Genomic DNA, 144,179 nt, shown 5'->3' with positions numbered 1-144,179 from the left:
AACAGAAGAATTCTCGAAAGAAAGTACTATATCAAGTGCAGAATGATATATATCCTGAGGAACTAATGGATGTTCACCCCGTGCTACACGCACACTGTCCATATTTGAGAAGCATAAATCTAGAGCATTAAATTGGTGATTCAGAACATTATTGTGTTGTTTGAGATTTAAGAAAGAAGAAAAGTTTAAGAGCTTGGTGCCTTTCTGCCTGCAGTATAAGTTGTCCGTAAAAACATCAAGCTGCGGCCAGTTGACTCCAGGAGCATTAAAATCCCCCAAGATTAAGACTTCGCATCCCTGTAAGTCATTCACTGTATTCTCTATGCCAACAAGACAACTATGAAATTCATCTGGCGGTGTCTGGGGAGGGAGGTAAAATCAACCGATTAAAACGCGTACTCCCTTTGCAGCCTTAATTTCGACCCATACGCTCTCGGGAAATTTCTCTAAGTCTTCGCGTCACCTAGAGCGCTAGCGCCTGTCAACTGCGACCAACACTCCACCTCCCGTTCTGCTCCGCGGGGTAGAATCACGATCGCGACGGTGTACCTCAAAACAAGGAGGGAAGTGATCGGAGGAGCCGATGCTAGAACACAACCATGTTTCAGTTAAACAGAATATAGAGCAATTGGATAAGGTAACATTAGAGAAAAAGCAATCGGCTTTTGTACGCAGGCCGCGAACGTTTTGGTAAAATAAATCAATGTGACTCATTCTTGGTCTACCCGACGTTCAAAGGGGAGGCGGCTGCCTCGGATGCATGGAGCAGGTCTTCGCGAAGGGCGCCTCGAAAAGCCTTAAAGAGGCATGATTTGGGCCACACGGTAGGATTAGAAAGCTTTTCGAAGTCTTTTGCAGCCACAGACACATGGAAGGAGGCGTAGGAGTCGTAGCGCGTCTTCAGTTTCCGGCACTCCACTTCCTCAACTCCGACGGAGGAGAGATGAGAACTGATGTCTTCGCAGCTGGTGTCCGCGTTCAGCTTGGTGACGAACAGGGCTCTTCGTCGAGTTGATGGAGGGGCAACGATCAACTTGCAGGTTTCCGACGCCCCGATAAGCGCCGGGGTCCAAGCTTTTGGTCGTGCAGAGTTGATGCCACTGGGAGGGATGTCGTCTTTCGGCGGAGCATTATTCTGGCCATCCGAAGGGAGGGCTGCCGCCACAATTTTCGTAGGAGAAGCTTGGGGGAGAGAGCTGTGTAGAGCAGCAGCATAAGAGTCTTTTCCCAAAGACCCCCCCGCAGCCCCATCCACGGGCTGCCGCCGCACATGCTCGTTCAGGGCCACCTGCCGCCGTGTCCAATCTTATCCTGTACTTGTTAGGACTGACACGGTTACCCCTGGAAGGAAGTATTCAGTTACATTTACGAAGGTTAATCAGTGTCCCAACCGGCATATCGGAGCTTGAACAAGAACGTGCCGCGGACCTTGTGAAAGACTTCCGACCAGAGTGGTATGACCTTGCAAAGGGTACTACTGCCTTAAGCCGTAATGAGAAATTCTGAGACTTTAACGGGATCATGGCCTTCCCGGAAAACTCATATTCATTGCAGCACAAGCTAATGATGCCCTTGGAACTTGACATTGAATTGAAGCTTCCTGCTTCGGAAAAACCAGGGCCTCACGACAAATTCAGCAAGTGCTCGCCGCATTGCCAAGGGTGCAACAAGCAATGGTAACATAGCACCACATTCTTACCTATGACTTCGCACTACCTGTGCACTAGTTACTGTATCGGGTCCCTCTGAAGGGAAGAGGGGGCATTCAAGAACAAATTTGAGAAAGGCTCATCTATGACGTCATCCATCAATCAGAGAGTCCCTGGGACTCTCTTGTTGTGCTGATAAAGAAGGACATAAATATGATGTGCATGGGCTACAGTTTACTGAACACTGTGACGAGAATTTTGTTTTCTACGGTTCTCTGTGTTGACGCCAAATTGCACCGGCTGCGTCACTTCAAATATTTTTTGTTTAGGGGTTTGAAGACTGGCTTAAGGCAAATTGAAATGAATGAACGGGATGGCCGAGCGACAGCTTTTGTTACGACGCACGGACCTCAAAAATGAAGAGCTATGATCTTCGGTAGAGTACCGGATACCTTTCAGCAAGTAATGGACGCCATGCTGGCAGGTATCAAATGTGAGAGCTGTCTCGTCTACTGCGACGATGTCATGGTGTTTTCTATAGATTGCACCAAACACTCTAGGCAACTTTGAGCCATGTTCTAGGCCACCAGGACAGCTGGACCTATCCTCCGACTGCCGAACCATTTGTTCGCCAACGGCGAGTTAATTTTCCTAGGCAACAATTTTTTGGGCAATGGAGCTGTTCACATTGACTTTGAGAAGACACATGCCATCACATCTTTACCGCCGTCGGACAAAGGGCCTTAAAAAGTTTCCTCGGCCTTCGTACCTACCATGTGCGCTTCGTTTTGAATTTCTCCAGTTCTATACACTGCTAACAACCTGACGAAGAACGCTTTAACGTTTGAGTAGACAGCTCTAGCGGTCATTCACCGAGCTGAAACAAAGACCTTAAACCCTTCCTCTCCTTGGTCATTTTGAACAGCATGCACAAACTGAAATTTCCATGGACGCTAGTTTCACGGGGCTATGTAAAGTGCTAGTAAAGAAAAAAAAAGGAGGCAAGAGAACGACGCAAGCCAAATACTTTTTACATAATTACTCCACGACGGAGAGAGAATGGCTTTCGATCATCTGGCCGATACCCACGTTTCGCTCGTAACCTACTGTATTTTGAACAACAACAAGCCAAGCCCCGTATTACTGGCTGGACTTCCTACGTGGTCACGAACCACCACTCGTTTTGTTGGCTTGCGTGTCTCAAAGACCGACAAGGACCATTTGCTCAGTGGAGTTTTTGACTACAACATGGCAGTGTTGTAGTCAACATGGCAGTGGTCTAAAAATACAACGCCAAGCACAGCGATGCCAACTCTCCGTTGAGGACACCTGTAGCGTCACATCTTGGCACCGATGACGATGACGAGGGTTTGTGCTGATAGAGTGAACGTTAGCGTTTCTGCGAGATGATCCTGAATCGCACATGCTCAATGACCACCTTGAAAGGCGAGGAAATCCTGACCCGCAAGTCTTCTCGCCGTTCCTGCCGTCCGTCACCGTCCAATAAGGTATTCTCAACGCAGGGAACTTGGAGACAATTTAGTGTTGCTAAGGGTGGTTCCTACCAGTCTGCAACAGGAGGTCCTGACACTGGCCAGGATTCGTAGTGTACTAGTGGCCCAAGCTCTGAGAGACTATCTACCTATACAGATGATTGTGCAACGGGTGTCAAGGACGAAATAAACTACCGACGAAACTGGCCGAGCTCCTAGAGCAAACAGCTCTCCCATCTACATCATTTCGGCAGATTTGAGTAGATTTGCTTGACTTTTGTACATGTCGAGGCTGGGGAATAGTTGAATAAGTATCATAACCGGTTATGTCGCAGGACACGCAAATACCAAAGACCGTGTTAGGGTAACTGCTTTAGAAGTGACCAAGTGCTTTGTTAATTCCATTGTTTCCTGGCACAGCGCTCCCGAGGTCCTAATCGTAAATTGGGGTCCTCATGCATTGCATAACTGACTCAACAAATTCTTCGAATCAGTCACACCAATATCGCCAAACCCATCAGCAGTCCAAAGGCTGACGCAACGTCAGAAAAATACCATCGTGGACATCATATTCATGTGTCGACGTAGCGCACAAAACGTGGGGCGTGGTGCTACCCGATGTCATGTTTGCTTAGAACGCAGTGGCGAATAACTGAAGAAACTAAACATCTGATTTGTGGAACTTGTGACAAAAACAAAACGAAAAAAAACCCATAAAAACTTGTTTCTGGCGCTGAGTTGGATGTCGATGGAGGATCGAGCACATAAGTGAGACTGACTGCAAGCAGCCATGCTGAGTAGCTGTGTGGGTGCCTAATACACTAAACCCAGAACGTACAGGCCTAGAACACTGAGCCTGAACAAACAAAGGATGCACCAATTGTTCAGAACATCCAAGCTAGCAAACGAATACATGTTTCATATGTTACTAGGAATCAAACTCGTAATCTTTGTGTGAAAACCTGTAGTTTCACGACGTAGCTTCGTTTGTTTGAACAGTTAGAACAACGTTCATGGCGATTTCAAAGAGAGACGCCAAAAGCAGACGAGATACCGCTCTTTTGGAGTGGCCGTCGAGAGGTGGCGCCTCCAATCTGACCAGCGTGTAGAGCGCCTCTCTACCAGTGTGCAGCGAGCTTTCAGAAATTATGACTTCTGTCTATTAAAATGAAGGTAATCATTGTTTAGTAAACTTCTGCCCAAAACTGAGCACGTGCAGTGAGACTAATACTTCAAGGAACTAAAATGAAGAAAAAAGCTGTCGCACATTGGAACATTCTTGGTAATAGCGCCTACAAGGGAGCCAAAAAGTGTAGCCATCGAGAAAAACCAAAGCTGACGACTGAATAAAATGCCTTGTCGCAAAAATCTCTCGCTCTCTGCAGCAACTTTTTTTTCTTCGTTTCTGTTTATTGAAATGTTACTTTTAGTGTGGGTGTTTATTTTTTTTTTATTTTCAGCCGAAGGTTTTGGTGAAAGTTCAGCTTTATTTTAATAGACAGTGGTAATCAATTGCAAGAACTCGCCGCAGGCTGGCCGGAGAGCTAATGCCATCCTCGACAGCCACACCAAAGAGAGTGGTTGGTCGTCGGCTTTCAACGTCTCGTTGAAATCGCCACAATTTATGTTCTAATCCAAATTTTCACACAAACAAAGTTACGCCGTTAAACTTCACATGGTAAAATGCACCAATAAAATAAAACCCATTTGAAAATAGGAGCTTGGTCCCAAAGAAAGTATCTTTTTACAGAATCTCGGTGGATCGTCTGCTAGGAAAGCACCTTGATGATTGTAGTGGTGATGATGATGACGACTTACAAGATTAAAACTTCAAGAAATATCGTGCATTCGGCAAATTTAAAATTGCATAAAAGAAAAAAAAAACATTGTTTCTTGTGTCGCTAGTGTTCCAGACTCGCCTTAGCTTTCTGGACAAACTGCGCTCGCAACCGTCTGTTCCACACCGCTGTGTTTCCCGGTCGTGATAAGGTTCCGACGGGCTCCGCCTGACTCACTCCTGCTGGCGTTGCAGGCACCTCCACTCATGTCGTTTAATACCTGACACTACAGTGCAAAAAACGAAACAAACTTTTAGTCGAAAGAACAGGAACAGAAGGGAACCTCTCAAACTCAGCTGTTCTGTCTATTTCCCATGCATTCTCTATATACTCATAGAGTCACTGTCAACCACCTTCTACATAGATGGTGGTTGAGAACAACGAACACCGTTTGCTGCCTCAACTCGCGGCTACAAAAAGAGGCCATGTGATCTGGAGCCGATTATATGCCGTCAATGTTTTTAACATAGTCACGCGTAGGGCCTGGCAGAGCACAGTTGGCGCGCTGAGCTCCACGCATTGTTAAGGTTCGTCTATTCCCGTCATCTTAGCAATTCGGCACGAGCCACTACGGAATGCGTGTCGAGGCACTGCTTTTCACAAGCCGAAATCGAATGCCTACGTCTTGGCGTCCACTGCATGAGCAGCATTTAGATATTGTCATAGCGGAGATCGCGAAGCTTGATCATGCACTCTTGGGGTTTGCACTGTTTAGATTGTCCCCACAGCTCCGCCATGAAGTTTTGGGAAGGAGGGTCTGAAAAAAAAAGGTCCGCTTTTATCCTTATAATTCCATCGAGACGAAGAGGCTTTTTTCTTAGTTGCATTGCGTTCGAGTATCATTTGGTCCCTCTAGTGCCAGTAGGTTGATGTAAAATGAGAAATGTTCTTACCCAATATCGTTGCACCAACCCTTTAAAAGGGTACTTCGGCGTTTTCTTCATAGTCCCCGATTTCCCTAAAACCTTGCTAACCACACCAACAAACATCGCTTAAATACTAACCCAAATATTTCGCCAAAATAACTTTTGTTTCGCGAAGTTATATAATTTACAATTTTGATCTTCATCGTGTATTTCAAAGTGAAAAGCTCTACTGGCAACATTGAAAAAGTGACGTCATGGGAACGCAGAGGTTCACTCTTCGGTTGTAGACTTTGTTCTCAACTGAATACTAACAGTTTCATGGTGTCAAATGAATGATTTGGAAGGTCGCTCCAACTCCCGCGCAGAAACACGAAACAAATGCTCGGCATAGTTCATTTTTAGACAGCCCGCTTGAACCGGAAGCCTGCCGTCCCGTGACGTCACGGCAATGAAAAGGAGCGCGGATATATTCGAATATTTGTTTTTACGTCATTTATATTTGTAGATTTCACAATAACTATTTTTAATTTCACGATACTGAATAGCATACCGGAAAGAGTAAAATATGGCGATTTCGAAAATGTAACTAAGTGGGGTTCCTGAAAATATCGCCGGAGTTTAAACCCGTACACGAGAAGAGTATTGCCGTGTTTATATCGATGTGTCCTTGCTCTTGACACTTTAACATACGCGCTTTGTTTAAGGTATTATTAAAACATGAAATACATGAATTTACGGCGCCTTATCTTGCACAGTCAGCAAATGTTAATAGTCTGTCCTTTTTTTTTAAACTAATGTATGGAATCGAAGCTCTCATATTTATTCTGTTAAAATCTACTTATTTCGTTCCACTAAACTTTGGGTAATACTTATATACCTTGTTTTCTTTTTTTGCGCCTGAGGAAACCAGGTGATATTTGAATATTTCAGTAGCGACTGTGCAATGCTGTTCTATGCGAAAATCTTAAATTTATAATCGCATATTCGCGCGTTTCAACATTTGGAGCGCTAACGCGAGCTCTCGTCTTTGTCTTGGGCGAATGACTGGTTCTTGGCGAACCATGTAAAATAAGGTTAAACATTTACCGTGGTCCTGGAGTAATATTGACCGGGTAAATAATCTCCTTCGCACATGATTGCGATAACGAACTGTCCCCTTTTTTGACGACACCACGAGGCAATTCAACTGCTGCTTGTTTATTGTTCATAGCTTCATAATGCCGACATAAGATGGAGGGCAGGCAGTAAAATCCGCCGTTTGTGACTCGTCAAATAAGGCTAACGCAATTACCTCAAAGAGCAACCAGCTAGGAAAAAAAATGCGCTAATTGCGACGTGCCTTAGAATGCTAACTGTTTTATTTCTCCGCGTTCGCATCTGGGGCACCCGAATCACGGCCCGCCAAGGGCAGCACTATGTCAGAATAAGGTTTCTGGTCCACGTTGTACTGTCGGACCTGCTGTGACACGGGTCGACGCGTGTAACAACGTACTCCAGTTACATCTCCCTCAATTAATATTGCATCGAGAGCTATTACGTGGCCGGAGCCGGATCGTTGTCCGCATTCGCTGCTGTCCTTCGGTCAGATCTGCGTCCTCGTTCGAGTACAATCGCCAAAGCCGACAACAAACAGAACAAAAAAAAAAAAAAAAAAAAAAAAGATAAGAACAGAACCGTTCCGGTGTAATATCAACCCATATAGTGTACCCTGCACCTGTAACTATTTCGCGCGAAGCGTTATAATGGCTCTGTCTGAACGTATTTCCGGGAACCTGCTGTGCAGACATTGAAATGGAGGACAGTCAATATGAGCCTAAGAAACGCGGTGCGCGTTTTATTATGTTCACCTTACAGTGAGATACAGGTTAAGGGATGTGTTCGAGGGAAAGGAAGGGTGGGAAGCCGGAAGTAGACGGAAGGCAGAAGAAAAGTGGAGGTTTTTTCCAAACATCTCTGGCATTACGTCTTCTTCTTTCTCTCCTCCCTTTCTTTCCCTAGAAAACTTCTTCGGCTTGCTTTCCGGCTAAGGCCTCTATAGGTCTCCTGCGCTGAAGCTTTGAATAAACTGTGGCGCCCTCATTTTGGGTAGTACAATCTCACCTGATTGGGGCTCGCACTTCTTGCGGCGCCTTCGCTACGCTTTTTTTTAATTTTGTGTAGTGCTGAGGAACTAAAGAACACATTGCGAACGTTCGAAATCGGCTAAATTCAACACCGCAAGACAATTAGAAGTACCAGATTCATGCCGCCCCCGTTAGGGTACGCATCTCTTATCTCTGCGTCGTGACATCAGAACATCTGAAGTCCCAAAGCTTGCTTTGTTTTTCCCCTTTTACTTTTGAAGTTTTGGCTCACGTTAGTTTCGTGTCTGCTTTGACCAGGACTTCGACGGCGTTCAGATTTTTGTCGTTTCTTTGTATTTTCCTCGCGATCGCGTTGCTCACCAGAATAAGCACGCTTCTACATTTTCGACAGTTTGAGACGCTGAAGTTTGAACTTTCCAAAATAAGTCCTAACAGGTTCCTTTTCGCAGCGCCCCCTGGGCAACGCATGAGACCTATCTGACTGGCTGCGGGCAAATATTGAGATGCTCGGAACTCACCATGCCCTGCCTCTCTTATTCTGTCAGTTACTATACAGTATAGATAGACTTACCTCTCTGACGTCACAAAACTCCGGTGGTGCTTCTGTCGTTACTGCGCATGCGCAGACCTTTATTTAACGCGGATCTGGTTTCTGCGCACCCGAACTGTGGCAAACACGGTGGGTTTAGCTCGTAAACAGTGGCTAGGTCTATGGTTCGTTCTAGAGGCAGTCTGGAATGAAGCGATTCACAACGTGCGTTCTTGAATGAACGGATGGATGGATGGATGCTAATGGTTGTATCCTTTATAATGGGCGGTAGCTTGCGCCACCTAGCCTTGGAACGAAAAATCAAAACTATGACTCCTCTCTTCGCCGATCCTGAGCTATTTGTTTCCCTTCTGCGATTTAGTGATTATCACCAGGCGGTATGGGATATCACAAGGATGACCTTCGGAAGATCGGGCAAAAAAACAAAAACAAACTTCACCCCCCGCCTCTTCCTCTCGGCGAGGGAGTCACCAATTTTCCTATGGTGGAACCTAGTCGGAGCTAACACAGCACCGGGCCCACTGGGATACATGGCTGAGAATTTGGGCCGGAGCCTTGCAGGAAGGCGTCCCAATTTTCCTTCGTCCCGCCTGTCCCCAAGTGTGGTAGTGGGTTATACATCATTAAATTTTCCCTAGATAATTTCCACCAGTCTTTTAATATCCTCTTTGTCAATGAGAGGCACTTATCCATTCTTCCATTATCGTATGCAAACACCAGCACTCCGGCTAAAACCGCCCCCCCCTCCCCCTCCCCCCCCCCCCCCCCCACACACACCCCCGGTAGGGCTTGAGCAAGCCCTCTGCACCTTAAAGGGATGCTGAACCGAAATCTGGATTCCACAAAACATGCGGCAAAAGCGTGCAACGGGATGCTACAAACACCAAAACATAATTCACGTCCTGTCTCTCTGAAAAGGAGAGAGAACGGCCTCGCGTCTTCTCCCCCTCGCAGCCTTGAGGGAGCGAAGCGAATAGAGGAGGAAACTAGGTATCTTCATGTCACGCGCCTCGTCTACATGGTTCAATCTCGACCTCTTTTTCCAAAAATACGGCCGTCCATTCGAGATATCGCCTTACGATTAGTGTTGTAGGAATTGTAGCGTCCAGCCTACATCTCCTGCATTGTTTTTTCTGAAATCCAAATTTCGGTTCGCCATCCCTTTAACACCACAAGTTCTATTGTCTCCTCCTACCCTTATGATGCGGCACAGCGTGTATTCATTTCCTCCTACTTTGTCCTATATATCCTAGCCCTCAATTCTCCTGTTCTATCCTCAAATAACAACGAACTTCCGTGAATTACCAAACCAATGCTCCGTCATCATATCCTGTTTCGGATTTTCTTACTCCCCTTTCTACAGATGTAGTCTGGTCTGCCTCGGGACTTGACTGTTGGTATTTGAATTACATTTTTCGCTTTCAGTTTGTTATTTTGTGCACAGACTTTTCACGCATAACTGCTTATATACCTTTCTCGCCCATCGAATATCTTAAATTGTGTCTAGCCTTTGTTGAAATTTCAACTTACTGATCGCGTCTTTAACCTCGAAAGATGCCCAGGAGATGTCTCCCTTCACTCCTTCAATTGGTGTATTTCCATGCGGCCCCAGTGCTACTCTGCCGACGTTCCTCTCCTGTGTCTATAAACTCGACTGGACCTCAGATATTATGGTTAATACCGCGTTGCCAAAACACAACCCCGACACCATGACTCCTTTCCATACGGACATGTACGTAATGCGTTACAAGTACCGAGTTACTTCTCCCTAATTATTTTTCTGGTGGCGAGTAACGTATTTTGTTACTTTTCTTAAAAAGTAACGAGTAACGTACTTAGTTTATTTTAAGGCCAATGAAAGGTTAACGGTATTTCGGTACTTTTGAGGAGTAACGTGTAGAACAACGTTTTAACAACCTCGTTTAAATTGTAACCTGAGTATACATCTCTTGCGACAAAGGCAGATGGATAACCCGAAGAACAGCTAAACAGTATGACAGTATAGGAACTTTTAGCGCTGAACATGTCTGTCCAACTCTACAGCTGGAAATGTCCATCACCCAGCGAACACAATAAGGCTGGTTGGTTGAAGATTCTAGAATCGTGTGCAGACCGAATGTAATCCCGGAGGTTGCCAACGCGGGAAGGTACAAAACCCATTCTCAACTTCGAACTTTAGATGCAGGGAGAACAAACGAGAGAGAGAGGGGAATCCCAGATTCGCCAGGCCTTCCTGAAGCACAACACTGCCGTCCAATCGAGAGTGTCAGTAGAACGACTCTTCAGCGTCGCCGGAAACTCAAGGAAGCGGAAAGAACGTTCACGATAAGGAAAGAGGGACATTTAAGACAAACAAATAAAAACTTTGAGAGGCAGCTACTGCTTAAATGCAACAACAACTTAAAAAAAAGAAAAAAACATTAAACAAACGCAGTTGTGTATTTGGTTCTCAAAGTAACGAGAAATGTAACTCGTTATATTTGAGGTAAAGTAACGCGTTCGTTTTGAGAATCACGGTAAGGAGTAGAGTAACGTATTTAGTTACTTTTTGAGCGAGTAACGCTACGTAGTTACTTTTTGGGGGTAACATGTACATGTCTGTTTACATATTCCTCCAACAACTTAATATCTATGTAATCTATAGTGCCCTATGCTTTGGAATTACTGCGTTTTCTTTATGTTCTTCTTAGTATTGTTTTCCCTCATTCAGTCATACTCATATATATTTACGCGTTTCTACGTGCTCTATTAAAACGTCTTGAATCTTGAACGGGTGACCTTTCTCATCGCTTTAACCATTATTTTTGATTTGTCGCTACTGAATTTCAGGTCCAGTGAGTGTCCTTCCTCTCCACAGATTTTAATCAGTTCCTGTAACCTATCCCGGCTATCTGGTAACAGTGCAATTTCGTCTGCGTAGAACATAGCTGGTATAACTTCGTTTACCCTCTCTCCATATTTGGCAAATCAAAACCAAAATTGTACTCTCATAATTTCGTTTCCCATTCTACTTAGGTATATCATAAAAAAGCAGTAGTGATAGAAGATAACACTACCTGAGCCCTCTTTTTATTTCTGCCGGTTTTGTTATTTCTGCTTCCTATGTTATAGCAACCGTATTATTTGTGTACATTTGTTGTAAAAACCCAATCAAGTTTGCATCTAAATTTTACTTTCTCAGCTGTACCCAGAGTATTTCCCGACTCACATTGTCGTACGCCCTTTTAATGTCTTGAAATGCTATCCACAACGGTTTTTTTACTCATCTGTGCCACCTCTATACATCGAGTGATGACGAATAAGTTACCATCTAATCTTCAATCTGTTCGGAACCCGTTTTGTAGCTCACTTAAAGTGTTTTTACCCATTCTTTTACCTTTTTACTACCTGCATCCCTAATCTGTATATGACCGAAATTTGTTATTCAGCGGTATGATGTTACGCTATTCTTATTTCCCTTGCCTTTATTTAGTAATCTTATTTTGCTTCGTTTCCAATCATTGGGTACCTCTCACCCCAATATTTAATCAGTTGCCTTTTTTAACTTTCTTTTCCTTTTTGTTCCTAGTGTCTTGACTAGATTCATTCCTATGCTATCTAGCCTGTCGCCGTTCCAGGAGAAACTTTACTTTCTGCTCTGTCCCCATTTCCTCGTGGTCGTCTCAGTTGTTCTGTTAGTGTTCTAATTGCGTGCCGTGGTGATATCTTGCCTTGGTGGTTCGTGTATTAAATTTCCTTGCCTCCTCGCCATCTAGGCGTACCCCTCGTGTGTGGTCAATGATAAATGTAACCCTGCTGTTTTTTCTCTCCAGTGCATTAATGTGATCCCTGAACCTCTTTGCTGCATTCTAATCGTTTTGATTTACCACCAGTCCACGATTGGCTCAACCAATTTTCGATTGGATTAACGCAGATTTATATTTTTTCTTTCCTAAAGTTAATCCCATTTTCATACTACCTCAGCGGGCGTGTCCTACCTTTTCTTCGCGCATGTGTTCCCTTGAGGCCTCTTGTCTCCCTGCTATGACCACCTTCTCTATCCCACCAGCTTTTCGGCGTGTGTTTCCTTCTCCTTTTTCCTCTATGTTATTTTGAACTTTTACAACTTTTAAGAGTATTTACTAAAATAATTATACGTACATTCTCTCTTTCATTTCTAATTATCTGAATACGACAGTCTCCATTCGTTCTGATACTACTTACAGTTAAGCGTCGTTTAGGACCGATTTACTTTGTCGTTCAGGAATTTGTAACTGTGGTTCTGCTGTACCAAACAATATTTTAAGTCGCTTATGATCATTCTTAAAGCTTCTCGTGCCCTCTTCATTTATTTCCGCGCGTCCTTAGTTGTTTTACAATTTGATAGACATTAGACTGTGATCAATTGTCGAGTGCGAACTGTTTCTCTTCCACGGTATTTTTCTGTGGCATTTTACTTGGGCGTTAACAAACACTAGATCAAGAGCATCGCGAAATTCGTGTAGCATCCTTTTTGTCCAATCTGTACATCCGTCCAAGTCTTCTAAGTTTGTATCCGTGTCTCCAAAAATAATTATTTTCTGATTAGTGCAAATTCGCAAACATCTTTGGAAATACACCTCAAGTTCTGTGCAGTTTTCTCTCTCGAATCAGTCCCTGTTTTCAAATAGACATATGCTATGAGCGTGTCTAAACCTCTCACATTACTTTTTATCAGATGTGTTCTCTGCAGCTTTCCCTCACCCTGCCCCAGCCCTATCCTTTTGCTACCACCTCCAATAAGCCTCCTTTTCGTTCCTCTTCACATCGATTGCTTCCGGCCCAAAAGTCATCTACCAAGTAGTGTGGCTCCTCCACATACCTAAGATACGTTTCTGCCAATCCATACAATACAAAATCTTTTCCATTTAATTTTTCAGCAATCTCTTTCCAGCTTATTAAATATTCCCCTCCGCATGCTTATAAATTCTATACTGAGTTGATTACTTTTCCTTCTTTTGCAAGACTTCCTCCCACCCTCCCTACTGGTATTTGAACCCTCAGCTACCCGAGGGCTCTGTGCGCTCCTAAAAAGTCTTTGCGCGACAGCCCATCCTCCGCCCCACCCGCATCGCACTCAGTTCCCCATAGCGGATGCCGTCTCGGCTAAAAGGGGGGGGGGGGGGGAGGGGAGGGGGAGAGGTCGGACTCTCTTGATATGCCTGAAGTCATATATGAAGTCATATACTTGATATGACTTCATATCCGTGCTTAGGCTCAGTCTTTTGATGGTCTTGTTAGCCTACTGGACTGCCCTCTTTGTACCTACTCGTCGGCCCCTGACCACCGGCAAGGTGCACATTACAGTGTGCACCATCCCGGAGGTTTTGACCCTCAACTGTTTCCTCCTCGGTGATTGTGGCCAAGTCCCTTCCCCTTCTGCCTAAGACGTCATTCAATCCCGCAGCAACCACCACAGGGTTTTTCTCCCCCTTTTTCTCAAGGGCGAGAAAGGACTCAAGGACTCAAGAACTCGAGGACTCAAGGACTCAATATTTGTTACTGTTGTGGGCATCACGTCCTTCATCCCCCTCCCTGGGATGGCTGCCACCTTCACTCCTTATCTAACCTGACCTTGCTGGCGATCCCCGCTGTGCACAAGGGCACATCAGGGCTTCCTACCAGCAACACACGCTGTCCCCCTTTCTTTTTGTTGTTCCTGCATCGCAAGTTTGGTAGCTACCATCCTGGTCTTGCTAATGTACAGTGTTGCCCGACTGCGCTGGACTGTGAGTTTTCTTATCAGTGAGCTGTGGCAGCTGGCATAGGCGCAATTCTGGACGTTAATGGCGTCTGAATTGCTGTAAAAAAAAGAAAGGCCTTTACAAATCTCTGCAATGCGAAATGAAAGCGCAGCTCTTGAGGAGAAGGAGGGAGGCAACGGAGTGGAGGGTATACCTTCCCTCCTCCGTATCCTCTTCACCTCCCTTCCTCTTGTCGTGGTACTCCTCCTCCATCCGTCCTTTTCCCTTCTCCTCCAATTCAGTTTCCCTGCTAAATTTAGCGGAGAAAATGACGTCACATGACTTGGTGTCACGTCACCTATGAACGAAATCAATTTTTCCGCTAGATTTGGTCGAAATATTGACGGCACGTTACATCAGCATAGTTCAATTCCTCGCTAAATTTAGTGGAGAATTGAATTGGTGTTGAGGTCCCATGACGTCAATTTTCCTGCTAAATTTGGCGCGGTTATGTTGACGCCAACGGCAACGCCAACGCCGCGAAGCACGGAAACGGGCGCCTAAGAGCTGCGCTCTAAAACAAGCATATAAAATGTCTCCTTGGTGAGTCCGTGCGCGACAGAAGAAAATCAAATACATCTGGAATCTGCCTCTTATGCAGATTTTTTACGACGCCATACACTCAGCCGTGTGAATCTGCAAAGGTCATAACTGTTCAAAATATATGACCGCACAAGATAGCCGAAAGGTATGGGTGCTCACCGCTTACAACAAGCACTTGAACAGGTCTCACCAATCAAACGTATTGCACGAACGTACCCTACTGTGACGCGTTATGCAAACAGAATTTCTTTGAGAAACATCTTAAATAACACATCTCATCCAATGTAGAGTGTCGCCAACACTCACTTTACGACAGGCGGAGGAACTCCGAACATGTATTAGGAGAGCTTGTTGTTTGCACAACACTGAAGCAAAGAAACAGAGAAGTCTGTTCCGGCCCATATTGCCGCGCGCAGACTTGCAGAGGGTTCTCGTTTGTTCTTGCTGCGAACATAACTTCTATCGTTTTTGTTGTTCTAGAAAGTGCGTATTCATTCTCGCCCCAAGCGCGCTACGCTCGAACGTTCCCCGCCGAATCTTCGAGATAGTGACTCAATCTAGATAAGAGGCCGCCCGCGACCTTGTCGAGTCAGTCTCGCCTCTGCGCTCGATCCAGCGGTTTCGCCGACATCGACGCCCGCGACGCTCCGTTATTATCTTTTGTACCCTTTTATTTTTGGCACAAGTTCGCCACATTAAACGTTTATTTCTTCTTGTTCATTTTCTGTTTTCTTTTGGTCACCACCCGTGACATTTTGGTGGAAGTGCGGGGTACCCGCATGCCCGTGCAGCGCTCCCCTCCGAGTGCCCGCAGTGCAAGTCCGGACCCAGCCTCCCGAGGACCGAGCGAAGACCAGATCGAGACCCGATCCAGTCGCCGCACCCAAGGTCTACCCCCGGAACACGGACTTCTGCCACCCCGGACCAGGCAGCCAACGAGGCCGACAATGGACAACCAGTCCTCGCAGAACCCGTCCGCCGCCGCCGTGGTATACCTTCCCGTCGCACCCCGGACTCCGACGCCATTCCACGGGGAGGTCCACGAGGACGTTGAAGATTGGCTGCAACATTACGAACGAGTTGCCCGCCATAACGCATGGACACCGGAGCAGTGCCTCCAGAACGTCTACTTCTCTCTGGAAGGCACGGCACGCACGTGGTTCGAGAACCACGAAGCGTCCATTGCGTCGTGGGAAGAATTCCAGGCCGAGCTGCGACGGACCTTTGCCAACCAGCACCGACGGCAGCGTGCCGAAGAACTCCTGCGAGCGAGAACCCAAAGGCCGACCGAGAGCGTCACAAGCTTCGTCGAAGACGTTCTTCACCTCATGAATCGCGCCGACCCAACCGCTCCCGAAGAGAAAAAGCTGCGGGTCTTGATGCGCGGTGTGAAGGAAAACATCTTCGGTGGCCTTGTGCGGAGCCCGCCTACCACCGTCGAAGCCTTCATCGCCGAAGCAACCAACATCGAGCGCGCGCTTCAAGCTCGTGTTTCCCACTACCAGCGAAATCCAGGCGTCGCTGCACCCACACTGCTTAACGGCGAAAACACTCTGGGCACACCGGACATCCGAGAAATTATCCGAGAGGTTGTCCGGGAGGAACTGCGAACGTTGCTGCCAACTACCAGCCGTCCGCCAACCCTTTCCATCGCCGAGGCTGTCCGAGAAGAAGTGCATCGGGCGCTCCAACCAGAGGTTCCCGTCACCACGGTGGCACCGGAGGAACCGACGTTGAGCTACGCCGCCATGGCCCGACGACCGCCGCAAGCTCCCCGTCAAGCCACGTCGCCACCCCGAAGAGACGCCCCAACGCCGCAGTACCCCCGACGACAGGAAGATCAGGCGCACCCAGAGCAACCTGCGCCGAGGAAGACAGACGTCTGGAGGACGGCCGACCGACGCCCGCTGTGTTACCACTGCGGGGAAGCTGACCATGTGTACCGCCGATGCCCATACCGACGACTCGGGCTGCGCGGGTTCCACCCGAACGACCCGCGACCCCGTTATGGTGAACGCCCTCGGGAAATCGACGAGTACCTGCGACGACCTCAGTCCCCCGAGCCTGCGTTCCGCCGAGAGTTCCGATCACCTTCGCCACGACGTCCAGCTTCGCCGATGCACCGACCCCGACGTGAAAGCCTGTCGCCCCTCGCTCCACGCCGGGGAAACTAGGCGCGGCAACCCCTGGAGGTGGAGTTGCCGAAGACGACCGACGCCAAGATCCTCCACGAACGTCGGAGGGCCCCCACTCGAACGCTACCAGAGACCGAAACGACGCCCCTGCAGCGGTGTCCAATAACCTGCATGTCGTCATTGACGGCTACGACGCATCAGCACTCGTTGACACCGGAGCAGACTACTCGGTCTTGAGTGGAAGGCTCTCCCGCCGCCTTCGCAAAGTCATGACGCCGTGGAATGGACCCCAAATACGAACCGCAGGAGGACATCTCATCACGCCCGTCGGAAGGTGCACTGCTCGCGTCGAGATTCACGGCGAGACGTGTCCGGTAAAGTTCGTCGTTCTGCAAGACTGTTCGAGGGTCGTTATTCTCGGAATGGACTTTCTCTGCGAGTATGGCGCCGTCATCGACCTCGGAACAAACCGGCTGACGCTACGAAAACCGGCTCCACCAGCGGAGGAACCCCACGCGACGTCACCCACGGTCCGAGTCCTCGAAAACCACGTAAACCTACCACCGCAGTCGAGTGTTTTCGTACTTGTCGGGATCGATGAAGCTTCCTGTGGCGAAGTTCTTCTCGAGGGAAGCCTCCAATTGCTCCTCGGAAGAGGCATAGGCGTCGCAAGGGGAGTAGCTGGACTTCAGGATGGGCGGACTGTGGCCCTCGTGACGAACTTCCGAAACGAAACGCAACACCTCACGAAAGGTGCAGCCGTGGGTCACGTCGAGAAACTCCGAGACCCCACCGAAATCACCGCGATTATTGACGAATCCTCGCCGCCCCAGCAAGACAGTACGTCGCCAACACAGCTCGACATTGACCCTAAGCTTCCGGACCCTAAACGGCGTCAGCTGGTTAACCTCCTCGCCGAATACCGCGACTGCTTTGCGACGTCGTCGAAGGTGCGCCAGACAGCGGTTGCCAAGCACCGCATCGTTACCGAGGACGACGCGCGCCCTGTGCATCGATCGCCGTACAGAGTCTCCGCTAAGGAAAGGGAGGTGATCCATCAGCAAGTTCAAGAGATGCTGAATGACGACATAATCCAACCTTCAAGCAGTCCATGGGCCTCCCCAGTCGTACTGGTTAAGAAGAAGGACGGAACGCTTAGGTTCTGCGTGGACTACCGGCAGCTGAACGGGGTAACGAAGAAAGACGTCTATCCACTCCCCCGCATCGACGACACGTTAGACCGGCTGCGCCACTCCCGATACTTTTCATCGATGGACCTGAAGAGCGGCTACTGGCAGGTCGAAGTCGACGAGCGGGACCGAGAGAAGACAGCTTTCGTCACACCGGATGGGCTGTACGAGTTCAAGGTGATGCCCTTCGCACTGTGCACGGCGCCAGCAACTTTCTAGCGTGTCATGGACACCGTACTGGCAGGACTGAAGTGGCAGAGCTGTCTCGTCTACCTCGACGATGTCGTTGTGTTTTCCAGCGACTTCGACGAGCACCTGCGACGACTGCGAGCTGTTCTCCAAGCCATACGGACCGCCGGACTCACCCTGAAGCCGTCAAAGTGTCGGTTCGCCCATGGCGAGCTGAAGTTCCTAGGTCACGTGGTCAGTAACGAAGGCGTTCGCCCCGACCCAGAGAAGACTCGCGCCGTCGCAGCATTTCCAGCGCCGGCAGACAAGAAGGCCGTGCGAAGGTTCCTTGGGCTATGTGCCTACTATCGGCGCTTCGTTCGAGATTTCGCGAGGATTTCCGCACCGCTCACAAGCCTCACGAAGGACGCCGAGAAGTTCGAATGGGCCGAGGAGCAGCAACAGGCATTCGACGAGCTGAAGCGACGACTGCAGGCGCCTCCCGTTCTTGGACATTTCGACCAGGATGCGGAAACCGAGATTCACACGGACGCAAGTAACGCAGGACTTGGCGCGGTACTGGTTCAAGTACAAGAAGGCACCGAGCGAGTCATCGCCTACGCAAGTCAGACATTGTCCAAGGCGGAGCGAAATTACTCCACGACTGAAAAAGAATGCCTTGCGGTCGTCTGGGCGATCACGAAGTTTCGTCCGTACTTATACGGAAGCCCGTTCCGCATAGTCACGGACCACCATTCGCTCTGCTGGCTTGCGAACATCAAGGACCCGTCAGGACGCCTTGCGCGATGGAGTCTCCGACTACAAGAGTTCAACATGACCGTAGTCTACAAGTCAGGCCGCAAGCACAGCGACGCCGACTGCCTGTCCAGAGCTCCCGTCGAAACACCTTCCGACAGCAGCGACGACGATGACGACGAGTGTTTCCTGGGCGCAGTGAACAGCGACGACATGGCCCGACGTCAGCGAGACGATGCTGAGCTGCGCGCACTAATAGAGTACCTGGAAGGGCGTGGGAGTGCCATACCACGTGTTTTTTCACGAGCCCTGCCGACCTTCGCCATTAGACAAGGTGTACTCTACAAAGAGAACTTCGGGAACAACAACTCGACGTGGCTACTGGTAATCCCGATCGACCTTCGGGAGGAGATCTTCCAAGCCTGCCACGACGACCCGACGTCCGGACACCTTGGTTACAGCCGGACACTGGCCCGTATTCGTGAAAAGTATTACTGGCCCAAGCTCCCCAAAACCGTCCACCTATACACACGATCATGCCATGAATGCCAGCGACGAAAGAAGCCTCCAACGAAGCCGGCCGGACTCTTGCAGTCCATTCCTCCGCCAACAGCACCCTTCCAACAGATCGGAATGGATCTACTTGGCCCTTTTCCGCCTTCGACGTCGGGAAATCGCTGGATCATCGTCGCCACAGATTATCTTACGCGGTACGCCGAAACGAAAGCCCTTCCTTCCGGAACTGCTGTGGAAGTTGCCAAGTTTTTCATTGAATCCATCGTCCTCCGGCACGGCGCTCCTGAAGTCCTGACCTCAGACCGTGGATCATCGTTCATGGCCCAGCTGACACAAGAAGTCCTTCGTCTCAGCCACACCAGCCATCGTCGCACTACGGCGTACCACCCTCAGACCAACGGGCTGACGGAAAGACTCAATAAGACCATCGCCGACATGATTTCCATGTACGTCGACGTGGAGCACAAGACATGGGACGAGGTGTTACCGTATGTCACCTTTGCCTACAATACGGCCGTGCAAGAAACCACCGGGGTTACACCCTTTCAACTGGTTCATGGTCGCAAAGTGACGACAATGCTGGACGCAATGTTACCCCACGAACCGGCTGTCGACGGAAGCGACGACGCCTAGGTGGTTGCCCAACGGGCAGAAGAAGTCCGTCAGCTCGCCAGACTCCGGATTCAAGCCCAACAACGTATCGACACTGGCCGCTACAACCTTCGTCGCCGGGACGTCCACTTCCAGCCGGGAGACAGGGTGTGGGTCTGGACACCGATCCGCCGCCGTGGTCTCAGCGAGAAACTCCTGAAGCGCTACTTTGGACCCTACAAAGTGCTTCGTCGACTCGGGGATCTGAACTACGAGGTGATGCCCGATGGAACACGGACTTCATCACGCCGCCCTCCAAGACCAGAAGTCGTCCACGTCGTGCGCATGAAGCCGTACTACGCTCGATAGGACTGTGGACCTTATGTGTTCCAAATGACTCTTTAGTTTACCGTTATTTCTGTTTGCTATGTTTTCGGTTTGTGCTGCATCGGGACGATGCGCTTTTAAAAGGGGGATAATGCCGCGCGCAGACTTGCAGAGGGTTCTCGTTTGTTCTTGCTGCGAACATAACTTCTATCGTTTTTGTTGTTCTAGAAAGTGCGTATTCATTCTCGCCCCAAGCGCGCTACGCTCGAACGTTCCCCGCCGAATCTTCGAGATAGTGAGTCATTCTAGATAAGAGGCCGCCCGCGACCTTGTCGAGTCAGTCCCGCCTCTGCGCTCGATCCTGCGGTTTCGCCGACATCGACGCCCGCGACGCTCCGTTATTATCTTTTGTACCCTTTTATTTTTCGCACAAGTTCGCCACATTAAACGTTTATTTCTTCTTGTTCATTTTCTGTTTTCTTTTGGGTTACCACCCGTGACAATATTCCGCACCCGACCAGCATTTTTCTCGAAGACCGGTAAGGCTTTCCGGAGATTATCTCAGCGGAAATAATCTTCGAAGAACGTCGAAAGGCATGCGTCCCGTGCCAGTCGACGTTCGCTTCTTTCGTTCGTTCTCTGCGAAGGCCGAGCAGACGGCAAGACCTGCTGTTCCCTTATTCTCATGGAGAACGATAACTGAATTAGGGTCGCAATAAGGGCTGGTTGATTCATACTTAGTATAATCGACACAGCGCACAAAAAAAAACAAAAACGAAAACGAAGTAGAAGAGTTCACACATGAGTACGTTTGTCTTGTGTGCACCCTTCTATTTCGTCTTTGTTTGTATGCGATGTTACAATTTTAGTGAGGAAGATCATACAAAAAGTACAAGCATCTGGAATAGGCGAATAAAGTAAACATTTTAGGAGAGCCCTGCGAACTCCAATTTCAAATCAGCTGAAGTGTGGCGCTGGCGGGGTTTCCAATGCCCAAGGTGGCAGAAATTTATGGCTAATAGGAGTGGCGACAGTCGCAAAATGGTGGCGACCGGTGAGCTCTTTTTGGAAAGGTCTATAGCTTCCGTCGCTTCCATGCTATCCTCCGTATAAGTCTTCCCCGCGTGAGAACCTCTCTGACAACCTTAACCTTCCTAGTCGGCGACGGACTGGTTGTGCCGGGACTTTTCCAACACACCCTGGAAGAAACGACATAACATCGAACGGGAGTTTGGCCAACACCACCTAAAATAACGGCCTGTGAACAGCCTTCTCTACATCCATGGGGCGTCATCATTCTAAGATAGCGCCATCTGAGCAAATGGCCTCGTGTCCGGTGCCGAGCGTCGTTAGACGCATTCAGTGGACCGGAGGCGTAGCCCCTTGCTAACGCAACAGTTTTATCAAACCGGTATTCAGTTGAGTGCTTTAATTATTCTTGATGGTGCCGGTTTGACGGTTTCTATTAACGTCACTATATAAAATTAACAGTGCCAATATTTTGGCCCCTACTAAAACCCCTCGAAATACTTCTAAATTTGGTAGAACCTGATCGGTTTCCTGGCCCTCGGCATCTCTGGGCAGGCGCCCAAATTAGCCTGCAAAGTCCCGAATGATATCTTGTGCCTTTGTTAAGGCGTTTGTGAATTGCATCACATCAAATACCCGTAGGGCAGACGGTGAACTCACCGAATGACCAAGGTATTGTAATTGTAATGGTTCAAACAAGAAGAAAAAAGAAAGGATGTTGGGCTAGAAGCGGAGTTCTGGCGAACACCCTTTTCAGCAGTAGCGAGCGGAACCACGCTCCATGCCTTATGTGTCACTCTAACCGTTGTGCCATTTGTAAGCTGGCTGCAGCGCAACAACGGCAGAGTATGTAAATCTTCAAAAATTTGGTTCTAAATAAAATAAAGGGCGCAAAAAATGAAACATATTAGTTTAGTTCTAATTTACAGTGGAACAATTTCTCTAAGAGTGTAATAAAATGCTCAATTTACTCGTTTTTTCTCAGAATCGTCTCTTTTAGCCCTTGAGTATAAAACGGAACTGCTTCTTGCATACAGAATATACTGCGCCATGGTGGCTAAAGGAAGAGGTGTGCTCAATGTCTGAATCAATTTAATCCAGAGATCCAAAACAAAAGTAAATGGCGCAAACATCAAATCTGGTTAAAATTTCTGCCAAGAACCGGATGCCTTTTGCCGCGCCGTCGCATGTGCAGGAATCATCTTTGATGGTGGTCAGCAGTACTCAGTTGCCTGCTGCTGCTGACCCATTGCTTTTTGTTTTGATTATTCTAACGACCTTCCGCTACGACAAGAAATTGAGGCTTTCATAAGAACCTTGGCACGCAAAATGAATGCGAGAATCGAGCAGTTCGACCGAGGAACGACCTGTCACATGATGCTGTCCTCCTAAAATATGTATGAATCCTTCGTAGAATATTTCAGTATCACGGCTGATAACATGGATGTACCGGGGCCCTCTGACTAAAACAAATTTCATAATAAAGCTCGCACAATACTGGCCTGCTGTCAGAATAGCTATTCGAGTATATTTGTTTTCTTTGTTTGGAGACGGAATTAGTCCTCCGGTGGTGAGAAAAGAAAAAATAACCCGCAAGGTTAGGTGACCGGGATCACCTTGGCGCAGAGTGGATGCGTGGAATATTATTTCTCCCTTTTAGACGTCCTTCATCACGGACAGCACGTTGTAGTTCGTACAACGACGCGTACACGTACAGTGCCCTTCGTAATTTTCCTATTTCACTTTCGTATTGAATGAGGGCAAGCAAATCCGACTTTGTAAACGGTGAAAGAGAAAATGTGAGATTCGGTGGCATGGTTTGACGTTGTGGAGTGGTAACTTATCCAGTGCGGTCTGAGACTTAACTTGGGGTGACTTCAGAGATTTCAAATGCTTTATGTCTCTCCGAATTGGAGAAGGAAGACGGAGATAAAAGCAACTCAAGTGTTGCTGGACGCGCTTCTCTCTCTCAGTAGTGGCAGCTAAAGCAACCACAAGGCACAATATTTGTTTTTAGAGCAAGGTGCAAAACAAATATAACGTAATACGCAGAAGGAAAACTGAATCTCTTCAACTTGATATAACGTGCAAAAGGCCAGTAACGTGCTCCCTTCAGCTGTGATGACAGAACCGCAGTCCTGTGCGATGCCTGTTCCTTTCAAAAGAAGCACGGACGAGGCTCAGGCATATGATTGCCTGAGCAGATCTTTAACGTTTGCATCAGGCTCAGTCCCATCGCCCCCGCACTTGTCCTGAAGCCGTCAAATATATTTGTTAATGTGCTGAAATCAATATAGAAAAAGTGGATGTGTGAGGTTATAGCGGGTAAGGACTCCTAAGTCGATTCATGTAACGTTGGAGCCTGCTCCGATGTGATGTGCTTAACGCAATGCATTGATATGGTCTCTATGTTCTTGCGACAAAAAAACTACACGGCTCTAAAATACCTGATGGTACAAACGGGTGCCTTAAACCAAACAGATCTGTAGCTCACCCGATATCAAAGCAATTTCAGCCCCTTGTTTTATTTCTGATCCTCGATAATATATTCCCTAATTTGCTGGATCAAGGTGCCGTGTACTTGAATGATAGCATCGGTGCTGCCGTAAGGATTGCAGACAGGTGGTGTTTCTGCGACAATGCCGCGAACCTAACATCCTCACCATCACTTCCAGCTTACTACGCCGGACCAGGCAAGGAGCAGACTTCCCCATCCAATTCACCCTGTTTGCGCTCTGTAGGCTTGAATCGCGGGGTAGATAATGCCTGCGTGACGAACACGCTTCTCCTAGTTCACATAGTAAAAGAATTCCTGACACAGGAACGAAAAAAACAAAAAAACAAAAGGCATTAGCCCTACTGCAACAGGGGACCGTTGAGCCCAGTCCCAAATGAGATACTCTCTGTGTCATCTAAAAACTACTTTGTAATTTTCATTTATAATGTCTCTGAAAGAAACACAAAAAAAAGACACAAAATTGTGGCTAAAACCAAACAAAAAATAATGGGTAACCTGGTGTTGTCTCGAGTGCTCAACGGCCTGAGGGTCGTAACCATCGTTTAGATACTATGACACCGAAATTGAAGGCCACACGACGGTACCTAAGGATTGATTCTCTCTTCTATGGCCAAAGGCTTTCAAGGTTTTTTCTCTGGCAAAGCTGTGATTCAAAATAACAGAAAGAAAAGTCTCGCCTGTGTTTCCAGTGACAAACACTTTGGAAACACTATATATGTGTGTTGTTTCTTGAACAACAAAATATCTATGATGCTACCTTTCACACTCATGAATTGATTCAATATTATCTCTATGTGGAGTATACATCTCGACAGTTCTAACCTTTCAAAATTTACGAGTGTAAGTTTGTTAATGATTTTGTAGAATATGAGATTTTCATTAAGCTTGTGCCTTTTCATACGCAGGTCTGATTATTTTCTGAAAACGTAGTTTGTTTTGGAGTGTATATGGCGTTCTCTTTTTGTGTATTTCTCTTCACGCTTTCCGTGAATTATTTTAGGAGCCCGAAGATTTGTCATGCTCTAGGACGTTTTTCCTCCACACATCATAATTGACAGACTCTCAAGTAACTTTATCTGCCCATTTTCGGACACCTTGTTTTTACACTAAATACGCAAACCATACTCGTTCTTTCCATGTACCTGATATTTTTTTTTATCGAGTTGCCTGACTCTGTTTTGGAACTAACATCCTAGAGTAAGCTAAAGGCACTGAAGCGACTGCCTTATATTTTTTCTCCAAAGTAGTTCTACTTAAGTTTTCTAGTTTTCTGCTCTTTGCCTTACAGTTTGAGATTTTTTATTACATAGATTTCTACCTTAAGCAAGAAAGCTAAAAGTTGTTTTATGCATTGTGTGTTGTATGGTCAAGTCTCACAAGCCTTTAAGGCTTCAACGGGCCCGTTTCACAAATGCACGAACTTTGTAGTTTGTGCTTGCTAATATTAATAATAATATTATTATTATCGTTATAAAAAATAACTAGCCACTCTTTTTATGCACGCACATTTTACTGCCGATAATGTTTCACTTGCGAGCGTACAAGAATATTTGTTTTGTGAATGCTTAGTTTGAAAGCCTTACGTAACTCTGACTTGTCAATCACTTGAGCCCAGGGCGGGTAGATTGGCTCCTCCTCAGAGATTTAGTGGATTTACGTACAACTACGAACAAAGCAGACTCTTTAGGCCTTGACCCCATATGTCATACTAAAAAGCTGCTGTGTCCGCGTTGAGGCCGGCGAACGTCACGGACGTTTATAACCCTCGCGCGTGACCCATTTCAATAGCTCCACTGCAATTGTCTAGGAGTGGAAATAAATACAGATAAAAATCTTGACTGAAAAAAGTCTTTTTAAGTTGTTTCATTTTGTGCACCTCTTTCGAATCGGCACGATCAGATGAGAGCTTGGACGACGCTTCCCGTTGGAGTTTCAGGAACCTGAACGGTAAGCCGTTACTAACCATTTAATAAAAAGTGCAGAGAGACATGAAGGTACAGTGCTTCCTAAACCTAACTCAGCCCAAGATGTTCTTGTTTACGGCACAATATGTTTTATCATTTTGCTGCCGGTCGAACTTCGCACTGTTTATTTGAACGCCCCTCACAATCCAGCTTGGGAAAAAAAGTATTAGCTGCTGTAACGCCCAATTTAATTTGAGTAGCCGGTAATATATTATTATCTGGGTAACCAAACGACGGCGTTGAGTTTGTGGGACAATTTACAAACGATTTAAATAACCCGGACTAGGGCGTTGCCTGTGCTTTCCGTTCGTGCGGGTCGTTTTTTGTGTTTTCTAACATCGGTTTAATCATGCACCAAACAGACTAATTCAAAGTTTGAACTGACCACCTGACAGCACGCTGCGGTGGGGTATTTTATAAATCGCGCGTTCAATCACTGCTGTTATCTGGCTTGTTGTATGGCTTTTAAGATTATACGATCTATTACCGTATATATTAAACGTTTTAATGAACAGCTGCGATATGCATTATCGGGCACTACTAGAGTTGATTCGTCAGTATACTGAAGTTTTGTTAAAGTAAAACAACACCATCCGAATTAATTTCACCATAATACAACACGATGGCACGGGGTGCAAGGAAGAGTTAAGGAGTCGAAAATGACGTTATCTAATACCGAACGCATGTCAGAAAACCAAGCTGTATTGCAAGTATCTCTGACATTTTTTTTATTTCTTCCACCGGTAAGAAACATAATGTGCCTAGTATTATTTTAACCACTGAATATAGAATGACAAATAGCATTTTATTAATTGCCTGTACCTATATGAGATAACGCATGCCGAGTTATCTCATATAGGCGCACACGTGCTTCCTTGATACTTCCCAGGCTTTTTATCCTCTCCTTGCGGATCTAATACTGTGTCGAGGGACTGCGATAGGAGGTAAGTTGTAGGTGGGTAGGGGTTTGTACGTACGACAGTTAAAAAAAAAAAAGAAGCAGTTTCAGAAAGTGTCCGCAGATACGCGAGGGCGCGACCATCTCAGTACCCTGCTTCTGTCGTGTTCTGTTCTTCTGTCTCATAGTCTCTGCGGCCGGTTCTTGCGCGGATGTTGCAGGCTTTCTTCTTGTACTTATTTTATTCATTTGTAGATGCTGCGACCTCAATTGAGGCCATTGCACTAGTGGAGAACAGTGGATAAAATAAATCAATATAAAAAAACACAAAACGCTAGAAATATTTATTTAACAATCACACATCAATGCAAGGTGCATTGCTTTATTTTTAATATAAAGTCATCATGGGAAGCATTCGTGTAGAACCATCAACACTGCTCCATAACTTTGTAGACCAAGGAAAAACTAATTTGTAAAATAAATTATTTAAATTGAAATGATTGAAATCAAACAATGTTCAATGGATGATACCGTCTGGTGCGATTGACGCCTGTGCAATTAATGTAGTTCATGCGCTAGATTCAGAAATCCCATTAAACAATTTTATGAGATATTTTCAACCGCTCGGCAGTCCGCCTAAAAGACATTACTCCCAACATTATAAAAACAGAGGATGTTGAGAATTGTCGATTATACCTATCGTGAATAAACCTAACAGCCTGAGCCTGGACTGAGTGGAGAAGGTTAATGTTTTTTTTTTTTTTTTTTTTAATATAGGTACCAGACAACGAAGACATACTCCAAAATTGCCCGAACAAGAGTTTTAAAAGCGGCTAATTTGAACGGTAGTAAAGCATTTCAACACAGGTTTGACGTACCTGAGCGTCCTATGGGCGCTGGAACAAGTGATGTTCATCTGCTTGTCCCATTTAATGTTTTGCGTGAAACAATGCCTAAGTATTTGAATGCTTAAACCTCATTTAAGACTTTATCATCATTGCCATAACCAGACAACAAAAGTGATTTTGTATTTGTAAACCTCCTGAAGGCTGACCTGTCAATATTTATTTTAATCTGCTATTTCTTTGCTCCAACTAAAAAAAGCGCATGAAGGATTCGTTAAGTGCTGATAATGTAAAGAAATAACATCATTGAACATAACGCAATCGTCGACATAAAAACGAACTTGAAGCGGCATATTTGAGAGCGCAGCTTGAGCGGCGTCGCCGTCGCCGTCGCTGTCGGCGTAACCGCGCGGTGCATTATGGGACGCGTGACATCACTGATGACGTCATCAGTGACGTCATCGGCATCGTTACTGATGACGTCATCTGTGACGTCACAGATGACGTCATGGGCATCCGGATCGTCATCGTCGCTGATGACGTGATCAGTGACGTCACTGATGACGTCATCGTCAAGCTTGAGGAAAGTGGGAGCAAGGTGGCCAGGTCCGACGGAGCGTGATGACTTGAGGCGTTCGATGGCACTTTGTAGATCCTCAGGAGAAAACTGAATGGTGGAGAGTACAGTGGTGGGGCAGATGGTGCTTGCTTCCACTTCATCAACAAGCGTGTCTACATCGAGGTCACCTGAGTGGCTACCGTAGACCGACGAGAACTGTGTGGCGAAGAGTTGGGCAATATCTCGGGGAGCCGTTACGCGGCGATCACCGGATAGGAGGCACGGTTTGTGAGGGGTGGACCGCTGTCGACTAACGAATGCCCAAAAGAACTGAGGATCGTCCTTGATCTTTCCGGCGATGATGCGTGAATAGTTGTTAAATGCAACGTAAATTGCGGTTTTCAGAAGCCTTTGGAGCTGCTTAGCTTCTTGTAATAAGACAGGACAGTGCATGCGGGCAGCTTTTTTAATCAGAGTCCGCTTCCTACGGGCCATCTTCAGTAAATCAGTGGTCATCCATTGGGACCGCTTTCGTCGCGCTGAACTTGAGGTGTTTGGAACGCACTCTTGCTGAATAGCAGCGACAAGGTCGCACCAGAGGTCGTAGTTTGATACACAGTCAGACCCTGTGGTGGTGATACACCACGGAACAAGGTGGGCCAGTTGGGACATATGGGCATGGTCTGTCTTGGCATAATTCCAAAAAAGTTCGGGCGATCCGTCCCGTGCGGGGCAGCGTGGTGAAGTATGCCAGCTCAATTGCGGAGTAGTCACTTCCGGTGAGGCCGGAAATGACATCGCAAGCCCGAACTTTCACAGTGTCCGAAACGAACGCCAAATCAAAGAAGCTATTATTGCCGTCGTTTGACGTGTGTGTAGGTGCCCGACATACTTGGTAGAGTCCGGCGGAAGACACTGCGTCAAGAAGAAGGTCATCGACCCGGTCACCAGGAACTGCCTCATCATGACCCCACCAGTCGATATGAGCGTTGAAGTCGCCCATTATCAGGATGTCTTTGTACGTCTTTTTCGCTGCGCGGGTCATTGAAGCGTCAAGGTGTTTGTACGCAGATTCTTTGTTGTGAGGTGGACAATAAACCTAGCCGAGAAGTATCGTACCGCGTGGCAGCAATAGTTCGAGAAACAGCGCTTCAAGTTCAGGGTGTTCCAAATCATCGCGGCGTATCGCTCTGAGTCCTGAAGGGACAGCGATTAATATACCTGCTCCTCTGCTCTGACGGTCTTTGCAGAATACAGCGTGCGACGAAAGGTCCAAAAGCTCACCGTCATGCACGCCTGGGTCGAGCCAGGACTCCGTGAGCAGTACTACCGCGTTAGGCGGCAATGCCGCCACCGTCATGCGCAAGTCGGTAACCTTGTTCTTCACACTGCGGCAGTTGGTATACCAGAGTATGAGACTCTTGTTGGTGCCGTATGAGGCAGGCCCAACAGCTTTGGTAGGCCGAGTAGCTTTACAGGGGATGGAGGCGCACACTGTTGAGGCGCTTGCTACATGGAGGGACGGTTCCGAAAAAAGGTCATCGTCAAAGACAGGGAAAGAGCACGCGATGCAGTGCCACTGATCGGAAGATTTGCCGAGCTTGCGGTACTGCGGCAGAGTCATATAAACGCATGATCGATGACACCAGTGATCACAGGAATCACAGCGTAGGGCAGCTTGGGTGTCGCGAATTCGCCTATCACAGCGCCAGCAGACCGCCCCAGGACCAGGGTTCGGTGCAACGTCACCACTGATGACTAGCGATGGACGGGCCACGATCGACGGCGGCGATGGTGCCGCGGAGGAACACAATAGAGGAAGAATGACCCACCGAGCACGTATATGACGTTCAGTTGTTCTGTAGCTAGGTGTGGCCGTTAGGCCTGACTGGCTGGAGAGGACGCAAGACCCTTCCACAGCCGAGGAAATATCAGGACCTTGGGAGACCGGCTGGCTATCACCAGTAAGGCGTCTTGGGAACTGCAGAAGGATGGCGCTGCAGATGAAAGGCACTAAGCACGCCACACCGCGAAAATGCGGACCTTGGTGCCGGTGCGACAACTCGGTGGCCATCTTCCTCTGACCGTTATTTTCATAACTTTTTAGTTATGAAGATGGTCGTCTCTCCAGCTTTCCGTCAGGTCACGGAGGCCATGCGCGTACACAGAGGGCAGAGCGCCCAGCGACCTGTTTAGGTTTCCTGGCGTGTGCTGGACTTGCTACGATTCTAAGAAAAGTTTTCTTCGAAAATTGGGCTCTGTGTCCACCACGTGCGCGTTCCCAAAGTCAATGCGATGGTCTAGGGTATCGCAATCTTCGGCGATGGCGCTGCGCTCACTGTCAAACTTCCGCACGTCGTTGTTGTGTTGGCGGATACGCTCGGGAAAGTTCTTCGTCTCGCCGATCTAGGTTGCGGGGCACTCTGCGCAAGGAATGGTGTAAACCACGCCCTGTGCTTTTTCCTTTGGCAGACGGTCTTTCGGTCTTGGCATAAACCCTCCCAGTGTGGACGTGGGCTTGTGGGCCACCAGAATACCTTGCTTTCCCAGTACTCGTGCGAGCGCTTCGCCGGTTCCCTTTACGTAGGGAACGCTGATGCGCGCGACTCGATGGGGCTGTCGTTCTTCTACTGGCATATGGTTTTGTCCGGCGAGACCTTGGCGTCGGGCGATGCGCTCAATAAAACTAGCCATTTTTCCTTAGGTCTTCAATTATGGGCTTCTTCTCCTTCTTTTCATCGGTTTCCGACGAGCAGATAGTCGTTGCCCTCCGCAGCAGGGACGAAGCCACTGAGGCCTTATGACTCGTTGGATGGTTGGAGCCAAAATCGAGGCAGCGTCCGGTGTGTGTTTTTTTTCGGTACACCGCAAACGTCAGATCTTGTCCTCGTCGGTTCACCAGCACATCAAGGAACGGCAAAGTGCCATCCGTCTCACACTCCACGGTACATTTAATGGCCGGCTCGATAGAGTTGACGTGTGCCAAAAAATTAGTCACGTTCAGTTCCTTGAGAATGCAGAAACAATCATCCACATAGCGCATGAATATTAATAGGGCATGAATACTCGAGGTCGTGCCGGGATATGAACCTTGTTCCCCGAAGCCTCCGTCTCAAGCGCCTTGTCCGCACAGAGGAAGGGCACAAGATCGTGGCGCAGGCAGAGAAACGATTGGTAAGTGCCAGAATTCACGATTGCCAGAGCACGCTAAGAAGAAAAGAACTGGACCCCTTCTTCGCACGCCGGCAACTCGAGCACCGCATCCCGGACGTGTTCCCGGCTTTGCAGGCTTTTGCCACAAGTGTCGCATCTACTGCTTTGGATAAACGGCTGAATTCTCAGAAAGAGAAGATTTCAAGGCTAAAAAGATCGGACGGTTCAAGTCGAGGCACCAATGACACAAACTTTGTCAAGAAGCTCTCCTCTCGACAACGCTCGCCATGCGAGATTGCGGTCTTAGCAAAAGGCCACGGATTCAATATGACAACGCAACGGCCGCCTCTTCCAAAAATGGTCGCGGCTGTGGATGACGGAATTACGCGCTTAGACCCTAGCATCCGGGATGAAGTGCGGCTTAAAGCGGTGGGCATCCTTTCGAAGCTCCCACAACGGCAACGACACAACCTGCCGGCGGAAGAAGTTACAGCGCTTTGCAAACTTCGCGAAGATACGGAGATTTTGCTTCTGCCGGCTGACAAAGGGAAGTCGACCGTCATCCTGGACCGGGAGGTATACGAGAAAAAGGTACGAGATCTTCTTCGCAGCCATGCTTATGTAAAGCTAAAGAAAGATCCGACGCCACAGGTTCAGAGGAACTTGAACAAAATTCTGGCAGAGATTTTAAAGAAATACACTGAGTCAAAGAGCCTTTACTTGCGACTTATTTGCAGGAATGGCTCCGATCCAGGTTTTTATGGCCTTCCAAAGATCCACAAACCCAACGTGCCTCTACGACCTATTGTGGACTTTACAAGCTCACCGCTTCGGGCGCTATCCAATTATCTTCACCGGACTTTGGCTCCCCTCGTCGGAAACACGTCGACCCATGTAGAAAATACTGGCCACTTCGTGGAACGCGCCTCGAAAATACATCGCAGCGACGGTGACAGGTGTCTTTCGACGTGGTCTCCCTATTCACAAGTGTCCCAGTTCCCCTTGCAGTTGCTGCAGCCCGCAAAGCCCTCGAAAAAGACAGCTCCTTGACCACAAGAACCAACCCCAATGTGGAGGAGCTGTGCCGTCTGCTCAAGTTTTTGCTTGGCAGCACATACTTTACCTTCAAAGGGGAGATTTTCAAACAGGTCAGTGGCACTGCAATGAGTGCGGCCATCTTGGTCACAACGGCGAACCTCACGATGGAGTGAATCGAGCAAAAGCGCTAAGGTCTTTCCCCAACAGTCTCAAAGTATTCATGAGCTATGTGGATGATTGTTTCTGCATTCTCAAGGAACTGGACGTGACTAATTTTTTGACACACCTCAACTCTATCGAGCCGGCCATCAAATCTACCGTGGAATGTTAGACGGATGGCACCTTGCCGTTCCGTGATGTGCTGGTGAACCGACGAGGACAAGATCTGACGTTTGCGGTTTCCCGAAAAGCAACACACACCGGACGCTACCTCGATTTCGACTCCAACCATCCAACGAGTAATAAGGCCTCAGTAATTTCGACCCTGCTGCGAAGGGCAACGACTATCTGCCCGTCGGAAACCGATAGAAAGAAGGAAAAGAAGACCATAATTGAGGACCTAAGCAAAAATGGCTACTCTAGTAGCTTTAATGTCTAAATTCGTCTCTGTGTCCACCCATGTGTCCACCAATGTGGTAGACACAGAGTCCAATTTTCGAAGAAGATTTTTCTTGGAATCGTGGCAAATCTAGCACACGGCAGGAAACATACACAGGTCGCTGGGCGCTCTGCCCTCTGTGTGCGCGCATGGCCTCCGTGACCTGACGGAAAAGCTGAAGAGACGACCATCTCCATAACTAAAAAGTTATTTTACAATTTTTTTCAAGTTCCTAACTTCTACCTTTTTTAATTTTTTCTTTTCTCTTTCCTTCTTTTTTTTTTTTTTTGAAGACGAAGAGGTTAGGAGCTGGTGGTGTGTCCGCGTGCATTCAGTCACCCCTGAAGAAGAAACCGTGCTGGTTTTGAAACGTCGGGTTGCCTTTCAAATTTTGGTTGGAGATAAATTTTCGAACTTTAACTCTCACCCAACCATTCAGATATCTGTCGAATATGTTTACTTTCAAGTCTAGTTAAAGTGTGAAATAAACTTTTTCATCCTCAATTTTTCTGCATATGACGCAATCGTCAGCAAAAAGCTGAGAGCGTGGAGACATATTGGAGCAGATGTCAATATTATATGTCAGAAGGAGGAGAGGCCCAAACACTGAAGTTTGGGGAACACCAGGTGTCACAGTCACGTTATTGGGTGAACAACCCTTCAAAAGTACACAGTATTTTCTATCACTCAAGTAGTTATCAATAAAGACTAGACATCGAAATTGGCATTCAAACACACTAGCTTATTCTTAGTAACAGACAACGGTCTACTTTGTCGAATGCCTTAGCCATATTAAGAAAAATAGAATCTACCTCTTTTCCGGATTCGATTGCAAGCGCGATGTCTTAATGAAATTCAACAGCGTTGCACGCAATGCACCGGAGCGGAAACCATATTGCTGTGTTGTAAAATAGTTATGTTTGTCTAAATGTGCAATGACGCTACTCTAAACGACATGCTGAAGAATTTTAGATAAGATACGTCAATAATATACGCCGATAATTACTAACAACATTTTTGCTACCGCTTTTGTGGCCGAGCACGGCATTCGCAGATTTCAAATCATCTGGAAGCTTGTGCTCAGATAAGCTTTTTGTAAAAATAGTTTGTAGAAAGCACGGCAGGTTAGATGCGCAGCTTTTAAGCACGACAGCAGGAATGCCGTGAGGCCCGGTAGCTTTCGACGTTTCAAGATTAAGCAGCAGCTTTTTGATTACATTTTATTGATTGATAGACGAAGACTTTAGATTATATCCTAGATTTATTAAACGGGACGTGTACCCAGCCGGAATCTCGGCGTTGAAAGCGGATTTACAGTGCTCATTTAAACAGTTCGCTTTCGCAACGTCGTCAGTGACATCAGCGCCTTCGAAAAGGGGTGACGGTATACGCTGTGTCAGCCTTCTTGTTGCTCTTCACAAATCGTAAAAATGAGAGGTGGTGCCTGGAGCTCTGCAGGCGGCCTCGATAACAGGAACACATTTATCGACGTGAAGCTAGCACCACTATGAATCTGTATTTTATCATTCAAGGTATACTTTTATGGCTGATTAATCACAATTGCTGGCTATAGTCTATAGCCCACAACTCATGCAATTTCAATGTCTTGTAGTCTATAGCCTATAAAAACAAGACACTGCAATCGTATGATAAAAGATACATGATTATGGAACAGTTCTATGGGTTATCGATGGAAGTGCGTAGTTTATGTCGACTCGCAGTTTTGAAAATAAGCAACAAGAAACGAAATACAAATACAATGAAAATAAATGTCCAGACCTATGTCAAATTTATGTGTAATGCTGCATTTGCGGAACGTGTTGTTAATGTGTACATGTACATCGGTGTTCTTGTTGCCGTTGTTTTGTCCTATGTATGTCAATGTCGTGACAGCGGCACCGCACTCCTGCTGGTATGGGCTGCTTCACTTATTGCGGTGCCGTAACACTCTCCAGTAGAGCAAGGATTATTATATACTTTTGCGATCACACAACAATATTGGGTTTAGAACTTGCAAATATTGAAAATCTCTTTTACTTATCATGAACTGGGAGCACCTAAAAACGCAGGGATTCTGTACACACACACATTGTGCTCTAAGAGCTGTTTCTCGATTCGTCTTAGACTATACCTTTAAAACAAAGATACCTTATTACCGCGAAACGTAAAACACCAATTCGACGAATAAACACCTAAAAATGTACCTAATAAAGCCCCAGGGGTATCAAGTCTTCTTTTTTCTATATTGCCTTTTTATTACAAAAGCAGGAAATGCTTTTTACCCCCACCACCCAATCTCAGAATATTGTCCGTCTGTTTGTGCATCCGTGCGTTTCCCTCTAAAGTTAGCAAGGAGATTAATGTTACGTGACCTAAACAACAATTCAGCTTCCCCGCTAAATTTAGCAGAAAATTTGATGTTGCGTGACTTGGCATCATCTGAACTTAACGTTTTATACATTTAAGTTGGCGCCACGTGACCAATACTATACAAAACTGTATGTCATCTTCGAAACAAATTAACAAAATTACTTCTTAAATACTGCATTTCATGAATTATAGCACTTTAAAAGTAAAGGTCGTTATAATTTTTTTTTTCAGAACAGCTGACTTGCGATGATTTTTTTGCTGGCTTTCATTGTGCTGGGATCATCAGCATCGACGTCACGCCCACACATTATATTCATGCTTGCGGATGACATGGTGAGCTAGTTGACTCAGATTTCTCCTAGCTGTAAAGTCAGTTTACGCCGAACGTAGAGTTCGAGGGTAGTGAAATCGGCGGTGGAGGTGACCACTGGAAAGAGCTGTCAAATTAGACGCAGCTGTTATCTGGCTGAGGCAAAATGTCGTGTTCAAGTGTAGTTCCTGCTGATTAAACTGAAATCGTCTTACAGCGGCAGTTGTTAGTATTCCTTACCGGCGAAAAACGATGATGTTCGAAAGCAAAGATCCACGTGATCTTGGAGAGATTGTGCTCTCCCCCTCTTCGTCATTCCTCGCGTAACTTGAAATGCGGCGAAAAGAACCACACACCCATGTGGCACGCCACGAGCAAGAATATACTCAGATGTTTTCTCGTCTGCCTTCACGATATGAACAGTTCTGTTTTTAGATCTTTTAAAATACATGCATAAAAGCGCCCCCTATCGCGGCATAGCAGAGTGCGTCGGAGATAGCTTTCTGGTTTACTGAGACAAAAGCGCCCATAATATTGCGGAACACTGGCGTGGTGATTCCTCGGAATTCCTTTTGTTTAATTGCTCCATCTCTTTGACCCTCTCCCTATCGCCGCCGCCTATTGTCTTGGGAAGGCGATGATTGGACTTTTTAATGGTGCAATGAAAACGGAGTTCATACTGCGCCAACTCAATGTCTAAAATGCATTAAGCAAAACGATTTGAGATAACTGGAAACAAATTACACCTGGTGTCAATAGCCAGTTTTTCATAAAATAATCAAAAACACGGTGAAAAGCCACTGAATTGCATTCACCAAGTAAAAAAAAAATCAGCCTTTCCACTCTGGTGAAAGAGGAAGACCAGCGAAGCTGTACTATGGTGGAAATGAAATGATGGCCTGCAGCAGTCGGCAAGCCATAGTGGAAAGGTTGCCGTAATCAATAAATGACAGCGGCGACCAGAGAACCGGCAAGCCGGCCGTCTGTTTGCTGCCGTCGCTCATAGATGTCGGTAGCTGTCCGGAGTGTTGTGACGACATTAGTTTGCTGGCGGACACGATCTTGGGGAAATGAGCCATACGCAGCTCCGCTGTAAAACATTAAGTGAAAAAGAAGATAACCACAAAAAAGTTCAGGGAAGCCAGACTTACGGAATTGATGGTGAAATGGGCAATGCCATGAGATGGGCAACACTGTACGCCCTTTCCCACAATGGGTAAAGAGCTTTCCATTTTAGCTGCGAAGAAGGTACCGCTGCGCCTAGCGTGTGTGGCCAGTTGTCAGGCGGCAGAGGAGAACATCTACACGCCGTTCCTTGTGAAACGAGATATCCCACTTTACCGAGGTGGCCATAACGACAGGAAGTTTATTATCACATTTGCTGTTCCATTGCAACTGCCATAACATCAAGAGTGATTTCTTCACAAATGACTTCAAAAGTTGATGGGGTAAGCCACAAGTTTCTATTAAATCCTTGGCAGATATAGCCGATATGCTGGCTTTCGCATTCCCTGAAATCTCAACATAATTTGTAAGCCAACAAAGTTTTATGCTATGTCTGAGTTCAAAGTCTTAATTTAATTTACTTCGCACATGTGGGTTAAGAAGATTGTTTGTAGGACGGGAGGAAACAGCCAGTAACACGCTTTGAGAAACAACAAAGATTATACCTTTCATTATATTGTTGTCTAATAAGTGGTCAAAAGCTAGTAAAACGTCACAGCGCTTTGTGGTAAAGATGATTGCTGCACAGTTAAGTTGAAGAGCGTTCATAAAGGAACCCGTATATACTGCCCCCCAACTAACAAATGACGAGGATATCGATCCATCGGTATAAAATTCAATGTTATCTTTATATGTCTCCTACAATGAAAAAAACTCCTGCTTGAAAACTTGTGGGGATACAGCCCTCTAACTGTAGTTTGTTAGTGTTCATTCTCAGAAAATTGTAACTTCGTCCGAAGGAGCAATTCTGCCCCTGTAATTTAGCACGGCAGCATTATGAAATGGGACATGAAGAGAAACACTAAAACTGTAAATACAAAACTTGAGTGGCCGTACAATGCTCCACACGCTTTAAAGAAAAGTCTAGAGAAACGACAGATATAAACGGCACTGTAAGCTGGGTGTTGTGGATCAGAATAGACCCTGTAAGCATAATAAAGACTAAGGTACCGTCTGCGCTTTTTAAGCCACATCTAATGCGTTTCGGCATATAAGCTTTTGACAGGCGATGTGAAAAATGCACCAGAGGCAAGTCAGTGCCTAAGTGGCAAACTGGGTCTAGCATTTTCAAAGTAGATGTTCATTGCTGAATCATACACCAGTGCACCGTAGTCAAGCCGATACCGAGCTAAGAAGTTGTATAATCGTAAAAGGCATCACCTGCCCGACCCCCATTGAATCTTGGACAGCACAAAAATACATTTTAAGAACTTCAGCATATGAGTTTCAAATCCTTCAAACGGGCCACACGAGTAAGCTTATTGTCGAAGTTGAAAAAACAGCGCGACTGAGACAACGACTAGCAGACGTGAGAGAACACAAGACAAGCGCTGACTAACAACTACTAACAACTGACAACGACAACTAACAATGAAACCAGTGTATTATATCAATGACACGTCAAGATTGTCGAGCGATGATTGAAGCCTACAACGTCACGAAAAACAACAGCTCGTGTGTGAGAAATACTTCGTTGTCTCTAACCCCCAGCGAGATCAACTTTCTGGATTTAGGATTACAAGAGCGCCTGAGGAAGGAAAGAAGAAAATGAATTTCTACATCCAGGTTTACGAGATTGCCTGAGATGAAAAAAGACGGCGACATATTCCACGAGGCGCCTAGCAAGCGCCCGAACATTTGACTTCATGTTTTCCTTTCTTTTCTTTTTTCCTTGTGTTCCAATAACAAATCAGTTGTTAGTCAGCGCTTGGCCTGCGTGCTCTACGTCTTTTTGTCCTTGTCGTAGTCGCGCTGTTTTTTCAACATGAACTCTCACGAACTTCCCCAGTTTTTTATCGTAATCATTTATTGTCAAAGATTACAGCGAGATATTTGTGTTTCTGTTGAACAGATGTGTATACGTTATTGAGATTCAAAATGAGGCTCAAAGGCAAACCGCGGCGCAATGAGAAAGGAACAGAATTTTTTTCGTGTAAGAACTGGATACCGTTTTCATCTGGCGATTTGCTTATCCTGTTGATAGTAAGTTGTAGTTGCCGCTCACAACTGGAGGGGTTCAATGAAGAGAAAGATCTCCAGGTCGTCTACATAGAGGAAATAAAATACCGATTTTGGTATCGCCTTTGCAAGACTGTTGGTTTTAACAGCGAAGAGTAACGCTCAGGACTCCCCGTTAGGGGACCCCATTTTGTTAAGAAAATACACCTGACAGTGCGCTGCTTAAGGGAACCTGAAAGGTTCGTTGAGTTAGAAAGTTCTGTATGCATAAAAGCAATTGGTCACGCATGCCGCGGTTGTACAGATCCCGAAAGAGCATCATACCTCCATGCAGTATTATACAGTTTTTGCCATCAAAGATACCTAGACACAGTGCTGCCGGTGTTCAAGTGCCTCACGAACAAAGGTTTCTTAACAAACCAAAGGATCTGTGGCTGATCGTCCCTCTCGAAATCCGCACTGGTTATTATTAAAAAAAAGTTATCAGCCTCCAAGTAATACAGAAGATTCCGATTGATTAGCCTCTCATATGTCGGTACCCAGGCAACTAGTTAGTGTGATGGGAAGGAAGCTTTGGGGGATGGAGGGATCTTTACCAGGTTTCAAGAGAAGTATAAGGTGAGGACATTTTCTTCAATGAAGGAAGGCAGATTGTTTATACAAGTGATTAAAAAACGTCACAAATCGCGAAGTAACTTAGGGGACAGGTGTTTAAGCATTTCGTAATGAAGTTTCCGTAGGCCTGGTGCAGCCTGCTTTTTTGTAAAAAGTGCCACTTAGGGTTCACACATGGTGAGTGGTTTGTTGTACAAAACAGTGACGGACCCTAACAAAAAAATGGGCTGTTTTTCAGCAGTATACTGGAATTTCTTAAACTTTACACTGAACTTAGATGACCTAGTGATGAGCAGTTAATGTTATTCAAGAACATTTGCTTGGTTATTTAGTGAAACAGTAGGGGAAAAAAAGAGGAACTCGAAAATATTATTAATCTCCTTGGACTTTCCGTCGGCGCCCCCACACTTCTTTAAACGGAACAAAGCAATTTAAGGATGAAGTATATTTAACCCACAATGCCGTTGTGGCCTGTTTTCTTGTTCACGCCACCGAGCATTGGCCCTGCTTTTTTAAATTCAATCTAATTAAGAGCAGCCGGGTATCGGGGGAAAATTCCGCAAGACCTATTTTGTTTCTTTTGATTGGCTCTGTACCCTCCGTTCCACCAGGGCGGGCATCTCCTACGTGGATTACCAGAGGTTTCTGGTAAAGACGATGCAGCAGCATTAAATAAAGATTCAGAAACATAAATTGTCGCCTCTTCTCCAGACATGGAGTAAATAGGAATCAATTACAAACAGCTTCTGAACGAAATGAAGCCCTGTTGGTGCGGAAAAAATTGCTTCAGAAAGGAATATTTAAAAATTTCCACGAAAAGCATGAAAGTAAAGATGGTGATTATATGGAACTGTATATTTATTTGAACGTGTTACAGTTAGAGCTAAAAAAAGTTAGCTCTCTCTTTCAAAAGGCAGAGCCTGGTTCATAATAAAAGGCGTTCAATAACTCCACCGTGGGAAGCTTGACGAGAACTGCCCCACAAAATGTGGTGGGTATTAAAAAACACCAGGATTAAAAAATGGTTAGGCAGCTTATCTACGATTCATTGAAGTTTATGGAAATTGAGTGAATTATTAGGTAAAAGGTAGAGAAAAAAACAATGGTGATGAGACGATTAAAAGGGACACGAACTGCCACTGCCTCAAGAAGTGTTTGAAGCCAAACTGGGGCACACACAAGCCCACTCTGCATTACCACTGCAACAACACTGGAAGGATTTGGGGAAAGCCGACCGTCTTAAAGCTTGGCGAAGACGTGAGATCCATTATTAGTTTTCATTGAGATGAGTTTCTTGTGAACAGAGTGCCGCGATACTGAGCTCATCAAGAAAAATGTTTGCGTCATCAATATTATGAAGGCCACGACGGGTCTATTGCATGACAGCTACGTGTTTACTCATAGCAACGTAAAGCTTAAAATAGAAAAAAAAGCTTCAAAACGCAACAAAGCAGTAGGGAGTTACTGTGAGTTACAATCACCCTTTATTCGTGAAGTGTTTTTTTTTTTTTTTGACGTATCTGTCGGCCTCCTAGTTGAGTCACTGGGGCCAGAAGGAGAGGACTCTGACGCGAAGAGAGAGAACTAACAATTCGCAGCCGTTTGTGCTGTGATTCATCTGTCATCTTGGTGTCACCGTGGCTGGTGCTTCTCCACGCAACTAAGCGCTAGTTCTTTGTTTAAGGGAATCGCTTCTGCTGTGTAAACGTTTGTTACAAAGGGCTGCCCGTTTGTGAGAAGACAAATGTGACATTGACTTTTAGTTGGACAGGCTGACGCATTAATCGTAACATAGTATATGCAGTTGTAAGAATGAAAACGACGTGTGCGCTAATGATTTAAAAATACATTTTGCTCCTATCAAATTCACTTTTACCTGCTCCAAAAGCTGTTACAAAACGACTTAGACTAATATCATTGATAGACAAATATTCAGAAGAAAAACGGGCAGACATAAGGCGCACGGCGTCAACGATCTCCTTTTTAATTCAACAAGTCTCGTTGTCTCGCCTCCCTCAGGGGACACACGAATACAAGCAACCGTTTCCTGCCGCAAGGACACCGTTCCGCACTCAAGCGCCTTCATACGCGACTGTGCTTATGGGCCATAACGATTTCGACGCTTGTCATGAAACCGATTGACGAAAAACTACAATATAAAACAACCTGATCCGCTGCCATACTGGATTATTTTTACCACCCGAGCATCCCTCCCTCCTTCCCTCCGCTGCTGAATTAATGCCACAGCGCTGCACAGCCAAAGCCTGACTGTCTATACCGACATTTTCGTTCGAGCACTGAGAGTACGGTTGCGACATGTAGGCGTATAGCGTTCTGAAGAGCCATTTCGCCAAGCTTGAACATGCAGTTGCGTTGACACACAGACGGCCGCAGTCAAGAGGCAATAAGAACGTTCTGTCGTCGCTAGAGGCTTACCAAGTCAAGTCAAGTCAAAATGTGTTTTTATTTGTACACAAGATGTTAGATAATTACACTTATTCAGACGGGGGTCCCAAAGTTTTCAAAAGAAAACTGTTGAAGGGACCCCTTGGTAATAAAGGGTTAGTCAGCGATCAAGTTAACACTATTATATAAAAAATAAAAAAAACGAAACACAATTGTGGTATCTGCATAATCAAAATATTAAACCAAGTGAAAACAGAGAGAAGAAAAGCTAGAAAGTCGAGAAAAAAGGACAATATCAGTGTGTGTTTGTGTGTGTGTGATTGTGTGAAAGGTGTGCCTAGGAGAGAAGAATGAATCGGAGGGGGGGGGGGAGGGGGAGGGGCATAGAAATGGTTGATGAATCATGCAGATAGTATGTGGGCACGTATGGCTTGTTTAAAGATATAGAATGATGACATGACAGTTAGGCAGGGTGGTAGAGAGTTCCACGTTTTAGTAGCAATATAAATGAAGGTGAACGCACCATAATTAGTTCGTATCCATGGTACAGACAGTGACGCTTGTGAATGTGAACGCAGAAGATACATGACATCTTGATGAGTAAAACTAATTGAAGAGCATGTTACTTGATTGGTGATGAACTTAAATGTTAATAATGCTACACGATAATCGAGGCATTGATTAACTGTTAAAATGTTGAGGAAGCGGTACGCAAATTGAGCACTTTCGCGCCTATTAACAAACAGCATTGCTCGTAGTGCCTTGTTCTGGGCGATTTCTATGGGTTTTAGTGTTGTTTTATATGTCAATCCATAAATGAATAACCCGTACGAAATGTGAGTATGAATGAAGCTATGATAAAGCATTTGGAGGGTTCGTAAGAAAAACATGTGCCGTAGTTTATATAGAATTGGAATATTTCGATATATCTTATTAGTTGTGTCTTTTACGTGTTGGTGCCACGTTAACTGATCGTCAAGTGTTAGTCCTAAAAATTTAGTATGGTACACTCGAGTTAGGTTAATACTTGCAAACGAAAGCTGAGGTGTGTTTAAAATTAGTTTGTTTTTCGGGGCAAAAATTATGTAGTTTGTTTTCGCTATATTGGGAACTAATTTGTTATGGGTTAGCGATTTAGCAAGCTTTTCTAAAGTGTTATTAGCTTCCATGTATAGTTCGGTCACGCTTGCATTAGATATAAAAATATTTGTATCGTCGGCATAAAGAACACAATCTTTTTGTAAATAGGCTGCCAGGTCATTAATATATGTTAAAAAAAGAAAGGGACCTAATATTGAGCCTGGCGGAACACCGATGGTAATAGGTTTAGTTGTTGAAATAATGCCATCTAAAGTGACAAATTGGCATCTGTTTGATAGATAACTTTCGATTAGATTGAGAGCAACACCGCGAACCCCGTAAGCACTTAATTTCTGTAGTAAAAGTTTATGGTTAATTAGGTCAAACGCTTTTGCTAGGTCTACAAAGATTCCCATTGTTAATAAGTTCATTTCAATATTTTGCTTTGTTGTCTCTACCATATTTAATAACGCGAGTTCTGTTGATTTCCCCTTAAGAAATCCATATTGTGACGGAGTGATCAAATTATTTTCAGAGAAGAACAGGTTCAGTCGGTTTAGTAGAAGTTTTTCAATCACTTTTGTAATGACAGGAAGTAAGGCGATTGGTCGATAGTTCTCTGGTTTTAGTTTGTCTCCTTTTTTTAAATATTGGAATCACTTTTGCTATTTTGAGTAAGTCAGGGTAAGAGCTAGTCGTGAAAATTTTGTTGATAATATCAGCAAAAGGGTACGCAATGATGGAACCACATTTTTTTAGTATTATCGTCTGTATTCCGTCGCACCCCGACGACGAAGTATTTTTTAGCGTGTTAATGGTATTATGAACTTCTTCTGGATCGACAGGGTAAAGAAAAAACGTCGTGTCATTACGAGCTATATTTGGTGTTCCAGTGGATAAATTTGTGCATGAAAGATACTGTACGTTTGTAGTGATAGTTGAAAAGTAGTCATTGAGCGTGTTAGCAATTTCTTGTTTGTCCGTAATTATGCCATGGTCGGTGCTCAAGGCTGACACGGTTTGTTCGGTAGTACTCTTATTTAATGCAGAGTTAATAATTTTCCAGGTTTCTTTGGGATTGTTAATGGCGTTAGAAAGTTTGCTAAAAAAATACTGCTGTTTAGCTACGTTAACTAATTTCTTTAAACAAACATTATACAATTTGTATTTAGATTGAAGGCGTAGATTAAATGGATTGCGTTTTAGTTTTTTATACATATTGTTTTTGTGATTGATAGATCGCTGTAGTCCGTATGTTAACCAGGGGCTTTTTCTGACTGATCTGCGGGATAGGGGTTTGGTTTTCGTACCTATTTGAATGGAAGATTTTAGTGTTTCTAAAAAGTTGTCTAGTGTTAGGTCGGCCGTGGGCGCCTGGTATACGCTCTCCCATGACTTCGTGTTTAATGTATTTATTATTACGTTGTAATCGTATATTTGAGCAGTTTGTGTTATCGATTGTTGCACCTTATGTGTATTAGAAACAGCGAAATTGGGTGTCGCTTGCAATAGTGCCAATTGTGAAGTCTGTTGGATGACAAGACGTAATTATGTGATCCAAAGTGCTGCGTTTTGTGTCGCTAAAGCGGGTAGTTGTTGTTATGCATTGTTGTAGTCCGTAGACGGCTAGTGTATCTAGGTATCTGTAAGTGACGAATGAATCAGCAGAAGTGTCAATGTTTATGTCGCCCATAATGATGACATTCGAATTAATTTGAGAAATGTTTTTGAGGGTTTCATTTAAGCTGCCTAGGAAGTGCTCAACTGCATTATTTGGTGAACGGTAAATGACGCCAATGAGTGTACTTTTTGTTTTATCGGGAACTACACTAGGTGATTAGGCATTTGGCGGAATTTCTATCAATAGTGATTCACAAAGATTAGATGATACACGAATGTCATCTCGAAGTCTGAAAGTAAGTGTATTTTTTATGTAAAGAGCAACTCCCCCGTGTGATTTAGACGGAAACGTTATTTCTTGTGGTTCGCGATGACCATATATTACCTGATAGCCAGGGATATTGAAGTTGTTATTCGTGTTATTGCTGAGCCATGTTTCAGAAAGGGCGATAAAGTGAAAATCATGTTTTAGGGTAGATAATAAGCAAATCAAATCGTCACAATGACTACGTAAGCTTCTGACGTTCAGATGGAGTACCGATAACTCTGATGAAGTGGATGTCTGTCTGGAAAATAGGTCTGGTTCAAGCAAGGATACGTTCATAAGGAAAAGAAAAAGTGAGAACCGAAGAGGGACACAGAAAGATTTAGCAGCTAGACAAAGACGCTCAAATCATCCTGGGACATGATCTTGCGAACTGAGCTCCCATTAGTTTTTCTGGCTTTAATAACACATTGGTCAGTCCACAGATGCATCCATTCCTTGTCTTTCTTTAGGCGCAGTGCCGCAGGGAAGAGTTTTTTGTTTAGAGGAGAAAGGTGATCATTAAAAAAGATTTGACGCGGTTCCTCTTGTAGGTTCAAATCTTTGCTTGTGATGCGAGCGCGGCGTGCCTTCTTTTGGAAATCGTTCTTATGATCCCTCGAGATGAATCTCGCGATTATGTTGTGAGCGTTTAGTTGACTTGGGGTGGGAACCCGGTGCACGATGTCGATGTCAGCTTTAGTGATGGGACAGTTGATGTGGTTACCAATGTGCGTTAAAAGCTCTCCGAGATCTTCGGTCGGGTTGTTGGGCACGCCACGGATCTCAGCGTTGTTGAGACGTGAGTACTGCTCGAGTTGGGCGACCTGCCGTGTTAGGTCTCTGTTATTAGTTTCTAATAATTCATTGCTCTGTTCCAGTTTTGTGTTGTCTGCACTCAAACTATCACACTTTGCTTTCAGCTCTTCGATATCTTTGTTCATGGAGGCCAGACTATTCTGAGCCTCATGCAGTTCGTTCCTCAAAGTACGGAATTCTTTGTTTGCAACATCAAACTCTTTTTTAAACTCAGCATTTCGATTTTTTAGCTCATCCCTCAGTAGCTGAACTTCTTTCGCCAGCTCTTGGTTCGTTGGCATACTGCTCGAAACAACAGGCGTTGCAAAATAGGGAGGCGATCTAAGTAGCTGGTACGATGCGTTTGTTGGTAAAACGACTTGCACGTACCTGTTGGAAGGCGAAACAATGAATCAGCTCCGGCGGTGAAGGTGCTGGCTACTTAGATCGCCTCTCTATGCCCGAGACAGCCGCTGTGGTCTTCCTTTTGAAGGAGGACACCGGATGTTGCCGTCGCCGGGAGCAGGGGTGGCAGCGCTGCACGTGGCGGTACGGGTGATGACAGGGCAGCGATAAGGAGTCTATCTGTTGGAAGGCGAAACAATGTATCAGCTCCGGCGGTGAAGGTGCTGGCTACTTAGATCGCCTCTCTATGCCCGAGACAGCCGCTGCGGTCTTCCTTTTGAAGGAGGGCACCGGATGTTGCCGTCGCCGGGAGCAGGGGTGGCAGCGCTGCACGTGGCGGTACGGGTGATGACAGGGCAGCGATAAGGAGTCTATCTGTTGGAAGGCGAAACAATGTATCAGCTCCGGCGGTGAAGGTGCTGGCTACTTAGATCGCCTCTCTTGGAGAAAGGAGAAATCCTAGGCAACATGGCGGCGCCCAGTGATAGCGTTGAAGTGGCCGATTTTGGGAGGACCTCGCTGTTTTGCTACTACTGTCCCGCTGGGACCGTCGCAGTTTTAGAAAAAAACTGCTCCCACAGTCCCCACCGCTGATCAAAACGAGAAACACAAGGTGTGTCTGAACAAAGAATCGGATACTCCCCGTCGACCGGCACTAGCGATCACGCGGCCCTCCCTTTCTTTCTCGGCGTCTGATTGGTCTACCGTAACGCAACGCTTTGGAAAGTTGAGCCAGTCGCTACTCATCTGCGTCGCGCTACAGGATGTTGAGGGACGGCGCGCGTCGTAGCTCAAACAACCGCTCCTGGACGCAGGGTCGCCGATCCACATTAGAAAGCTTTCAAATGCAAATGTTCGTATGGGCCTTAACGCACCGCAAGTGAGTAGAACCGTGCTCAACATCCAGAGCGGCTTCTCTTGCCGAGTGCTCTGTAGACCAATCAGAAGCCGAGAAAAGAAAAGGACGGTTACGTGCTCGCCTGCTCCCATCGGCGACGTGCGTCCGTTTTTCCGTTCGGAGACAGAGCTTGCGTTTGCCTGTTGTGGAGCGAGGGTTTTAGGGAAAATGGTTACTCCGGGGTTGCGATGAGTCAATCTCGCAGCAAGCGAGATCTCCCCGAAACAGTGCCCACGCCGACGCTGCAGCCGGGCGCCGCCATCTAGCCGTGGTCTTTACTTACAATTGTTGAGCCGCAAGCGACGGTAGCGCGTGTTTATTGGCTCTTGACAGAGGTCCACTGCGTTTGAACGCAACTGTGTACAAGTTTTGTCCAAACGCGCTCCGCAACGTTCTGCGGCCACCTCCAGAAACGGAATGCATCGCGCTCATACACATATGTGTCTATGGGCCTTCACATTTTCATCGGGTGTTTTGCGAACCGCGGAGTATTCTTCGAAATTTCGTTCTCGCGCGAATTTCGCTCTAGGACAATGGCGGTGGTGCCTCAACTCCTGCATGAAAATCGCGTGGAATCCACTTGGCGGTGGTTACCTTTTCCCCGAACTTTTGCTCTGAACTACAGAATCTCCAGCCCAGTTGCTGATTTCTGAGGGTACTTTGGCGTTCTTCCAGGGATGGGACGACGTCAGCTTTCACGGATCTCCCCAGATACCGACCCCGAACATGGATGTTCTTGCTGCCGACGGAATCATCCTCAACAACTACTACGTCCAACCACTCTGCACACCATCGAGGGTGGCGCTCCTGTCGGGAATGTTGCCCATCCACACTGGTATACTCTCGATTGCGGGCAATTTGTTTCAAATGAGTAGCACTCGTAATGCCAAATCCCGTAAGCGCGCCCATGGATAGCCTCGATGGAACGTGACATCATGGTGCCACGTCACCTGACATCACGTGAACCACGTGATGCCGTGACGTCGGTTGACATTATGACGTTATATTCTGGCGTAACGTCACGGGACACCGTGACGTTATGCTACTACATGAGGCCACCTGGCGTCATGTTACGCAATATAACGTCGCGTAAACCGTGACGTGAGCTGACACCTTAACGTCACAGTTAACCTAAAAACACTACTCATTTAGAGCGCCTTTGTGTCATACCAGAAAAATGCAGTGTTTTATACTGTCAGCAGTATTAGAGGCAATATCTTTTAATCGCAGCCTGTATTGCGGCTTTTGAGGAAATATTATTATAGCGATTTTACCCCTTCGAATGGGAACAGCTTACGCCCCTTGATGTTTTTGTGAATGTGTTACACTACGGTCGGTCTAGAGTGAAAATGCTCACTTTTCTACGGCTTTTACATGGGGAAAGTTCCTTCCTGGCACCGCAGCTCGGCGTGGTCGCTACGGCTCCACCTCTCCAAGAGTAACTGTACAGGCTCTGCTTGCAGAGCGAGAGTATTGCGCTTCTTTTCATTTTGCCGCCAACTCCGTGTTGACGGATAAATAGTCAGTTGAGCCGAGCTGTTTCCAATATTCGAGCGGGAAAGGGACTTTGCAGGTGTCGAGTTTAAAGACCGACCAACGAAACCATTTTCCGCAAGGTAGGAAAATGGCCCTCGCGCCCTCCCCTTTTCACCCTCTCCCAAAAATCACGTAACGGCAGGGGCTTCTTTTGTGTCGGCTTTTTCTGTAGGGATAATCCTCAAAAACAGCGAAATAAGCGGCTAGCTGCGAGCGCCACAACGACCTTGAGACGTCCAGGTGTCTTCCCTCGTAGACGCGGGTACGCTCAATCCGGGAGATTGAGGAAGCCAGCGCGGCCGAACGCTTTTTCCCCTGAGCTGAAGGTCCGAGGCCGCTCGTTTGGTGGAGATCGAGGGGTCCTGGAATGCGGGGTTCGTTCCAGCAGCCGCTTTCTGGCATCGCGTGGCTGCTGGAACCATTCCCGTGTCTGCACAAGGATCGGCTTGCGCAATAAAGGGTTCAGGTCGTTGATAATACATTTATTTTCGAAACTTATAAATCAAGTCGCTTTCCCTAATCTCTTCTTTACTGTTTGAAACACATCTCCTCTAATAGGCTGTTTATCTCATTTTGGACTCTATTGCGTATTTATTCGTCCTTACCTCTGCTGAATGTTTGTTTTATTACTTGATAAAGACCATTAAATATTGGCTCGGGCTTGCGCCATCAACGCTGTCCCGGATTTTTCCGAAATTGGAAAACTTGGCGTCAAGAGCGGTTGAAGAAGCAAACTGAAATCTTGCTTCTAATGAAGACGGCACAATTGTAAGATAGGTCTTTGCTTCACTTGCCTCCCCAACACCCCATCGTTTGCACTATCGCAACTTCTCAGTAACATAGCTGTATACCCAGTCTTGTACACGTTACTAAAAAAAAGTAATCGATTACAATTACTATTACTCTTGGCTAAAAAGTATTCGATTAGATTACTTGATTACTCGACGGCAAAAGTAATTGGACATTACTTAAAGAAGTAATCGTTACTTTTCCGATTACTTTATTGTGTGAAGACACATTTTTAGCGCTCATAACAATGAACTACTTCCAACCTATATTTCACATTTGCACAAGTATTGAAGAAGAAAAACTGGCTCCCTCTTCGTGGTCGTTGCACCTTCACAATGCGGACACAAGCATAGAATTCGTTTGAAGGCGTTTAATGATTTGGGCGTTCGCAACTGTGTGTGTGTGTGTGTGGGGGGGGGGGGGGGGAAGCGGAGGGGGTTCTAGATCTTGTTAAGCTTGAGCAAGGGTTGTCGCCAAAAAGTTTGCGTCACTCATTTTATTATTCACATGTGTATGAGCTCGCATGTTATACAAAAGAGCAGCAGCTCCAGGATTTGAAACGGATCAGGCGTAGTATCCATTAGCGGAAGAGATCGCCCCAACCACTTCTCAACTCGAAACATTGCTTGTCACAAAGACCACGTAGGGGAAATGGGGAAATACTTTAACTGCCTTTGTTATATTTTGCATCCGCTTTAGGCATTCTTCGGTTCTGGTTCTCCTACGGGCTGCGAGTGGGTGCCCTAAGCAGGATTCTTTTTTTATTTTTTTTTATTTCTGTGTGTGTGTGCGTGAGGGGGCTAGTTTGAACGAAGGACTCACAAAGCTACATTCTGCTTCCTCAAACTTCGCCCTGAATGGCCTTTGTCACGCACTGTGGCTTCCCAGGGGCTTCCCACACCCAGTCCCAGCTCGAAAAAACAAAAAAAAACAACAAAAAAAAACGGACATTCCACAGAAACTGTACATAGAAAGAGATTGACCTCGGTTCCTACAGCTCCGCAAAAATCTTTCTTTTTTCGGTTCGAAAAAAAAAAAGCAAATTTTATTTTTGTCATTTCATAAAAAAAAAGGCGTGTGCCCGCCGGGGGGGGGGGGGGGGGGGTATGGCCAAATTGTAACGGTTACAAGTAATTTTATTACTTCAAAAAGTAATCAGATTACTCTTCTGATTACTGCCTAGTAAAAGTAATCAACTGATTACAAAATCACTCCCAAAAGTAATCGATTACAAGTAATTTGATTACTTGTAATGCGTACGGTACAAGTCTGTGTATACCACATTTTACTAGATGTGGCCCCAGGCTTTCCCCTTATCAGCGAGTCGACGTTTTAACGACCGGCGACTCTCCTGGGTGAGAATAAGTATCACCTTCCATCAACATCCACCCCTTTCTGTCTCTCCACTCCCCCCCCCCCCCTTTCCCGAGTTGGGGAAGTATCAGGCCACTCCAGGAAGCAGCCTTCAGACTGCGCTTTCCGGCTACTCATCCTCAACACATTCGAACGTGGAAGTAAACATATCGCATGAGCGACGCCTAGTTTATTTGCAACCTAAATAATGTGGCTCTACTGTTGGGACCCAATCAATTTCAGCATCAATCATTATTTGTTACGATTTCATGGCAAAAGTGGTCTCGTCGTGATGCCGCAAAAGTGGTCGATTCAAATTTTGATGAAATACTCGCTCCTGTGACGCTCTAGTGCGTAAGGTCAAAGCACCCGAGGCAGTGCGTAATACTTTACAACTGTCGTTGACGATAAAACATCTGTGGGAGGTGCGTAAAACTGTTTACACCACAAAAGCGTACCTAAACACAACAGAATATCGCAATGGCAAAAAAAAATCAGCTTGCGAAAGCCGTTGCTTTTTTCTCTCTCTCTCTCTTTCTCTTTTCGCGCCACTACGAAAAATAGCGGCCGAGCAACGAAATTCTATCAAAACCTCGCTTCTTGGAGAAAGGACAGCAGGCTATATGGTAGTGAATTTGCTAGGGAGTTTGTAGAAATAATGGGCGACCATTGAACCTAGCCTTTTACACAAATCGTGCCCGGGATACTTCCATTTTACTTCCACGCGATTAGAAGGAAAGACGCTGGGAGAATTCATGTGCATTAACATGCTGCTTCTAAAAGAAAGTACCAGATTTATAGTGCATCTCAATTTAGATGTAAATAGTTTAATCACTGTGCACGAACATTCGCGGCCTGGAGGATGACATGGAAGCATGGCGGAAAGCAGCTTGTTGAAAATAGAAGTCTCTATTGCATTGCACTGGTGTGAAGAATTATTACGTAATTTTGTCTTATTTCCGTCCCAAAATAAAAACACCGTTTAGAAACCGAACCCTGTGCGTTTTGAGGAGCGCTGAAAGGACATAAAAAAAAAAAAAAAAAACGGGACAACCTGAACAATACGAGGCGCGCCTTGCGTCACTCAGCTTTTCCTGGTTGCTTGTTTTTCCGGAGCCTTTCAAAAGGGGATGAAAAATTATGAACCGATTGACCCGACTTGCCACATTAGAGCAGTTCATTTTCATTACGACAGGCTCTCTCGTCTTGAATAGTTCAGCTTGTACTGGTCCGTTTTTATTTTCGGTTCCTTTCAAAACGTGAGCTCTAAGCCACTGGACCAAACTACCACATCATAATCTGCGGAAGTGGAGAAGTGGAAATGCAACAAAATGAATGATTCGCCCACATTATTTGAGGCCTATAGAAAAGCGGACCGGATAGAAGGGGGCCGAAATCTCTTTCAAGAAACACACAATCTTCTCTTCAATTCTGTCGAACAATTTGGTGTGAAGGTGTACTTGGCGCAATGGTGAGGGTGCAGGCTAGCTGGTGTAAATTGAGCATAGTTGTAAACCCGAGACTGGGGATGCGGACAAGGGAGAAAACACAGAACGACACGGCATTATTCGTTTAGGAATCAAGCGAAACTTTGTATCGGATCATTACACGTCTACGTTCACTCCCATTTGATGCTTATCATGTTTTCGACTATGTACACGGGGTGGTTTTGAGCGGTAGGTTTTTAATCTGATTGCCCGCCAGAGCGCGATCCAGAACGCACTACGGCCGTGGGCCGTCGCGCTCTTCTCCTTCTTCTCCGTATCAATATGCAATCAAAGACACGGGCGGAGCCGTCAATAGTGCATGGTGTCAGGAACCAGTAACTCTGACCCTTGAAATGCAGGCGTGACGCAAAACCCAGAGGCGTCTCGTTTGCCCGCTTACGTTCTTCCCAGGCGGCGGAGATTGTCGTTTAGAGGGGTTTATCTTCTGAACGGATCCAAGTTACTCGATCAAGCTCGCATTCTGCTCGCAAAGCCCAGCCACTAAACAAAGGTAACGGACGGTGGTTCGAGAGGCGTGCAACCCTTGCCCGCTTGGCCCTCCTGACCACTTCTCCACTTCCGTAAATTTTGAATGTTGTAGGTTGGTCCAGTGGCTTAGAGCTCACACTTTGAAAGGAACCGAAAATAAAAACGGACCAGTACAAGCTGAACTATGCAAGACGCTCTAAGAGAGCCTGTCGTAATGAAAATGAACTGCTCTAATGTGGCAAGTCGGGCCAATCGGTTCATAATTTTTCATCCCCTTTTGAGAGGCTCCGGAAAAACAGGCAACCATGAAAAGCTGAGTGACGCAAGGCGCCTCGTATAGTTCAGGTTGTCCCGGTTTTTTTATGTCCTTTCGGCGCTCCTCAAAACGCACAGTGTTCGGTTTCTAAACGCTGTTTTTATTTTCGCACAGAAATAAAACAAAAACACGTAATAATTTTTCCCACCAGTGAAATGCAATAGAGACTTCTATTTCCAGCAAGCTTTAAGCCATGCTTCCATGTCATCTTCCAGGCCGCGCATGTTTGTGCACACTGATTAAACTATTTTCATGTAGATTAACATGCACTAGAAATCTGGTACTTTCTTTTAGAAGCAGCATGTTAGTGCTCATAAATTCCCCCAACGTCTTGCCTTCTAACCGCGTGGAAGGAAAATGGAAATATCCCGGGCATGATTCGTGCAGAAGGCTAGATTGAATGGTCGCCCATTATTTCTACAAACTCTATGATAGATTCACTACCATATAGCCCGCTGTCATTTCTCCAAGAAGCGATGTTTTGATAGAATTTCGTTGCCCGGCCGCTATTTTTTGTAGTGGCCTGAAAAAAGAGAGAGAGAGAGAGAGAGAGAGGGGTGGGGAAACTGGTTTTTGCAGGCAGATTTTTTTTTTTTTTTTGCAATTGCGATATTTTGTTGTGTTTAGGTTTGCTTTTGTGGTGTAAACAATATTACGCACTTCCCACAAATATTTCACCCTCCACGACAGTTGTAAAATATTACGCATTGCCTCGGGTGCGTTGACCTTACACACTAGAGCGTCACAGAAGCGAGTATTTCCGCAAAATAAATGCGAGGACCCATTTCTCACTTTGAATCGACCACTTTTGTGGCATCACGACGAACACATTTTCACCATGAAGTCGTAACAAATAACGATTGATGATGAAATTGATTGGGCCCCATCAGTAGAGCCACATTATTTAGGTTGCAAATAAACAGAGCGTTGTTCATGCGATGTGTTTACTTCCCCGTTCGAATGTGTTGAGGATGAGTAGCCAAAAAGCGCAGTCTAAAGGCTGCTTCCTGGAGTAACCTGATATTTTTCCAACTCTGGAAAGCGGGCGAGGGGGGGGGGGGGGGCAGAGAGAGAGAGAAAGGGATGGATGTTGTGGGAAGGTGATAATATTTATTCTCATTCAGGAGAGTCGCCGGTCGTTAAAAAGTCGACTCGCTGATAACGGGAAAGCCTGTGGGGGCACATCTATAGTAACCATGAGTAAAATTTGGTATACAGCTTTGTTACTGAGCAGTTGCGATAGTGCAAACGATGGGGCGTTGTGGAGGCAAGTGAAACAAAACCTATCTTACAATTGTGCCGTCTTCATTATAAGCAATAATTTCGGTTTGCTTCTTCAACCCCTGCTGACGCCAATCTTTCCAATTTTGGATGAATCCGGGACAGCGTTGATCGCGCAAGCCCGCGCCAATATTTAAAGGTCTTTATCAAGTAATAAAACAGATATCAAGCAGAAGTAAGGACGAATAAATACGCAAGAGTTCAAAATGGGATGAATAACCTATGAGAGGAGATGTGTTTCAAACAGTAATGAAGAGATTAGGGATAGCCACTTGATTTATAAGTTTCGGAAATAAATGTATTATCGACGACCTGAACCCTTTATTGCGCAAGCCAATCCTTCTGCAGACACGGGAATGGTTCCAGCAGCCGCGCGATGCCAGAACGCGGCTGCTGGAACGAACCCAGCCATACCACGTCCCCTCAATCTCCACCTCGGACCTGCAGCTTATGGAGAAACCGTTCGGTCGCGCTGGCTTCCTCGATCTCGCGTATTGAGCGTGCCCGCGCCCCGCGTCAGGGAGGGAAGACACCTGGACGTCTCAAGGTCCTTGTAGCGCTCGCAGCTAGCCGCTCATTTCGCGCTTTTTGAGGATTATCCCTGCAGAAAAAGCCGACACAAAAGAAGCCCCTGCTGTCACGGGATTTTTGGGAGAGGGTGAAAAGGGGAGGGCGCGAGGGCCATTTTCCTACCTTGCGGAAAATGGTTTCGTTGGTCGGTCTTTAAGGCGAAGCACCTTTCTCGATTCGCTTTTGCGAAATATACATCTTACACTAAAATCAAACAAACTGGAAGGCTCCCTGACCATTAAATAGTACGTGTCGCCACTTGGTACTGTATAATCGCGTTTGTATTGTAACCCGTGCGATGTTTTAAAACATGTTTCTAACGCCTGGGAAGCAGGCGACACGAAGAAGGATCGCGTTGCTCGCGTTGCCGCGCTCGCTGAGCGATAAGCAATATGCGACCGGCACATCCGGGTACCTCTGACCAGACAACAACGCGCAGCTACACTCTCAACAAAAGGGTAGTCGTAGGGTAGTCAGAAGCCGTCACAGATATCGCTACCCCCACTTAGTAATACTAACGACCCCATGCGTAGTCACGCGGCATGAAATCAGCAGGTAGTCACAGTGAGCACACCCAAAAGCAACATGGCGGCTGGCAAGCGAAAGTGGAGCAATACGAGTAAGGCGCTGGACTGTTTTTTGCTAAAATACGATTCTCAAGTGCGCATTCCCGTTCGCTGCCTTCCGTGCGCACTAAAACACTCCAAAATGCGCCTCGAAGCACCGGCACTGCACCTATTACGAGTAGGGGCGGCGATGTGAGGGGGAGCATTCGAGGGGGTTTGTCCGCGACTGCTTTCACGCGGCCGGCTGCATTTACTTCGCGGCCAGAAAACATTCAAAGAAGGACTCGTATAGCGACAAATGAAATGATGTCTTTATTGAACAGAGAATCTGCTTGCTGCGCTTGCCGCAAGTGATCCGGCGTTTTCGGTTGACAGCGGCGAGGCGAGGCATCACCGATTCAAGCGGCGTCGGTTTCGATCGTTCAACGCTCCTGCTCACCTGTTAGCATTCGTTATCCACTTTCAAGTCCCTGGTAATCCCCACCGCGTCTGTGCACGCACTATTCACCGCACGGAACACCCATTCAACTGGCTATGGGACTGATCCCACTGGGACGAGAGGCCGAGAACCGAACCCGCCGAACCCTTTGTGGCTGCTCCGTGGAGCTATGGAGCGCCTCCATGCTTTTCACTCAAATAAGTAGACACATAAACGCGCGACTCCTTGAATTGGGCGGCGACACGCGCCACCTAACGGACAGCGCTGAAACTAAGAAAAAAGAAACCAACAACCTATGCTCTGAGCGCCTCGCCTGACCATGCACATACTACATACACCACACTTCACGCGACATACAGACACCATACAATATTATACATGAACACGGTCACAACGAGCACAAGGTACTACATGAGATATTGACGCTCTACATTCCTATATACACGACTAGTCGACACCACCAGCTTATATACTTCATGCTGTATTTTCTGTGACCGATTAGGATGGTGACCACTGTCATATTTTGCATAAATACGAAAAGACTGTGGAGGATTTATCCGTATATATTATTTTACTCTACTGCCCTTAGGAAAGCGCTCGTATCACTTATGTAATTCATCGAAAAAGTGAACTGCAGGTTATAAATCAAATTGAATAGTCGCTACACGCCACGTTTTGATCAGTTTCGTTTTTCTCGCTTGCCTACACTTCGAGTATACAGAAGCCTGTTTAATTAATTGTATTAATTATCGAAACCAATTTCAGCTTTCATAACTTTCTGAACACGCTGATGCATTTCCTTTTCTCTTTTTACATATCCGAATGACTTCAGCGGCGGTTGAGTAAATGTTGAGTACACTGAGCGCGCGCAAATGATTCTAGCGAAGCCCGTCCGCCGGTCCTCCCCGAAGCGTTGTTTCAGTTTTCTGCTTTTCGCTACAATTGTTTCTGCTCAAGCGCGTGTCTTTAAAATATGCGTTCTATGCGCTCGCGCTCGCGCTCGCGCCAAGAGGGCAGTGCAGAATTGCCGTTTTCGGGCCCGTGCCTTCACCTACAGCGAACGCGAAATACGTATGCTAAATTATCTGAAGCCTGGTTCAGACAGTTGCGTTTGACTGCGTTGCGGCAGCGAGAAACGCGTTCCCTGCTGCTTATATCGCGTGCCAAGACGATTCCTTGAATTGGATTCCACGCTTCATACTAAGCACAGATGTGCCGGTGAGTCGCTTTCGGTTCTCGACGCAACGCTGTCAAACGCATTCAAACTCAAGTGTCTGAACCGGCCTCAAGCATCAAAGAACGCCGAGAATATAGTTCTCTGCGCTGCACCTGCTGGCGTCTCCAGCAATACTTTTTCTAAAAAAAAAAAAAAAAAATCTATATTAAATAGCACGTGTATGTTTGTCAACGCCTTATTTTTGGAAATTTACTTGGAATCTTTTATATAGGTAAAGGGAACGCGTGCCGAAAGTTCTGAAATTCTAGTCCCCTTCAACGTGCTCCACCTTGGATGACACACACTTGTTTGATGCATTTTTTATCGAGTATGCTCGATGAAATGAGCCAGTGAAGGCGAATCATATATCACAAGACAGAGAAATACTCAAATACACAGGCATGATCCCAGATATCTGTGTACGTTCGTCCTGTCCGGCCTCAGTCGTGGTGTTCAATGAATAATACTTCACTGCACTTGAAAGTAAAAAAATTGGATATGACAGGCGTGCAAGTTCGGCGGAACCGAGGAGGCCATTTGCAACTGATCTGCACGCAGAACTGACCGATCACATCTTTAATGAGAGCACGCTCTTTACTGAACCGCGCAATAAAAGATGACGAGGGTATCTCGTCCGGCGAACATTCCAGTCAACTCACGCCTGTGCGTAGCTTCCTGTGCTTTTCTAGAGATTTGGGTAAATTCCTCGAGCACGACGCCAGCTGCCAACTGTTTACTAGCAGTACATGGTAAAACCCGCGACGGAACCAAAAAGGACAACCATAGAGTAATATACACAAGGTAAAGAGCGGACACTGCCGTAGGCCCCAGCGGCCCAGATAGACCAGTGACAGGCAGCGCTCCTAGCGGGCGGTATTAAGTATAATCTGATTCCGTTTCCGGTCAAGTTAGTTTCAGTTTCGGCTTGGGCGTTTCTGCTCCGGTTCTCCGGTACCCTTCTCTCTCTCTTTCCTCCCCGCCTCAATCGGCTCTCGGGAGCTCCTTGACTCCCAAAGCCGCTGTTTTTTTTTTTGTTTTTTTTTTTTAAATATTGATGCACTTTTGCTTTATTTTTTACGACAGAGTCCGTGCAAAATCTGTCTAACAATATTTCAACTTACTTCACAAAGCAGAAGTATATATATTTCTTGCTCTTTTTCCATTGTAAAGCATTGAAGTTACACAATCGCCACATTGACTCTTGGCTGGTGGAGCATTTTGGGGTCAACAACAGTAAGTGGTTCGAACACATTTTATTGGACCACATTCATGTATACATGATTTACTTCAGAAGCTCTGTATGTTTTATACGAAAGAGATCGATATTCACAAAAATAAATGAATATAAAGGACTTCGGCATATCGTACACTTCGTAATAGATTCTTAGCGGAACCAAGTTAACAAAACCTTTCCACGGACAACATGCTGTATGATACATTCCCTTTCACGCCGACTCGGGTACAGGAAGTAGGTGCAAAAATAAATAAGACATCGCTATCATTACTAGTCATAAGAGTATAATAACAGTGCGAAGAACACACCGGATAGTACAAATTCCCGATTTCAGGCAAATATTAAAAAAAAAAACCAATTTGCATAGCCTCAAACTCACTGCGGGCGAGCCATTACCAAACAATGAGAACTCTATTCGAAATCTGACAAGATTCAACGTCCCTAAACATTCCCCGAAATTGGTCAGAAAAGAAATATGGCTTCAGAAAAAAGTGTCTGAAGAACTATGGACAGTGGATACAAAAGTGGATACATTTTTTTTAAAAATATTTTTAGCCTCTATACACTATTTTCTATCGAAATTTTGTAGAAAGTGGACAAATATTTTTGTTAGGGAGCCGTGATACACATTCGCTGGAAAAAGGGGAAACAAATATCTGGAGAGCAAGCTGCACCGCCCATTTAATAAGCACTTTTTGTTTTTGGTTTGGCAACCGCCTCTGTTAATACACTATTAACAGTTAAACCTGTCTCGTTCTTACTAGCAACTGAAGAGTGCAACCGAACTTTGTCAAAATTCCAATTAAGCAATCAAACATGTCACCACAAGCGTATTGTGCAAAGCAATTTTAAAAACCCTTTGCGGTACTCCTCAGGGCAAAGGCTAAAACCACCCAGACCTCAAAGTGTGCTATACAAGGCGGCACACACTCCTCGAACATGTGTCACACTCTCTATTATGGGAAGAAAGTGATTTTCTAGTCGCTGAATAGAATGAAAGGCAGCCTGTGATGGTACTACTAAATTCCCGAAGAATTTTCCTGGCACGTGGTATCCTTTAGGAACAAGACAGTACTGGTGAGGCCCGGTCAAGTTATTAGACTCATCCGATAGCAGCTGTGAACAGCCACAGCTGTAAGTTGTCTGTTCAAGCAAAAGCTTGATCAAATAGCCCCAAACGTAATAAAAAGGTGAACGAGTCATCAATTATGTCAGATCTGATGTCTGATGCCAGCTCAGAAACATCCTCTAGTGGCGGGAAGTTATCAATTGAAAGACATTCCACAATGTCTGAAATTAAACTTTCATGGTGCGAAGATATTTGCAACTCCTTTAGGAAGTCCCAGCCTTGTCATCCTCCACGTTTTTATTGTCCGACAGTTTGAACAGCTTTTTTTATCCGGAGGTGTTTTAGTCCTGAGGTGAACCGATGCACATTTGAGTTTGTGTAGCAGCCCAGCATTTGTCGTATATAGCTCCAAAAACGTTTTCAAGTGTGTCTTGCTGCAGGCGTCGTGTAAGTAAGAACTTAGTCATGGCTGCTTGAAAGCTCATCCCAGAGCATGAGGACACTTTTTACAGTAACTTGCCACCCAATGATGGCTTATGGCTGCCTCCTACTTTGGAACTGCCATGTTGAAATCCATCTGAGTTACTGGTGGAGAAAATCAAGTATTTCAGATTCTCCCTTCAGAATGGCATGACGCAACTTCTGCCCTGTCTTCTTCAATTTTTTGGCTATTTAGACAACCAAAAAGAATGCACATCCTATCACAGAAATAGGCTGTAGCCATGACTGCCTCAGGAAGATCCTTGGCCTAAACAACGAGTATGATTGCAAGAAAGAGTGAGGCACTCAGTACCTGTGGGGCACAATTTTCTTCCATGTTACAAAAAGGTTCTTGAAAAAATGTGCCCCTCAGTAAGTTTCGGAGCCAATTGCAAGCTCATCTCATGGATAGAACAATAAAGTTCAACAATAGGAGACCCACTCAATGACCTCATTTCCAATGCAACGTTTGTGGGCTTGGAGATTGCTCTTGGTTGTTTTGGGAAGGTGCGGAACTTCAAAGACAAAGTAAACGTGTTCGTTGTCAACTTCAAGAAATGGCTCATCATCACACACACCAAGCTTACGTTTGAAGCTCCCTAACCACAGGCCACAGCCTTTACTGTGAAGCCAAGAGTCTTAAAAAGGCGATGCACTGATATTTGTATTTTACTCAAATACCGCTTAGGACAAATCCCTGACATTAATGATCTGTGAAATACCCGCTCGTTTTCACCATACGCAATCGAAGTTTCAGAAAAAAAAATACAGAAAAACGAGCAGAGTTCACCCCCTCAACTCGCAGCCAGAACAAGCGGCCCCGTGATCTGGAGCCGATTATATGCCGCCAATGTTGATCTCAGGCTACGTTTACATGGATGCGACTGCAGCGCATCGGATCCAGTTAACGAATCGAATCGGTCCATGTAAACAACTCGGATCGGATCGGATCCAATCCGATCCACTGGGACGGGGTGGTTTGAGATGGTCAATCCGAATCGAGACTCTCCATGTATACGCTAGCGGATCGAATCGAGTGCTCGAGCGAGGGATTACGGGAGCTTTGCTTCGCCTGCCGCTAGGCAAACCGGACACCTCGAAAACAATCTGAAGGTCACGAGATTTGCGTTGTGATCCTTCGACACGAGGTGCCGCTGCTGGTCGATCCGAATCCATGTAAACTTATGGTGAATTCCACTCGCAGATCTCGAGCGCTCCAAAAGCGCTCCATTTGGAGCGCGCATATTCCGCTCGCAGATCTGGCTCAAGTTGGTCATCTTCCGCTCGTAGATCTCTGGCAGCGCCCGCTCCACGGAGCGCCCCAAACTCCGCCGAACTTGCTCTGCGGGATTTCACGGATCTCTCCGGAAACTGACAGAGCGGCCCACGTGACTTCCGTCTGAATCGGCGGTGCGCATGCGCGGCGAGGTTGGAGAGATCGGCGGGCCGGTCGGTCGTGGAGTTGGATCTGTTCGGGTGCGTCGGTGTTTACCCTGGATTGGGTCGGTCGTGGAGTTGGATCTGTTCGGGTGCGTCGGTGTTTACTCTGGATTGTGACGGCTCGAACGCTTCTACCTCGCGTAGATCAGGGATAAAAAGCCGGGAATGTGGAGCGTGGCAACTCGTAAGCGCTGACGTCTGTGATCGTGAGAGGAAGAACGACAGAAAAGCCGGAGGCAGACGCAAGGTTAGGCCTATTCATTCCGCAGCCAGTGATTGTTTACCTTTTTACACTGCATTCCGTCGGCTTTTTCCCGTGAAATAAAGCAAGAAGTGGTTAGGAAACGACCGCGCAAGTGATGGTTTGTTACCTCTGTGTTTATTAAAGTCGTACTACAAATCTGAACTCCACGCTGGAAATCGCTGTCCGTGCCCCGCCGCTTCGAGGCGGCCGAAAAGTATGTGACGGTGCCGAAGGCGGACGTCTTCGTTATTTGTGACATGGGCGCCGCGGTATGTATAATTTCGCCCGGCCTGTGTCGCGTGTTACTTCTGCAGCTAAGCAGTGACAGTCGTCACTGGTCGTTGGAAAGATCAGCCGGCTGCGTTGGTGGGCAGGTCAAGTTCAAGCAGCGGCCATTTTGTACGGCGGAGGGAGAAGGGGTGGGGAGGGGGTGTGGGGGAGGTCGCTCCAAAAATGCAAGTTTATCTTCCCCTCGTCGATTCGGAGCGGGTCCCACGGAGCGGAATTTTGCCTCCCTCGCGGATTTTGGAAAGCGCTCCAGATCTACGAGTGGAATTCACCATTAGTGGTTGAAGTGGATCCGATTCGCTAACTGGATCCGATGCGCTGCTGTCGCATCCATGCAAACGTAGCCATAGCCATGCGCTGGAGTTGGCATGGCACAGGACACGCGCCGAGTTCCAGACATTGTTGTGGTTCGGCTGTTGTCATTGCAGCGATTGGACACAGGACACTACGCGAATGTTTCTCGAGCTATTGATTATCACGAGCCCAAATCGAGTGTCCACGCCATGCTCGGGTCCAATCTATGAGCCGTATTCAAAAATTGTCACTGGGCGGTACTGCTACCGCCCAGCTACGTCATCAGGTTTTTCGAAGGAGAGATTGAATGAAAACACTCGGTTTTGTCCTCGAAATTACAGCGCAACAAAGGAGTTTCTTGGTCAGTGGCGTTGCATGCGAGTATCCTTGAGTCCCACTAGTGCCGGTAAGCTCGTGTAAAGTGAAAAACATTCCAATTGAATATCGTTGCACCGCCCCTTTAAGCTCCCGAATGAGAGAAATGAGGAAAGTGCGTTAAACAGAAGACGTTGTTGGAGTGTGCACAACAGTGTATGCAAGGGGCTAAACGCACCTCCTGAAAATTTTAGACAGCATAACAACCAAGGCACTATCTGCAATGTTAGAGGGTCGTTCAACACCGTCATCTGTGAACCCATGGACAATGTCGTGTGCAGGGTCGTAAGTTATATTCTTTTTTTAAAACAATCTCATCGAAAATAAACATGCACACACGTTCAAGTGCAGCCAGACAGCCTGGCAGAAACAACAGCGCGAGAATCTCTAACCGATCGGCTCCACGAATTCACGCCGAGCATGCGAGCACGCGGGCGGTCATGCGTCACCTTGATTGATACAAAGTCGACCGAACATGATGCAGCAGAAAGCACAGATAGACGGAACACACGCCACAGACGAACGACGCAGGGACGAGCAGAGGCGACGGCATCGAGGCAGGCAGGCCATGGCAGGCGCCATTCATCTCGTGGTTTTGTGACGTATTCAATCTAAACTATTTAGTCGTTTCAAGTACTTTAAAAATTTAAAGCATTGCCATTTAAAAAAATAAATACTTTTCACAGAAAGAGTTTTAATTAATTTTAACCAAATTCCAGAAAAGCGCCACGTAGCGGAGGGTATTAAACGCATTATCTGTGCCGCGAATCGGCTCCTGTGTCCTCTCTTTACGTTTGCTATATTACTCTATCGGACTGCCGCGATACTTTTTATCCGCCTCGGGTTTTAGAAGGTGCCAACCAAGGTTGCCTGTACCCAGCCTTATGGGTTTCTTAACTACTCTTCCGAACCGCGTTATAGTGCGAGTAGGGTCACCATTGGCTACCGCGCAAGATGGAGGCGCCGAATCTGTAGCCGCAGAGTCGTCTGTGCTATGTGCAAATTGTGCAGTACTTGGCTGCTGTAGCCGCAGAGTCGTAGTCGCAGAGTCGTCCGTGCTATGACCCAACTGTGCAGTACTCGACTGCTGTTTATTGTCCGGAAACTTGTATGCCTCCGCGTTTTCACCTTTTTTTGGGAGACGTTTAAGCATTCTCCTGTTTCAGCGGAGATCAACGCCGTCGTCTGTCCGCATCACATATGACCGCGGTTTCGGCGCCGGTGCAAGGACTGTGGCCTTGGACTGCATGTCTGTCACCCAGACCGGGTCACCTGCTTCCAGCTCGGGAAGCCGTCTGGCCCGATGGCGTCTGTTGTAGTAGCGGCACTGCTGCCTCCTAACCTTCTGGTCGCTGGCCACTACTTCTTTCGGGCGGCTTTCTCCCAGATTTCGATGACGTGGCAGCATTGGGACCCTGGTCCTCAGTCGCCTACCCATACGTATTTCAGCAGGGCTGACCCCAAGAATGCCGGGCGTTGCCCTGTAAGCCAAGAGTGCCAGGTAAGGGTCTTTGGACTTTAAAACGAGATGCTTAACCGTCTGGACCATTCGCTCTACTTCTCCGTTCCCCTGCGAGTGTCTCGGACTCACGGTGACATGGCGGAACCCGTACGACACAGCGAACTGTTCAAACTCGTTACACGCGAACTGAGGACCATTATCGGTCACAACGCACTCAGGGATTCCATGTCTAGCAAAAATACTTTTCAGTCTTTCAATGACTGTTCCCGACCTTGTGGAAGGCAGAATAGAAACCTCAGGGTAACGTGAAAGATAATCAACCGCGACAAGGTACGCCTTGTCGCGGTTGATTGTAGGTTGATTACACACAAATCAACTCCCACTCTCTCCCAAGGAAACGATGGTGTTGCGGTTGCCATCATCGGCTCGGCTTGTTGCGGAGCATGTTGTGCGCAAACAGTGCACCGATTCACGAAGAGTGCCATTTCGGTGCTCAATCCTGGCCACCAGACAGAACCTTTAGCAACACTGCGACAACGGCCGATGCCCTGGTGCCCATCGTGCAGTTTGCGCAGCACTTCTGTTCTTAGAGACTGTGGGATTACGAGCCTTGTTCCTTTGAACAAGAGACCATCAACCACGCTAAGGCATGCTCTATCTTGCCAGTATGGCGTGAGAAACGAAGGAACATTTGGTTTCTTTGGCCAACCGGTTTTACACAGTCTGATGAGGTGTTTACAAATGTGATCCTTAATTTGACATTCTCTCACTCTAGACAAAAAATTGTCCCCCGTTTCCAAGCCAAGCAAACACGCCTTAGAATATGCTGTGACCTCCGACACACACAACCCCTTTTCGGAGTCGCCGCATTTGACAGGGGACCGCGAAAGAGTGTCGGCCGTGACTAGCGATTTGCCGGGAACATACTGGACACTGTAAAGATAGCGCATTAGTCGTAGCCGGAACCGTTAAATTCGGGGTGGCATACCATGAATGGCCATCTGACCCAGCAACGACACTAAAGGCTTGTGATCCGCTTCGAAAATAACATTTAGGCCACGTATGTATTCATCGAACCTTTCAGCCGCCCACGTCAGTGCTAGCGCTTCTTTTTCTATCTGGGAGTATCGTCGCTCTGTGTTCGTGAGGGAACGAGATGCGAAAGCTATCGGCCTGCGGTGACCGTCTTTCTGCGCTTGAAAAAGGACAGCTCCGAGCCCGAAAGAGGATGCGTCAGCTGAAAGGACTGTTGGAAGCGTTGCATCGTACATGGCCATACACTGCGCAGAACAAATGAGCCCTTTCAGCTCGTTCAGTGCTTTTTCTTGGTCACACCCCCAGACCCATTCACTATCTTTGTGCAAAAGAGCACGCATCGGGGCCGTAATTTGCGCAAGATGAGGCAAAAAGCGACCTAGATGATTGGCCATGCCGAGCAAGCTTCTTAGTTCGGTCACATTTTTCGGTGCGTTTAGATTCTTAATCGCGCTGAAAAAATACTCCGGAGCGGACATAATTCCGAACGGTAGTCTGGTAAAACAGTACTTTCCGAATGGAGTCAAGAACGTAGTCAGTTCCTGGGAGTCCTTACTTAGACGAACTTGGTGGAAGCCCGAAAAAGCGTCAAGCTTCGAAAATCATTTCGCCCCTGCCAGAGAGCTTAAAGCTTGGTCGACCGTAGGTAGCGTGAAGCGCTCGCGAACAACGCACTTATTTAGCTTCGTGAGGTCTACGCATAGTCTTAGTTCCCCCGACCGTTTCGTGACCAGCACGATTCCTGCGCACCACTCTGTGGGGCCGTCTACTTTTCTAATTATTTCCATGCGCACGAGTCTCTCAATCTCGTGTTTTATTCTTTCCATGAGCGGAATTGGCACTCGCCGCGGAGCGGTTATGGCATAGGGAATTGCACCAGGTTGTAGCCTGATAGTGTATTCTCCTGGGATAGTTCCTAGGCTGCGACCCATGTGCGGAAAAACTGTCTCGTACCGCTCTTTATCTGCAGTAAGTGAGTCGGCAAATTTAACGACACCTAGTGCTTCCAAGGCTGGCAGCCCGAGAAGTACGTCGCGGAGAGGGCTAACTACGTAGCACGTTTGACGGGCAGTTTTTTCTTTCCACGCAATCTCTGCTACAAATTTGCCTAACACATTGAGCTTGTTGCCGCCAGCCCACTGTACTACCTCGTCTGCCTTATCAAGGTGGGTGGGCAATCCTGGAAAAGTAGACGGTAAGACTGACACTTCCGCGCCCGAATCAACCTTAGCGAGGATGGGCACCGAGTTCATCCGAACCTGCACATAGCGCGCTTTCCCGTCCGCGTCAATCGCGCCAATGAAAGCTTCCCCGGTGTCGTGTTGGACAGCCGAGACGCGTACCTTTCTTTGCGCTGACTCAACTTTCTTGAGGCATGCTTTCGCAAAGTGTCCTTTGTTGCCGCAGTTGTGGCACTTGGAAGTTTTGACCGGGCACGCCGACCTCGGGTGGGCGTCGCCATCGCAGTACAGGCACCGGCCCCTGTTGCGTTGTGGACGTCTCTGGTGGTCCACGGCATCCACGTTGGCTCCCTGGTCCTGAAGTTCCGGCGAACTCCCGGAGTGTAGACCTTCCGGTCGGAGGCTCTGCTGCTGCTGTCGCACGGTTCCTTTGAGACGCGCCTTGGCCAGTGCTGTAGCCAATGTCAGCTGCGAATCCATCTGCAGGGCCACGAATAGCTTTGCGTCACGAAGCCCGACGACAAACGTGTCCCGGATGAGCCGTTCCTTCATATCCGCGAAGTCGCAGCGGTCTACAAGAACGTGAAGTGCAGTTGCGAACTGATCCACCGATTCTTCTGGCCGTTGCTGGCGTCTGTGAAAGCACGCACTTTCGCAAACGATGTTCCGCTCTTTGACGAAGTGACTGTCGAACTTCTGCTTGACTACATCGTACTTCTTTGCTCCTTCGTCGGTCAGCCCAAATGTATCAAAGATTTCGCGGGCTTGGCGACCCATTGTGTAAAGTAGCGTGCGTACCTGGGCCTCTTCCGAGCGTTCGTTGAGCGCTGTTGCGAAGCGGTAGTCATCGAAGTGATCGATCCACGCCGGCCACTCTGAAGTCTTGTCAAAGTCCAGCGGTGGCGGTTGCTGGAGGGCCGGGATTACCGTTGCGGGCTTGTTTTCCATTTTCCAGGAATGCTGCCGTCGGCGGCCTCAGCGCGATAGATGACCACCGCCCACTTCTGACACCCATGTTGCGATACCGCATACTAGGCGTATGCGTGCCGGAAAGAAGTCAGACGACGAACTGCGCTCTAGGTCACGAAGGAACCAAAAAGTCTCCGTTTATTGATCGGGCCGATAATATACACTGCCGGGAACATCACGTGATCATGACGCTGGGCGGACGGGCCAGCGATAACAACATAGGCAAGCGATAACAGACAACAACACACCAGCTGGGCTCTTTGGAACGCATAGTTATGAAACGAAAATATAGATGGCGCTTCGAACGACGCTTGGCGGATTGAAATGAGTGAGGGGGGTACCCCCCTCCGCGAAAGTTCCACAACTGAGCTAATCTAATAACGTTGAAAGAAACAGGAGACAAACGAAGGGACGACAGCGCTCACGCGGCGAGTCGCCGCACTATTTTTTCTGCTCCTCATGCCGCAGCACGCCGCCTCACAGCCGCACCAGATGCGCCTCCGTGTTTCCTGCAAAGCCGACGGTCGCTTCCCACAATGCAGCCTTGGGTCAAATCAAATTAAGTTAAATCAAATCTTTATTTTCCCGAAAATTTTAGGGATCGCCAGACAAAAAAGCTGTTAACAAACAGCTTGACTGAGTCTGGGATCCCTTACATAGGCAGCAGCTATGACACTCAAAAACACATGTTACAAAAAAGGAATAACAACAAAACCTGTAATTCAAAATCGCACTACACGAATCCACACACAGTAAAATCGGAAGTCTTTTGTTATTTAACCTGTATATGTTTATGTTGTTTCTCATATACTTGTTCAATAAACATGGTAAATTATAATGTAGTGACTGAAAGATATAGTTTGTGCAAGGTCCAGGAAGCAGATATGTCTCTGTACGGCGTGTGCTATCATTACTTTCGTCCATTTTATGTCCTAACAATTTACAAGAAATTTGCCAATGCCTCAGGTGAGAAAGAAATCGCCTAAGGTAAACGTTATTCATACATGCTACCAACATGAAGTAGCGCGCATTGAAGCTGTGTCGGGCACTCTTTACATATTTTGAAACGGCACAAAACGTTGTACATGAGCGTAGTCAAAGCTCAAGCTACCAAATAAGTTACGTCGGGGTACTCACATTCCATCCCCGAGCGTCGTGTGGGCGCTGCTATCCTGTTGCCTAACGGAGAGCTTACTCAATGGGCGACAATTACGATTCAGAAACGCGCTTGCCTTATCTTTAGGTAATGTGTAGGAACTCAGACAATTCTGCTTCGCTCTATCGAGGACTGTTTGATCGTTTCTGTAGATCGGAAATCCGTTTAATACGATTACAGATATGGCTTCATACAACCGGCCACAATGATTTTGGGCAACAAGATGGCTGAAGGGCCGATACTGTAAAGTGCGGTTATATTATTTTCAAGATGTTTTTTGTACAGGACATAACCTTGCCATTTTGTTTTAAAAAGATAAATGTATCATAAAAAAAAGACGTTCGCATCTTGATCTTTCGATGCTTCTGTCGATTTTTGTTTGTAATTTAAGTTTTAGGTCAAAACAAAGATATAGATAGACTGTGTCGTGAATTATTTGCTTCCTGAGTGCGGATGTTGTCGCCATTGACACTTTGTTTTCCAGGCCAGGAACACTTCGTGCTTAGTCCAGCCGAGGCAGGTGGTCTACCACTACGGTTCCGGATTATGCCGCAATACTTCGGGGACCTGGGCTACGAGACGCACATGGTCGGCAAGGTGATTTCAAAGGATCATATGCGTACACGATCAAATGTCTGACCTGGCTTTGATTGAGGCTTGCGGACGCTTAAAATATACTCAATACCTGTATTTGCCACAAAAACCGTAGGCTCGTCTCTGTGGTGCGATGTCTAGCTTTGATATTTATCGAAGATTATTTTGAGTTTTGCTTCCGGTCCGCGGGAATATCTTTGTTGAAGAGATGCCTACGTTTTTGAAAAACACACAAGCAACTTGTGCACCCGTGCGATCTTTGCCGTATAAAAAGCCACAAAAAATAATCTGCAGTTTTTCCAATGAAGAAATCATAGGTCAATTAGATGGTTGGCGAGTCTTGATATTGCTGTGCATCATACTTCCTTGGTGAAAAGAAACCTAAATTGTATTTTTGTTTTCTTGCTTTTAATATTATCCACGTGAGGAGAACATTTTGTGCCTGACAAAAAGCGCGAAAGACAAGGACAAGGTGATGACTGGACAGAACAAGAGCGACTACTTATTATTGTCACCTAATTCTCTTGTTTTCTAGTTGTCCTTGACGTTCGCTCTAACTGTTTTGGGATGTTTCATAAACTGTGTTCTTATAATAATTTAATTGTTCTATGTTTATACTACGTGTATAAAATGAGGGAGATAGTTTTGAACCACTCAAAATTGCAAAGTCCGTTGATAAAACTCCGGAATGTTTAAAACTGCTTTACATCGGTTTTCTGTGTGATATTAATGGATACCAGTGGTATGACTGCATATATGTTTTTCAGTGGCGTATGCCTTAGTCTACTATGGCTAGCAATATAAAAAAAGCAAATAGAATTTCTCTCGTTCATTAAGTAAACGGTGTCTTAGCAGCATTACCTCTACATTGCTAGTACCTTCACAAATCTCGTGATCCACTATCTCGACATGTATCCCTCCCTTGTTCTGGAATCATGGTACTGGGACAATGATAAATTAAGTTGCCTTGTTGCCTCCCAGTTGTAAGTTGCAGTGCACCTGTGCACATTGCATACATCCTGCCTGAACCTTGTTTTCTACTATTCATTTACTTTTGCGGAGGGGTCAGAAAGTGTAATATGTAAAACCTCTGCAGAAACTCACCTTGTTCTTTTCTTAGTAAATGCAGAGCATTTTTAGGCCTGGTTTTTAATAGCGTGTCCTCAGACGAAATAATTCGATGACCAGAAATATCTGATCATATATGGAATGAGGATGTCCCCAGTAAATTATTCAGAATGTTTTGGCACTTGTTATGAAATGTTGATGTTCTTGAAAAATAAAGAGAGAACATACTGTTTAATAAACTTTGAGCCGGCGCTTTGGAAGGAATTATTATAGCTGCGATTCCCACATAAGTTCAAAGGCCTCTAATGCTAACATCAATATATTGCTGTTTTTCGAAAGCTTGCCAGTGGAGCTGCGTGTGGTTAAGTTTGTTTTCTAGAACTAGTCTCTGATACTTAGATATTTCTAAAATGTATCTTCTGAAAACTGTTTAATATGTATTTTTTAATGTTTATGCACACTTTCCAAATGACGAAGGTGTTGTTAACGTGGCAAAGGTTTTTCTTAAAACAGCTTGCAAGCGACACTTCAAATATACATATATCTGCTTTGTGGTTGTCTACTACTTTTTGCTTTATCACGTGCATTGATGAGTAAAGGATTGAAAAAAAAAATATTTTGTTGTCTGGATATTAATTTGCATAAGTAAAATGTTCTTGGTTGCTGTATGGTCGTCTTATTCTTTAAAATGCAGTTCATTTACGTAATCGCGTTATCTATTGTGATCTTAGTTTAATGTTATTAGGAAGTTTTACAACAGCGGGCCCCGATGCTTTGGGTCTTCCATACAGCTCGGGACGTTGCACTGCCTATGCTCAGCACTTATGCGCTTCAGAATGCGACGCCCCAAGCTGCTCTGTGGGCACAAAGTTGTGGAGTCCCCTATTCTAAAGCTGCATACTGTCATGTCGTGAACACTAACAATTACCCTCCAGCATTTTTCCCTTTCAATGCCTTAAAAACGGATACATTACTTTTTGTCTTTCAGTGGCACATCGGATATTCCAGTAAGGAGTATACGCCGACGTTTAGAGGATTTGACAGCTTCTACGGTTACTATAATGGCGCAACAGATTACTACAATCACACGATAGAATTTGTAAGTCATAATACCGTAATATTCGCGTTGTCCCACTACCAATTCGAATTCGACTAATCAACAATTATTTTAAACAGTAAGAAACTTCCTATAAAATTGGAAACATGTCTTTCCAAATGACGACAGCGTAAATCGATCTGATCGTGTTTCAAATAATCCGCTACGAGAACATACAATTGATTGTATTGAACGACAATAGGCTTATAAATCTCCCAAATTTTTGAAATACAGCAAAATCAGCCTGGGCTCGACTTTTGGCTGAACATGACACCACTGTTCAATGAAACCGGAAATTATTCAACTACTCTCTACACGGAACGAGCCAAGCTCCTCATTCGAAACCGGAACACTGCGAAGGTAAGGCGCGTATCTATTATTCTATGCAAATGCCCGAAAGCAGCATTTTTTTTCTAGAGCGGTGGCGTTAGGTGCCCCGTCCCACCAGAAAATACTGATGTGTATTACGCAATGACTCATTCTACAGCAGAGGAATTGCTTCCCCTCTCCCTATCGTTCCTTACCTACTGCGAAGATTTCTCTCACTGCCTCCCTTCCTTTTCCCTATAGATGCCGCCTTTCTTTTTTTCCGACGACGCTCTCCCTTCCTCCCCTTCCCATCTTCTCCGGTAGCCGCCGGTGCGAAATTCCCACGTGGTCGCGCTTTGCGGACACGCTCTCTCGCCTCCCCACTGCCGCCGCCCCGGTTCCGTTCTTGTGTACTCTCCGCGCCTCAACCGAACAGCTCGCGTACCTGCTTTCAATTCTACCCCCGCTGGCGCGGTCACGGACGCTCCCGTTCTGAAAACGCGTTTCTGCCTAAAAAAGGACGTTTTTGTGACCCTCTTCATTACCTGCTACATCTCGCACAGTTGTCCCACCAAAACACACATCTCCTCACTAACGTCTCCTACATAGAGATGTAAAATTTCGTGAAATCTTGAATTTCCCGGAGAAAGAAAAAACTTTTTTTTTCCGTTTTGTTTTCAGGAAAACTTGAAAATTTTGGAAAAATTGAGATTGCTGCGTGGACGCATTTATTACATCAACACAATATGATAAGGCAGGACCGTTTGGAGTTTTAATATCTGAAATACTTCAAATTAAGGTGTATGTAATATCAGCAGCTTACCAAGCAGAAATACTATATTTTGGTAAAACAGCGTTGCATATGCCCCCGAGCTCCCAGAGAGATTTTTTCCATGTTCTTTTGCACACGTCTCCTTGACGTCTTGAGGACACTTCTTGCACGACAGCAGATGCCTTGTAAGGCGTGTAGCATTCGGAAATCCGTGCGACACTTGGCAGTACTTACATACTGCTTGTTTTTTTTCTCGCGGTCGACGTTTGTAAGACTTCAAAATGCTTCCAAACGCTAGACTGCGGACGAACCAAGCTGTGAAATTCTTCACGTTACGCGTTCTCCGATGAGATACACGTTGGTTGAGATAGTTTAGATAAACGCAATATGAAAATGGCGATGGCGATTGCTGGCCGCGATTTCATTGAAGTACGCTTTGTTTTCGCAAAACAAAACCGAAACCCGAACTGCACAACATGTGATATTGTGAAAACATAATTGTGAATGAAAATTTTGAAATTTTTTACGTGATCAGCGTTCTGATGTAACAAAAAAAATTTTTCTCCCACAATTTTTTACGGTTCCGTTTTATGGTTTGTAGTAATAAAAATAGCTCATAATTGGTTGCAGTAGACAATTTCCACAACGTAACATGTTTGAGAATGTTGAAGTTCGCGTAAAACACGTCGTCAAAATCCCAGAAAATTTACCACTTCGACGAAACGAAATATATAAATGCCATTTCAAAGAGTTACAGGGCTTGTACATTTGAAAATGACAATTTCAATTATTGTCTGCTATTTATTTGAGTCACATTATTCCTTTCCTAAAATAAAATCAAGAGTAGGACTGTTCAAAATAGTGTTACTGTGAAGCAAAAATGTGACTGGATATTTTAAAAATTTTTTTCTCGACTTTTGGCTCTGAAAAGAAAAACGCACACACAAAAAAACGTTTTTTTCAAATTTTCCCGGTTTTTTTCAACACCTTTACTTTTCTACTGCTACATCCATTCCACTGAAAGCAAAGAACCCATTGAAAACATTGTACAGCGTACTGGCTGGTGGCAAATCACTTTCCAAATGTTTTTCCACGACTCAGCAGCTGCCGTTGTGAATCACAGCGCACTTTGTGGGGTCGTTTGCAATTTTAGTTGACAAGAACAGACGCTATGTAGAACCTACAAGCCTTGTTGTTTTTACGATACTCATGGTACAAATGTATTTGCACTTTCGGTATGTTCATTAATTTTTGTTACTTCTTAGTAACTCTACAGGCAGCTCCTACCATATAAATATCAATGCAAATAATTCTGGTGCTCTTAGGTTGTATCAAAGCTATTCTCCATTTACTTGAGCTTTGTCTGAATCATAACAACAACGCAAGACAACAACACGCACAGGACACACACCCAAGAGAAAAACAGCGCTGACTTACAACTCAAATGTTTTTGGGGTTCATCTGCGCAAGGAACGAGACGGATAGTAAAACTGCTTCGTACTCGTCGTCTTGTGTGAGATGTGCAACAATATTTCCCGTATCTCACTGGAATCTCATCCCTCCAATTGCCAAAAAAGTTTATCTCTTTGTTTCATAACGTCCAGAATGGGGCACTGACACCAGCATCATTTAGCCGTGCAATACTTTCAGCTTTAATGATATCGCTAGTGAGCTTCTGGCTACTTCTGCCTATAAGAAAAAAAAACACGTAATGTCAGCCTTACAGCCGTGATCGTGACAGTATAAACCTAAAAGTGCGGAGATCACTCTCCGGGTAATATAGTAAATGCTCTCTTAACAGTTTCCTCAAGAAACGCCAGTTTGCCCTGTGTATTACTTGCCACATGAAGGAGGAATAAAATTACGTGCATCGCCCGTGCAAGAAACAAAGTTTCTGCGGTGTTTTTTTTTCTTTCTGTGCAGCGTATTTGCTGGTTGTTATAATGTTAACTCTTATGGTTAAACTGGACAGCCTGTTAGGGGCCGAATAACTACCTTCAGAGTTCCTCGCTTCCCGATCTTTTTTAGCGTACGGGATACGTTATGAATATGGGGCATGATTACCAATCTTATTTTTTTTTTGTCCCATACCTGGCTATCGGTGATACCACCTCCTTTTATATTTTTCAGAATGTTTTCAGTCACGGATGATAATAGGGATTAGGGATACGTGGTAGCCTGCTGAAACTAGCCGCAAAATCTGGCCTTCGAAACAGCATGCGCGCAGGATTTTGTCAAGGCTTTTAAAAGAATAACTGCAAAGAAAGACAAGCATTTTTTTTAACAGCCTATAGGTGGGACAACTATGTCGCACCACAAATCCTCCGCGAAAATAAAAAAGAAATGGCAATATTTACGTCACGGGACGTAATTTAGTCGGAGTCGAAACCTCTCCACATTTGAAACTCCCGCTCTTTCGACCGCCGTGGAGGAGAACTACGCCCCGCCGCTCACTCTTGGATTTACTATTGAATTGACTATGCTGCGGAGTTGAACAAAATACGCAGCGTCTCGACTTCCGGTGCGTCTTGCCGAAGATACGCCGAGGATCAGGGGGGGGGGGGGGGGGGGGGGGAACGGGGGAAGGGGCCGACGATGTACGCTGGAGGCTAGAGCCGCTTTGCTCTCGTTGTTTTTGTTTGGTCGGAGAAAATCTGGCAAGAACGCACGTTCAACATGGCGTCGGTATTGTTTTGGTTCGACGGGACGCAAGCAGCTCCGGGGTTTTCGAGCACATGTTTCGAAGACGTGACAGGAGAAGTGCCCCTGTGATGTTCCCGGAAGACGGAAAGTATCATTCGTAATCGTCGTGTGTTCTTTGAAAGAGGAGTCAGTCACAGGGTCCACGAGTGCGCAACCACAAGCCAACGTTCACGACAGCGCTGCGTTGACTACGACGATCTCGTTCTGTTTGGTGTAACACGGCGATGCGACAAAGAATTGGACCGTTCGTGTTGTGTGGTGCGGGGCTTGAAAGTACAAGTCCACACTAACACGGAGCGCAAGTTGGTTGTTGTGAGGTTAAGGTTCAATAGATTCAGTCCCATCGTTGTCAGCTGACCCGGTCCAGCTGATCCGGGAAGACGCAGCGAGCGTCTTTAAAAGTAAATCTTCCGTTGTTCCGTTTCAAAATGTGGACTATTCCCAGCAAATACTATGAGTAAAAAGCTGCCGGGCGTTTTCAACAAACTTCAGTCGTTTTAATTTAACAATGGACTCCGGATTATCGTCCTAAATCTGCCATTTTTATGCTTCGTGTTGTTGGACTGCGTTTGCACAGCGACGCATACCGCTCGAGTAGAGGATTCGGTCCCGCAAACGACCAGTTATACAGAATCTCAGGGAACTTAACTTACCACCTGTCGGCCTGTCATCATGAAACTGTATGATTACAATGAAAAATTTCAAGTATTCCAGAACTGCAAGAAACTGAAAGGGTCAAAGATAGCGGTGTCCAATGATTATTCGCAAGCTACTTTACCCAAGAGACGCAACCTTTTGGAAAGTGCAAGTGAAGAAATGTCCCGAAGATTACGTGTGAGGCTTGTACACGATAAGATCCAGATCGGTGACGAGACGTTTATTTGGAATGATGCTGTCGGCTGTCGCGAAAAAGACACGGATTCACGGGTTTCACAGTCGGGAAATAAATGACAATCCAAAATTGAAAAGGAAGAATGCCTCCGGCTTATTAATTTAAACGCGAGAAGCCTTGTTAATAAAGTGGACGAACTGGAGCACCTACTTTTAGTATATAATCCACATATGGTTGTAGTTACTGAAACTTGGCTGCACGACCACATAAGTGATTCCGAGCTTCTTCCGCCATCCTACAAAATGATCAGGAAAAGACAGATGATCCCGTGGAGGTGGAGTTGCTATTATCTATAAGAATAACATAACCTGCATCTTGACGTCCGACTGGGCTGGTACTGAAAGCTTGTGGTGCAAAATGACGTTTTGTGGACATACTTATGTGATTGGTGGAGTATATGAAGCTCCTGATTCCCCAACTGCGTTTCTGGAGGCTATTCATGGTTACCTACAACAAAATGTGACCGATCACTCCAAGATGATAATTGCGGGTGATTTTAACCTACCCGGAGTAAAATGGGATGACTTAGAACCAAGACCAACCGAAACCAACAATGGCGAACTTGTATTGGACATCGCTTTCTGTAACAATCTCGTGCAGGTGGTTCAAGAACGTACTGAAATAACTAGGTCATCTAGTTCTATACTTGACTTAATTTTTGTCTCTGAACAATTGACAGATTATGAAGTAAGAGTTGAAGACGGACTGTCAGATCACGAGATGGTGTTGCTATCCTGCAAAGTCCGAACAACGTGCAGAACCGCAAAGTACTTAACCACGGAAGTGTATAACTTTAACAGAGCCGATGACGTTAGTATTCTGGACCATTTAGAAGTACAACTTTCTTCTCTGGAGGGTGTGGAAGACTTAAATAAACTATGAAATCAATTTAAAAGTGTAGTTTTCTACTGTCTGGATAGATTTGTTCCGAAGAGGGCTAAGCGCGTGGCAAAACAAAACCCGTGGGTGACCCGAAAAATAATTCAACTCAAACGTAAGATAGCCCGCAGCCGCAAGGAAAAAAACTCGCAATACCACACTTATCCAAGAACATTCGCGTACCCTGAATTGTAAACTAAAGGACACGAAGGAAAAGCATTCTTCAGAATCTATGCTTGAATTTATGAGGACATCACCCCAAAAATTTTGGCGTCATCTCGCGCCGTCACGGGTGGGTGTGGCATATGTCACCGATAATGACCGTATCATTACTGATCCCGCCAGAATGGCAAACGTGTTTAATACTTTGTTCAATCTGTTTTTGTAGATAGTGACAACACACGTGAAAGCGTTGACGAGATAAGAGGCGCGCGGCTCTCGGCTATGCCAGATCTGATTATCTCTGAGCAGGGTATTTTTGCTTTACTACTAGATATCGACACAAAAAATCACCGGGACCAGACGAAATTCCCAACGCATTCTTAAAGCGTCACGCGGAGTGGGTCTCCAAGTGTCTATTCGTTATTTTCAGTAAAAGTTTAAAGCGACATAAGTACCTTCGGACCGGCTGACAGCGAGAGTCGTACCAGTGCACAAATCGGGAGATAAGCATTCAGTTAAAAATTATAGGCCAATATCGCTGACGTGTGCTTGTTGTAAGATAATGGAGCATATTGTGTCTAAGGAGCTTGATAGGATTCTTGAAGATTCAAACATATTTTTTCTAACCAACATGGGTTTCGAAAGTCGCTGTCGACTGCAACGCAGCTTGCTGAAACTGTACACGACTTTGCCAAAGCTGTTAATAATAGAATAATAGTAATAATAGTGATGCAATATGTTTGGATTTATCGAAAGCCTTTGATCGGGTGCCTCATGTTGAACTTATTCATAAATTACAAAACCTGGGGGTAAATGAAAGCATTGATTTGTGGGTTAAAGCCTACCTCACAAATCGAATACAGTTTGTGCAAGTAAACAAAAATAATTCAGCCATTGTAAGTGTACCCTCCGGTGTTCCCCAGGGGTCTGTATTGGGGCCCGTATTAGTTTTTGTTATATAAACGACATTACGGAAAAGGTAGGGCCTAATGTTACTGTACGGTTGTTCACAGATGACTGCTTGTTGTATACAAATGTTTCTTGTCACCATAATCAGGTACAGTTAAATTACTCTTGACAGCTATTACAAGAATGGTGTAAACAATAAAAAAATGAAAATGAATCGTGACAAAGCAGTCTTTTCTGTGATGACTAACCAAAAGAAAAACGTTCTTCCATTTGTGTTCTAATTTGAGAACCGACCTCTGACTAAAGTTTATCAATTTAAATATCTGGGCGTTACAATATCTTCTGATCTAGGCTGGATAGCACACACTGACAATATCTGCTCCGCAGCCAAGAAAAAAAAAAGCTCTGGTTCCTTAAGCGTTACCTTAAGTACGCTCCACCTGAAACAAAATTAACTGCATACAAAACGTTAATACGGCCAACTTTAGGATACACTTCTGTTATATGAGATCCTTTTAGGAGTTACCAAATAAGCAAATTAGAAAGGGTGCAAAGAATTTCTGCTAGGTTTGTACTGTCAAAGTACCGAAGAACCGAATCAGTAAATGAAATGCTTAAACAGCTATGTCTTCCACTCCTTTCTGATCGCCGGAAAATAACTCGTTTAAAATTCCTATTCCTGTTGAGAAATCAAATGTTTAACCACTAATACAAGTAACTATGTAACGCCCCGTGTATCTAGGCCTCTCAGAAGTACTCATTCATGTTAAATTAATCTAGAGAAACCAAATAATGATACCTATAGGTATTCTTTTTTTCCAAGAACTATATCAGAGTGGAATAACCTCCCCAAAGGAATAGTATTAAGTAATAGCCTAGCTTCTTTTGAAACATGCATATTTCAATGGTATAACCAGTATTAACGAACCTTTCCCTCTTGCAGTGCATAATTTCGATTATATGTTTTTGATAATTGAATGGATTGGGACTTCCGTGACTTCATTTATTATCTTCTCATGTGTTCTTGTCTTTTTTTATTTGCCTTTATTCGATGTTTTTGGGCGCTCAGCAGCGTACGCTCTTGTAATTTTAGCAGTGAGAAGATAATATACGTAAACATGGCTTTGTTGAGTATTCTGTGTCATTTACCAAAATAGTGTACTCTTGTCTTTCGTGATTTGTAGTCTTCGGAAATGTGCCTTCATATTTATTACCTAGTGTTCTATTTTGTGTATTGTTGCACTCCTGTAACAGCCCCTACGGGCTAACAGAAGAAATAAATAAAGAAATAAAAATAAATAATTAAATAAAATAAAAACACTGATATTTTTCTGTAAATTACGTGTGAGTTCGTTGCGCTCATCATGCGGTGTGAATAAATTTGGTCTAGCTTTCCTACCCGCCCAAAGGTGCATGAAATAAGACCATTTTTACGTAATAAATATAATGCTTTACTTTTTTGGCTAGAGGCGTTGGTGCATTTATTATGGTACAATCACTTGAGAGTTCAGGAATGGGGAAGGGCGAGCAAGCTTTTCCACTTTTGTTTCTTTTCTCTCTGCACTGCCCCTAGTTTCAAGTTGCAGTTTCAGTGGATATACCTACTAGCAGGTATAAACTGCTCTAAAGCTTGTAACAATTTGGGTAGGCAGGACGGTGCGGACTCCGTGTTTCGCGTTTTTCGGAGGGTGACTGAAGAAGTGCTTTTGCGAGGTACGCGGAATATGCAAACGATTTTGTTATGCCCGCCGTCCGCCACTCCAGCAAAACTGATAAAATCATCTACAAAGGCACAATCGCAAGTCGAGATTTACGATAACAGTACACATTTACGATAACACTACACGTTCAATTCAAACAACTTTACATAAGATGATTCGGAAGCCGAGAAAAAAAGATCTGTCGGCTAACGCAGAGTTCAGACGTCTGAAGGCTTCTGCGGACAGCTGTTACGAAATAGCCTTGCTGTGCCAGGTTTTTTTACCTAACAGCTCTGTCGCAGTCGCGCACGTTCGGTGCACACTGTGCGAATCTCGAAGGCCTCCGGAGCGATATGATGAGAACATACCTGGACACGTTTGTCACTACGCGAACGTCGGATTGCCTCTAACCAAATAGCACTCAGCTAGTCATTTTTCGGGGCCACATGGCTGTTGGAAGGCTCGCTGTCGCGATCACTGGCCTGGCACCACTCTACAGAAAAACGGCGCCACTTTACAGAAACTGACAACTCCGAAAAATCAGCATTTGCACGCGCAAGCAAAAACAAAAAAAAAAAAACGAAAAAAAAAGCGCTGAGAAAGCAAAGAGGAAAACGAATGTAACAAGCCGCGCCATAAAAGTCAAAACCCGCGTCGCTTGCTATCACTAACACCTGCAACAGCTGCTGAACACACACTACTTTACTTCAAGGAGCAAGCCTCACTCGAGCACCTGGGTCAACACAAAACACTGATCACTTAGGCGAAACGACTAGTCGTGGGAGGCGACACAGGCGAGAGCAGGAACTTCGGCGACCGTGAAAAAAATGGCGAAGCTTTTGTTTGTTATGGTATGAATCCAAACGGAAATGCCCGTCTTGTAAACCTTTTGTAAATAGTAATAGTCTAATTAAATTGGTAAGTCTTTAAACGTAAAAGTATGCCACTCAAAAGGATATTACAACATATAACAACGGTTTAAAACCAACATCTAATTTGTCAATCAATCTATTAGCCAATGAGAAGTATAGCAGCCACTCCATGACGTATAACACCAGCTTTGTGGCTCGCGATTTAAAACGGACGAAATAGCTTTAACCTAATATCAGTCTCGCACAATAAATATTGCTGTAAACATTTTTTTTCTTTCCGGAAAAATAGTTTTGTGACAATCTTGTCCCAATTAAACTGTTAAAAAAACACTTTTTTTTATTGCAATTACCCTTTAAGGCACAGATTGAATATGCTCCTCTCAATATAATTTCGAGCTGACATTCCTTCAAGCTTCATTTCTGTGTGACGGTTTATTTACTCCAGGCAAATAATTTTTAAGTGTGTGTCTTTGGAAGCCACCGTCAAGCCACAGAACATTTATTTGATCTTTAAAATGCCATAACCCGTCTCCGTTACCAGAACGCCGTTGCGTCCAGACGAAACTTTGTCACACGGCTTCGAGTCTTAATCAAATTTTTAATATTTCCTTTATTGCACGTTTAAGCTGCTTTGAAATGAGTTTCTGTTGCACGAGCCGGTGCGCCTATAAGATATTAAGGTGTGAGCAGTAGCATAACTTCCACTACTAGGTTTTTAATATTCTAATCGCATGACCAGGATCTTTAAGAACGCATTTTATTGATAAATGTAGTCTATAATAATGATTTGATCTGTTAGAGCGCTATTACTATTTTAAATCGTTTTGTGTGTTCCATACAGCGTTGAATATCGTCAGAGAGCTAAGGACACGAAGACCGCAATTACTGTAATTATAGAGACGGCGTGAATATCCCTAACTTTGCGAGATTTAAAAGTCGGGAACAATTGTACTTTCAACATGAAATCTAGTGTGCAGCTTCCCTTCAAATTTGATGTTGTGTTATGACAAAATTTTCATCAACGCGGCACTTCAGCGAGGGTGAAAAATAATAGGGCCACACATATACCAGAGTTCACAATGTTTTTCAATACAGAATCATTTTTTTTTATTTTGTTCCAATTACCGCAAACACGAAGTGGATCATTTGAAAGGTCCATGGGCTATGCGTTTTCGAATTTAGAGCGTAATTTTTAACTGAAACAAAGCATAAGGTAGCTATCATCAATTGTTGCAACTGATTTAATCTGTGATATAGTGCCCCATTGCTTTGAGCGTAAAAATAAAAACAAATGTTCGCGTGCGGAAAAAAAAAGATAATCTTGTTTATTTGCACGTCCCGCCATATTCGGTATTGGCGCGCACTCTACCGGCATGGTTTTCGGTAACTGCGAGTTTACTTTCCTAAGTTAAAAAAAAACCGAAGTTAAACTAAAAAAAACAACAAAAAAACATGGGTCCGACTTTGACACAAATTCCAAAGAAAGGACAGTTTTACTTTCCAATGTGTCAAAATAAATTATAAACCCATTTTATTTGTTTGGTTAACTAGTGCTGCGATTAAACACTTCAGGTTTGAGATCTGTGAAAGAAGCATCAAACTTACTTAAGGGACTGGTTTCTATAAAACATATTTTGGCCGTAAGCCACAATTTCCGCACGTTTTCTGCCCAAAGTGGTCGCCATGTGTCTTCCGAGTGTCCAGTGTTAGTATTGTTAGAAAAAATAATAGAGATTAATCGTGGTATAAACAGTATGCTGAATCGTACTTCTTAAAGGTACAACTGAACACGGTTTATACAGCGTTCGCCGCTGATGTGATGGAAAGGTGGAGGTTATATGCCATTTGGACCGGTCATATGTCGATCTTTCACCACATGACCCCACCTTCACCTACGTGCAGAAAGAGCGAGAAAGAGAAAGATATGGGTCAGGAGAAGTACGGCCGGCGATCGTTTGGTCCTCCGACTTCGTTGCTACAGTGACCTGTCAGTTTATGAGTGAACGGAGTACAAAAAGGCGGCCGTAAGCCCAAGAACCAGACAATATGAAAAAACAATCAAACCTATAGCCACTTTTGTTTGTGTCGTGTCATATGAGAACGACAATAACTGAATGGCATCAAAGGGATAAGGAGGTGAAGTGGATTCCTTAAGATCCACAACATTCGTCTTTAGGGTAGCCGCACATTAATTTTCGGACGCAAATCTACATATTTTAGACGTTTTGTCGTGTAATAAAGACGTTCGAAGTATTAACGCTGAGGTATTTCGCTGGTGCCCTCTTATAGTCCAACTGCGTGACGTCACGACTTTAATTTGCAGCGCCGTGAAGTAACTGATTGTAATCATGGCGACTTATTACAATTCGCATAGCAAAATGTCGCTGGCGCGTTTAAAAAGCACGACAGAAGCTTGGAGTCACCGCGTTCTTAAAATACCCCTGGTAAATTCGAGTCTCATGTTGCTCTTATATCCGTCCATGAAAGCAGAATTAATCCCGATGAAAATCTCATATTAAGCATTTGGGAAATTTTAGAGTGCGTCAGTGTTGCCTGCCGGCTGTGCTTTGCTAGAGTGCTGACACTCTTTGGCAGAGCAAGTGCCGCTTTTTTCTTTGTTTTTGCAGTGACCATCGTTTTGCCTCCTGCGATGTGTTCACCTGAGACCGGCGAATAGGCTTGGGCTCGTGAAAATGCCAGGCTGTACAGTCACCAAGAGCTTGTATAAATATAATAATTCATTGCCTCTATTTCGCTACTCAACAAGCGTGAAACGATAGTGACTATGGCTAACAGACATCAAGCGTGAAAACTTAAAGCTGAACCTCAAATATGCGCCTTAGAAATCTACATATATGATGGGAAGTGTGATGTTATGTGTTCTTAAAGTTATCCCGTGGTGTATCACCAGTGTTAATGCTCAATAACTCCGTAAATAGCGCATAACTGGTTGCATATGAGCAAGAGGCAATATGGCGGCTCCGCTAGCAGATGTCAGAATCGTCCCTCCGCAGGAGGGACGGCAGTCTATCAAGATAGAGGCACTCTAGCCAATCCTGGCCCACAGTGACGCTGTTGGTGGCGCAGGTCGCCAATAAAATGTAAGGTAATACGAGTAGAACCACGTGACACGGATCTCGTCACAATACGCCATAACGTGCAGTAGACTGACTGTCTCAATGCATTTTTGTAATGAGTCCTTTCTGGATTTGAGTGTTGTGATGCAGCATGAAAGAAAGTTTTAGTTTGCCAGCTATTTTGCGTTAGTACGCGTTGTGTTACCGAAACTGTGCAGTTCAAACAGCCAGCGCATACTAAGGTGGTGTAGGTGTTTAGGTCGTTCGATCGGCCCTTTGTTATTGTTATTCGGAGCTTTAGTTGACGTGATATGTTATTGCTTCAACGTTAACCACCTGTCGTCTACGCAGCCGTTGTTCCTCTACCTGTCATACCAGGCCGTTCACGGTGGCAGCGCGGCTGATCCACTTGCAGCACCAGAGGAGAACGTCGCGAAGTTTCCCTATATAGGAGAAAGGAACAGAACCTTATTCGCCGGTAACGTATTCCATCTTCTATTTACACTAAGGAAAGTTTATTCGTGTGCAGGACTGATAAACAGTTGTCACAGCGGGCTACAGAAATACCTCGTTCTGGCGAGGTGTCGGGGTAATGTTATCGCTCTTCGTTTAGTTTTAGTTTCTATGCCGTCAGGTTGAAGGAGCTTTCCAACGATTTTAACGTATCAAAAGTTTGCAAGTCGTAATTTTTTTCATTATGTTTAATATTACTACGAATTCATTCGATTCCAGGTCGGAGTGAACACCATAAAGGACACAGAGAAAAAATATTAGAAGTAACAACAAAAGGCATAGTTCATGGGGTTCACCAATAACAAAATTCTTTCACAAGGGTGCAATTCTTCTATTTGCAACAAACGTTGCTACACTTGAACTACTTCTTGACAGCTGATTCCACGCAGCTTTTTTCATGAGAGAATACAATAGTTTGAGTATTGTTAGTGGACAGAAACTGACCGATAAGTGTTTCGTTGTTAAAACCAGTTTTCGGTCGTGACACTGGAGCCGTGTAATTTATTTGAGTTAAAGCACTGTATCATGTACAATAACGACAACCTTGTATCCAAGCACCCGGCTACACACGTTTGAAAATTCAGTAAATTAATCATATCAGTCACTATACCGTTTGCAGAGAAACCTAGCTTCAATTTTCTTTACTCTTTAGAGATTAGATTTGTTTGTAAGAGTGTAGGGGTCGCCTAGATATGGGGCGTACTCTAGACAAAGTCCTGCCAAGGTTTTGTAAGTTTTGAGCTTCACTTGCATCGGGGTTCTAGACAGCTCACGTCGAATTCCCCGAAGAGCAAAAGAGCAAAAGTTACGAACGTGGTCATTACAATTGTAGTTTTCAGATATGGTAACTCCTAGATATTTAGCTGCATGTGGCTCTTTTATTAGCTTTTCTGCATCACAGTACGAGTAGTTTCAAACTTGTTTCTTATTGCAAGCCTTATTCGCAGAGAGCGGCTGACACGCGGAAGATTGTTTACACGAGGGGATTAAGTTGAGCTAGTTGGTCAAAAGTATTGGGTTGGACTAGATGAATCAGGAAAATATGGAGTTATAGCCCATAAAGCCATGATCAAGGATTGTATCCCACTTTAAGAAAATGCAATAAGAGCAGAAAAGAACGAAATTGTTAAACAAATACAAGGAACCCCTAGCACCAAGGTCAAAGTAGCCAAGACCCACGAACTATATTTGTTCTCAGCCAAAACGCCCACAAAATGAGTTCACTTTGGACTATTAAATTAGAATGAAACACATGGCAACCATGTGCATTAAGGTGTTAGCCCCCCCCCCCCCCCACTATAAAAAAAAAAAAAAAAGCCGCGGCAAGTTTAGATATTACACTTCTGGATTCCTAACTCGGAGAGCTCGTCTTTCTTCAAGAAAATGAACACCACATCATCTCTGGATTTTTTATTGATGTATAAGACGTGCATTACTTCATTTCGCACACAAACATCTTAAAAGTTGTCCGGTTACCCTTAAAGAAATAAGGCCTCGTTTTGTTCCGAAATGCGACAGCTATGAACACAAACAACACCTTGGAGCGTTAACGCTTCTACCAGTCTACGGCTCTCTAAGACAATCGTGAGCAGTATTCAGTCTTTCGGTGGCTCGATAACGGTGCGATATAACTATTCAATAGCTAAAGTACGCATCAAAGGCCACAGAAAGAAAGCACCGAGTTTTTACATTAGGGCCAAGGAAACCCCGATTATTTTTTTTTTGTAGCAAGTAAAACGTACATTAGCTGTTTTCATAAATTGTACCACAAGGCTATCAAGCCCCTGGTAAACTTTCGAGCCTTCTGTTTGACTACATGGCGCTGTATGTCGAATTGAAGTTTTGGGGTGTATTATACGGGACAAAGGGTGTAACAATACATTCTTTTACACCCTTTTTTCTGAGAGTGTGGGATAGATTCGTTTCTACATTTATTACATTCGCATTTCTACAGTGTTGACGGTAACGCATTACAACTTTATTAAAAATAACACTTAAGCCCTGATGTTAAGGGACCCTCTCAGCCCATCAAACTCATTCAGTCGAACTGGTTACCTTTTCAAAGAAATAACGGGTAACGCACTTACGTTACTTATTTCGAGTAACGTGTAACACGGTAACGTGACTCGTTACTTTTTCTTTCCAAGACTTAAGAAAAGTAGACTTAAAATGTTTTCGTGTTTCTAGGCTTCAATCTATGTGAATGTTTGAGTTGTTTTGCGTTTTTCTTGCGTTAGTTCTTGTGAATATTTAGGTGAAACAGTTAAAAAGATCAAGTGATTATGTTCAGTTTCTGCATAAACATAATGCTTCTTGGAATATGACGCTTATGCATACCTGCAACCTCAAAATAATAAACCGTGTTAACTCATACTTTTAAAAAAACTACCGAAAACGGAAGGTGCGTTACGCTTTATCAGTAAGGGTAACGCGTTTTTTTTAGGTAATATAGGACGGTAACGCATTATTTTTATTTGCAAGTAACGAGGAACGTATTTCGTACCTTTCTGTAACGCCCACAATACTGCATATGCACAGGGCTTATTTCACATTTGCACACGTATCATACATTTAACATAGACAAGGAATGAGAACACACGTGACTCACAAGCAGAACATACACGCGACGACACGCTAATCCAATCGCCGCCACCGAAGATTACCCATGCGGCTTTTATACTGATGATTTGAAAAAAGTCGTTTGGTCAGTGATCACCTCGTCCGCGAACGATGCTACAAATATGATGCCGCTTTCGCACCAATATAATTCTTAAATATTGTGAATACACATTCCAAGAATTCTGTCTCTTACTCAGGAGTTACGGTACACTCAGTAAGTATTTGCGAAAGTCTATAAAACAACGTCCCCATAGGTTCCCAGCAGCCATGTTCTCGCTTCACCGGAAAGACTGGCCCACTTTGCACATGCGTGGCTCCGTGGCAACCGCATCGTCGCTTGCAAAAGACAAGTATATTTTCAAGGATACAAGAATAAACAAATTAACCTTTCTTTTTGTCTCTGGAAACGTTTTTAGCACCTGCAACGTGGCTATTAACATCTCAACTAAAACCGAAACTAAACTATTAACGCTTCCAAAGAATGCAAACGGGAAGACATGCTGGGCAGGCCAGGAAGCCGTGGGCGCATAACATGCCACTGCGGCGGAAGCCGCTGCCCCTGCGTGACAGTCTGGAGAACCGGGGAAGGCACGCGACTTCGTGCCTTCCTAGGTGGCACAAGCTACCGCCCGTTACAAAGCGTATATCCCTTAACATCCATCCATCTAAAGTATTACCAGCTTGCGCTTCTGCTGCGAAGAAGTGGCAGGTGTATCGCTGCGCCATGCCCCAATTTGTGTGTGTTGCGCTTGTATACGTGGCGCATATCGAAGCCGTCGGAACGCAATGTAGGGCGTAGCCTTCAACCTTTGCCAATTTACAACGAGACAGGGTATAACCGTGGGTTCTCTCTTTTGCTGGCGCCTCCTGGCCGTGGATAGCTGGCGATTAAGAAAATAATCTGTAGTTATAGCTGTTCTCTTTTTTTCTTTTTCTTTTTTGCACGTAATTGCACTTAGTTAAAGTTGGGAGCCATCTACAACGTTGGGCACCACGTTAAGATAAAATTAAGGTCATTTTGCAAAAGTTCACTATTTGAATCGCAATAGATATCGCGAAACACTGTAATCGCCCAGCATATAGTGGGACATGGTAATAAACATGGAGAGCGAAATCATTTCTATATATTAAGAAGATAATGTGGCCCAGAATAGCACCTTGCGGAACACTTGACAAAATATCACCTTTTAAGACAACGTTTTGATCTCTTCCAAGGATATGAGTTTGAAGCCATAAAAAAGTGTGTCTGGAATATGACGTGTAGTTAACGTTTGCATTAACTGACTACGTCATACAAAAACAAAGACCTTGAAGAAGTTTAAAAAAAAATCAGACAACCTGACTACTAGAGTTTATTGAAGCAGCGAGGGCATGGTTAAACTCTACTAATAGCCCTATTGCTAATTTACCCAATCATCAAGGAGAAAGCAGGGATTGGTAGTCGCCGCGCCGCACTTGCTTGACTCAGCAGTAGTGACTTTTCTAAAGCAAATGCCTAAAACAAAGTGCATCTTGCACGCGCGTTCGTCAACGCTTTTTTTTGTTGTTATTTATTTAGAATCTTTTATACGGGAAAGGCGTGAGCGTGTTGTGCGTGGAACATTAATCCCTGCATTCTCCTTGATGCTTGGATAATTTAGCAATGGGTTTATTGTGTGTCAAAAGAGAATCCCTTCTAGAACCTTTGTCGCGTTGAGTGGAAAAAGTTCTCATCGGGATGACCGATTCAGTGTAAATAATGTGTTCTAACGTCTTACCGGAAATACTTGTTTTTATCCGGATAATGACCGCTTCAATTCCGTGGCAGTTCAAATGCGATCGCTGCACTTTCCCTTTATCCTACTGCCTCAGGGCGACAATAAAAGTTATGCAAAATCTCTAAATGCCGCGCCCAAACCCCTGTACATTCCTCCTTGCACCCGAAGCATCTAAAACCTGGAACGGAAGCGAACGAGAGCAGAGCATTGCAGTTGCTCGCCATGCACTCGCTCTCTTTCCTGTGGCTTATCCGTCGGCTCAGTTGTGTGCTACACCCGGCTCTCTAACTACTGTTCCCGTCATATCTTTCGGCACCGCGGGCGGCGCTTTACGTTTTCCAACGGGTTCAATGTTCTTGCTGTGAACTCGCTGGGTAACCCAGCACAGGGGAGGATACGTATCTGCTCACTGCCGTATGACGAGCACTCATTGGTCTTTGTCTGAATGTCGTTTAAATTCGGTGGTTCGCCTCGCAGGTATGACGGACGCGCTGGACGAGTCAATTGGAGACGTGTTTGAGGCCCTGTTTCAGGCGGACATGCTGGACAACACCATCCTCGTGATGAGCAGTGACAATGGCGGCCTTCCCTTCGGACAGGAGTCCAATAGCGGCTTCAACTTTCCTTTACGTGGAGCCAAAGGAACCCTCTGGGAAGGGGGAACCAAGGCCAGCGCCTTCATCTGGAGCCCTCTTCTCAACCAGAGGCAAAGAGTGTCGAACCAGATGATGCACATCACCGACTGGCTACCCACTCTATACTCTGCAGCCGGTACGCATCGTCCAAAATCATACGCCGTGCGTACCCATATACCACGTAAAAGAGAAGGCCTCCGTATAATCTCATCTTTAGTGGTTGCCCGCAGAACCGTACTTTGGGAGAGTCTGGCCAGTAGGTGTGGCGACGACGGCGCTGGAGAGGAGAAAAGTGAAGGAAAGGGGAGAGGGCCGAAGGAACGATAGGAAGGAGGAAGCAAAGAGCACCATTTTGGCACAACAGGCTTTCAGTGCAGAGGACTGTTGAAGCTACGAGTCCTCTGCTACGGACTGACTCTTTTTCGCCTAAATAAAAGTGGGCAGTCAAACTTTGAGAAGACTTCATTTGTTAGCTTTTCAACCCACCGAAGAATAACACTATATTATTTTCTTGTCAGAGCCAGCGATATCGAAGGAAGAAATCGAAATTCGGATGTAGAGTTTATTTATTCCAGCAGGCGAATGAATAAAAATGGCTACCCTCCCCGCACAGCTGTGAGCAGCCGGGAGTTCCCACGCGCACGCGCTCGCGTCTCTAACTCTGCTCCGTGGGCTGATTGGTCCATTCGCGAGGGGGCGTTGCGGCGGTGAGATTATAAACTGGCCAAACTCTCGCAACATACGGCTGTGGGTCCCCGGACCACAACTCTCCCCAAGCGACAAACACGCCGACGCTTGACGAACGCCCCCACAAAATTGGCAAACGCGTCCTTCGTATCGCCGCATGCTAGCATCACGTTCGTTCTGAGACGCTGCAAGGTGCTCTGGCGTCGAGGCAGACGCAAGCTAGGTGGCGCTGCATGGCTGAACAACTGATGACGTCTGGGGGCAAAAAAAGAGCAGGCCTTCTCTTCTAGGTGGCGTTCGCGTAGCTTGTCTACTCGTTACGGTCGGTGCAATAATGTATTTGTTTTGTGTGTTTTGTTTAGACTGCAGAAATTGATTCGAAAGGGAACGGACGAGCTCTCCAAACGATTCCATTAAGCCGATCAAGCCAACACCACCTAGATAGGGGGCTTCCGCATGGTCTCCTTTCCCTCTAATAATCGTCATCAGAGTCAGATCGCGCTAACTAGGCTATTGGGCCCGAGCCCGACCTGCGACGCGCTGATTGGACAAGAGCCCCAGCCGAACACTGACATGGCACTCGTGCCCAATATCACGCCTCGGTCGATCTGACTGGAATGAGGCGTGCGGAGGCCTTCTGTCTAGGTGGTGTTGATCAAGCGGCGCCGAAAGCGCACTGTCTTGTCGCTCGTTGCCTTTCTGAGTTTGCCGTCACTCACTGAACCGATCACCGTTACCCCCCCTTCGCCCCCTTCCCTAAAAAGAACGAAAAAAAAAAAGAGCAGTTTTGCGTTAATTTAGAGTGCAGTGACCGCGGTAGCTGCGAACCGGCGTCGCGTTCACGCGCCGTGAGGTGCGTGGACAAACACGTTCGGAACCAAGTAAACTTCTGTTTTGTTCCGAACGCCTTTGTTTTGTTCTTTCTTATTCCGAACGTTTTTATTTATTTTTTTATCCGGAGCAGGTGAAAGCGAGTTTCCCGGCACGAGCTCTTGGCATTGACAGTGTACCTCGGCAATTTTCTATAGGCTATATTTTTTTTAGAAAGCGCTTGCAGTGGTCATTGGGTACTACGAAACCCCTAGGTTTCAAGTGGGTTCTTTAGCATTGTATGGCGTGTCTTTTGTGCAAATTGGAATAAGTGCAACAATTCTGCGAAAATTGAGTGCTCTGTATATTATTTGGTAACTAAAACAAACGGTATAAGAAAGAAAAAAAAAACTTGTGAAGTGGTTTACACACAACGGTCCCGGGTTCAATTCCAGCAGGCGTCGAGCCATTTTTTTACAAGTATTTGGAAACATCGTTGCTGATGTTGCAGTTGCCACCGGCAACAACAACATCACCAACGACAACAACCTACAACAATTGCTACTACAACAACTGACGTCATTTCCAGTGGAGTTAAGAGCCAGGACGGCCTGCTAGACAAGGCCGTAGTGGTGACATTTTTGCGTCATTGGGCGAAGTTCAATGCTGGACACAAATTAGAAACGAGTGTTGCGTCAGCACTGGGCTTAAACAATTGTGAGAGTAGACGACCGCGCGCAAATGTAAGTGGGCTGGGATGGGGATTTTAGCTTGTAAAGCATTTGCTTCGAGCTGCGATGCGTTACCACACTCGGTCCCTGATCTTCCTTGGTCAGGGCAGTAGGAACTGCAAGATGTATGAAGAAAGTGTACTAAGGCTGTTGAGATTCTAATAAGTATAGACATACAAAAACCGAAAGCGAGGCGAATGAAGGTATTCGTGCGTTGCAAGTTGTGTCATATGTGTCCGCTCATTTTTCCCGCCTCGTACCTTCTGGCTGGCGGTCAAACGAAACCCGGAGGTATTCTGCAAAATATGTGCGCTTCATTGTGGACAAAATGGAGGTACGCAATCTCCCTTGTCAGATTTTTTACGAGTAGGTGGTTTAAGGTTGGTGACTTTTATAGATGCTGCCAATCGGTGATTTTTTACGTAAGATGTGGGCACAATCGTCTACACAAAGCTTCTTCAGGGGGCTATGAACACCTGAAATATCATTCTTAAGGTTCTGGGCTTGAGGCCTTTACACAAAGTGAGAAAAAAAAAGTGTCTACGCAACATCGATGCCTCGAGCCACATCACCAACTAGAAACGATTTTCAAACCTGCATTTATTTTGGTACTCTGACCGCAAAATAGCTTCATGCTTCTGAGTCGCCCATATACGACTCGCGACGTAAAAGCGCGCTCATTTTATGCAGCATAAAGTTTATTTTGCGACACTGGTTTCAATCTCAGCGCTTTTATTATGCTAATGCTTTTTTTAAGGACACCGCCTAACGTGCTGTAGTAGGTGCAGTATGAGTCCTCACTGGCATTCCAGCAGTTAAACTGCTGATGTTAATTACATTTTTAGCTCGTTCATGCTTTCAAAAAGCTGACATACTCAGTTCAGCAGATTGGCGAAAACTTTCCGCTTCGTGATTGATAATGGGTATGTGAAAATAAGGCTATTTGCTGCATCACCAGTTTACGTCCAATTTTGTTGCAATTAACATATTGGCGCGTGCGTGGCGAAGTTGGCAACGCGCGTGACTGCCACACAGAGGACAGGGGTTTGAAGCGAACTGGGCTCAGATATTTCTTTTATAGTTCTGTACTTGTCTTGAAAGTCCCAGCCCACTTTTGGTTGGTATCGACTGTTCTGGTCTGGAACATTCCTGAACGTACCGTGGGTACATTAGCAGTGGCAACTCGCAGCTTCAGGAAAGTTGACCTTCCCTCGTCAACGCATAATTCCTGAAACTTCTTGTTTTAGTTGTAGACCCATGTTCACGGCTATTAATGCTTTCTTTAAGTTCTACATATATCTGCTTGATTTTATCCGCGAGAATATAAATAAAAGTAGCCAGCTCCAATCATTGGATGTAGGAAAAATAAACTTTTTACTGAATTAACGTTGCGGAGGGACTTCAAAGATTGTCTCAAGAATAGAACAAAGAATACGTTAGGAAGCACTTTTTATTGCACAATTGCAAGCGGAATAGCAACCCCTTGATTGGATAGGACCACACCTGACCTTGGCGTATTTTTCGTTTTTTCAGGAGTGAGTCCCATAAATTTAGGCAAAGTCGACGGCTTCGACATGTGGACTCAAATATCCTACAACCTGCCTTCTTCACGCTACGAGGTCCTGTACAACTACGATCCTGTCGATTTGTATTAGGCCCTTCGGTACACGACCTACAAGCTGGTTTTGGGGACTTACAACGGTGGGGTGTACGACCAGCGATTTCGAACGCCCGGAGTCTCGCGTCCGTACGGAGACCTAGAAATCCTCATGGCACAGTCTAAGGCAGCCAGGATACTCAGGGGCGTCTACAACACAGGAAGCGTCTTGCTGCCCACGAACTGGAGACAGCGAGCGACAGTCTATTGCAACCAGAACGTACAAAGGAACTTTGTCTCGCAAGCTTCGCCCTACTTGTTTGACCTGGCGAACGATCCGTGCGAGCAGAACAACATCGCAAGCGCACAAGTTGGAGTGAGTTTGCAGCACTATACTTCGTATCTCTTTGAGAAAAACACAGCAAACTACCCCCAAAAAGCCACCATTTTTTCACTTTAGCGGAACGAACGCGAGAGAGAGGGTGAGATGAGAGGATGAGACTAATCACGTCGAGCATATTTTGTTGGAGGGTCTTGCCCATGTATTATAAACCCTGCAACAGCCTAGTTTTTCCCTCTTGAGTTCACTTTAGTTCTTCACTTAGAACATAATCTGGATGGTATTCACAGATAACAATGCATCTTACCGGGCTCTCACGAGATTCGACGCGGACCATTGAGTCACACAGAATTATTGTTGGCGGCGCCACCTCTCGATAGCTGCAGCGAGCACTGGTTACTCTTTCGTCTGCTTTCAACATACTTCTTGTTGCGCCTACCTAAAGACGGCATCAAGGGTATGACTTTCTGGGGGCAGTGTCTTACCGTTGAACAAAGTACTTCCGCAGCGAATATATACAGCAAGCGCAATGTACTCACATGCTTCAAAACAACGTGTGACTAAATGTGGATCACAGAATACGAAACTTAATCCTGGCGAATCAGGAGTCGTGCACAAAAGATAACAGCCTGAAACTTAGCAGAGTGCCTGTAGCCACAAAGCAACCCAATCTATATCCAACGGCTGGCATAGTGTTGAATATCGAGGGTTCTTTAAGCGTAAAGTTTACCCAGTGCTATAGAAAGAATGGTTTCATTCGCAGGTTGAAGCCTATTCACACATACAGCACGGTGCCCCTTCAGCGCTATTAAAGAAGTAGGGAAACAAAATTTTTTGCACTTTTTTTCTTTTTTTTAGTTCTGGTTTTTGTTAGTCTCGCAGCCCAGAAACACTAGCCTAGACTAGTGCTTCTGTGCTGGAGCCAGAGAAGTAAAAAAGTAATTTTTAAACGAATAAAGAGATTTCAAAATTGCGTTTGATGGCGGTCCGTGAAACTCCGTTGGAATGCCACGACGTCATGATTTTATTCAATTCAATTCAATTCATTTTATTTACTCCCATTTTTACATATGGCTGACGGAGACAGGGAAAAAAGCTGCAAAATGTGCAGCTTGACAAAGACCCTGCCCCCTATCGGCAGATCGGCAGAGAGGAAACGTTAACAGAAACATTTTAAAAGCGAAAAACAAAACAGGCAGTTCTATGCAGGAGAAAAAAGTTTAAAAGTTAGAAGTGAATATTGTGCATATTGTTTTCTTATTTAGTGCACCAAGACAGACATGATGGTCTCTTAAAAAGTTCAGTAATGTTGGCAATGTATACTGTAACATTTGAAGCCCATAATTTGTTCTAGGACGAGGTACTCTCAGGGACCTGGCGCTACGTACTCCGTATACCGTATTTTTAACACTTAGTCTAGAAAACCGCAGTAATGGGTGGTTAAAATACTTAAGGGATGCCGCGTATACTGTCGCAAGCTTATATTTGTAATATTCTTGTATTTTTATTACTTTATGCTTACAGAAAAGTGGATCGGTGTGTGCGTAATACGACGCATTGGCTACGACTTGAATAGCTCTCTTCTGCAATAAAAAAAGTTTATTAAGGTTTGTACTGGTCGTGGTTGCCCACACCAGGTTACAGTAGGATATACGAGAATGGAACAATGCATTATAAATTAAGAATTTAATACTAGATGGTAATGTATGGCGATGCTTATATAGAGTTCCTACGATATTTGAAAGCTTAAGTGTAAGATTTTGAATATAGGAGTCCCATAACATATGTTCATGAAAAATTATGCCTAAAGTTTTAACAGTGCTTGCAAATTCAATTTCCGAAGAATTCAACATTAACTTTACATTAGGATTGTACACTCTACCTTTTTATTTAAACAATACGGGTTTTGTTTTGCTTTCATTTATTTTTAGAGAATTTGAGACAGTCCATGAACTAAGCTTTTGCAGACATGTGTTTGCATCGGCTATCATTATATCAATATTGTTCCCTGAAAAAAATATACTAGTATCGTCGGCATACATGACAAATGAGGCGTTACTTGCAATAGCGACTACATCATTTATAAATAAATTAAAAAGCAGTGGCCCCAAGACACTACCTTGAGGTACCCCTGTTCGGACTGCTTTCAGCATAGAAGAAAAACCATTAATTTCAACTGTTTGCATCCGACCGCTTAAGTAACTTTCAATTAAAACTAGAGAATGCCCTCGAATGCCATAGCAATTTAATTTTTTAAATAGAATTTTATGATTTATCCGGTCGAAAGCTTTTGAAAAATCGATAAATATCCCCAACGTTAAGAGTTTGTTTTCTATATTATTTAGAATAATTTCTTTTTGCTGTAGAAGAGCTAGTTCAGTAGAGCGGCCTTTCCGAAAGCCATATTGAGAATCAGTAAATATCGAATTTTTTTCACAAAAGTTGTTAGGTCTAGCGTGTATAATCTTCTCTAAGCCCTTAGAAAAAACGGGTAAGACTGAAATTGGTCTGTAATTGGACATGTCATTTCTATCTCCAGACTTATATAAAACAGACACCTTCGCAATCTGCATACCCTTTGGAAAAACGCCAGTCGAGAGCGACAAATTATAAATATGTGTGAGGTACGGCGTAATGATGTCAATCACATATTTTACCGGCTGCACCTGTATACCATTAAAATCAACACATCTACTGTTTTTGAGGTTTAAAAACACCGAAAGTACTTCACACTCATCAGTAGGAAATAAGAAGCAGTTTTCTGCTATGCGTTGAGTTAAACAAAGATCACCACTTTGTAACTGTACAGGGGAAAATAGATTCGTAAGATAGTCATTAAATTTATTTGCTAACTCTACTCCACTGAAAATTCTACCATTTATTACAAGTTCTTTGATAGCGTTTGCTTTACCGTTACGATTTAGGATATTATTAACTTTTTTCCAGATAACGTCACTTCTATTTTCATTATAAAACATTTTGTAGTAATATGCACTTTTTGCTTTTCTTAACATACTAGTTACTTCATTCCGACACTTTTTAAATATTTTAAGCACATCCAGGTCTTTCGTCCGCACGAAACGCTCATAAAGCTTGTTTTTATTTGTTATCATTTTTAGTATATCTCTGGTAATCCACGGTTTTCTAGACTTTTTGTGTGGCGTTATTTTTCGAAGTTTAAAACATTCTTTATATAATAGACAAAATGTATTAATAAACCAATCATACGCTTCATCGGCCGAATCTATTGAGAGTATCCCGTCCCAGTTTTGAGATTCCACACGGTGTCTAAACATACCTAGCGTTTCCGCGTTAACAACCGGCGAAAAAAATGCACTATTATGACACGGTTTTTCTAGGTTTTCGAAATCAGAAAAAATATAAATTGGAAAATGATCACTGACATCAGATCACACAACACCCGCGGTAATCCGGGTCAGAGGTATGTTTGTAATAAATAAGTCGAGAACCGTTTCACTGCGTGACGTCACTCGAGCAGGATGTGTGATCACATTAGAAAAACCGTAAGATTGAAACAAAGAAGAAAACTCAACTTGACAAGCGGTAGCACAACTCATATCTATATTAAAATCACCACCCAAAATTAAACTGTAACCGTTTTCACCAACTAACTGAAATACTCTTTCAAGAAATCTCCAAAAAGCAGATAAATCACCATTTGGAGGTCTTTACAATACTGCAAGTAGAGTGTTACCGAGTTTCACACATAGGGATTCGTAATTTTTAGTCATAGAAGTAATGTCTGTCATGAGACTGCACTGAGTATCTTTTCTTACATACATGGCTATTCCGCCACCGCGCCTTGAGCAGCGATTTAAATAAAATGTCGAATAATTATCAAAGTTCAAAACATCTGATTCTTGCATAAACCACGTCTTGATCAGCATTAGCACGTCAAAAGAAAATCCGAAGTCATTAAGAAAAATGCCAAGCTCATCGCCTTTATTACGTGCCGAACGTACGTTTAAATGAAAAACAGAAAATGGTTTTACTTTCTTGTTATCAAAAACCCTTCCCAAATCGGAAGGAAAGCAGACGTCTAAGTTGGTCATCTTCACAGAAATAAAACAAGAAGAACACATAAACGCCTCAGCCTACCTTATCTACAGTCTGTCAAGGTCATCTCTGTCCTTTATCGGAATGGCACGCATGCCTGCAGACTTTCGAACAAAAACCTTTCCATTCCCGTACCACGCGAAAGCGTAGCTTTTTTCTTTAGCCATGTCTTTTGTGGCCCGAAGAAGTTCTCTGTTGAAACGAGTGAGGTTTTCTTGAATAAATATACGTGGGGTAACGTCCTTTAGAGTGCTTCTTTTCTTCAGCCATATGTCTTTGGTGTCTTGTCTAATAAAGTGAATAATAATTCCGGGAACGTGGTCTTTCCTTGCCGGCAACCTGTGTACAGTTACAACGTCGGAAACCTCTAGGTGAGGAACCTCTATTTTGTCAGCAACTTTATTTAGCTCGGTAATCAAGTCCTCATTTTCTGTCACCGGGATGCCGTGAATCTCTAGATTCAAACGCCTGCTTCGGAATTCTAGGTCAATTACTTCTTTCTGGAGTTCACCGTTTACTACTCTGCTCATTTTTTTCTTTTTCCTCCAAGTCTGTTACCCTTTTTCTCAGTTCTTTGATTTCTGATTTCAGCTTCTTGGTGTTTGATTTTCTTTTCGAACTCATCGAATTGCTTCGACAGAAACTGGACAGACAATTCCATACTGTCTACTTTCTCTCTAAGCAGAGGGAGACTGTCCAGCTTCTGGTTGATGGATGCAAGTAAAGATTTCACATCAAGTTCAGGTTCCTCATCCTCACTGTTATTAGCACGCTGTCCGGCGCCTCTACAAGGAGGACACCGCCATGTCGACTTTGCCGTTTCACTTTTCCCATTAAAGGATTTCTTTTTTATACCGGCGCATTTCCCGAAATGGTACCTGCACGCGCACATGCTAAATTCCACAGGCCCGTCATCCTCAAGGAACGGTACCTGAGAGGATGAACAGGCGTCAGACATCGTTCACACAACACGAGGAAACACAACACAAGACGTTACTGCAGTCCCAGTGGCAGCGGCAGCAGTGACGGCATGGATTCGGTCAAGATGAAAGAATAAAGAAGTTTACCAACCTGCAATAGGCATGTTGTTCGGTTAGCAGTGTTGACAAGACGCTGCCGCCGCTGCCAAATGACTAGCACGGAGAAAACCGCCGCTTATCTTGCCTCGACGCCCAAAAACTGCGCTTGCGCAGACAAAGTTCCATTGTATTCTGCGGCGCAATCTCTTTGAAACGAGAGTCGAGCTTGGGCACGCCGAAAAAGTTAGAAAAATAGGAAAGAAGAAAATAGGGTGAGAAGGGGGGGGGGGGGGGTCGTCAGGACCCACCTTTTGTCGTCGGTGACCCCTGGTGGGCGGAGGGTAACAGCTACACGATCACGGTGGTTCAATCGGTGCGCAATGACTTTTCGGTGCGGAAATCACCGTCGTACTTTCAACCACGTCTCCAGTCTTTGCCTAGAACAGACCCATGTCCATTCGTGAATCCGAGTGCCTGCTCGATGCGGGAGTCCCCGATGGGCGCTGGCAGGAGCCTCTGGAACGTGAGCAGCAAATGCTCGGTGGTCTCTTCGTCTTCTCCACGGGCGCTGCATGTCATGTCCGTCACGGTACTGTCACACTTTCGACGGTATTTTCTTGTTCGCAGGGCACCGCCGCGGGCCTCGATGAGTTGAGAACTTCCCAGCGTGTTCCTCCAGAACGTTATTGGAGCGAGCTCGGTCTTGAAAGATGCATACAAATGCGTGCTAGTTTGCATTTGTATGCATAGGAGATTGGGTGCGCACCTTACGCACCCAATCTTTTTCAGCTTGAGTCTCATCACTCATACAAATAACTTTGTGCCGAGGCGGGTGACAGGATTCCTCTACGTCGAATGGATGTTCTTCAGGTGAATGTAGATAAAAAGTCGCCGTGCCCAGTGGTCTTCGTTCATATGAGTTTCTAAGAAGCTGCGCCATCTCGCGGCGGTATGGCAGGCTCGTGGAGTTACCTAGGGCCGGTTGCACCAACGTCGCTTACCTTAACCCAAAGCGGCTCTTTCCTTAGTCGGCTTAGCGTGCTAAACCGAGCTCGGATAAGCACGGGTTTAAATTCCGTTTGCACCAACGTTAACCCGGCTTTGCAGACGCGCCCCTAGCTAAACGCTGGATTTTCCTAGGGAATGTAGGGACAAACAGAGCGAACTAGGGAACGCTCAGAGGGACGAATACGATTGGCGGTGAGGAATCTCGAGATGTAAAAAAAAAAACCTGCTGTAGTCGGCGTCTGCTTTTCGCTGTATTTCTTCGGTGAGTAAGGAATTAAAGGTCTCCAAATTCAATCATCTTTTCGCTTAACTTTCAACTACAGGAGTCAACGCTTTAAATAAACACGAATGCTCTTCACATCTGTGATTCTGTGTTTAACATCGGTCAATAACAGAATATTTTGACAGTGACAGTAGTTTTCGTGCTCACATTTTGAAATAAAGGAGCCCATCGGGGGCCCCAAATCTCACCAAACGCGAGAAGGACGCCCTACTCGCTACATCGTTGAAGACAAAACATCATCGAGAATAAGTAGGCAGGTAAGGTTACTACTAAAATCAAGTCATGCCTGAGACCGGTGAAGTTCAAAACAGAGACGAACTTGCCACGGCAGCTGCGAAAATGCCCGGAAATCGTCGAATAGAAGTCGTCGAGCTGTCGTCGCCACGAATAGAAGTTGTTGTCGCCACGAGTGAAAGCCATAAAGCAAAATATTCTTAAAAAACACGATCACCAGAAAAGTTACGGTTATGGAACGATACAGTTTTCTGAAGCCAAGATTCAACTCGCGAGACAAGAAAAATTCAGCGAAGATTGTCTCGAAACTCAGAAAACGAAAGAAATGGACTTTTCGCTGTTTTATAATTTAAGAGCGCCGCAATCTGATGCAAACGGCAGAAGTGTCGACAATCAGCTGAACGGCAGAAGTGTCGACAATCAGATCATGTACTGCCACTGCTCAACGCGCTGATCGGATTGAAGGATATGCGTTGCAAGTAGAAATAAAGAAGGTGGTAAATAGCACTACGTTAGAGTTATGCAGAAATCAGTAGAATAAGTACATACGAATAAGCTCGTTGACAGAATAGCCAAAGGGAAGACAGACGTGACCCCCACAGCTCCGTACGTATCTCGGTTAGGGCTAACACGCACTGAAAGTGGAGAGCCAACTTGAAAACAGGGGTCGATAAACACTTCACGCGACAATATTTTGCATCCTTGTCACAATCGAAGGTGATTCTGTCGAGGCTCTCACGCTGTTGTAGCCTAAAACACTTTGTACAACCAATTTCATCCACCGCGTCGACCGACACAAACCAGCCGCCATGTTTTAAATCCAGTATTAAGAAACAACCAAAAGCAAAGCGCCCAATGTTGAGTGCTTAGGATAAGCGTAGTTTAGTGCTAGGTTTAGCGATAAGCGATTTTGGTGCAACCGAACGAAACCGAAACTTAGTTTAGGTTCTCGGCTAAGCTCCGCTTTGCGCTAAGCGTCGTTGGTGCAACCGGCCCTTAGTCTTGAATGTGACTTGGCGGAGAACGCTGACGCGTTTATACTCCGTTTTTCCATAAGCTCAGATTACTGCGAAAACTACAGCTGCGAGCTAGCAAAAGATCCTGGCTTTGAGACATGCATGTCTAGAGCGAGCGCTCGGTCTGCGGAAGGACGCTTCAAAGTAGCGACCTCCACCTCTCGCCTCCGGATATCACTACTGTATCGAATAAAGACACGAGCCGTGGGGTAGCGATTGAAGAAAAAAGGATAAATTTTAATGGTGCGTCCCTTAAATAGGCCAACGGTGGCGCTGCCCACGATGCACCAGGTTGCCAGAGTAGCAGCACCGTTACACCTCCCTTTCTTTATGAGGGATGGCGAAAGCAGTGAAGTCACGGGTGCTGCTGGAAACGCCCGTCGTACCACAACCTTGCGGGTGGTTGTCGCGCACGTGTTCGCTTCGCGGCAGTTTCTTGATCTGAGGAAAGCTGCCCTGTGTCCACGGGCGTGTCTGCCCTGAAGTTGCTCTGCGCAGGTGGCTGAAGATAAGTTTCTTCACTTTCAGTTTCTTCCCTTTCTGCTGAGGGGCCGGAAGGGGAAGCACGTTCGGTGGCACGGGCCTCGGGGTGGTCTGCATCTAGCAAAAAGTCTTCGTAGGTGGGACGAAGGTGCACCCTGTTTCTTCTCAATTCTTGTCCGTCTTCCGTGCTTACTATATATGAACGTGGAGCTACACCTCGTTGTACCTGAGCCTTTTTGTTCCACCCCCGATCGTCTCGGATTCGCACGACTTGACCCTCAGCAAGAGGAACCTGTGTAGATCCCCGATTGCGGCATTGAGAGCGCTTCTGTACTGGTGATGGGGCCCGTGGCGCGAAGTCGGGAATGGGAGACCGCAATCTCCGTCCCATGAGCAGCTGGCTCGGGCTCCGGCCATCGTCCAAGGGAGTTGATCTGGAATTTAACAGTCCAAGCCAAAAATCTTCGTTGGCGTCAATCGTTTTTTTCAAAATTCGTTTAACTATCTGGACTTTTTTTTCGGCGAGTCCATTTGAGCAAGGAAAGCGAGGGCTTGATGTTGTGTGTACGAAGTCGTACTTGTGAGCGAATTGCCAAAACTCGTGTGAGGAAAACTGTGGACCATTATCCGAGCATACTTCCAGTGGTATTCCATGTCTTGAGAATAAGCTGCTAAGCTTCTCCACCACAGCCGCTGACGTGACGTCTCGAAGTTTTTCGACTTCCGGAAAGTTAGAGAAAGCGTCATAGGCTACGAGGTAAGAGGGACCAGCATACTCGAAAAGATCAACGCCAATTCGATTCCACGGGAGGTTAGGAACTGACCGCATAAGGAAGGGCTCCCTTGGCAGCCTATACGCATACTGCTGAGAAACCCGACATCGCTGAACAAGAGACTGGATGTCTTCATTGATTCCAGGCCAGAAAACCAGTTCTCTTGCTCTGTCCTTACACTTATTAATGCCGAGATGACCAGCGTGAATTTTTTCAAGAATTATTTTTCTCATGCTGTGAGGAACGACAACTTTTGTGCCCTTGAAAAGAATTCCTTCTACTACTGTTAACTCCCCTTCAAAGGCCTTGTATAGACCTTGAATTGGTCTCTGATGTTCAAAGCTATTGATTACTTGAGCAAGAGTTTCATCACTAGCTCTCGCAGCTATTAGCTGTTCCCGTGTTTTCGGACTGACCATACTGTATTCAACCCCTACAGCATGTAGCTCAACGTCCGATTCCGATTGTTCTTCCTTCTTACTGTTTGAGAATGCTCTGGAGAGGGCATCCGGAACGACTAGATCCTTTCCAGGAATAAACTTCCACTCAAAGTCGTAACTCATTAATCGTAGAAAGAACCTTTGCAATCGTGGGGGCATGTCACCCACAGACTTTTTTGCTATGGCGATAAGAGGTTTGTGGTCCGTTTCAACTAAAACCTTCGTCCCGTACACAAAGTCATGAAACCTCTCGAGCCCGTAAGTGACTCCCAGGGTCTCCTTTTCAATCTGGGAGTACCTGGTCTCTGTATCTGACAGAGCTCGCGAGGCGTACGCCACCCAGTTTCGTGCAGTTGCATTTATGCGGCCCCTAATCCGTATTGCGACGCATCTGTCGATACTCTCACTGGTTTCGCAGGGTCAAAGAGCGCAAGTGTCGGAGCGGTCACTAGGAGTGTCTTCAGGCCCTCCCACCCTGTTTGATGCGCCCCAGTCCACTCAAATACAGTTCTATCTTTGATGATGTCACATAATAAGTTTGTTTTCGACGACAAATAGGTATATACTTGCCAAAATAGTTTATAAATCCCAACAAACGCTGCGCATCATTTTTGTTCTCTGGCGTCGGAAAGTCGAGGACACCCTGAACTAGGGTTGGGCTCGGTTTGATTCCGTTCTGATTTATCACGTCTCCTAGGAAAGTGACTTCTTTGCAGGATAACTTGCCCTTCTCTAAATTAAGTGTGAGACCTTCTCGCGTTGCTCGGCTTAACACTCCCCGTAGACGTTCATCATGTTCGGCTTCGGTTCTTCCCCAGACAAGTATGTCGTCTATATACACACGAACTCCCGGCAAACCTTCAAGTATTTCTGGCATCGTTTTTTGAAAGACTTCAGGGGCTGAGGCAATTCCAAAAGGTAGTCGCGTGTACTGATACCGCCCAAACGGAGTGGCGAACGTGCAAATGTCTGCGGTCTCATCGTCTACAGGTATTTGATGAAAACCGGAGTTAGCGTCTAGGGTAGAAAACCACTGTGCTCCGCAAAGTTCTGCCTCAATGTCCTCGCGTTTCGGAAGCTGATAATGCTCACGCTTCACCCATTCATTAATATGACGAGGGTCTAAGCACACTCGAATGTTCCCGTCTTTTTTTGTGGGCAATTACCATAGGGCTTACCCAAATGGTGGGCTTGTCAACTTTCCGTAGGATTCCGGCGGCTGTTAGACGTTGCAGGTCTGCCTCCAATGGTTTTCGCAACGCTTGAGGAACCCTCCGTGCTGCTTGAACAACCGGCTGGGCTCCTTCCTTAAGCACCATGTGGTAGGTTTTCTTGATGCAGCCTAGGTCATTGAATACCTCGGGAAAGTCAGAAATGACTGCGTTGGTGTTGTCGCTGACCGCTGATATTCGGTTTACCAAACCAAACTGCTCGCAGGCTTGAAGTCCCAAAATCGGAGTGCGGGATTTTTTCGCCACAAAAAATTCCAGTAGGCCTTGCTTGTTGTTGCATGACACCATCAAGCTGTTTTTTTCTTTATGGGAAATCAAACCGCCGTTTTAGCTTCGCAGGACTGCAGCGCTCTTTTGCAGCACAATGTTCTTTCTGGCACGCAGCAGCCACGAGAGCGGCAGAAAGTTTGCTTGAGCTCCGGTGTCCACTTTGAAGGAGATCTCCTTGCCAGCCACAGTTGCCGGTGCCAGCGACTCAGAACCACGTCCTTCACTGCACCCGCTGATTTCAAGAATGTCGAAATCTTGGCTGCCTTCACTTTCTTGTTCCACGATGTTTTCATGCACTCGGCCCGTCTTGCAACAAGCCTCAAAATGGCCTTTCTTGTTACACCTTCTACAAACTTTGCCCAAAGCTGGACAACTAGGGCCCCGGTGAATTAAGTTGCACTTTGCGCACCGGTCTTTCCGTTCGCCTTGTTTGCGAATAGAGACTCGCCCCTCCGATGCTCTACCCTTAAGCGGGTTTCACATGCAGCGATTTTGGCCCTAAAGTGGCGCGATTTCTGCCGTCGCGGCGCTCGTGCGGCTCAACCGCTGGCGCTGGCCAGAGCGCCGCGACGGCAGAAATCGCGCCGCTCTAGGGCCAAAACCGCTACATGTGAACTAGGCTTTAATGAGGTGGACCGTTTTTTCTGGCTCCTCCCATGCCTTCATCTGCTTGGCAGCGATTTCGTCCGCTTTGCACATTTCCACAGCCTTTTCTAACGTCAGATCGGATTCCCGAAGAAGTCTTTGGCGCAATTTCTTGCTTGCAGTTCCATAGACGATTTGGTCTCGGATCATTGACCCTGTCAGCATCGAAAACTCGCGCGATTTGGATTTCAACTGCAAGTCGCGATGGAATTGCTCGAATGGCTCACCCTCGGCCTGGATGCGTGTTCTGAAGACGTATCTCTCATACGTTTCATTCTTCTTCGGTGTGCAGTAGTCCTCAAATCTAGCTACGACTTGAGCGTACGTCGTTTGCTCACCGAGCTGGAAGGTGCAGTAGACCTCCTGGGCCTCTTCTCCAGCAACATGAAGGAGAAGCGCTGTTTTCTGCCGATCGTTCCTTTTTGGCGGTGGGTTTTGTTGCCATCATGAAGACCTCTAGCCGCAGCTTGAAGCGACGCGAGTTCTTGGCAACATTGCCCGTCAGCTGGAGCTCTGTAGGTGCTCTTAAATCCTTCCATATCCCACTTCTGATCTGACACCATGTATTGAATAAAGACACGAGCCGTGAGGTAGCGATTGAAGAAAAGAGGATAAAGTTTAATAGTGCGTCCCTTAAATAGGCCAGCGGTGGCGCTGCCCACGATGCAGCAGGTTGCCAGAGTAGCAGCACCGTTACAACTACAAGTCGAGATTGTCACGTGTTGGCGCCACCGAGCAGCATTGCTCGCAACTACAGTTCCCTTGACCATGCACGAACTATTGACGCCACGAGCGCGATACGTATTGCGCTTCTTGCTGGCCGACTTTGAAGCGAGGAGCAGAAAGCTTGTCGCTCACGTAATTTCGCTTCCGTACCCTTTTAAAGGAGCTGTGCAACGATATTCAATTGGAATGTTTTTCACTTGGCACGAGCTTACTGGCACACCTCAAGGATACTCACATGCAACGCCACAGGCCAAGAAACTACTTTGTTGCGGTGTAATTTCAAGGACAAAAGCGATCATTTTCATTCAGTCTCTCCTTTGCAAAATTGGATGACGTAACGTGGGGATCGCAGTACACCCAAGTGACGATATTTGAATGCGCTTCATAGATTGGACCCGAGCATTGCGTGGGAACTCGACTTGGGCTCGTGATAATTGCTAGCTCGAGAAGCATTCGGGTAGTGACCCGTGTCCAATCGCTGCAACGACGACAACAGCCGAGCCATAACAATATCTGGAACTCAGCGCGTGTCCTGCGCTTTGCGAACCCCAGCGCGTGGATATGATCAACACTGGCGGCATATAATCGGCTCCAGATCACGTGGCCGCTTGTTCTGGCTGTGAGTTGAGGGGGTGAACGCTGTTCGTTTTTCTTTAATTTTTTTCTGGGACTTATATTGCGTGGGGTGAAAAACAAACGCGTGTTTCATAGGTCCAGTGCTGCGTAGATGCAAGATAAACGCACTTGATAAAATTCAAACTAAAACAGATGATAGAAGAAAAGCAATATACATGAATGGCGCAGACTAACAACTGTGTAATTTCTTTCTCATCTTTCTTCTTCCACACCGTATTTTGACAAACTAATTGGCCGTTAGTTGTTTATACAGCAGGAGAAGATGCCAGACCGTTGCGACATTGTCACCTACTGTAGATAAGCAATCTAGCCAGTGCAGTATGACTCCTAGCCTAGGGTCTTTAACGTGCTCCACGTAGTAGTGATACACGACCGCATGCCGGTACGATGCTCATCAACATCGAAAAGGGCAGGGGTGGGGGTGAATCAACGATCCTGGGTTCTGCAGCGCGAGCTTTTGCTCCACGTGCACCCTATTCTGAAAAAAAAAAAATATATATATATATTGTGGCTGTGTGGCGGTGTGGGGGGAGATAGATGAGAAAGAAATTACACAGTTGTTAGTCTGCGCCATTCCTGTATGTTGTTTTTCGTCTATACTCTGCTTTAGTTTACATCTTTATCAAGAGCGTTTTTCTTGCATCTAAGTGGCACAGCAAACCATCACAATGTCTAGTGAACTAGCCCACATCCAAGCAATGTTTGTATAATTAACATCCCTGCTATTACCTATTCTTATTTGTCCTTTACGACTTAAATATTTAAAAAAACATTGGGCTGTATATATGTTGATACTGCCTAAAACTTGGTCTGCCTCAACGGGGAAGATTCTCCCAGCTATAGATGAGAAATTTAGCCATGCAGTGCCGTACAACCGCTAGCCTGGGGTCTTTAACGTCCATCCCGCAGTAGTGTTACACGACTGCACGCCGGTGCGATGCTCATCAACATCGAAACGGGCAGGGGTGGGGATTGAACCCAGCATGCTGGGTTCTGCAACGGACCTTTCGCTCGACGTGCTCCGAGCTGGTGTGCGCTAGCCCAGCCGGCCACCGATCCCCCGATTTAAATAAAATAAAAACCCTTCACTGCGGAGCGTAGGGAAAAATCGGAGCTACGCTGGGGAACTCGCCGCCGCCGGGGGGGTCGGAAATGTAAGAGGGGGAGTGGGAAACTCGCCGGGGCGGAGTCAAAAGAAGCTTGAAATTGACAGGACAAGCGGAGTCCAGCGCTTGTCCTGTCAATTTCTCTTCCTTGTGTCTTCGTAGTTTGCGCGCTGATTCCATTTTGTAGCTCCTCCCCTCCCTCGTGACGTGGCATCGGAGAGATTCCCGCCGGAGGCGAGCTTAGCCCCCCTGGGGGGGCTATGTTGCGCTTTTTGCACTCCCAGGAGACTAGGGAGAGGGAAGTGACGTCAACGACACAGCAAACGCAGATTGGATGTTGATTTCGTTTTCTTCTGTCAATATCCAATCTGCGTTTGCTGTGTGGTTGACGTCACTTCCCTCTTCCAAGTCTCCTGGGAGTGCAAAAAGCGCAACATAGCACCCCTGGTTTCCTACTTTCCTTTTGACTCAGTAAGTGGTATACCGTAAGCATAATTCGAACCCAAAGCCACATGATGTTCATTTTAAACTTTAGATTGTCATTTGCACTGTACGAGCACGTGTGTATTGTTGACCTGAGCTTTCTAGATTCTTTACACTTGATTAGTGTGAAACCAGGGGGGCTAAGCTCGCCTCCGGCGGGAATCTCTCCGATGCCACGTCACGAGGGAGGGGAGGAGCTTCTTTTGACTCCGCCCCGGCGAGTTTCCCACTCCCCCTCTTACATTTTCGACCCCCCCCGGCGGCGGCGAGTTCCCCAGCGTAGCTCCGATTTTTCCCTACGCTCCGCAGTGGAGGGTTTTTATTTTATTTAAATCGGGGGATCGGTGGCCGGCTGGGCTAGCGCACACCAGCTCGGAGCACGTCGAGCGAAAGGTCCGTTGCAGAACCCAGGATGCTGGGTTCAATCCCCACCCCTGCCCGTTTCGATGTTGATGAGCATCGTACCGGCGTGCAGTCGTGTAACACTACTGCGGGATGGACGTTAAAGACCCCAGGCTAGCGGTTGTACGGCACTGCATGGCTAAATTTCTCATCTAAAAGCTGGGAGAATCTTCCCCGTTGAGGCAGACCAAGTTTTAGGCAGTATCAACATACATACAACCAGTCTTGTACACGTTACTAAAAAAAAGTAATCGATTACAATTACTATTACTCTTGGCTAAAAAGTATTCGATTAGATTACTTGATTACTCGACGGCAAAAGTAATTGGACATTACTTAAAGAAGTAATCGTTACTTTTCCGATTACTTTATTGTGTGAAGACACATATTTAGCGCTCATAACAATGAACTACTTCCAAACTATATTTCACATTTGCACAAGTATTGAAGAAGAAAAACTGGCTCCCTCTTCGTGGTCGTTGCACCTTCACAATGCGGACACAAGCCTAGAATTCGTTTGAAGACGTTTAATGATTTGGGCGTTCGCCAGTGTGGTTGTGTGTGCGAGGGGGGGGGGGGGGCGGGAGGGGGGGAGCGGGGGGGTTCTAGATCTTGTTAAGCTTGAGCAAGGGTTGTCGCTCAAAGTTTGCGTCGCTCATTTTATTATTCACATGTGGACGAGCTCGCATGTTATACAAAAGAGCAGCAACTCCAAGATTTGAAACGGATCACGTGTAGTATCCATTAGCGGAAGAGATCGCCCCGACCACTTCTCAACTCGAAACATTGCTTGTCACAAAGACCACGTAGGGGAAATGGGGAAATATTTCAACTGCCTTTGTTATATTTTGCATCCGCTTTAGGCATTCTTCGGTTCTGGTTCTCCTACGGGCTGCGAGTAGGTACCCTAAGCAGGATTTTTTATTTTTTTTTATTTCTGTGTGTGTGCGTGAGGGGGCTAGTTTGAACGAAGGACTCACAAAGCTACATTCTGCTTCCTCAAACTTCGCCCTGAATGGCCTTTGTCACGCATTGTGGCTTCCCAGGGGCTTCCCACTCCCAGCCCCAGCTAGAAAAAAAAAACGGACATTCCACAGAAACTGTACATAGAAAGAGATTGACCTCGTTTCCTACAGCTCCGCCAAAATCTTTTTTTTTTTTTGATCGAAAAAAAAAACCAAATTTTATTTTTGTCATTTTATAAAAAAAAGGCGTGTGCCGGGGGGGGGGGGGGGGAGGGCCGTGGACAAATAATTGTAACGGTTACAAGTAATTTTATTACTTCAAAAAGTAATCAGATTACTCTTGTGATTACTGCCTAATAAAAGTAATCAACTGATTACAAAATTACTCTAAAGAGTAATCGATTACAAGTAATTCGATTACTTGTAATGCGTACGGTACAAGTCTGCATACAACCCAATTTTTTTTATTTAAATCGTAAATGACAAATAAGAAGAGGTAACAGCAGGGATGCTAATTTTACAAACATTGCTTGGATGTGGGCTAGTTGACTAGACATTGTGATGGTTTGCTGCGCCACGTGGATGCAAGAAAGACGCTCTTGATAAAGATATAAACTAAAGCAAAGTATAGACGAAAAACAACATACAGGAATGGCGCAGACTAACAACTGTGTAACTTCTTTCTCATCTTTCTCCCCCCACACCGCCACACAGCCACAATATTTTTTTTTTTTTTCAGGATAGGGTGCACGTGGAGCAAAAGCTCGCGCTGCAGAACCCAGGATCGTTGATTCACCCCCACCCCTGCCCTTTTCGATGTTGATGAGCATCGTACCGGCATGCGGTCGTGTATCACTACTACGTGGAGCACGTTAAAGACCCTAGGCTAGGAGTCATACTGCACTGGCTAGATTGCTTATCTACAGTAGGTGACAATGTCGCAACGGTCTGGCATCTTCTCCTGCTGTATAAACAACTAACGGCCAATTAGTTTGTCAGAATACGGTGTGGAAGAAGAAAGATGAGAAAGAAATTACACAGTTGTTAGACTACGCATTTCATGTATATTTCTTTTCTTCTATCATCTGTTTTAGTTTGAATTTTATCAAGTGCGTTTATCTTGCATCCAAGCAGCACAGCAACCCATCAAAATAATTGCAAAAGCCTGTAGGTAACGGTAAATTGCGTTCCTGGTTGCAGATTGCCGTAAAAACACATTTGTTTCTAGGATTCACTTTGTAGAATTTGGATGTAGGATTCATGACGGGGGCGACGGTTCATTCACGGCTCCATCGCCTCAAGCCCGGTTCGCCACGCAGTTCATCGCACAGCCACCTTACCACGTCTTTCGAGAGGCGATAGTGTTGTTGAAAATGAACGTCGTCCATGTCCAGCACATTGGCGTGGCTTAAATACCTATGCCGACGGCAAAACACGAACGAAAACGCTGCCATTTTGGACGATTCTCCCTGATCTCGCGCCGAACTCGCCCAAACTCACCTAGGTCGGAGCCGGCAAGCTTTTCCCGTCCGCGGCGGCTTCTGCCACGTCACAGTGACGTCACCGCATCTCGCCGCGAGTTCCGAATATGCAGCTCTCCGACTGCCTCAAACCCTCCGTTTAACGTCACAATCTATGGAGTGTCGGCGCGTGTCGTCATGCACGGCGCCGACCAATCGCGGCGGTTGGCGAGTTTGCCGGAGAACTCGCCTCGATCTCGCCGCGCCGAGCTTAGCCCCCCTATAAGTATTCGAGTCGCCGGCTGGGAAACGTTTTTTGAAGCTTCGAAGCCATATAATTTCAAAACCAATATCTGGAAAGATGCAGGATCCCTTGTAGTGGTCTCAAATTGACCCCCAGGAAACGGGGATTTACTGGGAGCAGCGATTTCGCTTCCTTGACGCTTTGCATTGAGCGGAAGTGTATCCAGCCTCTTTTGTCATTATGAGTTCTGAGCACAGCGAGACTGGAAAGAACACAAAACAAAGTCGAGAAGTGTTATTCATATTTTTTTGTTGAGTGCTTTCCGTTAGAAAACAAGAAGCCATATAAAACAATCTCGGTTGCGTATTAAATAGGGAGGAAAAAGTAAATAGAAAAATGGAGGATAGAAAAAAACAAAGATGAAATAATAGTTTCGTGAACTTACAGTCACTAGTGGTGTCTTCGGCTACCGGCTTAACCAATTAATTGTATTATCAGCTATTACCATAATCAATATTTAAATCAATTGAATAACCTTCTGAGTGACGCTAAACGAACGCCGCCCCCATTCCAATGGAATAGTTTGTCGAATCGCTCTGCTTTCGGTGGAGACGTTTCTGCTTTCTGCTTATTTAAGGCACTACATAACGAGCACTTAATAGATTGCGACTGTATATCCTTGTTCTTCACTTTATTTCATCAGTGAATATAGTTAAATAATCGGCTAATTGAGGTGTTTTGACAGTGAATCAAATTCTAAATCTAACTATATTTTCTTTTTTCAGCTGATAAATTTTCTCAATTCACGAATACAGTTCTACGCTTCGACCTCGGTTCCTCCAATCAATAATCCAATTGACCCCAGAGGATTGCCCAACAACTTGAATGGAACATGGGCCCCTTGGCTTCCGTGATTCTAACGAGAAGAGTCCATGCGATATTGAATTTGTTTGCAATGTTACCGAAAAAAATAAAAGCAGGATATGTATTATGTTATTAGCTTAAGTTGTTTTGTAACAGAGTTTGAGACAGTGTTTTTTATTTTGAAAACAGCATTAGTAGAAGGCAAGACTTTTTAATGGAAGACTTAAAACAGACGAACGACAATAAAGATAATCCCTAGAGAACTGTAACAAAGGACAAACACAAATCTCCAAACACAGCTAGATTGCTGGTACGGGACTGATTCCTGATATCGAACCAGGAACCTTTCCATTTCCGGTGGAGACCTCTACCAACTAAGCTGACCAGAAGTTACACGTCAGTAGAGCAAACGGGTTTTAACAACTATCACATGTCTAACACCAACAAGGGTGAACGGCCCGCATTTTAAGGTTAAGATGATAATGCAATTAATGCAAAGGTGAGAGCGAGCTGGACAAGAATAACAATAATAAACCCTGGAGAAGTTTAACAATGGGGACAGAGGACAGACACAATGCTCAATCTGAAAACAAATTCTTGTGGCAGCTGTTATAACCCATTTGCTCTACTGGCGTTTGACTCCTGGTTAGCTCGGTTGGTAGAGCGCGCCACTGAAAATGGAGAGGTCCCTGTTCGATACCACGACGAGGCGGATTGTTCCACTCCTGGACCAGTCACCTAGCTGTGTTTGGAAATTTGTTTTTGTCCTTTGTCCCCTTGTTCACATGCTCGAAGATTTATTATCGTTATTCTTGTCCAGTTCGCTTGCACCTTAGCATTAATTCTACTGTCTTGTAGTGTACGTTGTTGGGCTAGTTGGTTCATCTTAGTTAAACATATAAAATGGCGAAAAAAAGGCAAGGACATATAACGTAGCGCTTTTCCTTGTTTACTTGTCCTTGTGTTTTTGCGCTATTTCATGCTTAATTAATTTCATTATCCTCGTAAACTCAAAATGCAGGCCGTTTACCAATGTTGGTGTTAGACATGTCGTAGCTGTGAAAACCCGTCTGCTCTACTGACGTCTAACTCCTGGATAGCTCAGTTGGTAGACGTTAATTGTCAATTAAATGCATAAACAACATAAGACAGGCTTCAAAAATAATTGAAGTGTCTTGAACACCTTTGGTTCACACACGACCCAGTATATATCACCTATTTATTCTGGTTGGAGCCGTGAACAAGGTAGTCATTTTTACATGCAACTAGCGGTAAGCGTCAGCGGCACAGTGAAGTGTATTGTTTTACACTTCACCAATGATTAGGAAATATATGGCTAGAGATTAAAGACGGGAAGGCCATGCTGGTGTCCGATGTTTACCTTGCCATGCTAGGGCGCATCATTGTCATTCTTTTTATGTGTGATGTTACTTACTGTTGCTGGCGACGCCGCCGAGCGAGATTACACGCAAGAAAAAGAGATTTTGAGTAATCAAAAATAGGCGCCGTTGCACCGGTCAAAGCGTGCTCCAGAGGAAATAGAACAAAGAAGTATGGTGTCACACATTCCACTAATGTCAGCCCTCTAAGACGGCATGAACACCAAAGGAATCGTTCAATTAGGTCGACATGTTGCAAACATTGGTCAGTGACTTATCGAAAAAGCTTTTTTTTCGCAACCTTTTTTTACCATTCAGGGTAAGCAATGAGTCACAAAGGAATCTTCTTTTCAACTTGCGGTACCGCAGAAGACAAGTGAAGTTTTATAGAAACTTGTTTTTTTCTGTTGAGAGAAGATGGTTCGTAACGCTCCAGTTGCGGAAAGGCATTCACCATAAACCCTAGAATAATGTTTTCGCGAAGCCTCCACTTGTGATAGACAACCATACCTCTTTTTTGTGTGTCCTACCTTTTAGCGACACTTTAATGTACAGTCTCTAACAATATGAAAGCCCATTCGACGGCGCGGCTTCAAGGCGGATGAGCTGGGTTCGCTTCGGCCAGGCCCATATTGCTTGTAATCGGGAAGTAAATGAGCCTTTATTCTAATATTGCTATAAACAGAAAGCGTCTCTGGCCAAATGTTCTCAAGAGCGCCGCGGCGGATGAGCCTTTCGTATTCTGGGAGTGCACACTGCGATACACAGATGACGGGAACATGGAAATAGCGGCTTCTTACTCAAAAAGGCCACTGACGGACACAGGGTTGCCGTATAATAGAATGGCCAGGTTTGCCATTTTGTGCCACACCTATGTATGATGGCTTCTAAGTTCCAACGAGGAAGTACCGGCGATCTTTTCTTTGAGCTGTTTCGCGCCTTGTACAACTTTATTGGGAGGATGGGCTGCTTGAAGAATGGTGAATGCAGCGCGAGACGTCACCGTTTCAGCAGTAAGACCATTATCTGCTACATAAAGCCAATGCCACCTAGAAAATAGGGCCTGCGCATTTCGTTTGCAAACGTCATCGTTAATGGATCGTCATGAGTCCGAATAAAGGCCGGCGTGTATATAAAAAAAATCGACTGCCAGCAGACACTTTTCTGTGTATTCTGCTGCTCTGACTTGCGCGGTAGATCACGACATGAAAGTACTAGAAGGAGCTGGAAAACACGGCCGCCGCCGCACATAAAAATGACGTGAGTCTAAATTAAAAAAAAAAAAAGGTGTCAGTGAAGCCTTTGAAAAGGGAGACACCCGCGGGCAATATGAAGGTGAACGCCGGACGGTCGACCGGTCCGTGCTATCAGCGCCGTGACGTGGCTGCCGTGGCGACTCGGTTTCTTATCGTGCGCTTTGCCGAGATTAAGCGCTTGGATCGAGCGCTGTTTTCAGATGTGCTGCTACTGCCTGCAGAAAGCGTGGAAGTGGGTTTCGATTTCGGAATCTCTTTTTGTGGGCGCAGCTAATATCACATCGTCATCGTCGCAAGTGCGACGCGGTTGCTGACACATCACACAAATGAAACTTTTTTTTTTTTTTTTTAAGAAGCTGAAAGTATAAGTTACCATTTTAATTTGTTTTGCTGCCTTCCGTTTTGGCACATATCACAGCAGAAAACTACTAAGTCACACTGTCTTCCTATAGTGTCTGAAAGGCTTCTTCCCCAATCCTCGCGCTTTCTGTGGGGAGTAGCGGCAGAGAGAGAGATAATGAATTTTATTGAGGCAACTGGTCAAGTTATGGAGTAGCTGATCGGGGTCCTAAGTCCAGGGCTCCATGGCTGGCCGCTGCGCTCTTGGCCCTTCCAATCAGCTTCCGCTGGTCTTGAGGGTTGGAGCTTAGCAACTCAATCTCCCAGGTCTCCCGTGAGGGTGAGGGGTGAGGAGGGGGTAAAGAGGGGTTGTTTCGGCATTCCCACACTATGTGGTAGAGGGTGGCAGATCCTCTGCAATATGAGCACTCACAGCTAAACTTTGTTGGGTCTAACCTAGCTAGGATGGAAGGATTGCGATACGTGTTGGTTTTTAGTTGTCTCGAGCTTACTGCCTCTTCTCTCGATAGAGATGGATGAGGAGGGTGAAATTTCCTTCTACTGCCCTTGAGCTGTTGTAGTATTACTCCACACCTGTTGGGAATGGGTATCGGTTCCGACACCTGTTCGTCAGTGGAGGGAGCCCGGTTGACTCCAGCTCGGGCGGCACGGTGTGCGTGCTCATTCCCCTCAAGACTACAGTGGCCGGGTGTCCACACCAGAGTGATGCGGATATCTTTAGTTGTCAAGTGGTTTTCTAGTATGCTCTTAGTTATCTTTGACACATAGCCTATTCTAAGTTTTCGTAGGGCGTCCTGCGAGTCCGTGACAACTGTCCCCTCTCCTTTCGCCGATGCTGCTGCTGTTGCTATTGCTACCTCCTCTGCTGCTGCCGAGCTGTCCACCCTAACTGAGGCTGTCGTGATAGCCTCTAAGCTATGGTTGACTACTGCAACAACTGCAGCTCTTCGTTCTGGATATGCCGCTGCGTCCGTATAGAGTACAGCTTTCTCGTTATTTAGTTTCTTTCTTAGGCTTCGGACCCTAGCGTCTCCTCTCCCCGCATGCAGTTCAGGATGCATGTTACGTGGGATTGGAGCGAAATGTAGCTTGCTATGTACTTCTTTGCTTAGTTTAGTCGTGCTCTCCATACTGTTTGGTATAGGGAACTTTAGAGGCGTTAGTACTGCCCTTCCTGTCTCTGTGTCCGCTTGCCTTTCTTTTTGACTGGCAATGCGTGCGCTTTCCAGTTCGGTGTATGTGTTATGGATTCCTATTTCTAGCATTGTATCGGTGGGTGTGTATATCGTTAGACCCAGCGCTGCTTTGTAAGCCTTCCTGATCATGGTGTCAATCTTTTCCCGGTTCGCTAGGGTTAAGTTTGGGTAGGGAGTCGCATACATGATTCTACTAACCAGCAGAGCTTGTACGATGCGGGTGGGGTCCTCTTCTTTGAGTCCGCGTCTTCTGTTAGAGACTCTGCTTATCATACGTGTTATTTGATTCATCGACTCTCTTAATTGTCGTAAGGTGTAGTCGGAGTTTTCGTATTTCTGGATTTGCATTCCTAAGATTCTCACTCTTTCCACTCTTGGTACTGGAGTGCCGTCCTCAATTTCTAGAGCTATGGGTGAGCAGCGCCGCTCTTTCCCGCTGCGTACTGAGATGTGTTCCTATTTCTCTGGCGAGCACTAGAGTCTCCCTGCTGCTAGATATCTTTGGGCGATTTCAAGCGCTTCTTGTAGAGAGTCCTGCTTGTTGCCTTCTGACCCTGAGATCGTCCAGATAGTAAGATCATCAGCATAGAAGCAATGCTTGGTGTGTTTTACTTTTTCCAGCTCCCGAGGGAGTCGAGAAAACGCTATGTTGAATAGCGTGGAGGAGAGGACGGCCCCCTGTGGAGTTCCCCGGTTGGGTAGACCGAAGACCTCTGACTTAACTCCACCCAGGCTGATTGTGCCTGTTCTTTCTCGCAGAAAGTCTCTCACGTAGTTGTACGTTCTGGATCCTCATTTGGCTCGAGCTAGGCTTCGGAGGATGAGGTCATGTCCAACATGATCGAAAACCCCTTTGATGTCAAGGGCTAGGATGGTTTGATCTCTTCCCCACTTGGATGGTTGTAGCACATCTTCCTTCAGCTGCAGGAATACATCTTGGGCAGATAGCTGTTTCCTGAAGCCAAATATGGTGTTCGAGCAGAAATTAGTTTCCTCTAAGTTGGGCTGAAGCCTGTTTAGCACCACGTGCTCCATTAGTTTGCCTAAGCAAGAGGTAAGTGATAGGGCTCGAAGGTTGTCTAAATCAAGCTTCTTCCCTTGTTTCGGGATCAGGGTAATTTCTGCATGTTTCCAGTCTGGGGGCGCCCTCCGACTCGACCAGACTTCGTTCAAGTAGCGTGTGAGGGTTTAGTATGACTCTCCTTTGAGGTTTCTGAGCAGACGGTTTTGAACTCCGTCTTTGCCTGGGGTCGAGTTGCGTTTCAAGTCTTGCGCTGCTCTCGCTACTTCTTTCATAGTGAGGTCCTTGTCCAGCTCTTCGTTCGCCTCCCCTGAGTGCCCTAGGTACTCTGCATTGCCTTGGCTCCCGATGTATCTAGTCCTTAGCCTCCCCATCAGTTCCTCGTTGGATCCTTTGAAATCATGAATGATCTTGCTAATCGAGTGTCTTGTTTGTTTCTTATTGTTTGTGGGGTCTAGTAAGCTCCTGAGCAGACGCCATGCCTTAGCGCTGCCTAGTGTGCCTTGCAGGGCCTCGCACGTCTGGTTCCAGTTTGACCAGGATATGGAGTTGGCGTGCTCCAAGGCCTTCGCAGTCACTTCGCCAATTTTCTTGTTTAGTTTCTTGTTAAATTTTTGTTTCTTCCATCGTTTCACCAGACTTCTCCTGGCTTCCCACAGGTTCAGTAATTTTGAATCAATCTCCGGAAATTCCTTCGTGATCTTAATCTCTTTTGTGTGTCTTCTCTCATCCCACTGAAGTTGGCTCCTCCACTCTTGTAGACTCACGCCCCTCACGTTGTTTAATCTTCGGTTCTCTCGGAAGAGTTTCAAAGCGGTGATCTTCTGTTTGCCCAGGTAGCGTCGCCGCAGAGCTACTTCTAGCCGCACCTCGACTATGTTGGGGTCACTGTCCAAGCATATCTGGGTGATAGTCCAGCTGCCTTCTACGCCAAGATTTAAAGCTAGATCGGGCGTCGTGTCTTTTTGCACGCTGTTGCGTACCCGAGCGGGGAAGTTGTGATCAGTGATGTTGGTGAGTTTTAAGCTATTAATGGCTTCATGTAGCCTTCAGCCCTTGGCCGTAGACTGAAGGTATCCCCATTCGGGGTGCGCCGCATTAAAGTCGCCCACTACCAGCAGTCTACGTTCAGAGAGCTTTATCGCCTTTTGGAGGTATCTGTGAAATACATCCTTCTTGTTGCTGGGTGGACTGTAAATGTTCGCAATAAAGATACTAGGGGTTTTTCTTGCATCAGTGATGATTTCTATTATACCATGTTCTAGGTTGGTCTTTTGGATGCTGTGCTTTCTGCATGTTATGTGGTTAGCTGCCATAGTGGAAGTCCTTTTGTCGTCCTGCTAATGCCAATGGGTCTGATACCCTGGTACTTTAGGTTCCTCTTTACCTATCCCCTGGAGAGCAATACCGTGTGGTTTGGTTTCTAGCCTTGCAACTTCCTGTGCTAGAGCTCCCCGTTTACCCTTGAAGCTCCTGCAATTCCATTGCCAGACGATAATTTCTTTATCTATATCTGACACCCCCCCCCCCCATTGTTATACTGGGGTGGCGACTGTGGTGCGTATTAGTTTTACTGTACGTCTTGAGTGACGTTAGGGGTACCCAGTATTGGGACCATCATGTTACCCTGAGTCGAGGGTCCTTGAGTAGAGTAAGGTTTGGTTCTAGTCTCGTTCTTTCTAAGCTACCTCTTCTCACGCGTTTCCTGCCTTAGCGAGGCTAGCTCTCTCTCCATGCGTTGTATCATGGCTTTTTGTTTAGCGATAGTCTCTTGCTGATTAGCAATCATTTGCTTCATCACATCAATTGGGTCCTCTCTTGGAGCAGTGGTAATCACCGCCTCTTGTATTTGTTTGTTTAGGCCTTTTAGAAATCTCTCTATGAGGTGCTCCATCTTTGATAGACGGGCTCCTAGATCTGCCATCTCCTTTATAGTGATAGGATTGGGTGATTGGGGTGGTGGGGGTTTTGGGGTGGGAGGTTTGGGAGTGGGTGGAGTAGGGTAGGTGTCTGAGGGTTGGGAGACTCTTCGACTATAGTTGTTCAGCTCACCTGTAGAGAGCTTGCGCCCTTGCTCGTGCTTCTCCTCGCGCTCCTGGACCGCGACCGTGAGACGCCTCTGGTATCCACGGGAGCGGGTTGGCTTGCCCTAGATCTGAATCGGGACCTGGCGGCAGACCTGGATCTGGATCGGGACCTGGCTGCGGCCCTGTCCTGGACCTTCCCCTGGCGTGTTGCTGGCTGGCGAGTGGCTTGTGTCGGCCCTTATTTCCCTCTGGGCCTCTCAGTGAAGCGCTTCCCTACTGAAAAAAACCATTTGAAATTCAAACGGGTGGCAAACTGGTAAATCAAACGGGTGCAAACTTGTCGACCCGTTTGGATCAAACGTGATTATGGGATACGGCTAGCCGTTTGAAACGGGACCCGCTCGAAACGGTACCCATTTGATACAGGTGCCCGTTTGATACGGCTGCCCGTTTGATACAGGTGCCCGTTTGATACAGGTGCCCGTTCGACCTCGCACGTGACCACACGTTTGAACGTGCCATTCGAATCGGGAAATTATGCGCTAGCCCTAAACGGGGATCGTGTGGTAGGGTGGTTATCTTAAATTTATTTAAGGCGTTCCGAAACTCAAAAATCTATTTATAACATGGGAAAACACGTAGAACAAATGTGCTCACGTAGGTGCTTGCAAATGGACAGGTAAACAGACACAAAAGATTGTTTTCAATTCTCCTCAAAGTTTATTACGTCTTCTGTAGACAAGTACAAACGTGCAAGCGATCTGTGAAATGTGAGAGGCACTCTAAGCTTTTATACAACTGAGAAGATATCAAACCAAACAAGAACCAAGGTAGTTCTTGACTATGAAGGTAGGCTTTCGGGAAATTATTCGCCCGGCTGCCGCGAGAATAGTGGCTGCATAATTATATAGACCTTTCCCACAAGGGCGCCGCCATCTTGAATTGTCGTCACTTCCAGTATGGGCGAAAACATTGTTTTGCCGTCGCCACGCCAATAGAAGACATTTAGGATATAAGCCTAACCGTCACACATTCTCGTTTTGGCTCCCCTCTATTATTTTGCTAGTTACAGGTTGAAACGTTTTATTATTTTTTCGTCGCCCATACTGGAAGTGACGACAATTCAAGATGGCGGCGCCCTTGCGAAAAAGGTCTATAGATAATCTGGAAGAGTACGAGTATACTTCGTTTCTGCTTCGGTCCGAGCGCGGACAATGTTATGAGCCGAAGGGCCAATCAAACAGCACAAAAAGCGCAGCGCCATGGCGTGTTCTCTGCACTTGACAGGAGTAGCTGGCGGAGGAGCACGCACAAAAAGACGGCGAATACCGGCTGGTCCTATCAACTGCAGAGAGCACGCCATCACGTTGTGCCTCTTTCGCTGTTTGATTGACCCTTCAGCTCAAAACATCAGCCGCGCTCGGACCGAAGCTGAAACGAAGTATAGAACAACGGTCAATCGTTGCCAAGAAGTAGGTTGCAGTGCACTTACCATAAAAATAGCGGACTTGAAAGATGTAATCCGTGATATTTGTCGACACGGTCAAAGCAGGACAACCACACAAACACAAATGAGAGGGAACGGCTTCTTGGAAGTTTCAACACTATGTGGCGCACAAGCTGTCCAGTTGCCGAACCCAACCAAACCGCAAGAATTCCTGACTTCTTTGAAGAATCGCTTGTTGCTGATATAGACCTAGGACTTTTCGAACACTGATAGCTTTGGTGCACATCCAATACGTTGTCGAGAGACATCCTAATAAGACCGCAGTGTTAGGCGACAGATCGAAGCAGGTGGACGCGCTAAGTTGGATCTGGAACTGACAACAAGCAGACAAAAAAAAAAGCGGCTGCTAGGCGCACCCTTCCGGATCTCGATGCTTATCAACGTGTAGCTCGCGCGCGGCTCTGGGTCACGTGACGGGTGACAAGAGAGGAGGGAGGGGGCGAGGACCACAGGGGACAGCCCCTCTCCCTCTCCCCAGGCATTCCAGAGAGAAGTGTTTTTGTAACCTCGAAAAAAAAAACACGCGCGCGCGCGCATTTTAGCACGTTGGAACTTTGGAAATGGCGGCGGGGCGGCCAGAAGCTCAGCTTGCGCCCGAGCGAAGAAAGTACTCAGCGCGAGCTCGTAGTTCGACTGCTGCAACGGCGGGCGTGCTCTCGCAATGCTCGATATTCTTGCAGCCTCGTGTACGCGTGCTACCTTCGCTGCGTCTTGAATTAAAGTGAAACGGAGTTTAAAAGTACATTTTTTCACGCGGTCGTGCCTTCTGCGAGAGAGATTCGAGCTGAATAAGTAAATTGAGGGTCCAAAGATGGACAAAGTTTTAAAGTTCTGTCAAAAGTATCGGCTCACCAACGTCGCGCGTTTACGTTAAACAACAACAACAAAAAAGGTGTTAGTTTTAGTTGCAGTATAAGCGAACATCAGCGCAATTGAAATATAAATATAATTACTTGCATTACGCGGACGATCTGAAATCGATGAACCGGCGCTCCCAGCCTTCCGGAAACATTGGCTGCCACGGCTGAAACGCTAGGCGTGCCCACGCCGCCGATCTGTACGTTCAGTATCTAACGGTCTCCGGAGAGCCGTTTGATTAAACCGGTGCAGTTTGCAACATGGTCACCGGTTTGAGCAAACCTGCGACAACTTCGCCCAAACGAGTCGCACATTTGCCCAGACGAGCGACCCGTTTGCCAAAGGAGTGACCTGTTTTTCCAAATAGGTGACCGTTATGGCTCATACGGGGGACCCCTTTGAGCCATACGGGCGACCCGTTTGACAAACTGGTGACCGGTATGGTTAAACTGTTACCGGTATGGACCCGTTTATTTTCATATAGGTGCCAAATGGTTTTTTTCAGTAGGGTTGGTGCACATATTGCTGTTGGTGGGATGGTCCCCTTCACACAAGGTGCACCTGCGCTCGCACGTGTGGCCCTCGGGTGGGTCTTCTTTAGTGCAGTTGGGACAGACCTTGGCGCCTGGGGTGGGGCAGACGTCGTATCTGTGTCCCGGCTTGAGGCACACTGTACAGGCGTGCATGTGCGGCCGATACAGCTAGCACCTCGGCCTGGTTGCTCGGTAGATGACGTAGCGGGGAGCCGGTTGCCATTGAAATTGATAATGGCCGAACTCGACTTGCCCAGCATACGCGCGAATATGATTTCTGTTCCGTCCTCCACGTAGATGCTGTCCTTGAGTCTCGCTGGGTTGGTGTTTTTCTCCACTTCATAAATCACACCCCTAATAGTGCCCTCAGGCATCGCAGGGTAGGCGACTACGTTTTGCTGTCTTCCGCCGTTAATGATTTGCTTCATTTCGGCTACCCTCCGCGCCAGACCCTCCTCGTCGGTCTGAATGGTAATGAGGTTCTGGTCCAGATTGCGCTGAATCTTAATCTTCCGTTCAAAAGTTTCCTCCGCCACACCTATTATGGCTGCAATGCTGTTGACGAGTTGATATCCGTAAGCTCGGTTGAGGTCTAGCCCGTCTCTCGGCCTAATCATGACCTTGTACCCTCCACGTGGTACCTCCATTCTCGCTTGCTTCTGCCTCCACTCGGAAGTACGGCCGTTAATTGGCTGTGTCTTGACTGGTTGCTTGCGGGCAGGTGTCTTCACTTCCCCCCCGCACCACTCGCTGTTTCCCGTCCTGGCTGCGCGTAATGGCGAGCCACACGTCTTCATACGGTGACACCCTTTCGCCTGGGTGTTGTATCATCTCGGAGTCTTCGGAAAACATTTCGCCGAGGTTGTTCTCGGAGGTTCTAGAATGATCCATCTCCATTCCGAAATTACACGCAGGTGTGCGGACACCTTTGCTGCCTTCCACGTCGGCCTCGCCAAGGCTCCCGGTCAACCTCAATGGCGGTAGGCTGAGTGCGGCGGCCCCGCCGTCTCGAAATTTCAAGGTTCCGTAAAATGAGAAGTATTCGACGCACTGCGAAGCAACTTGCATCCACGGCTTTGCTTTGTCAACAGCAATCCGATGTTGTTAGTGGCTCGAAGATACGTCAATGCTTTCCGAGGTTTTCGCTCCCTCAGGTACGCTCTCGCCGGCGAGGTTAGGCTTAAGATGGCGACGACGCCGCTTCGGAACTTTAAAGTCCTGAAAAAGGACACGTTTTTCACTCACTGCTGTAATCTTGATCTCCACGTCTCCGCGACATCGAAAGGAATCGAATGGTGTTAGTTGCTTGAATGTGGGACGAAAGTAACCGGGTCAATGGTCCGTCAAAGCGGGAGCCTATGTGGAACACGTCCGCACTCTACAAGCCGCCTGGTGGCTTTTTGAGTAGCGGCAGAGCTGAGAACAGCGCTAGATCCAAGCGCTTAATCTCGGCGAAGCGCGCGATGAGAAAGCAAGTCGCAACAGCAGCCGCGTCAGGGCGCTATTAGCACGGAGCGGTCGACGGTCCGGCGTTCACCTTCATATCGCTGGCAGGTGTATGTAATGGGAAACCGCCCTATAGTTTTTTTAAGAACTACGATCATCTGCTGTAATTGTGGCTTAGCTACGAAGTGAGGGACCATTTCTTTGCCCATAACTAACTTAAAGCCACTGAAAGCCTCAGAAATGCAGAGCGCGGTCTGTCATGTACACGTTTCTTGCTTCTTCACCTGTCCTTTGGCGCTCTAAACGCCTAATGCCTTAACCTTATTGGCTACGGGGTGACAATAATGTGCCCGGCAGCCGCCACGCCTTGAGGTGCTTAAACTGTCATCGTATGCACAGCCACGGCCTTTCAATTTGGTGCTATCTTGCGATCTAACGACGCAATAGTGACTGGGCCAATCGTGCGCCAAATTAGGTTCGTGTAGAAAACGTACGAGAAGTAGACGATATTAAAAACAATTTATACTTTGTGCAGAATGGCATATGTGTCAAAGTATGCGAAAGATGGGACGGCGCTCACCTGGGGAACCAGAGAAATTAGCGTGAATTTTATTATCGCTTCCTACGTTTCAAAATTTGCAGTTTTCACTGCGACGGGTGGCCTAAGCCGGATAGCTCGATGTCCCTTTGGCAGTTCTCTCGTCTTCAGTGCCATGGACCCGTCTTGAATGGAACGGGCCTTTTCACCCGAGCGTCAGAAGCCCATCCTGTCTCGCGTGCCCCGGGTATCGGTATCGGTACTCCTGTGCCGAATAGATCATTTTTAAAAGTCACCCACGCAACCAAGAGCCGAAATACTATCCCCGTTTTTTCCGGCCATCGCTCGCTATTCGTCCAGTCGCTCGCTGCTGACGCTGTGAGTGAACTACGTGTTGCTGGAGCGAGGAAGTGCACGACGTCTTTGGTGGGTGCTGTAGGCGAGAGCGCTGAGCCACCACTAGCAAGCTGCTGCTGAACTTGACGACACACAGTTCACCCACTTCATCTGACATACCAAAGAGATCGATCGGTACAGAAGACAGACCCGTACGCATGTTGATGAGCACTCCTTCCGCTCTGTTGTGCTTTCTACTGGCGCCGCAGCAGTACTGATAGTCTATGATTTCTTGCGGCTGTTTTGGATCCTTCCACGTTTCCTTGAGGCAAAGTACTGAGGCATACCGTAGGATGTAGGCGAGGTGTACGCCCTTGGCATGTGCCGCCAGAGAGCGAATATTAAACGCGACGAGTGAGACGTGCGGTCCTTTAATCATTGCGTAGCACGTGGCAGTGACAGTTTGGCGTTTGTGGATTTTAACCGAGGAAACTCTTCAAGTAGCGCCCTGTCCGGATCAGATTCGCCGTAGTAGAACGTAATGTCATTGACTACATTGGTGAGGTACACACCCTTGATGTCTGTAGTGCGACTAAGTGTCAGGTATATCAAGTTTTGCGGATGACTCTTGGCATATGAGTACACGGCGTTTTCATACGCGCCCGTCTTTATTTGATAAATGGCAATGGCACTTGCCGGCACAAGAGGTAGCGTGCATCTCCTCAGTGATTTTCTCGTTTTCTTATTAATAACGCATGTGACTGCATCTTTCGTAAGGCAACCAGTTTTACAGAATATTTTGTTGAGCGCCCGTAATTGCTGGATTCTGCGGCGGGCGCCACGGTTCGAATCGGTATTTTGGAACCAAACTCACCGAACTGCTACCAGATGCGTTCTGGCTCCCGAAGCGTGTCGTATCGGATGCGTTGCAGTAAGCCGACCGACCCGTTAACCAGACCGTCAAATACATCCACATTGAGTGTTAGCATGTATGATTTGCCAATAAATAGGATTTTATTGTTTGGCAGGTTTGAGAGTTCGGCCTTGGGTAGCGTTTTGTCCTTGCGCATTGCCTCTGTCTTCTTTTGCATAGACCTGAATTTAACAATTGTGTCCTGCGCCATACATGCTGCAGCATTATCCTCGGCTTCTATAGTCGTGCAGAGCTGTGTATCCAGAGTTTCGTCAATGGGAGGCGCGGGCAGAGCCAGGTCGTGCACCAGACGCAGGGGGAGGGCATGGCTTGCTATCTTGGCCAACCAGAAGCCGACAGGAATTCTCTGGCGGTGGTAGCCAGAAACAGTTTTGGTCATTTTAGTAAGCGAGTAAGAGTTAAATGTACTAACCCTTTATGATTGAAAATAGGATGCACGTGATGCTTGCATTATGATCATGCAGAAAGATGCAAGAAACGAATGCGCCGTTCGAAATCTGTTTTGCTTGAATAGAGTGTGACCGCTTGACGGCAGATTCCGGCCCTCGGCGCTCGGCGTATGGATTATGTCGATCGTTCCGCTAGTCGCACTCTTCCACCACGACTTTGGATGACCATGATTTTAACACCACGTGCACCATATTTTCAGTCACCGAGAGTTACTGCAACGCACTTATCAAGTTTAATTCTTGCGACCACCACCAGGGTAGTATTACCGGCTTCTGGTTGGCCACATTCGAATTTGTGAAGACGCCCTGGAACACGCCCAGCCGGCTTTCGGCCAATGGCACCTCCTCATATGTCTGCTATACTTCCCAACGGATGGCCAAACTCTCTAAATATACGGCTCTGTAGTCGTGTTCGTGTTGTAGTAGTTGGATTTGGTGTTGAATTAGTGAAAGCGGATGCCACCGGGGCAACAAGTCTCTGATTGCTGCTGCGTAACGAAACGACTATCGATCACTTAGATTTCTTCGGAATGTATTCAGACACCGTCTCAAATTTTCGTACGTGCGGTTGAAAACCTGAGATTTTTCTGCCTTGCGACTTGCGTGAGGACAAAGTATGACAAATGAAGCCATGCGATTCCCGCGTTAAACGAACTGTTCTTGACACATTTGAATACCTCGGCGGCACAAACGGGGGAAGTGGCCCAGGTCTTTGGAGATGATGATGTCTAACTCGCCGAAAGCCCGAAGGTATTTGTAAGTCATGATGCTGAGTCGCAAGTCGACTCTTTGAAATAAGTCGGAAGACGTTATGCTAACATTATTGATAACCATGCACGCACCCTACGTTCTGAGTGCATACCGGAATGTGTTCAACTCGATCTACCGCAGTCTGCAGTCCCTATTGACGGCAAGTCTGAACGTTGCATGTACAGATATTCCGCCGAGCGGTACCGGTGCATACTTTCGCTCCTTGCAAAGGTTACCGTCTCGCGGACGGCACAAACCGATGACCCGGCGGCGGCGTCTCGGCAAGTTTGCACACGAGGGCCGCAGCGCACCGATCCGCCTGGCCGGGCTGCGTATTAGCAAACCATATCCCGTACAGTGCCTGGCCACGCCCCCTTCGGCGCGACGCAAAAGCGGCCATTTCATTGGTTTTCAAAATGTCACGTGACATGACGTCACTTCCGCGTCGTTTGAACGCATTTGAGCGCGTTTTCGTCTCGTCAAGATGGCGTCCGCCGCTACGCTTGTGGGTGAGACGCGCGTTACGCTGCGCCGCTGTAAACACTTCGTTTCACGCGCGTGCCTAGATGACTCGAATGCTTTCAACTTAGCGATGATAACTCGTTTTACGGTAAGGTGAACGCCCAGGACTGCGCGCCGAGATGATGCCACCGCATACGTGCCGCTGCCGACGTCGCCCATACGAGTCTACCACTACGATCGTCGAAGTTCGCCGCTGCACCGTAGCACCAAATGCTAACAAGTGATGCTTTCACCTCGGCGATGTGAAATCGTTTTTCGGTAAGATGAACGCCCAAGACTTCATGCCGACATAATGCTACAGCATACGCTGTAGCATTATGTCGTGAGATGCGCAACTCCAACCTACTGCGGTACATTTACTGAAGGTGTCAGTCATTCTGAGGGCCCCGAGTACTTTGATGGTGATAGAACGACACCTCCACCGCTTTCCGAATTCGCACTGGAACGCGCGTAGACATCAGGCGCAGAGCGCGCCCGTGTCACGATTAGGCGCGAATTCGCGTAACGAGAACATATTCACGTATAAAAAGCATTGCGTACGCGTCGAGCCGTCCTCCTGCTAGCATTTGGTGCTACGGTGCAGCGGCGATCTCCAAGAATCGTTATGGGTCGTACTCGTAGGGGCGACTTCGGCAGTGGCGCGTATGCGGTGGCATCATCTCGGCGTGCAGTCCTGGGCGTTCATCTTACCGAAAAACGAGTTCACATTGCTAAGTTGAAAGCATTCGAGTCATCTAGGCACGCGCGTGAAACGAAGTGTTTACAGCGGCGCAGCGTAACGCGCGTCTCACCCACCAGCGTAGCGGCGGACGCCATCTTGACGAGATGAAAACGGGCTCAAATGCGTTCAAACAGCGCGGAAGTGACGTCATGTCACGTGACATTTTGAAAACCAACGAAATGGCCGCTTTTGCATCGCGCCGAAGGGGGCGTGGCCACGCACTGTACGGGATATGGTTTGCTAATACGCGTCCCGGTGTCTTGCGCCTTTACCGCGCCCCCTCTCTTCTCTCTTGCCACCTCTGTCACATGACCCGATGGAGAGGAGGGCACCAGCAGCGCGCGAACTGCACGCTGTAAGCCTCGAGATCCGGAAGGGCGCGCCTGGCAGCCGCTTTTTTCTTTGTCTGCTTGTTGTCCTTTGGAGTTCGAACTCCGTTCGTCCTACCCACGGTGGAAGAAATACATTTAGGTGGTGACTCTGGCCGCTCTTCTTGTGGGGAGCGAGCGACCAGATCGTGTTCGGAACTAGCCTCGAACAAGGAGTATACTCTGTTTCACCTTATGATGTACCGCAGGAAAGGCTACAAGCGGGAGCTCCTTGCTCTGGGGCACATCCCGGCGGCACAAGCTCTCGTGACTTAAGAGCAGCTGCCAACGCTATGAGCTCGCGCTTCTAGCCTTCGCTGCGGTACAACATAAGGTGAAACGAAGTGCAGTTGTTCCGTGCCGCCGCGGAGGGCGCTGAGGTGTGAGCACCGTGGGTATGAGGTCTGTCCTTGGCGGCCACGGAGTTAGGGGCGAAGCTTGGTCGCCTTTTTCGCGGTGTGGTGGTGGTGTGCAGTCAGTGGCTGGCCTCATGTTTTGCTTTGGTGCTGTGTCAATCACCGGTGCCACCATCGTGCACGAAGATGATCATTAACCCGAAGAAGTTATGCTGTAAAGATGGGAAAGACGTGCTTCGTTCCCGATAGCAATTCGGGGTACCGGAACTGCGCAGAGCGAGCGTCCTTGTTTAAAGCTCCATCGAATGACGCTCGCCTGGAGCAGTGGCGTCGTGCAATCCCGAGTACCCATCTCAAGTTACAACCTAGTCTCCTCATCTCGTTGACCAAGTGAAGACCGTGCTTGACAGTCTAATTTCTGTCGAAGACTGGGAATGCGAAGATGTCTGGACAGAAAAGGCTCATGAAACCAAGGCTGTGGACTGGATGCTATATTATATAACTGGGTTTTTGAGCATTAAAATAAAAAAAGCTACACGCTGCCCTGCATGCCGATCCGCTTCAGCATCGAAAAAAAATTTCTACTGAAGCAGCACTGACAAACGTGAAGAACAGAGGAGGCCTTACACACCCCAACAAGAACCTTCTCCAGCTACTGAAGAAAGCGGAACAGTTCTTCGTGTAAAATAAAAGCCACAAGACTGTATACTGGGACACAATCGACAGTCTTCTTGACACATGCACAATAACGTTTCCATGCGCTGAACACAAAGAAAAAACAATTGCCCAGTTGCTCCACTACTACTTGAGCATGCGATTGCGACAACACTGTAAGCATATTACGATGAATAGGAACAAACAAGCTCAAGAGATAAAGAAATAAGCAAAGCAGCGCTCGTCTTAGTTTAAGGGCATGTGCGAAAAACACAGGATGTAGGAGATGGCTTTCTTTAGTAGTATGCAGTGAATTCAGATTTAATGTACACTCTAAAGCCAAAATATTTGTCAGGTTTTTTTTACCTGTAAGACGGGGTGACACCATATTGTGCGAGTATAGATGAAAAGTGATTTATGTCTTATAACCACTACTGTTGTTTGACTTTCAGTCACTGTGTGATCATGTCAGTCAGTATGTCATCATCTCGTGTCATCGTTTCAGTCCGTATGTCATCATAAATAGAAATTTTTTTCTGCTCACAAGGTTTGTATGTTCCGCAGTAGAAGTTGACATTGTATGTATAAACCATTTGTAATGCTAAAACCTTTATGCGCATGTAAAGAATTATTTAGGCCCCACTATGTAACACCATTAGAATTTTTTTTTCAGAAAGGCAGGAGCAGGGTGCAGAAAAATCATCCGACCTCATATAAAGCCACGCAATGTGTAAACAATTTATGGGACTGTTACTAAACATGTTGTTGGACAAAACATTCGAGCATGACCCAGGTGTTTACTCTAAATTATTGAAGACCCAGTACCCAGGCAGCACACCATTGTTGGACCCCCGTTGTCCCAATGTTGGCAAAAAATGGTTCCAATATTGGTCTGACGTTGGCATTTTCGAAAACGCTACCCGATCCAATGGTGGTCCAACATTGATGCCAATGTTGGACCACTGGTTTGCCAACGTTCTAGCCAACGTTAGACCAACGTGGTTTCCGCTTTTTTATCCAATATTGGCATAGAAATTTCACCGTTGGCTGAACCAACATTGGCATCCAACGCCTTACACACTGGCTCTTCCAACATTGGCTTAAATATCGGCTATTCCAATATTGGCATCCAGTTTAATACACTGGCAAATTTCTGCATCCATTGTCTATGACGTTATTATATGCTATTTTTCAGCCAGTGTTCTAACCAGTGTCACCAAAACAGTGCAGAGAACCAAGCAAGTATCTTTCCCTTTTTCCTGAAGCACCGTTTTCTTTCTTATACTAAAATCTAATAAATGCGGCAATTTGACCATGTTTCGGCACATTAGAAATCATTAAAGCATGCAAATGAATTGTTCATAACGTTTGACAGTTCAAAATTTATTTAGATCGAATAAATATATTTAAAACATTGTGCAACCACGGGGGCCTGGGCAGACTCGGTGGCAGGGTCGGCGGCAGGCTCGGTAGCGGACAGGGCAGAGGGCTGGGCAAGGAAGGGGATACCACACAGGGGCATGACCACAGGATTCTGAAAGAGACAGAAGCGGGGGTTGGACTCAGGTGAAGGGTTTCAGAGGCTCTCAGTTCTCTTACGCCTGCCAATAATGAATATCAAAATAAAACAGAGCGTCATTAGTAATCGCTGTTCTTTAATTAACATTCGATTAATCGGTTCAGTTGCTCTTCAAGTATACAATCTCGGAAAAGCCTACCGACTTTTTTATGTTTACGTTTTTATATGATAAACTTTCTTTTCCAGTGAATTATTTTTCATTATTTAGTATATAAAAAACTTAGTACTGCCTTCTAAAATAAATAGATGTGGAAATAAGACACCGGGGCCAGCTTGCTGAAATCAGTGTCTCAGCTCAGACTGGGTGAAAGAAAGCACGGTAAAGGCTGGAACGCGCGAGCGTCTTGAGTCGAGGTTTGAGTCCCGTTCAGTTCGTACGCTGGCTTTGACAGTGCTTTTCTTCCCCCGTCTCGGCCGAGACGCTATTTCTAGCAAGACGGCCCAGGCGCTTACTATTGTTTTGTTCGTCCGACTTGTCCTTACTCAAAGCTCGATCGATCTAGATTCAGATATTTATAGTGATTAAAAAAAATATTCGAATAGTTCGAAGGTTATTTTATCAATTGCTTAGCTCTAATTGTACAACATCGTGGAGTCCCTTAACCTTACATCTAGCTTTAAGAAGTTTTAAGAATTATAATCTCGCCATCTAAGTTCACACCGATATTTCTACACGTAAGAACATGACAGTTGAACAAAATGTTATGCTTGAATCACTCAAGAATTCAAAAAAAAAAAAAATCACGCATATAAAATAGCTTGCCGTGTAAAGACAAATAGTGGCAATTTCACTCGCAGAGCGCGGTGACATAGCTGACACTCAACTTGCCCCCAACAAGCCGAACCTTGTCAAATAAGCACTACTCAACGCTTTGTGGTATTCGGCTTTGGACATACCTGGAGGACTTTTTACTGCAGCACAGATCTGCCGCCAAAATGACAGCCGTATTTTAACAAGGAAAATGAAATAAAAAAAAACTTCGAGCACAGAAATAACCAATCAGAACGCCTCTCGCGGTCTATTAGAATAAAAAGCACTACAAACAGCGCTGTACAGGGCCTTTCGGGCCGATCGCTGTGGTTTCCGCGTTGAACTCGTCGGAGATCCCTGGCACAGAGTCCGACACCGTTCAAACTGATCGGAAAGTGACAAAACGTACATTGCGTAGCAAGAATACCCATCCCCAATGGTCAAGAGGACCTCTCCTTGTCACTCACATGGAAGAGAAAGCGGTCCGTCGTGTCTTCGGTCCGTCGAAGCTAGTGGTCACATGTATGCCCACAACAAAGGAAGATCACCGGTATGTAGGCGCTGCCGAAAAGATATCCATGGTCTTGGCAATCCGCATGTTGAAGATCGCACTTGGCACTAAGACAAAATGCGCTGCTGGTGATCGGAACTCTAGAACCACCGTTCTTGTCCATGGATGGCGGAGATGCCGAGCCGCTTCGCCCGATAAAAGCAGTCTGCTAAGCAATCAAATGCACTCGGACAACCTGGAAACGGACCCACGGTGTCCTGGTATCAGCATGATTATCTTGCCATTCTTGTTCCTTAGAGAAAAAAACTATTTCTGCCACACACACAAAAAAAAAAAAAAAAAAAAAAAAACATGCATAATGTGCGAAGCGCACCTGCCCACTTGCAGTTCGCGGATGCGCGTGTTGAAAATTGAGGAAACCGTCCCCACCGCCTTCCAGTCGTTGCCTTTCGTGTGGCCTTGGTGCTCGCGATCCCAGTTTCTGTGTGCTTGTGTGTGCGTGTGTTTCGCGGTCTGGACTCCATCACCCCTAAGCTGAGAGTGCAGAGGAAGCTAAGAAGCTCGGCGAACCAATCTCAGGTTTATTTTTATTCACGTGATCACACTCTCTCCCGTATCCACGCGCAGAGTGCGGTGCAGGTGATGACTGGTCCGGCCGGCGCGTAGCTTCCCCGGCACTGTCAGCTTAGGAATGCGCAGTGTCCTCCTCCCTCAAGGTCGTCGAGTCCACTTCACCCACAAAGGAGAGATTAGTGACGTCGTGGGGAAAATGGGAGGGGAAGCCGTGCAGGGACGTTAGTTCCGAGGCCGTCGGCGCGACCCCTCCCCTGCGTACTTCTCTCTCTCGAATTCTTTCGTTTCTCTCTGCTGGTATTTGCTATCCGGGTTTCCAAAAACCAATGTAGAAGACATTGCTTAGACATGATAAACTCTACAGCAAGAGGACGGAGAAGGACTGACAGCCACGAATCTCTGAAATCAGCTCGGAGCCTAATGTCAAAATTGAAAAGAGAGTGATAAATCAAATGCGGAAAAAAGGGGCTAGACTCTAAATCAAACCAATATTGTCGTCTGCTACCAGTGCCTTTGCGCCATGTAGGAGGAATTAGGGCTCTTATTGTAGCACCAGTAGTGCCGTAAAGTCATAGAGCCGTCATTGTACAACCACATTTCAGAATAGTGTCTTGTTCCAGTCAATCGCAAGGACGTTCTTCACCTGACACGAAGTGCAGCCCACAAGCCCGTAGTTAGAGTACGAAGCTTTTCTGTCGAGATCATAAAGTCAACATAATAATCTATTATGGTGACTATAACGCGCACATCGATTCTTCTTTTTTTTCCCAGTGGGCGGTCCTGATGAGCCCATATCGCTCGCGACTCCTTAGTATGCACAGTGAAGGAGCAAAACATCGCCATTAAGTTCTTTACGTTCTTATTGTTTTGTTTACTTTGCAGAAAAGCACCTGAATCGTGCTTTGAAAAAATAACATTAAATTGACAATCGCTCGAACAATTTCAACTTGTTGAGGTAAAACGAAATTTGCCAAAACAAGCCTATTTGAACATGCTTCCACTATTAAGCCAATGGTGTTGTGAGACTAACACACTTTGGCCATTATATGCCCCTGTGTTTTTGAAATGACGATGGGTGAATGGTACTAGCAGGACAACAGTAACCATTATAAGCTCGTGTATATCCAACATTGGCAAGACAATGCTGCAGACAAGCCAACAGTGTCCATTTTCAGTCCCCATCAAATATCGGAATGCCAACGGCACGGACAGGCCAACGTTGACCATTTTATTCCAGTGTTCATCCAATGTTAGCAAGCCAAGGGTACACAAAGGGCAACATTGTCCGGTTTACGCCAGTATTCATCGAATATTCGGAAGCCAATGGAACTGACAGGCCAAGATTGCCCATTTTATACCAGTGTTCATCCAATATTCGCGAGCAAATGGAACTGACAGGCCAACATTGTCCGGTTTACGCCACTATTCATCCAATATTCACAAGCCAATGGAACTGACAGGCCAATATTGTCCATTTTATGCCAGTGTTCATCCAATATTCGTAAGCCAATAGAACTGTCAGGCCAACATTGTCCACGTTTTGCCAGTGTTCATCCAATATTCGCAAGTGAATGGAACTGACAGGCCAAGATTGCCCATTTTATGCCAATGTGCTTCCAATATTGGTTGGTCATTGGAGAAGCTGGGCCATCACTGAAGATGCTATATAATGGCATAGACAATATTGGGTGGGTGCAGATTGGCTAAAGTGGACCATCATTGGACCTTTTTTTGCCAATGCTCTTCCAATATTGGCCCAACACCTTGTGCTGCCTGGGTAGATTATGCCGGGAAGTTTTATATTTTTACAAATATTTTTGTCACGTTGAGTCATCATCGAAATGTTCTCGTTTGGAAAGAACAAAAAAAAAAAAAAGAAGAAGAAAAGGAACCGCACGGGGGAAAAGGCAATCACTGCCAGTGCGCCAACATAAAACCATCATTCCACTAAAGAGTACACAGGGACCGAGTAAAAAATCCATAATTTCCTTCACAAGCCCCTCTATGCGGAAGGCAAGTTCGACTGCTCCTTGCGCAGGGGTATCGCCGAGCCCTGATTGGCTCATCGCGAATCCCTATCTGAGCGTCGTCTGCTCCTTTGCAAAGTCGTCTGCTCGCAACGTCGTCTGCGTCTCTCTTACCTTTCACGCGACTTTCGGAAGTGCAGAGGCCAGGTTCACAAAGCGATCTTACGCCAAAAATATGCGTAATACAAAACTTGAGAACAAATTCGTATTCACGAAACAAAATTTTCGTAAGTTTGCGCAGGTTACAACGAAATCCTACGACAGCTCCAAAGCTGTCTTTATCAAATCAGCATGGCCGACAGCGTCGCGATCGCGACGACCAACGGACGTTTATTTTTCTACGTGCGCTTCTCACGCGTCCCGACTTCAAGCAGCAAGAAAAGAGTAAAAAGTACTTGAAACAGACCACAAGGAACAAGAACGCTGGATCCACAAACACCCGGGAAAAACTCCAATGGCCACGATTCCACCGACAACGACAAAGCGAGCACGGCAGATAGGCCCAGGCACTCCGACTCGGCGACCGTCTGCCCACGACCGGTTGGCGTGCTGAGTGGAATATGCCCGCGCGACCCTTGTGAACCCTTCCCGTCTTATACTTTGATCGCTGACCTCAATTTTATATTAAGAGGTCATCTCTTCCTCTTGTCATCTCCTTGTTTTCCGAGGCAACGGTGACTCTCGCCGGTAAAAAGCGGTGAATCTCCGACAGACGCAGGAAAGGTAAGCAGCCATCGCTTTGACTAGCAGACGTAAAGCAGACGACGTTAAGTGCGCCAACCCGCCGACGCCGTTAAAGAGTGAGAAGTCTCGCCGCACACGATAGGAGGGAAAAAGCATTTGGGAGGGAACTTGCGGACACTAACCACCCTCACCTCTAGGTTCTTAGCAAACAAACCTCGACAAACCTCGGCGCCTCGGGACACCTCGCCAGTGAGTCCTTTGACTTCCCTCCGTGATGCGCGTCGGCTAGTTGTTAGACACAAACAACGTATCGCTCGAGTTATTTCGTCTGAACACTCTGAATGGCGAAGTCGAGCTCGCTCGACTTCCGAAAGTCGCAGGAAAGGTAAGACACACGCAGGCGACGTTGCGAAGGAGCAGACGACGGTCAGAAAAGGGGTCGCGATCAGCCAATCAGGGCTCGGCGTTCTGACGTTACCGCTACTTTCTTTTTCATTCGCAAAAGACGAAAATGAGCCCACTTGCGAGGCGTATACAAGCCTTCACAAGCCCCTCTATACTTGCGGGCCATCTATCCCCGTGCGAGTGAAGCGCGCTCGGTGCGCCGAACATAATGTGGTCGCCGCGCGAGACAGAGAGTCGTCACCTAAATGTATTTCGTCCACCGTGGTCCTACCTGCTTCGATCTGTCGCCTAACCCTGCGGTCTTATTGGGATGTCTCTCGACAACGTATTCGATGTGCACCAAAGCTATCAGTGTTCGAAAAGTCCTACGCGTATATTGGCGACATGCGATTCTTCAAAGAAGTCAGGAATCCTTGCGGTTTAGTTGGGTTCCGCAAATGACAGCTTGTGCGCCGCATCGTGTTGTAACTTCCAAGGAACCGTTCCCTCTCATTTTTTTGTGTTTGTGCGGTTGTCAAGCTTTGACCGTGTCGACATATATCTCGGTTTTCATCTTTCAAGTTCGCTGTTATTATGCTAAGTGCACTGCAACCTACTTGTTCGCAACGATTGACCGTTCTTCTACGCGTACTCTTCCAGATTATCTATAGAATTATGCTGCGTCTATTATCGCGGCAGCCGGGACAATAATTTCCCCGAAAGTCTACCTCTATAGTCTAGAATTACCTCGGTTCTTGTTCGCTTTGCAATGTTCTCAGTTGTATGAAAGCTTAGAGTGCCTCTCACATTTCACAGATCGCTTGCATGGTCGTACTTGTCTACAGAATAGTCTGTAATAAACTTCTAGGATAATTGAAAACGATCTTTTGTGTCTGTTTTCCTGCCCATTTGCAAGCACCTGTGCGAGCACATTTGTTCTACGTGTTTTCGCCATGTTATAAATAGGTTTATGAGTTTCGAGACGTCTTAAATAAGTTTAAGATAGCCAACCTTCTAGATGATACCCATTTAGGTCTAGCGCATAGTTTGCCTAACGGAATGGCACGTTTAAACGTGGGGTCACGTGCCAGGTCGAACGGGCACCCGCATCAAACGGGCAACTGTATCAATCGGGCACCTGTATCAAACGGGCATCCGTATCAAACAGGTACTGTTTCAAACGGGTATCCGTATCGCATAGTCTCGTTTGATCCTAACGGATCGACAAGTTTGCCACCCGTTTGATTCAAACTGGTAGACCAGTTTTCCACCGGTTTGAATTCCAAATGTCTTTTTTTTAAAGGAGGGTTGGGCCTCTAGAGTCCTACTGATGAAAAAGAGAAACGGAACGCTTCTATTCTGCGTAAATTACCGGTGGCTCAACGCTGCGACGAAGAAGGATGTGTATCCGGTCACTCGCATGGACGACACACTGGACCGGCTGCGTCACTCCCGATATTTCTCGTCGATGGACCTCAAGACTGGCTTCTACCAGATTCTAGTCGACGAACGGGACCGAGAGAAGACTGCTTTCGTCACGCCCAATGGACTTTACGAGTTGAAGAGGGTGCCCTCCGAACTGAGCACGGCGCCAGAAATTTCCAGCGTGTCATCTGCACCGTACTGAGTGGCCTCAAGTGGGAGAGCTGTCTCGTTTACCTTGAAGACTTCGTGGTGTTCTCACCAAACCTTCGATGAGAACCTGCGACGCCTTCGGGCAATTATTCAAACAATCAAGACCCTTAAGCCGACGAAGTTCCGGTTGGCGTATGGCGAACTGTAGTTCCTAAGCCACGTTGTGAGCAACGAAGCTATTCGTCTGGACCACGAGAAGACTCGCACCGTAGATGCGTTCTCAGCGCCCACCGACACAAAGGCCGTCCGAAGGTTCCTGGGTGTCGTGCTACAAAAGATTAATGGAGCAGAAGAGTAAAACGTTGAGGAAGCAGGTCCGAGGAGAAGGGGGCCAAAAAGAGAAAGAAGAATGCTTCTAGTTCGGCGGTATCCCGTCCAGGTGGAAGCACACCCGGTGACGTCCCAAGGATGCTACTGTCGGGTGAAAATCAGCTTGGCGGTGTGCAACCAAAGTGTCAACATCCTGCATGAACGAGGCATTCGGCAGCGACCCAAAGTAGCCGCTGGTGGGGACGATCAACGACTTTGGCGGTGACATGGAGCAGAGCATCGCAGACCAGCATCAAGGAGCATTCAAGAAACATCAATGGGAACGACTTCGGCGGTGTCCCGGAGCAGAGCATCCCAGACCATCACCAAAGAACACAAGGAACATCCCTCATCAACAACCCAGCTCTGCTGGAAACCAGGCAGCACCAAGACCCTCAGCCACACGAGGACGGACTGAAAGTGAAACAGCTTTAGACTTGTATATTTGTGTATAACTACAGGGTGATTCAAGGAGACGCCAAGCTCTTTAAATCGACCGCAAAAATCGGTTTCTTAACCTCTTGCGCTACGACTTTGCGCAGCGTTGCCCACAGATGGTTCACTTTTTTGTAAAATTTGTAAAGAGTGAGTTCACCTGAGGAAAAAGTAAAGAAAGAAAAAGGCTTAGCTCCTATGGAAACGCAGCGACGCCACCGCTCTTCAAACACGGGAGACCAGAGTTGGCGCAACGAACGCCGCCAACGAACGAGCAGACGGCACCGAGAGCCGGCGTTAATAGCAGACGATCTTTTCGACTCAAAAGCGGTGCGCCTTCCGCAGGCGGCGACAGTCGCAGAAACAAAAACAGGCGCGGTAACAACAAGAAACTGCAGTTCTTTGTCTGCTAAAGACGCCGGCTGTCGGCGTCGTATGCTCGTTCGTTGGCGGCAGTTGGCGTCGCGACCGCTTGCGCCATCTCTTGTCTCCCGTGCGAAACGGTGCCGTGTCGTTTGAAGACCGGTGGCGTCGCTGCGTTTCCATTGGAGCTAGGCCTTTTTCTTTCATTACTTTTTCCTCATGTAAGTTCGCTCTTTACAAATTTCACCAAAAAAATGCACCATCTGTGGGCAACGCTGCACAAAGTCGTAGCGCGATAGGTTAAGAAACCGAATTTTGCGGTCGATTTAAAGAGCCTGGCGTCTTCTTGAATCACCCTGTAGAAGGCTTGTTATTTTATATATATATACGCTCCGTGCGGGAACTATAGGGGACGCTTTGAAAAATGCGCGTAGCGCCGCTAGCGGTGGAGCTGGCGTTCGACAGTGAGGCGCGCTCAGCAGCATGCGGCGCCTTTTCGCGTGCGAAGTTGTGGCGGCGGAAGCGCGCACGGCCAGAACTTTTACTTTTTGAGCCGATTAGTTGAGGGTGACGTTGCATGACTGCTGGGGCAGATTCAAGAAGGGCATTTAGCTGTTCTCCGCTTCTTATATATTGAGTTTGAGTTGTTATTAGGGGTGATTTCTTTAGTTGCGGTTGAAAAAGGGGTTTGAGCAATTTTCCGAAAAGCAGGACCGCCGCCACCATACTTTCTCTCAGTGGGAAATTTGTTTCGCTCGTCCACGAAGGACTGCAGGGACGATGATATTTGGAGGCGAGTGAGATGTTCACTAAGCTTGTGCACTAAGGGGGCCAAGTTTTATTAAAAGAGCAGCTGTCAAAGTTATGGTTCGAACAAATAAAGGAATAAGGCTGTCAGGAATATCAATTTTGGACCCAAAATGTTGTGTTATAACCAGGCTGTGCGAAGTGTAGATTTGGACACACAGGTTCTTGGACATGACCGTAACTTGACACAACAGTTATAGTACCAAAAAGAGGTGGCATAGGGAAACCAGGTGGATATTTGGTTTGGGCGGCGTAACTGAATGGGAAACGGTTTTGACTGTGAAAGAGCTGTCAAGAGAATACCACACGTCGTGATGGATGGAAACTTTACAGGTAGGAAAGGACTAGTGCATTGTATTTCTAAGTGAAACAACTTTACGAAAGGTGGCTTCAAAGCCGAGAAAACCAAGTTGCCGGCCAACACACGGTTTGGCCGTCAAAGGCTTTTGCGGTCAGCTGTTGTGCAATAATCTGGTTGTGCGAGGTGTTGAATTTCGGCACACAGGTACTTGGCCAACCGTAACTTGACAAAACACTTATTACACCTAAAAGAGGTGGCATAGTTTAACCAGGTGGAAATATTTTGAGGCGGCGTAACTAAATCGGAACCGGTTTTGACCGTCAAAGGCTGTCAAGACACACTTTACAGGTAGGAAGGGACCAGTGGGCGGTCCTTCCAGTTCGAACAACTTTGAAATAGGTGGCTCTAAAGCCGACAAAAGAAAAATTGTTGGTCTACAAGACTCGGGGTGTCAGCGTCTCCCCATCCAAAAGGAGGCTGACCAAAAAAGAAAGCACACCACATGAACTTTTATACTCAAACGTCGATTGTCCAGTGATTCCAAGTTTCATTGTAGTTTTCCTTAGATTCATATTTGCCACTTTCTGTACCGTCCGAATCTTTCTTCATGAAGTACAGACTGCGTGCCATACTGGTCCGAAGATATCATCGACAAGTACGATGGGGACGAAACTTCTTTGGAGGGCATTCCTTTAACGAAATTCGCGCTGCATACCCGCGAGTGCGGGATGGCATTTCAGTTCGAGCTGAGATATGTAGGCGTTACTGGTACGAAAACAAACGCAGAGCGCAAAGCGGCTGTGTAGAATATGTCAGCCGTGCCGACACAGTGGCAGACATGATCGGGAGACCAAATTTCTTGCGTCGTGCGACACGGGTTCATCGTTGTCGCTGTCCCACAAAACATCGGCGAGGTAAAAAAACTGTGAAACTTCGTCCCCACGAGATACGACGCATCACTATTGGAGCACTTAACGACGCCGCAGCTCATGCTGTCAACCCAGTGCAACCGCACCGCTCCGACTTCAACGCGTATCAATGTACGCGGCCTGATTTCGTGCTGTCGCAAGAGCACGAGTGCTCCTGCACCCAGTGTTATATGGCAGTAGAAAACTTAGCGCGAGTGAAAAGAACTTCGCGGCTATAGAACGCGAATGCCTCGCACTTGTGTGGGCAGTTGTTAAATATGCTATTTACCTGTACGGAAAGGAATTCGTAGTTGAGACGGACCATCAACCGCTAGAATATTTGAAGAAGACGAAACTCAACAACGCGAGGGTAATGAGGTCGAGTTGATCTCTTCAAGGGTTTACATTTAGGAGAAAGTATATAAAAGGCAAGGATAATATCGGGGTGGACAACTTGAGCAGAGTTTGAACGATACAAAGGGGTAGCGTGAAAAAAAAATAGATATTATAATATTTACACGCATGATGGAAGTATACCATGATATAGTAACGGATAGAAGTGTTTTAGTTTCGGCAGTTGAAATGCAGCTGATGTGCTGGTCTACCTGAAAATGTAAACTGGGTGCGGGCCAGGTATAAAACATTCAGGGTGTGAAAGTGATTCGAAAACTAGTGAACCAACACAGGGTTGTAAAAAAAAAGGGATGATCCATCAACGTGGTGTAGAAATTTAGTACGACTAAAGTCTGGAGAAAGGGGTAAATGTCGTGCTACAAAAGATAAATGGAGAAGGAGAGGAAAGCGTCGAGGAAGCAGGTCCGAGGAGACGGGGGCAAAAAGAGGAAGAAGAAGGCTTCTTGTTCGGCGGTAACCCGTCCAGGTGGAAGCACGCCCGGCGACATCCTGAGGGTGCTACTGTCGGGTGAAACATCAGCTTGGCGGTGCGCAACCAGTGTCAACATCCTGCATGAACGAGGCATTCGGCAGCGACCCGAAGAAGCCGCCGGTGGGAACGATCAACGACTTCGGCGGTGTCCCGGAGCAGAGCATCCCAGACCAGCATCAAGGAACACCCAAGGAACATCACTGGGAACGACTTCGGCGGTGTCTCGGAGTAGAGCATCCCAGACCATCACCAAGGAACTTAAGGAACATACCTCATCAAGAACCCAGCTCTGCTGGAAACCAGACAGCACAAAGACCTCAGCCACACGAGGACGGACTGAAAGTGAGACAGCTTTTAGACTTGTACATTTGTGTATAAGTAGAATGTTTCGTATTTTACTTATATATATATATATATATATATATATATATATATATATATTTTGCCAAGCTTTCTGCGTCACTATTGCACCTCACAAAAGACGCCGTGAACTTCGAATGCGGAGAACAACAGGCATTCGACGCGCTAAAAAGACGGTTCGAGCCACCACTGGTTCTTGGCCACTTCGACCAGCCAGCCGAAACAAAAGTTCACACGGACGCCAACAGTACAGGACTTGGCGCAGTACTGTTCCAACGACAAGAAAGTACAGAACACGTAATCGCCTACGCTTGTGAGAGGATGCCGAACGCGGAACGAAATTACTCGACGACCGAGAGGGAATATCTTGCTGTCCGTTTGGCATTCACAAAATTCCGCCCATACTTACACGGGAGCGCTTTTCGAGTGGTCAGAGACCACCGCTCTCTATGCTTGTTAGCGAGCCTCGCTCGATGGAGCCTACGACTGCAGGAATTTCACGTGACTGTGGTCTACAAGTCAGACCAAAAGCATAGTGGCGTCAACTGCTTTTCCAGAACCCCCGCCGAGTCAGTTACCGGCGAGGACGTCAGTTAGCGGCGACGACCAAAGACAACGACGGCGACGACAATTGATCCCTTCTCGCAGTGAGTGTTAACGGGATGGCAGCGCTCCAATGGAACGATCCTGAACTGCGCGCGCTATCGACAACTTGAAAGTAGAGGGGGGTACGAAACCCTGAGCCTTCTCACTTGTTCGGCCAACATTCGCCGTCCGGCAAGGTATTCTCTTCGAAAAGAACTTGTGTAACAGAAACTCGACGTTGATCCTGGTATTCCCTACAATCCTTCGAGAGGAGATGTTCAACACCTCTCATAACGACCCGACATCTGGAAACCTTGGCTACAACAGGGCTCTCGCAAGAATTCGGAAGAAGTACTACAGTCCCAGGCTCCCGATGTCCACCTCTACCCATGATCGTGCCACGATTGACAGTGACAGGGAAAACCATCCATGAAGCCGGTGGGACTACAGTAGCTATCCCGCCCAGGACTGCACCATTCCAGCAATTTTGAATGAATTTAATTGGACCTTTCCCGCCGTCGACGCAGGGTAACCGTGGTATAATCGTGGCAACGAATTATTTCACCCGCTATGCCGAGACAAAGTCGTCACCATGGGGAACCGCGGTCGAAGTATCCAAGATATTTGTCGAGTCCATCGTCCTCTGACACGCCGTTCGCCAAGTCCAAAATGCGTACAGAGGCTCATCGTTTATGGCGCAACTGGCAGAAGAGATACTGCGCCTGAGCCACATAGACCGCTGTCGAACCACAGCATACCACCCGCAGACCAACGGGCTGATGGAACGAATAAACAATACCATCGCCGACATTATCTTCATATACGTCGACGTGGAGCGCAAGACGTTGGATAAAGTCTCACATTCGCCGCGTTTGCCTATCACACGGTAGTTCAAGATACCACTAGAGCTACACGTTTCCAGCTAGAACATGGTCAGAAAGTACCGCCCATGCTGTGCGCGATGCTGCGTCATAACCCAGCTGACGATTGGGGTGACGGCGCCCATGTGGTTGCTCAACAGGCAGAAAGAAGTCCGCCAGCACGCCCGACTCCGGATTCAAGACCAGCAGCGTGTTGACGCTGGCCGCTGCAACCTTCGTCGTCGGAACGTTCACTTCCGGCCAGGGGACAGGGTGTAAATCTAAACACCCAATCGTCGTCTCGACGTGTACGAAAAACAGGTGAAATGGTACTTCGCACCGCACAAGTTACTTCGTCGCCTTGGGGAGCTCCACAGCCAAGTGGCGCCCAACGGAATACAGACATCATCACGATGACGACGACGATCTGAGGTGGTTCACTTCGTAAGACTCAAGCTGTTTTACGCTCGATAGCATTGAAAACTTTTCGTTTTCCAGATGACTTTTCTTTTTTTAACTTACAATTATTCGGTTTTGTTTTGTGGTGCATCGGGGCAATGCGCTTTTAAAGGCGGGTGTAATGAGGCGATCGAAAACAGTAGCTTCTTCGTTCATCTACAAGATTCACGTATACTCTTACCCTGAGCATAAAATATGAGTACGCCAGAATAACCTTGCCTAATCAGTCTCGCCCGAGCTTTTTTACGAACATTTTCGGCCGAATATTCGAGATGACGAGCATAGTAAATAAACAGCCGAGCGCCGTATTGCCGATTCATTCCCTGGTTCTCTCCTGCGATAGCCAGCGGTTACGCCGACGTACCCTCGCTCGCTGTCGCTACCGTCGACGTTCGCAGTTGCTTTCTCGACGTGTGCTCTTTCTTTTCGTTTCTGGCACAAGTTAACCCCGTTAAAAGTTTTGGCCATTCCGTTTTCTTCTGCCCCATCGTCTGTCATTCGTGACAAAAATATTTTTGATTAAGCTGTACATGCTTTAGTTAGCAAATCTTGATGCAAAAATATTTTGACAGTTGCAAGTCAAATACATTTTATTTCCCAGCAGCTGCGTTGACTCTGTTAAATGTTGAACAATACGTTTGAAAATAAAAGAATATTAAATATGTCAATGTTTACTCATTCCCTAATTGCCTTTTTAACAGTTCGATTTGCGATTCTCCACGCTGTGTTACCAGTCCAACAAGGCGGTAAGTTGGTCTAGTTGGTTTGACATCGTCAAACGTGAAAACAGCCCAAAAAAATTTAACAAAGGACAAGTGAAAGAAGTGTACAGACAAAGCGCTGGCGCTTTGTCCGTGCACTTCTTTCGCTTGTCCTTTGTTCAATTTTTTGCGCTGTTTTCACGTTTGACGATGTTACCAGTCCAATTGAAGTTTTTGTGGTCATTTAGTTATTTTTTTGAGTGATAATAAAACTCATGTGCAGCAGTTGCCGCTGCGATCGTGGCCGTGGCAGCTCGCATCACCTTTTGTGTGAACGTTTTCTCCAGCAGAGGATTCGCTCCCTACAGCTGCTACTGTCGCTCTGTCTCCCGCAGAAACCGCGGTGCAGCATCCGGGCACCAACGTCGGCGGTG

General features: G+C 46.1%; 1 pseudogene; it reads left to right on the top strand.

Annotated features, from left to right (window-relative positions):
* Window positions 1–35,686: 35,686 nt before the first annotated feature.
* Window positions 35,687–111,466, top strand: LOC8035641 (annotated as a pseudogene).
* Window positions 111,467–144,179: the final 32,713 nt, after the last annotated feature.

This window comes from Ixodes scapularis, unplaced genomic scaffold (assembly GCF_016920785.2).
Source record: "Ixodes scapularis isolate PalLabHiFi unplaced genomic scaffold, ASM1692078v2 ptg001264l_1___fragment_5__unscaffolded, whole genome shotgun sequence".
NCBI classification, from domain to species: Eukaryota; Metazoa; Arthropoda; class Arachnida; order Ixodida; family Ixodidae; genus Ixodes; species Ixodes scapularis.
The sequence above is the reverse complement of the archived record's forward strand: the minus strand, read 5'-3'. Positions and strand labels throughout refer to the sequence as shown.